Consider the following 144,179-nt stretch of genomic DNA (forward strand, 5'->3'; position numbering starts at 1 on the left):
GAGAGGGAGTCAGAGTCAGAAGATAGAAACACAGAAAATAAGAGGCTATTCGGCCCTTTGGGCCTGTTCCACCACTTATCATGATTATGGCTGATTGTCCAACTCAAGAGTCTAATCCTGCTTTCTCCTCATAACCTTTGACACTCTCAGCATAAGAATATCAGCCAGCCCATTGACCCCTGGGGCTCTTCCTGCCCACTGGGGGCTGGTTTGCCCCTGGAATGAGAACAAGGTGGGTATTAATGGAGATTGAAATGGGTGGAATAGCTTTTACCGTTGGTGCTGAATGAGTGAGTGAGCAACACAGAGGACACTCCGGGTCAGTCGTGTCAGGGGTTAGGGGTGGGTGAGGGTGAGGGAGGGAGGATGTTGCAGGCGATAGTGAGAGTGGCAGAGAGTGAGGCTCGGTGGGAGGTGGAGCAGAGGGAGACAGTGAGGGTGAGGTTAACCTCAGACCAGGCTGTGCGTGGCCTGGTGTCGGGGTCTCCCCTGCTGGTCCCTGGGGGAGGAGAACATTCCACACCAGCCCCACTTTGTCCCAGCAGGAGCTCCAGCTCCCTGCCCACACAGAGGGGCACCGATTACCCCCAGTCTGCCACGTCAGGGGCAAATAACAAGAATTTGGCTCTTAAAGATGGGACAGCTGGCAGGGTGCTAGTCAATTGCAGGATATCCCAGTGTTGGAGAGATTATTCTGGGAATGACATGTGGGAAGATGAGATTAGATTAGATTAGATTTCTTACAGTGTGGAAACAGGCCCTTCGGCCCAACAAGTCCACACCGCCCCGCCGAAGCGTAACCCACCCATACCCCTACATCTACATCTACATCTACATCTAGATCTACCCCTACCTAACATTATGGGCAATTTAGCATGGCCAATTCACCTGACCGGCACATTTTTTGGAGTGTGGGAGGAAACCGGAGCACCCGGAGGAAACCCACGCAGACACGGGGAGAACGTGCAAACTCCACACAGTCAGTCGCCTGAGGCGGGAACTGAACCCGGGTCTCCGGCGCTGTGAGGCAGCAGTGCTAACCACTGTGCCACCGTGCCGCCCACTGGAATTAGATGTGAAAGCCACCCTGGTGGGGGAGACACGGGGTAGGTAGTTAATGAGGTGAGTTTGGGAAGATGCAGTGAGAATACTTGATAAACCTCACCGTGTATAAACACAACTCACGCTGAGTCTAAAAGTCTTCGATTCAGCCCAAAGTCTTTCTTTCAGTTGTTGGATATTTTTGTTGATTTCTGGTCAGTTTTTATGGAAGCTGACTGACTGTTCCCTGTGCTTCCCACCCCCTACAGGGCCACAGGCTCTCACCCTGATACTGCTACTTTCCATGGTCACTGCTAAAACCACGCTGATGTGAGAACAGCTTTCCAGTTTTCAAATGCACTTTGGCTCTCTGGCATCCATTTAAAATTTTCGGCCATTTTTCCATAAAGTCTGTTAAAGAGACAGTGACCCTGGTGAAGTTCGAAAGCAAGGTGCAATAAAATCCATTGAAAATTCCACAAAATTTCATATTTCATCCTAGGCACATGAATAGACTGTACTTCCACCTCTCTCAATGGTACCTGGGCCTTGTCCCACAGGGCGGCCGAAATAAAACACCTTTACTTTGGCAAATGCACTCTTCACCATATTTATAACCAAATTGGCTTTTTGTATCGAATCAACACATTCACGCAAATGTAAATATTATTCCCAGGATTAGGGAAGAACAACCAAACTGTCATTGTAAACAACACAGTGACAAAAACAGAAAGTTTCAGCAGGTCTGGCAGCATCTGTGGAGAGAGAAAGCAGAATTAGCATTTCAGGTGCAGTGACCCTTCCTCAGAACAAATGGTAGCTGGGAAAAAGATGGTTTTTATACAGGAGGTGGGATGGAGGGGGGGAGGGGGGAGACTAAACAGTAGGTAGAGATAGAGCACCAAGAGAGAGAAAAACAGTTGGACAAAGAAGTGGGTAAAGATCTGGGAGAATGAGTAGCTGTTAATAGGGACCGTTAATGGGCGACAATGGGTCGTGTGTGATCACAGCCCATGTGATGACCAGGCCTGGAGTGTGGGGGTTGGCATAAGGACGTGACCTCAAACCCCAAAACTGTTTTAAGTCCAGGAGACTGCAGGGTCCCCAAGTGGGAAATGAGGTGTCGTTCTTCCAGCTTACACTGAGCTGCGAGGGTGTTCCACAGCAAACCTGGGACAGAGCTGTTGGCCTGGGAATAGGGTGGGGTGTTAAAGTGGCAGGCAACTAGAAGCTCAGGGTGCTTTCTTTGTGGGCAGAACGTAGGTGTTCTGCCAAGTGGTCACCCAATGTACACTTTGTTTCCCCAAAGTATCGGAGACCACATTGTGAGCAGCGAATGCAGTAGACTAGATTGTATGCAGTGTAGGTAAAGCGCTGTTCCACCCGGAAAGTATGATTGGGCCCTTGAGGAGGGAGGAGGGAAATGGGCAGGTGTTACACCTTCAGTAGTTGCAGGGGAAGGTGCTGCAGGGCTGTGGGGGGTATTGGGAATGAAGGAGGAATGGACCAGGGTGTCCCACAGAGAATGGTCCTTGTAGAAGGCTGAAAGGGAGGAGGAGGGGAATGTGCATCTGTGGTGCCATCCCAATGGAAGTGGCGGAAATGGTGGCTAATGATCCTCTGGATGTGGATGTTGGTGGGATGGTAAGTGAGAACAAGGGGGACCCTATCACTGCTGTGGGAGGGAGGTGAGGGCTGAAGCATTGCTGATGGCTCAGACCTGGCTAAGGGTCCTGTAAATCACAGTGATGGGAAATCGTTGGTTGAGAAAGAAGGTGGATATTTCGGAGACCCCCTTGTCAAAGTTGGCATCATCAGCACAGATGGAATGGAGACAGAGGAACTGGGAAAATGGATTGGAGTCCTTATAGGAAGCAGAGTGTGAGGATGTGTAGTCGAGGTAACTGGAGGAGTCGGTTGATAGGTGGTCAGCCTATCCCCAGAAATGGAAACAGAGATGTCGAGGAAGAGAAGGGGGGAGTCAGGGATGGTCCAGGTGAAGGGGGGAGCAGGGTGGAAATTGGAAGCGAAATAGATAAATATTTCCAATTCCAGATGAGAGAGGGAGGCAGCTCTGATAATGTCATCAACATATTGGAGAAAGACTTGTGGTTGGGGGCAAGACTATGACTGGAACATGGAAGTTTTCGTTCCAAACAGCATTGATAAAAATCCATCTGGTGTTACAAAGGCTGATAGATCTTTCACTCTCTCAGTTAATGGACCGTGCTAATATCCTTTTATCAAGTTGATTTTTGTGTCAAATAGTGTCCAATTTGTTCATTAAGTTTCTCCAGTCTCATTAAAGGATTGGAATCTGCTTTCACATTGACTTTATATTGACCAATACAGATCTCTGTGGCCAGATCCATTTCAGCATCATCTCGAAAGGTGAACTCCAGCTACAATGACTGGATTCAATAATGTCATCATTCATCAGGAACTTTGTCTCTTCCCTCCCTTGATGCCCTGCTCATTCCCCTTATCTCTGCATCAATCCTGAGAATATCCCACTGCACTATGCTCTTCCCCACTTTCTCCCCCGAGTTCTCAGTCCAAAACCGGGCCAACCCACTGCACTGATATCTCCAGATTGGATTGGTTATAGATGAAAGTCCAATCCAACCTAACCAGAAAAATGGGGATCAATCCCCAAACTGTGGGGTGATCCACATCAGCGATTCAGCCAACCAGCTGAGTGGTTATGGTAACAGGTACTTTTCCTTCATATCATGGCCTAGACCTGTGGTAGAGATGGTGAAGGCTCTATTTCATTTCCATTAGGAGTCTGATCAGGAATCTCCCACTCTCACCACCTACCATTGGTGTGTGGATCAACCCTCAACCTTACTGCAGTCGAAGGGATTTATAAGTAGATACAGGAGCTGTTTGCACAGTTAGCAAAACACTTTCCTCAGTCACTAATCCTGGAGTGCTGGAGTGAGGCTTGAACCTGGAGTTCCTGGCTCAGGGACATGCCTCTTCCCATTGTATCAATCCCAAATTAATCCCATTTTCCAACATTCTCTCCAGATCCCTGTGGCCTTTTTCAGAATGGCAATATCAGAGTTGGTCCTCTCCTAGACAGAGCAGACTTGGAGCTGTGTGTCCAATCTCTATCTTTGATTTCAGCAAGAAGGTTATTGCCGGAGTCACCTTCACACCTTTGTGGAGCCACAGGCCTTCTCCAGCCGGGAGACCCAGGCTACAGTATCTGCCTGTTTACCAGGGGCCAGCTGTGGAGATCTGAAGCAGGCTTATTTTCTGAGTGACCTCCGTTTCTCTTGCTCTTTCTGTTCAACCAGCACACCCAGTAGAGAGAAAGGCTAGTGAGCATTCATCCAGCCCTTAGAGCAGGAAAAAGCGACGTTTTGGGAAAAAGCCCTTCATCAGCAATAGAGGCAGGAAGCCTCCAGGGAACTCTGCAGACTCTCTGCCTTTATTCCTGATGAAGGGCTTTTGCCCTAAACATCGATTTTCCTGCTCCTTGGATGCTGCCTGACCTACTGTGCTTTTCCAGCACCACTCTAATCTAAAACTCTGGTCTCCAGCATCTGCAGTCCTCAGTTTTGCCTATTTGTCCAGCCCTGGTCACACAATGCTATTAGAACAAAGTTAAAAATCATACAACATCAGGTTATTATCTAACAGGTTTATCTGGAAGCACTAGCTTTCGGAGCACTGCTCCTTCATCAGGTGGGGTTGTGGAGTGTAAGATCATAAGACACAGAATTTATAGTAAAAGTTTACAGTGTGAGGTAACTGAAATTATATATTGAAAAAGTCCTGGATTGTTTGTTAAGTCTCTCATCTTTTAGAATGATTTGGAGATGCTGTTGGACTATAACCTGGTGTTGTGTGATTTTTAATCTTTTAGAATGACCAGGTTGGTTTCAGTTCCTCCACATGTAAATCCAAGAGCTTTTTAAAAAAGTAACATTCTCAAATGAACATTAACAATGGGTGCCATTTTAGCTCAGATAATCCACTGAAGTGTGAGGTTAAAATCTGTCTGTCTGTGCCCCAATGTTCAGACTAATGCTATTTCTAAAAAAAGGGATTTACAGATTTTTACATGGATTCATGCAATTTTTGAACAAAATAAAATGTAATTCTGCAAGTACAAATTCACCCCACAAACTTTTCTGTGTGTGTTTGGGGGGTGGGGTGGGGTGCGGAATGTGACGGCGGTGAGACACTGCATGAATCCATGTAAGACTTTGTAAATCCTCTTTTTTAGAAATAGAGTCAGTCTGACCATTGGGGCACAGATGGACAGACTTTAATCTGACACCTTCAATGCACTATCTGAGCTGACTTGGCACCTATTGTTAGCGTTCACTTGAGAATGTAACTTTTAAAAAAAAGCTCTCAGATTTACATATGGTCATTCTCAAAGATGAGAGGCTTAACAAACAATCCGGGTCTTTTTCAATATGTAGTTTCAGTCACATCACAGTAAACTTTTGCTATAAATTCTGTGTCTTACAATCTTATTCTCCACAACCACCTGATGAAGGAGCAGCGCTCCAAAAGCTAGTGCTTCCAATTAAACCTGTTGGACTATAACCTGGTATTATAATGTGATTACTTCATCCACCCCAGTCCGACACGAGCTCCTCCACATCATGGCAATCAGAACAAGCCGATTGTTCTTATTGTCATGATGTGGATGAGCTAGTTTGGATGTTCTACAGAACCACACTGCCCCCCATTGGTGTAATCCCCACAATGAAGCAATAAATGAAGCAGGATCGTGTTCTGTGAGCTGCTGAGCTTGTGGTACCCTGATAATGAAGATGATTCTCTCCGTCAATGAGGTCCTTTCCTGAACTATTTTCCCATGTTCAATCAAAGGGAGGGTTGTTTTTGCCAAAGGGTGAAAATGGGTGATGCACTAGTAAGAAATACCTGGCTGAAACTTCAAAATTAACATGCAGTGTTTCACATCAATTGATAAGCAGCAGGACGTGACTGTGCCTGGAGGCACTCACCAGCACCTACTCTGAAAATGAGATTGGATTTCATTTCCTGTTGGGACAGTGGATGTCAGTGAAAGCACTTCGTACCTGGCTTTGGGACACAGGGAGGGATGTCCTGTAGCCAGAGGGAAGTCCACCTCACCTTCTGCTCCCACTCCTTCAGAAATTGTCTCTGTCCTGCCTGACCTCACCCTTATACAAGTCAGCCCCCAGCAGAAGGTCAATGAGCAAACACTTTCCCGTCCTGATGACCCCTATAACATGTCCAATTTCTTAAAGTTATATAAAGCTCGTATTCTTCAGGTGAAGCCTTCAGATTTTGCATATTATTGGCAAAATCTTGACAAAGTGTCCCAGAATGTCTCTCAATGTATTTCACACATACATGGAAACTAGAAGCAGAATTAGACCATCCAGGCCCTCGAGCCTGTTCCAGTATTCGATGATACTGAGGCTGGTCTGTTTAGGTTTTGCGTTCCACGTTCATCTCTACCCCCAATTACCTTCGATCCCTTCACCTCTCAAGAATCTATCTTTGTCATGCGGGTGGTGGGATTGTCTGATCTCTACCTCTTCACCCGTGAAGTAGGGAGGCTGCTAGCATTGCCTGGGAGGCAGTGGGAACACTCCCGTGGAGAGCCTGCAACAACTGTGTCCCCACCAACAAAGTAAGAAGCCATCTTCTTTGCAGTGCAACCCCCACATTAGCTCCACTGTCAGCATAGCTTCAGCACAGTCTCATCAATGCCCTGTTTAATTGAAACATCAAATCCTTATTTTTATGATCAATTTCTCTCATGATAAAGGGTAGTATTCCATTAAACCATATGACTCTAAGGTATAGCTGCAGAAGTAGGCCATTCAGCCCATCTGGTTTGCTCCACCATTCAGTGAGATCATGGCTGATCTGATCATCTTCAACTCCATTTTCCCACCTTTTCCCCATGACCGTTGGTTCCCTTACTGATTAAGAATCTGTCTATCTCAGCCTTGAATGTACTTAATGACCAAGCCTCATCAGCATTCTTGGGTAAACAATTCCACAGATTCATTACCGTCCTAGAGAAGAAATTCCTTCTCATCTGTATCTTAAATGGATGCCCCCTAGTCTGAAACTCTCCCACAAGTGGGAACAGGCTCTCAGCATGGACCCTGTTAAGTCGCTTAAAGATCTTGTTTCAATGAGGTCGCCAGTCATTCTTCTAAACTCCAGTACGTACAACCCAACCTCCTCAACCTCTCCTCACAGGACTGTCCCTCCCTACCTGGGATTGGCCAAGTGGGCCTTCTCTGGGCCTGCCTCCAAGGGCCAGTTGGACTCTCCTTAGATAAGGGGCCCAAAACTGCTCACAGGATTCCAGCTAGGGTCTGACCTCGTACCTTGTATAGCTTTAGCATAACATTCCTTTTATACATATACTTCATTCCTTTTGAAATAAAGGCCAACATTCCATTTGCCTTCCCGATTACCTGATGAACTTGGACACTAGCTTTCTGTGATTCATGGCTGAGGACTCCCAAAGCCCTCTGTTCTGTAGCTTTCTGCATTTAACTCATATGCAGCTCCTCCATACTTCCTGTCAAAGTGCATAACCTCACATTTGCCCACATTATGTTCCCTCTGCCAGGTTTTTGTCGATTCACTTTATCTGACTATATTCCCCTGTTAGACTCTCTGTGTCATTCTCACCACTTGCTTTCCCATAACCTTGGCTACAATACATTCACACTCCTCACCCAAGTCATTGATACACGTTGTAATAATTGTGGCCCTGGCAATGATCCCTTTGTTAGTTAAAAGTTATCATCCTGGAAATGTCCCTCTTATCCAAATTCTGTTTTCTATTAATTAGCCAATTCTCTGTCCAGATTAATATACTCTGTCCAACACCATTGACTCTAACCTTATTAAATACTCTAACGTGCGGTACCTTATCAAACACGTTCTGAAAATTGAATTACATCCACCGCTTCCTCAACCTCTATTCTACTTGTTACTTCTTCAAATAAGTCATCCACAACAAGCTTTCTTGGACTCTTCATGTGGACGCACTGGTTACAAAGGCCCAACAAGATCTCTTCTTCCTCAGGCAGCTGAGGACATTTGGCAATATGGCCAACTTTGATAGGTGCACCATCGAGAGCATCCTGTCTGGGTGCATCACTACCTGGTATGGCAACTGTACCATTCAAGATTGGAGACAGTTACAGAGAGTGGGGAACTCGACCCGGACAATCACAAAGACCAACGTCCCATCTATAGAATCCATCTCCCAGGCCCGCTGTCAAGGAAAGGCCGCCAGCCTTCTCAAAGATCCATCCCACCCTGGCAATGTTTTTCTACACCCTCTACCATCGGGGAGAAGGTACAGAAGCCTGAACACACGCACCAGCCGGTTTCGAAACAGTTTCTACCCTCCTGTTGTTAGAATACTGAATGGACTCACAAACTCTTAACATTCGCCTGCACCTGTGTTTTTATTTTTGCTGCTGTTTACCTATTATTTACTATCTATGTTACTTAACTCTGAGATCTGCTTGTATTGCTCACAAGACAAAACTTTGCACTATGACTCGGTACACATGACAATAAATTCAATTCAATTCAATTCAATTCAATTCCCATAAATTTGTCAGGCGTAATTTCCCCTTTGTGAAGTCATGCTGACTCTATTTGATCATATTATGTATTTTTAAATACTTTGTTATTCCATCCTTTACAATAGACGCTAACATTTTCCTAATAACAGGCATTAAGCAAACTGGCCTATAGTCACCAGCTCTTTTTAAATAAAGGTGTTACATTGATGGTTTTTAAATCCCCTGGGATTTTTTCCATAATCTTTTATTTTTAAAAATCAGATGCTTAGAAGATTACTACCAGTGCATCCACTATCTCAGTAGCTGCTTGTTTTACCATCCTGGGATGTATCCCATTCAGATCCCAATGCCTTACTGTTCCTGCATATTAACAATCCTGTGAGTCAGACTCGGGAACACACAGATGTTGCTGCGTTGTGGAATTCTGCAGTCATTCTCCGTTTGGGTAATACCCTGCTTCCCCAAAGTAAAGTATTTCACACTTTATACTGTCTGCCAGATTTTTGCCCATACACTTAACATTCTACATTTGTCTGCTAAGTCCCTATGTCCCCTTCACAACATAAAAAGACCATAAGAACATAGATTCCTATTTAACTTTGGGTCATCTGTAAATTTAGCTTTGATTCCTTTGCTCTCCTCACCACGTCATTGATAGAAATTTATAAAGTGTTGACAGCCCAGCACAGAGCCTGTGGGGATCTACTCACTACATTCTGCTAAGCAGAAAAAGACCCATTTATGCAGTTGCTGTTTTATGTCAATCTCCTGTCCGTACTAATGCCTTCTCAAAGTCCAAGCAGATCTCCAGGATCCTCCTCATCCATTGTTTGTATTGCTCCTTCAAAGAAACAACAAGGTTTTGATTGAACAGGATTTCCCAATGACAAACCAACACTGACTTTTCCTAATTACATAGAGACAGCCTGAAAGCCCAGCTATAACCTCCTGAATAATTGATTCTAACTTTTCGGCTCTGACTCTCCAGCATCTGCAGTCCTCACTTTCTCCGAACCCTTTCCTCACAACTGATATCAAACTGACTGGCCTGGGGATTCCTGTTTTCGACCTCCATTCCATCCTGAAAGAAAAGTCTTAAATAAATAAATTTGTTACTTTCCAGTCTCTAGGAACCTTTCCAGAATCTAATAAACTTTGGAAAGTTAACACCAGCAAGTCTATTACATCATTAACTACTTCTTTGACACCTTGAGATGAAGGCCATCAGACCCTGGAGATTTATCCACCCCCAGCTCCATTCATATGTTCAGTAACACTTCCCTGATGATTATACTTTCACCAAGTTTCTCGTTCCCTCTCATCTCCTGATTACAGCTATTCCTGATTTTCTTTTGTACTTTGTAGAGCGAAGGTGGAAGCAAACAATTTGGTCATTTCATCCACTGTCTCCTTATCTATCATTATCTCACCAATCTCACCATCTGGAGGACCAATATTCCCTTTACTAAGTCTTTTCCTTTTTTAGATGCCTTTACTAACTCTTGTGAGTTTCCTCTCATTGTCTAACTGTCTTTTGTTCATGGAACACCAGTGTTGCTGGCTGGGCCCAGCATTTATTGCTCGTCCCTAGTTGCCCCTCAAGAAGGTGGGGGTGGGCTGCCTTCCTGAACCGCTGCAGTCCATGTGCTGTAGATTGACCCACAATGCCATTAGGGAGGGAATTCCAGCGTTTATTTTGACCCAGAAACAGTGAAAGACCAGTGACATATTTCCAATTCAGGATGGTGAGGGGCTTGGAGGGGAACTTGAAGATGGTAGTGTTCCCATGTATCCACTGTCCTTGTCCTTCCAGATGGAAGTGGTTGCCGGTTTGAAGTTGCTGTCTAAAGAGACTTTCCATATCTATTGTGCAAGCAAAGTGCAGATCCTCCCTGTCACCAGGCGCCAACGCACTCAGGGAGTTAATGCAATCTGACTATCCTATTCAGTGTGGAATTGCATGGAATTAGAAATTCATCATTTCTTCACTGAACTGTTGCTAATCAAATTGTTTAAGCCTCGCCCTTTCCTGCAGCAGTGCGTATTTTTGCTGATTAAGGTGAGTTTGTTCAGTTACCATCACCTTCCTGCTCTGTGCGTGTGAAACTGAACACCAATGACTATGATGAATGGAGACAGTGAGTAGACAACAGCTGACCCAGGACCTGAGCCCAGCCATCAACCCGCGAGGGTCTGACACTGTGGCAGCATTGACAAATGGGGTGGGGGGGTGTGGGGGTTGGGGGGGGGGGGGGGGGGGAGCTGGGGAAGTGGTGTAGGGACATTACTGTTTCAGAATCTTACAGCACCCCTTGTGCTAACTCTACCAGGGTTTCCCAATTAGCTCCACTGCTTCACCCTACCCCCATTTCCTGGGGTGGTGGGGGGTGTTGGGGAGGCGGGGGTTTCCCTTTCAAGAGTTTCTCTAATTCCCTTTGGAAAGTCCCTGTTGAATCTGATTCATCTGCCGTTTTGCAAACATTTTTAAGATTAGAACAACTCACCACTTCAAACATATTCTCCTTGTTGCCCCCTCGGGCTCAGATGCTAATAATCTGAAGCCATTTTCTCTCATTATTAACCCTCCTTCCCCGAAAGCAATTGCTGCCTCTTGGCCCAATCAAAACACCCAAAACGTTTACTCAGTCTCCACTGAGTCTCCTGTGCCCTGACAGGTATAATTCCAGTTTCTCCAGGGAAGTGAAACTCCTCAACATGGGAACATGCAGGAAGGTCATCTCTCTGACCAGGATTTGTCTTGCACGGTGTTAGTCTGTGGTTCAAAATAACATAAATGCTCTTTACTCTCAGGGTCACTGGGGGGGCGGGGGGGGTAATCAGAGCTCCCGAAAGAAAGAAATCTTCATTCAGATCTTCATTTTGCTTTTCCAAAACAGGCAGTTTTCTTATTAACTTGGTCTAATGGTAACATTAATTTCAATTTTTGGAACCCAACTTCGCTATGAGAAAGGATTCCCACTGTATTTCCAAAAACGTCAAATTTTCTTTCTGAAGCACCTTGGAAAGTTTTACACTGTTGAAGGTGTCACACCTCACAAGGTTCTTTCGGGCACAAGCTTACGCCAGATGCATAGCTCAAAACCACACTGTTTAGTCCAAACAGACCAGGCTGGTGTTTATGCAGGACTTCACCTTCCTTCCATCTCTCATCATTTTCACTGTTTGTCATGACTCTGTGTTCTCCTCTCCCTCTCTGCTTGCTGTCCCTGAAACACACCTGACCTTGTTGGTTCCACCACTCCCTGTCCTACCCTCTCACCACACTCTGGGTAAAGGAGGTTTCTCCTATTGGATTTTATTTGATCGACTCTTGCCCACAAAGGGAAACATTCTCTCCGAATCCACTTGATCAACACATTTCAGAGTCTTCAAGAATCTTCTATTCTCAAAAAAACCTGTGGCCTGGGGTTGATAATCTCAGAATTAAAAGGAGTTGGGGGTTGGGGGGGGTGGGGGGTGGTAACAGAGGAGAAGAATCATTCACAATGACAACAGGCAGGTGATTGGGAGTGATCAGGTAGGAATCACGATATGTCAAAGACAGAGAAGAACTTGCAACCACATAGCGCTGATGGACTATGTTTCAGACACATATCTCTGTTGTAAGATAGGAAATGTGGCAGCCCAATATCTCACAGTAACTTCCCACAGACAGCAATGTGATAATGGCCAGTGAGGTCCCCTATTTTAGCCAGTCTACAACTCAATCAGGGTCAATCCTTTGCTCTCGAAGACTAACAAGTTTCAGGCAGCCGAAAGAGCATCTTTCACTGAGTTAATGTTCCTCCAGGAGCAGTCGATGTTTGTCTCAGTGTGTGTCCCCCATAGAGCACAGGGCCCCCCATCACAGAGCCACTCACAATGAACTTCAACACAAACCACGGCATCTTCCTCCAGCCTTCCATTCCAAAGGCCGATTCCAGAAGGAGATGTGAGACAGTCACTACCCACCCCCACCCCCAGCGCTTCGAGGGCAGCCTGTAGTGGTACAGACTGACTGGGCATACAGGAAGGATGTTACAGACAGGGCCCTTCTCACCATCAGCCAAGCGATGGCTTGGTGCTTGATGGAAAGTTCTGATGGTAAGGCATTCTTCCAAATGACTTTGATGGTTACCCAAGGAACCATGTGTCAGGATCCACCCTCTGCTTTTCACTCGGGGTCTCAGAGACACTACGTGCTGACCACTTCCTGATGGACTGATGGTCAAAGAGGTTTCTTCCATGAAGGACAGGTAGTACAAAACAGTCCAACTACTCCAAGAGTTCTGCAGCAGTAAGGCCAGGCCCATCCTTCCCAACCCCAGAGACAGGCAGAACCTTAGGATGTAGTGACACTTGGTGTTTGTGTACCGAGGATCTACACACAGCTTGATGCAGCCATTTACCAAGGTGGCCATCAGGATGAGGGCAGTATTCCCAATCTTACCCAGCGTTTTGTACGTGGTATCCCTGCAGACCCGATCCATTCTAGACCTCCAGGTGAAATGGAAGGTAGTCAGGTGACAGTGACAGCACAGGCTCAGGGAATGGCCAGACCCACGCCACGTACAGGGTCAGCACAGGCTCAGGGAATGGCCAGACCCACGCCATGTACAGGGACAGCACAGGCTCAGGGAATGGCCAGACCCACGCCACGTACAGGGTCAGCACAGGCTCAGGGAATGGCCAGACCCACACCACGTACAGGGACAGCACAGGCTCAGGGAATGGCCAGACCCACACCATGTACAGGGACAGTACAGGCTCAGGGAATGGCCAGACCCACGCCACGTACAGGGACAGCACAGGCTCAGGGAATGGCCAGACCTGCGCCATTTCAGGGCCGGTGAGAGCCCTTCACACCTAATGGCCAGGTCTTTATGGCAACGCAGAGGCAGCAGTGCTCCCAAAAACCCCAGTTTCTGCCTCACCTTAGCAGTGCACTCCTCCCGCGGTTTGGTGTTTGCCCCAGCCTCTCCGAACCCATATTCCCAGCACCTTCAGGTAATCTGTCCCTGATAGTGAAGGGGATAAAGAATCGATTGGCCCATGGCCCCCTCCCCAACCCCAGCCAAAAGATACCAACTGTGTCAGTGCAGGGGGTGGGGGGTGAGGACGTGCTGCAGTCAGTTAAGACCAGACTCACTGTGACAGGGATTGCTATCGTGTTGTAATTGGCTGCTCCATCTCCGGAACTCAGCTCTGTTCATTTTCAATGTTTTTTTGAGGTTGATGCTATGTCACATTCAATTCACTCTCGTCCGCTGCTGGACAAAAGGGAGCTGCCAGTGAAGATTAAGGAGGAATTCCTGCCCAACATCCAGTTTATTCAGGTCATCATTACTGCAGTCTGCGGAATCACAATGGTTGAGATGATTAAACATTAACAATGAATGGGACAGTGCTGTTCTGTCTCTGGGACTAGAATGTGAGAGAGCATGGCGTCTGGATAAGCACAGCGTGTAACTTATTAGAGAAATCTGCAAAGTAGTTTCTGAACTTTAAATAAAAAACATTCGGAATCCTTTCCAAATCTTTCATTTATTCTCCGGTTTTCACCTTTGTGTGGTTCAGAGGGTCGTTTCCCCCCGCTCAGGGCAAAGGGTCAGTCTCACTCTGGGGGTGTGAGTACCCAGTGTAGGCTGGCAGTGCCAGGGACAGTGCTGAGGGAAGGTTACACAGCTGAAGGGGTCATCTCTCAGATGAAACATTGCATCACGGCCTGATCTGCCCCTTTGGGTGGAAATATAAAATCCTGTGGCAATATTCTGCAGAATGAGTGAGACGGGTCACAGTCAATGGCTATGCTTCACTCAACATCAGAGCTTCAAAAGTCAAAAGGGAAAAGCGCAGCTGGTCAGGCAGCATCCGAGGAGCAGGAGAGTTGACGTTTCTGGGCATTAGCCCTTCACCAGGAATGTCCGAACTTGATCGAATGCAGCCCTGATGTCAACGGCTGTCCCTCTCCCCTCACCCCTGAAATTCAGCTCTTCTGTTTGTGTTTGAGCCAAGGCTGTAATGAGGTCAGGAGCTGAGTGGCCCTGGCAGAACCCAAACTGGGCCTCACTGAGCAGGTTATTGCTGAGCAGGTACTGCTTGATAGCACAGTTGCTGCCCCCTTCCATCACTTTACTGACAATCCAGAGTAAACTGATGGGGCACTAAATGGCCAGGTTGGATTTGTCCTGTTTTTCATGTACAGAATCTGGGCAATTTTCCATATGGTCAGTGCTGTAGCCGTACTGGAACTCGGCGAGGGGAGTGGCAGGTTCTGGAGCACAAGTCTTCAGTACTATTGCCGGAGTATTGTCAGGGCCCATAGCCTTTACAGTATCCAGTGTCTCCAGCTGTTTCTTGATATCACGTGGAGTGAGTCAAATCGGCTGAAGACTGGTATCTGTAACACTGGGGACCAGTGGAGGGAAGCCAAGACGGATCATCTTTTACAATGATGTGCTGGACTCTTTCATCATTGAGGATGGGGAGATTTGTGGAGCCTCCTCCTCCAGTGAGTTGTTTAATCATCCACCACCCGTCGCACCTGGATGTGGCAGGACTCAAGAAGTTCAATCTGATCCATTGGCTGTGGGATCGCTCAGTTCTGTATATCGCTTGCTGCTTATGCTGTTTGATATGCAAATAGTCCTGTTTGGAGACCTCTCATCTTCAGGTATGCCCGGGCTGCTCCTGGCATGCCCTCCTGCACTCTCCATTGAACCTGGCTTGATGGTAATGTTTGATTGGGGGATATGCCGGGCCGTGAGGTTACAGATTGTGCTGGAGTACAATCCTGCTGCTGTTGATGGCCCACAGTGCCTCATGGGTGCTTGAGTTGCTCAATCTGTTCGAATTCTGTCCCGTTTAGCACGGTGATAGTGCCACCCAAAACAATGGAGGTTATTCTCAATGTGAAGGCTGGACTTTGTCTCTGTAAGGACTGTATAGAGGTCACTCTTTGCAATACTGTCATGGACAGATACATCTGCAGCCAGCAGATTAGTAAGGATGACGTCAAACATGTTCTTCCCTCTTGTTAACTTCCTCACTGCCTGCTGCAGACCCAGTCCAACAGTTATGTCCTTTAGGACCCGACCAGCTCGATCAGAAATGCTGCTCCCAGCCAGTCTTAGTGGTGGACATTAAAATCCCCCACTCAGAGTACATTTAGTGCCCTTGCCAACCTCTGTACTTTCTTCAAGTGTTGCTCAACATGGAGGAGAACTGATTCATCAGGAAAGGGAGGAGGGTACGTGGTAACCAGAAGGAGTTTCCTTGCCCACGTTTAACCTGAAGCTGAGAGACTTCATAGGATCCAGAGGCACTGTTGAGGATTCCCAGAGCGACTCCTTCCTGAATATATCCCACTGTGCTGCCAGAATGGGGATGGTGGGGTCTGGGAGATTGTCTGTAAGGTATGATCCTGCCAGTATGACTGTGTCAGGCTGTTGCTTGACTAGTCTGTGAGACAGCTCTCCCAATGTTGGTGCTAGCCTCCCAGATGAGGAGGACTCTGCAGGGTCAACAGGAGTGTTTCTGCTACTGGATTAGTGGTGCTGGAAGAGCACAGCAGTTCAGGCAGCATCCAACGAGCAGCGAAATCAACGTTTCGGGCAAAAGCCCTTCATCAGGAATAAAGGCAGTGAGCCTGAAGGGTGGAGAGATAAGCTAGAGGAGGGTGGGGGTGGGGAGAAAGTAGCATAGAGTACAATGGGTGAGTGGGGGAGGGGATGAAGGTGATAGGTCAAGGAGGAGAGGGTGGAGTGGATAGGTGGAAAAGAAGATAGGCAGGTCGGACAAGTCAAGGAGACAGTAACTGAGCTGGAAGTTTGAAACTAGGATGAGGTGGGGGAAGGGGAAATGAGGGAAGCTGTTGAAGTCCACATTGATGCCCTGGGGTTGAAGTGTTCCGAGGCGGAAGATGAGGCGTTCTTCCTCCAGGCGTCTGGTGGTGAGGGAGCGGCGGTGAAGGAGGCCCAGGACCTCCATGTCCTCGGCAGAGTGGGAGGGGGAGTTGAAATGTTGGGCCACGGGGCGGTTTGGTTGATTGGTGCGGGTGTCTCGGAGATGTTCCCTAAAGCGCTCTGCTAGGAGGCGCCCAGTCTCCCCAATGTAGAGGAGACCACATCGGGAGCAACGGATACAATAAATGATATTAGTGGATGTGCAGGTGAAACTTTGATGGATGTGGAAGGCTCCTTTAGGGCCTTAGATAGAGGTGAGGGAGGAGGTGTGGGCACAGGTTTTACAGTTCCTGCGGTGGCAGGGGAAAGTGCCAGGATGGGAGGGTGGGTTGTAGGGGGGTGTGGACCTGACCAGGTAGTCACGGAGGAAATGGTCTTTGCGGAAGGCGGAAAGGGGTGGGGAGGGAAATATATCCCTGGTGGTGGGGTCTTTTTGGAGGTGGCGGAAATGTCAGCAGATGATTTGGTTTATGCGAAGGTTGGTAGGGTGGAAGGTGAGCACCAGGGGCGTTCTGTCCTTGTTACGGTTGGAGGGGTGGGGTTTGAGGGCGGAGGTGCGGGATGTGGACGAGATGTGTTGGAGGGTATCTTTAACCACGTGGGAAGGGAAATTGCGGTCTCTTAAGAAGGAGGCCATCAGGTGTGTTCTGTGGTGGAACTGGTCCTCCTGGGATCAGATACAGCGGAGGCGGAGAAATTGGGAATACGGGATGGCATTTTTGCAAGAGATAGGGTGGGAAGAGGTGTAATCCAGGTAGCTGTGGGAGTTGGTGGGTTTGTAAAAAATGTCAGTGTCAAGTCGGTCGTCACTAATGGAGATGGAGAGGTCCAGGAAGGGGAGCGAGGTGTCAGAGATGGTCCAGGTAAATTTAAGGTCAGGGTGGAATGTGTTGGTGAAGTTGATGAATTGCTCAACCTCCTCGCGGGAGCACGAGGTGGCGCCAATGCAGTCATCAATGTAGCAGAGGAAGAGGTGGGGAGTGATGCCGGTGTAATTACGGAAGATCAACTGTTCTACATAGCCAACAAAGAGACAGGCATAGCTGGGGCCCATACATGTGCCCATGGCTACGCCTTTGGTCTGGAGGAAGTGGGAGGATTCAAAGGAGAAATTGTTAAGGGTGAGGACCAGTTCGGCCAAACGAATGAGAGTGTCAGTGGAAGGGTACTGTTGGGGATGTCTGGAGAGGAAAAAACGGAGGGCTTGGAGGCCCTGGTCATGGCGGATGGAGGTGTAGAGGGATTGGATATCCATGGTGAAGATGAGGCGTTGGGGGCCAAGGAAACGGAAGTCTTGGAGGAGGTGGAGTGCGTGGGTGGTGTCTCGAACGTATGTGGGGAGTTTCTGGACTAGGGGGGATAGGACAGTGTTGAGGTAGGTAGAGGTGAGTTCAGTGGGGCAGGAGCATGCTGAGACAATGGGTCGGCCAGTGTGGTCAGGCTTGTGGATCTTGGGAAGGAGGTAGAACCGGGCAGTGCGGGGTTCCCGGACTATGAGGTTGGAAGCTGTGGGTGGGAGATCTCCTGAGGTGATGAGGTTCTGTATGGTCTGGGAGATGATGGTTTGGTGATGGGGGGTGGGGTCATGGTCGAGGGGGCAGTAGGAAGAGGTGTCCTCGAGTTGGTGTTTGGCTTCAGCGGTGTAGAGGTCAGTGCGCCAGACTACCACTGCGCCCCCTTTATCTGCTGGCTTGATGGTGAGGTTGGGATTGGAGCAGAGGGATTGGAGGGCTGCGCGTTGTGAGGGTGAGAGGTTGGAGTGGGGGAGGGGGGTAGACAGGTTGAGGCGGTTAATGTCCCGGCGGCAGTTAAGAAATCAAGAGGTCGAGGGCAGGTAATAGGCCAGCGCGGGCTGTCCAGGTGGATGCAGTGTGTTGGAGGTGGGCGAAGGGGTCCTCGGAAGGTGGGCGGGAATCCTGATTGTGAAAGTAAGCTCGGAGGCGGAGGCGACGGAAGAATTGTTCGATGTCACGTCGTGTACTGCCCCTATCTTTTCTGGTGCCTAGGTCGATGTCTGGTGATCCTTCCGATTTCCTTTCTTTCTTGAGACTTCATAGGGATTGGTTGAACTGAGTGGTTTGCTACGCCATTTTCGAGTGCTGCTGGGAGTTATGGCAGGTTCCCTTCCCTGAAGGACACTAGCGAACCAGACGGGTCTTTCCCACAATCAGTAATACTTTCATGGTCTTTAGTAGATTCTTAACTCCAGTTTTTTTTAATTGAGCTCAAATTTACCATCTGCAATGGTATGGAACATGAGCTGAGTTTCTGGATTAACGCAATAATAAAACTAGGTCATTGCCTTCTCTATACATTAATAGCTTACAGCAGAGGGTATGTCTCTGGTAGCATATCAGGTTTAGGTGACTCTGGATAAGATGGAGTTTGCAACCTTCACAGGTATTTGAATCATGCTGTGCATTCTTCATGCTGTAACACACCACCAAAGCAAGAGGAATTTGAAGTCTGGTCTCTTGGCTTAGAGATAGGGACAATACCACTGCGCCACACAAACTCCCTGAGGCTTTCGGCAGCAGTTGGGAATCAAACCCAACATTGAGCTTAAATCCACCACCGTCTGCCACACTACCTCAGTGTGACCTTTGTACCCTTAGATCCCATGGTCTGATACAGACATGATGTCCCGAGTATATCTGACAGCGAGGTATAACACTAGAGCAGACCAACAGACTTCCTGAACAGTCATTTAGACAATAGACAATAGACAATAGATGCAGGAGTAGGCCATTCTGCCCTTCGAGCCTGCACCGCCATTCAATATGATCATGGCTGATCATTCCTAATCAGTATCCTGTTCCAGCCTTATCTCCATACCCCTTGACTCCACTATCTTTAAGAGCTCTATCCAATTCTTTCTTAAATGAATCCAGAGACTAGGCCTCCACTGCCCTCTGGGGCAGAGCATTCCACACAGCCACCACTCTCTGGGTGAAGTAGTTTCTCCTCATCTCTGTCCTATATGGTCTACCCCGTATTTTTAAGTTGTGTCCTCTGGTTCGGCATTCCCCCATCAACGGAAATATGTTCCCTCCTGCCAGAGTGTCCAGTCCTTTCATAATCCTATACGTTTCAATCAGATCCCCTCTCAGTCTTCTAAACTCAAGGGTATACAAGCCCAGTCACTTCAGTCTTTCCGTGTAAGGCAATCCTGCCATTCCAGGAATTGACCTCGTGAACCTACGCTGCACTCCCTCAATAGCCAGAATGTCTTTCCTCAAATTTGGAGACCAGAACTGTACACAGTACTCCAGGTGTGGTCTCACCAGGGCCCTGTACAGCTGCAGAAGCACCTCTTTGCTTCTATACTCAATCCCTCTTGTTATGAAGGCCAGCATGCTATTAGCCTTCTTCACGACCTGCTGTACCTGCATGCTTGCCTTCATTGACTGGTGGACAAGAACACCCAGATCTCTCTGAACAGCCCCTTTACCTAATTTGATACCATTGAGGTAGTAATCTGCCTTCCTGTTCTTGCCACCAAAGTGGATAACCAGACATTTATCCACATTAAACTGCATCTGCCATGCATCTGCCCACTCACCTAACTTGTCCAGGTCACCCTGTAATCCCCTAACATCCTCATCACATTTCACCTTACCACCTAGCTTTGTGTCATCAGCAAATTTGCTAATGTTATTGCTGATACCATCTTCTATATCATTTACATATATTGTAAAAAGCTGCGGTCCCAGCACGGATCCCTGCGGTACCCCACTGGTCACTGCAAATGTTTAGGAGTGGAGTCCTCTCTACATTTTCCCATCTCTGATCCACTCACAGCCAGCCCAGTTAGGATCAGCTATCCAGCATGGGTCAGAGGTCTGCCTGGGCTCAGAGCAATAAAACTAATAACCGTAAATGCTGGAAACCTGAAATAAAACCAGAAAGTGCCAGAGAAACTCGGTAGGCCTGGGAGTTCTTTGCGAGAGAAACAGAGTTGACATTTTGAGTGCAATGGGTGAAGTGATATTACTTGCTGGAAAGGAAAGAGGAGTCAGGAGTAGACAGGCTGTCTTACATGGGTTTCTCTATGGTCTGATTACCGAGCTGATCACTTCATCCAGACTGACTTGTTTCACATTAATTGCCTGTCTTTTTTATAGTATCTCATTTACACCAGCCACTACTCTTCAGAAATAAAAAAATTAATAACTGTGGATGTTGGAAATCAGAAACAAAACCAGAAATTGCTGTAAAATCTCAGCAGGTCTGATAGCACCTGCGTTTCCTGAGAACACAGTCCAACTCTTCAGAAAAACTTTGTCGGCTCAAAGCACTGTTAGACACATTAACACTAAAAGCACTGTTAGACACATTAACACTAAAAGCACTGTTAGATACATAAACACTCAAAGCACTGTTAGACAGATTAACACTAAAAGCACTGTTAGATACATAAACACTCAAAGCACTGTTAGACAGATTAACACTCAAAGCACTGTTAGATACATAAACGCTCAAAGCACAGTTAGACACATTAACACTAAAAGCACTGTTAGATACATAAACGCTCAAAGCACTTAGACACATTAACGCTCAAAGCACTGTTAGATACATCAACACTAAAAGCACTGTTGGACACATTAACACTAAAAGCACTGTTGGACACATTAACACTAAAAGCACTGTTGGACACATTAACACTAAAAGCACTGTTGGACACATTAACGCTCAAAGCACTGTTAGGTACATCAACGCTCAAAGCAATATTAGACACATTATCGCTCAAAGCACTGTTAGACACATTAACGCTCAAAGCACTGTTAGATACATTAACGCTCAAAGCACTGTTAGATACATTAACACTCAAAGCACTGTTAGACACATTAACGCTCAAAGCACTGTTAGACACATTAACGCTCAAAGCACTGTTAGACACATTAACGCTCAAAGCACTGTTAGACACATTAACACTCAAAGCACTGTTAGACACATTAAGACTGTTAAAAATGTTAGATAAATGCCAATGATGCTTTAAATATTATTAATACATAACACAAAAGTCACAAAACCTGTTTCGTTACTCTTGGGTCTCAGCCCTGTTCCTCTTGTGCAATTGTAATCAAAACAAATCGCCATAAATTCACCAACTCAGGTTTCCAGATGAAGGGCTTAGACCCAAAACGTCGATTCTCCTGCTCCTCAGGTGCTGCCTGACCTGTTGTGCTTTTTCAGCTCCACACTCTCGACTCTGATTTCCAGCATCTGCAGTCCTCACTTACTCCCATAAGTCCACCCCAAGTAAAAACCTTAAACCCCTGATATTAGCAAGTGATTGTCAGTGCTGCAGCAATCCTAGCAAAGGGACAGACAGGCAGGTGGACTGACAGACAGACAGGCAGGCGGACAGGCGGACAGACAGACAGACAGGCAGACAGGCAGACAGATAGACAGGCAGGCAGACATGTGGACAGGCAGATGGAGAGAGCTAGACAAACAGGCAGACAGAGAGACAGGTGGACAGAGAGACAGACAGACAAAATGCTGCACTGATGTTTCTTTCCTCTGTCAGGGAGTCTGGAACAAGGGCCACAATTTAAAAGCGATGGGCCTACTATTTAGAATGAAGAGGAAGATTTTGTTTTTACTCAGAACGTGGGGAACCTTTGGCCTTCTCTGCTCCAGAGCACTGTGGAAGCTCAGTTTGAAAGTAGAGATTGATAGATTTTTGATGGTCAATGTTATGGAGATAATATGGGTAAAAGGTATGGGAGTGTTCAATTCATCGCGATTGTATGAAGTGTCCCGGGTCCCCCTCCCTGGGAGACTGCTCTCATTCCGCCAGTTCCTCAGCACCCAGCACATTTACCAGAGAGTGCTCCCATTGTACAAGGGTCAGGGCACCAGCTTCGTGCAGCATATTCTGAGTGGGCAATACTGAGGCCCCCAACCCCGCTCTCCAACCACGACCCCCACCCCAGACCAGTCCGAGCAGTCGAACCAAAACCTCAGGTGCCCCATTGCCCCCTTCGCCCCCTGGGATAGCTGAGGCCTGAGGGGCACTGTAGGTAAAGCAGGGTGGTGGGGGGGGGGGGTGGGGTGGGGGTGGGAGGGGGAGGTGGAGCAAGGCAGGCTTCAGGAGTGGGGGCTATTGGCAGTGACCTGCCCAGGGATGGTATAGAGGAGCAGGGGAGCATCATGAGGGTGTAATCTCAGGGTTCTGGGAATTGAATCAGTCTGGTGGGTCTCCAATGGGAACAGCACATGTCAAATGGGATGGAATTGGATGTGAGAGATGTGACAGGAACAGGTTGTTAATGAGGTGAGTTTGGTAAGATACGGTGAGAAAATTCATTCAGCCTCAAGACAATCAACCCCAAAAATCTCAATGCAACCTGCACTTAGCCAAAAGCAAGTAAGGATCAGGTGAATGTGTGAGTGACAGTGAATGGTGACAGGATTCACCTTACCGACCATGTTCCTCCCTCAGACATTCCTGACAACACTCAATATCACAGGCTAAAGAAACAAGAGTTTACATTTTTGATTATCAGTGGTCTAAAGGGTTATGGGAACAGTGCAGGGAAAAGCTGTTTAAGTGTTTGGTCAGCCATGATGGTGTTTAACGGTGGAGCATGCTCAGTTGATTGAACAATCTACTCCTGTTCCCAGAGCAGACTGTAGGTGTGAGACACAGTGAGAGACACAAGGTGCACAAATCTTTACTCAGCTTCCACCACCAGGAAGACAGGAAACACCCGAGTGGCCAGTGACAAACAGTGCCCTTCACATCAAAGGGCAATGCTGTGTGATCAAAACAGTGAAGGGGAGGGGGAAATAATGCACTCCACTCCCTACGGCGCCGACCTCTCCCTGAACAGCTCGTGGGTGTTGGTGGACACCGCATGCTCATTCTCCAGGGACACCCGGGCTCTGACAGGAGCAGGCAATTGGCCCTAATGACCCCCTCCACGGCCCTCTGCCTGGACCTGTTTATGGCCAGTTTGGCCAGGCCCAGGAGCAGACCCACGAGGAGGTCTTCGGACCTGCCCTCAGACTGCAGTTTTTTATTGAACCATGATATGCAAATAAACAGTTATGGAAAACAGATTTACTTGGGCTTTAGCAAGTGGAGAGCGAGCAACACAACAACAGATTCCACCAGGCACCAAGTGGATGAAGGAGATTCCTGAGCATCACGCCTCAGCAAGTGTTTAAAATAAGGTATGTGCAGAAATCCAGAGTTGGGGGAAGCAGAGGGACATCAGAGGGCAGTGGGACTGGTCGAGGTTACAGTGTCAGGGAGGGCTAACATGTCTAATGACTAGTCAGCTAGATATACTGCTCACTGAATTGAATAATCTTTCTCATTGGATATCAAACACCTCAGGCAACATTCCTGAGTGATCAGGGATAATAGAATGCTGTGACTCGCTGGCTATGAGCAGATCAGGGCCTGTTGAAAACAGATTAAACAGATGTGAGTTTAGGTGGAAACAGAGACAGTCACCGAACAATTCAAAAACACAAATTCCTGAGCAAGGTGGTGCTAAATCTCAGGTACTTCAGGGTGTGGACTGACTCAGAGCCCATTAAAGCACCCAGGAACTATCTATGGCATCCAATTCACTGCAAAAAAAAAATTCCTTTAGCATCGTTTTTAACTTCCAAATATACAGAAACACAGTGCCTTGTCAGTTATGTACTGTTTAAAGTACAGTCCATTGTAATGTCAGAAAATGGCTGCCAATTTGAGCAAAGCAAGATCCCACAAACATCAATGTGATAATGACCTGTTATATCTGTTCTTACTGATGTTGGCTGAGGGGTAAATATTGGCCCAGAAGCTGAGAACAACTGCTCGACTCTTTGAAGTTTGCAAGGAGATCATTTACATCATCCAGTGAGGTACATGGGGCTTGACACTGACATTCCATCGAACCAAAAAGTGCGGCGCTCCCTCAGCACTGACCCTCTGACAGTGCCGCGCTCCCTCAGCACTGGCCCTCCAACAGTGCGGCGCTCCCTCAGCACTGACCCACCGACAGTGCGGCATTCCCTCAGTACTGACCCTCCGACAGTGCAGCACTCCCTCAGTACTGACCCTCTGACAGTGCAGCACTCCCTCAGTACTGACCCTCTGACAGTGCAGCACTCCCTCAGCACTGACCCTCTGACAGTGCAGCACTCCCTCAGTACTGACCCTCTGACAGTGCAGCACTCCCTCAGATTGTCAGCCTGGTTGTTTTGCCTCATGTCTCTGGACTGGGACATGAAACCTCGTTCTGACTGAGGGATGGGTTTGGCTTCATTTGGGTCGACGTTGTCCCGTAAGGAAGGCTGTGCCACATGGTTACGCAGGAATTGCAGTTGTATCGAAATGGCCCTGAGCTATACAAGGGGATACACTCCCAGAGCTGAGAACTATAAGCAGCAGAATATATTACCTGTGCAATGTCCCATCATGTTCCACAGTTCACTGCTCCCTCACCCAATACGCAGAGAAACTTATTCTACCTTATCAGTGATTACAGACACATCCTCACTGTGTTGAGGAGGCATGTTGTTGACAATCCCTTTGCTTTACTGGTGTTGGAAGATCAACCACAAAAGATAAGTAACAAACATATTTTGAACTGGTGTTATCAAATAGAATCATCAACAACACACACCATTTTTAATCCTGTCTGCGATTCTTCCATTGCTTTCAGTCCCAGAGAGAATAAATGGACTGGGGTTGTTTTCCTTCGACAGGGAAAGTTGAGGAGTACAAAATGATGGTAAACAGGGTCAATAGGAAGACATAGAGGGGTAAGTGACCAGAGGGCTGAGAATTCAGGTAAAGCGCAGAGGTTTTGAGGGGAATTAAGGAAGATTTCTTTCACCAAGAGGATGGTGGCTATCTGGGACTCACTATCTGAAAGGGTGGTAGAGACAGAAATTCTCAAAACATTTAAGAGGTCTTTAGATGATCACCGAGTGACCTCCCTAGTAGCCGATTCACCCTGTACCCTACAGCTACACGTCAACACATCAACACAGTCTGTAACACGGAAACAACTGGCTCTGGGTGAACATGACTCTCAGCTATTGGTTGCTCTTGCCAATTTAATAATAGTAACAATGAAACATCATAAAATGCAAGGTAATGAGCCAAGTGCTGGAAAATGTGGTTAGAGTAGATAGGTGCTTGGTGACCAGCACAGATACAATGGGCTGAAAGGCCTCTTTCTATACTCTATAACTCTCTGACTCTGTGGCTCATATGTAGATTTAAGTTCTCAGAAACTCCTGGAGGGGTTCAGACTGCTAATGCTGTACCTGCCACGGGGTCTCTCTCTACAGCTTGAATATGAGGAAGCTCCAACACAGAAATCTTCTGTTTAAAATTTACCTCACAAAATGGGAATTGATTATTTGGGAATTGTGAATATCAAACTGATGCATTCCAACATTTTCTACATTACAACAGGGCAGAGAGATGTGTGGTCATGGTGATGTACCTGACTTCTTGTTTTCAACACTCACACTTGGAGGAATTTACATTCCTGGGGAATGGGTACAACCATCATATCCAATGGACAAATCTTTTCTGTTGATGTTTTGAATCAAGAAAGCTCGACTAGCCTCTGGTGAAGAGGTGCAAAGATTGATGGGAGAACTTGACATTTTCTAACAGGCAATTAACAGCTGAACTGATGGACCCTCCGAACATCACAGACCAAGATCCACCGAGGAAGCTGCTCATGGTTCACTGCAGCCTTTCCCCGGAAAGCAGGTTAACAGAATCCTTTCAATTTAATTGTCACTACCATTAAACTGACATAAGCAATAGCTGAGTGTCTTGTCAGGTAGACAGTTATGGCTCAGTGCAGAGCCCTGGCTCAGGACATTGGGACTTTAGGTTCATGGTCCCAAGGCCAATATTCCTGCCAACACTCCAATGTGTTACAGTGGGAAAATTGAATTGATGGGGTGATTGCCTGATGGATGTAACAGATACCATTGGGGAAATCTTCCCTGGTGTCTAAACCGACATTTATCTTTCCGCTGTCATTAACCAGGTTCTTTGGCACATTAATGTTTGTGGGAGCTTGCTGTAAATGAGTTGGCTGCTGTGTCCCAGACACTACAACAGTGGCAACACTTTCAGAGATTGCATTTCACTTCGGGAGATCCTGAAGTCATAACAGATAGAAATTATTTCTTTACTCAGGCCTCAATCATGGGATGAGCCAGCATTGAGCCCATTCCTAATTTTCCAAAGGACAGTTATGGCTCAACCACATTGCTCTGGGCTTGGAGTCACATGGGTGATGTAAAGAGAGAAGATTTTCTCCCCTAAAAGGCATGAGTTAACCAGATCCCTTCAACAATCATCATTAGACTCTTAATTCCAGATTTTTTAGCATGGCAGGATTTGAACCCAGGTCCCCAGAACAATACCCAGATCTCAGGAATTAGTGATAAGGTCATTAGGACATTAAAGCAACACCTCCCATCAAATCAGGCACATATCCTTTCTGTTAGCTTGCAAAACACCTGGCACCATCTGTTCTGGGAATATCCACATGAATTGGTCTCGACCTGGGTTATACCAATGAATACTGAGCTAAGCATTATGACAAATGATTACTGGCCTGTATGGCCAGGGGCTATTTGCTGCTCCCAGCGCTGAGAGCTGTTCATCAGAAATCTCATGTCTGTGCCTGTTTCAACTTATTCGGCTGAAATCAACGACTGGCGATCAGAGTGGAGAGTGTGGTGCTGGAAAAGCACAGCAGGCCCGGCAGCATCCGAGCAGCAGGAGAATCGACATTTCAGGCATAAGCCCTTCATGAGGAATGAGGCTGGTGGGCCAGGGGAGCTGAGAGATGAATTGAGGGGGGGGAAGGTAGCTAGGTAGATGATGAAGGTGCAGGAGAAGGGAGAAGGTGATAGGTTGAGAGGAGGGTGGAGTGGATAGATGGGAAAGGTGATGGACAGGTAGGAAGGTAATGCCAAGTTGGAAGGTTGGATCTGGGATAAGGTGGGGGGAGGGGGGGGGGGGGGGGGAGGGGATAAGAGGAAACTGTTGAAATCCACAATAACCATGTGTGGTTGGAGGGTCCCAAGGCAGAAGATGAGGAGTTCTTCCTCCAGGTGTTGGATGGTTAGGGTTTGGTGATGGAGGAGGTCCAGGACTTGCATGTCCTTGGTGGAGTGACTCTTATTTTGCTGAAACCCCCAGGATTGAACCATGGACCTTTAGAACTTCAGTCCAACACTCTTGAAACTCTCAGCTTCTGTGTCTGTTTCGATATCCGTGTGAAGACTTGACATCACTTATCTCAACTCACCTCCTGCTGAAATCCTCAGTCTTGGTTTGATTCTCTTTAAATTGACCCACTGTTGCTGGCCTCCCACAACCTACTCTCCGTAAACTCGAGATCATCTTAACTCACACCAACTCCTGAACTTAAAGCAAGTATCCCAGAGTATTTAAGATAGTGACCCTAGGAATAGCTGACACATGAATGATCCTTTTCCAGCATTGTGTAGACTCTGTAAGAATTTCAATGGACTGGAGGGGAGCTAATGCAACCCCACTTTTTAAAAAAGGAGAGAGAGAGAGAAAACAGGTCAGCCTGACATCGGCGGTTGGAAAAAAATGCTGGAGTTAATCATTTAGGATGAAAGAGTATTGTGTGCAGTTTTGGTCACCCAGTCTGAGGAAGGACATTCTTGTTATTGAGGGAGTTCGGTCAAGGCTCACCAGACTGACCCCCAGGATAGCAGGACTGACATATGAGAAAAGACTGGATCGACTGGGCTTGTATTCGCTGGAATTTAGAAGAATGAGGGGGGAATCTCATAGAAACATTAAATTCTGATGGGACTGGACAAGCTAGATGTGGGAAGAATGTTGTTAATGTTGGGCAAGTCCAGAACTAGGGGTCACAGTCTAAAAATAAGGGGTAAGCTATTAAGGACGGAGATGAGGAAGAATGTCTTCACTCAGACAGCTGTGAACCTGTGGAATTCTCTCCTACAGGAAGTTGCTCGAGCCAGTTCATTAGATATATTCAAGAAGGTTAGAATTGCTGAGGGAGACAGTGAATGGGTGACCAAGAGGCAGAGAAAGAATAGGAAAGCAGTGCAGGTGTCCCCTGTGGTCATTCCCCTCCAAAACATGTGTACAGTTTTTGATACTGTTGGGGGAGATGGCTCACCAGGAGAGGGCAGCAGTTGCCAGGACCATGGCAGTGTGGCGGGCACTGCTGTTCAGAGGGGCAGGAAAAAGACTCGTAGGACCATAGTCATAGGGGATTCTATTGTAAGGGGAGTAGACAGGCAGTTCCGTGGCCAAAAATGAGACTCCCGGATGGTATGTTGCCTCCCAGGTGCTCGGGTCAGGGATGTCACCGATCGGCTGCAGAGTATTCTGAAAGGGGAGGGTGAACAGCTAGTTGTCATGGTGCATATAAGCACCAATGATATAAATAAAAAACAAGATGTCTTGAAAGCAGAATTCAGGGAGCTAGGAGAGAAGTTAAAGAGGAGCAACTCAAAGGTAGTGATCTCAGGATTGCTACCAGCACCATGTGCTAGCCAGGGTAGAAATGCAAGAATAGGCAGGATGAACATCTAGCTTGAGGGGTGGTGTCGGAGGGAGGGGTTCAGAATTGTGGGACATTGGGACCGGTTCTGGGGAAGGTGGGATTATTACAAATTGGATGGGCTACACTTGAACCAGACTGGAACTAATGTCCTTGGGGGAGTTTTTGCTACTGCTGTTGGGGAGGTTTTAAACTAATGTGGCAGGGGCTGGGAACCAAAAGAGAAGACTAGTAGACTAGTGAGGTGGAAACTAGAGACTGTAAGGAGCATGAAATTAGCATTACCGAGGGGAAGAGTAGGCAGAGAGTAGATGAACGCAAAAGAACTGGTGGCCTGAAGTGCATGTACTTTAATGCAAGGAGTATAGTGTGTAAGGCAGACAAACTTAGGGTTTGGATTGGTGCCTGGGAGTATGACATTATTGCAATCACAGAGACTTGGTTGAATGAAGGGCATGATGATTGGCAACTGAATGTTCCAGGATATAGACGCTTCAGACAGGACAGGGAGGGAAGTAAAAGGGACGGTGGAGTTGCATTGCTGGTCAGGGCCGATATCACGGCTGTGCTAAAGGAGGACACTATGGAGGTCTTGGGTAGTGAGGCATTATGGGTGGAGCTGAGAAATAAGAAGGGTGCAGTTACATTATTGGGGCTGTATTACAGACCTCCCAACAGTGAGTGTGAGGCAGAAGAACAAATAGGTAAACAGATTATGGAAGGATGTAGAGGCAATAGGGTAGTGGTGATGGGAGATTTTAATTTTCCCAACATTGACTGGGATACACTTAGGTCTGGATGGGGGCAGAATTTGTAAGAAGTGTCCAGGAGAGTTTTCTAGAGCAGTATGTCAGTAGTCCGACGAGGGAAGGGGCCATATTGGACCTGGTACTGGGGAACAGGCCAGGACAGATGGTAGAAGTTGCAATGGGGTAGTTCTTTCAGAACAGTGACAATTCTGTAAGTTTTAGAATACTCGTAGATAAAGGTGAGAGTGGTCCTAAGGGAAGAGAACTAAGCTGGGCCAAGGCCAATGATATCAAAATTAGGCAGGAGCTCGGAAATGTGGATTGGACACAGCTATTTGAAGGGAAGTCCACATTTGATATGTGAGAGGCTTTCAAAGATAGGTTAACGGTAGTGCAGGATAGACATGTCCCGCTGAAGGCAAAGGATAGGAAAGGCAAGATTCATGAACTGTGGATGACAGGAGAAATTGTACGACTAGCCAAGAGGAAAAGGGGAGTGTATATAAGGTCTAGGCAGCTGGGGACAGAACGGGCCCTGGAGGAATATCGGAAGAGTAGGACAAATCTTAAACTAGGAATCAAGTGAGAATCCCAAAGCATTTTATTCTTATATAAGCAAGCGGGTAACTAGAGAAAGGATTGGTCCACTAAAGGATAATGTCGAACCTGAGAGAATGGGTGAGATTCTGAATGATTACTTTGCATCAGTGTTCACTGAGGAGAGGGACATGATGAATGTTGAGATTAGAGATAGAAATTTGATTAGTCTGGATCATGTTGACATAAAGTAGGGAAGATGTGTTGGGTAGGCTAGAGGTTATTAAGGTGGATAAATCCCCAGGACCGGATGGGATCTATCCCAGGTTGCTGAGGAAGGCAAGAGAGGAATTAGCTGGAGCCCTGACAGATATCTTTGTGGCATCCTTAAATACAGATGAGGTGCCGGAGGACTGGAAGGTTGCTCATGTTGTCCCCCTGTACAAGAAGGGTAGTAGGGATATTCTGGGTAACTACAGACCAGTGAGCCTGATGTCAGTGGTGGGAAAGTTGCTGGAGATGGTACTGGGGGATAGGATCTATTTATATTTAGAAAATAATGGACTTATCAGTGATAGGCAACATGGTTTTGTGCAGGGGAGATCATGTCATACCAACTTAATAGAGATCTTTGAGGAAGTGACCAAGTTGATAGATGAAGGAAGGGCTGTTGATGTCATATACATGGGCTTTAGTAAGGCGTTTGATAAGGTTCCCCATGATAGACTAATGGAGAAAGTGAAGTCACATGGTGTGCAGGGTATTCTAGCGAGGTGGATAAAGAACTGGTTGAGCAGCAGGAGACAGAGAGTAGTAGGTTGAAGGGAGTTTCCCGAAATGGAGAAAGGTGACCAGTGGTGTTCCGCTGGGGCCACTGTTGTTTGTGATATACATAAATGATCTGGAAGAGGGCAATGTTGGTCTGATCAGCAAGTTTGCAGATGACACAAAGATTGGCAGAGTAGCATAAGGGACTGTCAGAGAATACAGGAGGATATTGATAGACTGGAGAGTTGGGCAGAAAAATGGCAGATGGTTTTCAATCCAGATAAATGTGAGGTGATGCAGTTAGGCAAGACTAATTCTAGAGTGAATTATACAATGAACAGAAGAGCCTTGGGAAAAGTTGATGGGCAGAAAAATCTGGGAGTGGAGGCCCATTGTATCCTGAAGTTTGTTGCACGGGTGGATAGAGTGGTCAAGAAGGCATATGGTATGCTTGCCTTCATTGGACGGGGTATTGAGTATAAGAGCTGGCAAGTCATGTTAAAATTATACAAGACATTGGTTCGGCCGCATTTAGAATAATGTGTACAGTTCTGGTCGCCACGTTACCAAAGGGATGTGGACGCTGTGGAGAGGGTGCAGAGGAGGTTTACGAGGATGTTGGCTAAAGGGATTGAGGGGTATGGGGTGAGGGTGGGAATGGGATACTGAGATTGTGTGATAAACCCTGAATGGTGGTGGAGGCTCGAAGGGCCGAATGGCCTACTCCCACACCTATTTTCTATGTTTTCACTATCACCTGCTGTGCTTGTACATTGACTCCTGGTCAAGTTCCTCTCTCTTGCTTTTAAAATTCACATCCTTGTTTTGAAGTTTCTCAACAGCATCACCTTTTGGTATCTGCTCCAGCTCTAAGATCCTCTGAGATATAAGCAATTGTTTCATTTGGATTTCTGAACCATCGCTGCTTTTCACTGATCCCCCTTTGCCAGCTGTACCTTCAGCTGCCTGCAGTCAGTGATCTAGAATCCTCTCCCTCAAACTCTCCCTCCACTTTTAACGCATTCCCTTCCAATCTACTGCTGTGTCTGAACGTTGTGTGTTCTCAGCTCTCCCTAGGTGGTTCAGTCTTGATTATTTGTTTGATAAGGCTTCCACAGAACACCTTTTCATTTAATGTGTTGAAGGTTCTATGTAAAGGCAAGTGTTGTTGTTTCGTGGAAATGTCTGTTTTCCACCGTTCTGAGGGTCTTCAATGACGGTCAATTGAAAAGCTAGTTGTCGATACCTTCCAACAATCACTGATGTGGAAACGTTTAATTTTGCAAAACAGGATTGTGCAGGTTTTCTTCAGTTTGTGAGCTGCCCCGTGGGAGGGGAAACCAAGAAGCTCACAAAGAACTGGAGAAGGGTCCTCACCCAGTTCGATTCCAAGTGAGCAGTCAGCACTTAGTCAGCCCCTGGCTGGACTCCATTCTCATAGGCTCGGGGGGGTCTGGAGGAAGGCAGGACATGGGCCCGGGGGTAGGTGGAGGAGGGTAGTGTCCTACCCCTCTGTGTCCAGAGATCCTGACATGGAAGCTGCCGGAGATTGCAGGGCCCAGTGATTGCTGACCAGTGTCAATGATGGGGCTGGGGGGGGGGGGTCATAGAATCTGTACAGGACTGAGAAAAAGTCTATTCAGCCCCATCAGGTCTGCACTGACCCTTCAAGAGCATCCCACCCAGGCCCACCACTACCCACTAACCCCACGTTTCCCATGTCTAATCCACCTAATGTGCACATTCCTGGACTGTGGGAGGAAACTGGAGCACCGAGAGGATTGTGAATATGGCCACAGCTGCTGGAGCCCTATTGTGGAAGGGATCCCACTCTTGAAAGCTTAGTGCCCACAGACCTGTCTGGGAGTGGGGTTTGTGCAGCGACAGGGGGGCTGGGGTAAGGGGACTGGTGCCAATGGTCTGCCTGCCTGGCTTGTCCCCACCCCCTCCTTCAGGCTCTGTCCCTGGGACGGTGTTCCCAGGTCTCAGAGCGTGAGGATCTCACAAACCCAGAGGAAACACTGCAGCAACAGCCTGAGTCACTTCCAGAAGCTGCTCGTTAGCACTCTGCCCCTGAATGGCTGCCTTGAAAATCCCTCAGCATCCCGAGGGGGGGGGGGGCAATGATGTTAATAAAACAAAATGGCTTCCATCTTCCTCCTGTCACCCCCAACCTCACCCTAACTACCCAACCAACCCCCAACCCGCCCACGCTCAACCAACACTCACCCCTCACTGCTTCCCCAGACTCAACCCCCTACTCCCCCAGACTCACCCCACCTACTCTCCCCACTCCCCACAGACTCACCCCCTACACCCCCTCCCCCAGACTCACCCCCCACTCACCACTCCCCTCAGACTCACCCCCTACACCCCCTCCCCCAGACTCACCCCCCACACCCCCTCCCCCAGACTCACCCCCCACACCCCCTCCCCCAGACTCACCCCCCACACCCCCTCCCCCAGACTCACCCCCCACTCACCACTCCCCTCAGACTCACCCCCTACTCTCCATCCCCCAGACTCACTCCCCACTCCCCTAGACTCACCCCCACTCCCCACCGACTCCACATTCCCCCAGACTCACCCCACCTACTCTCCCCACTCCCACAGACTCACCCCCCACCCCCCACTCCCCTCAGACTCACCCCCTACTCCCTCTCCCCCAGACTCACCCCCTACTCCCTCTCCCCCAGACTCACCCCTTACTCCCCACTCCCCTCAGGCTCACTTCCCCACTCTCTGAGCCCCACCCCCAGAAGGGGGCGTGATACCAGCTCCTGTCAATCACGCGGGGCGGGAGCCAATGGGCGGGCTGGGTGGGAGGGGAGTGAAAGTTTGGGAATGTGCGGCTCCCGGCGGACGGAGCAAACTCGCCCAGAGCTGGTCCCGGGGACAGCGGCTTAGACAGAGACCCCCCTCCTGGGGGTGAGGGACAGAGACAGAGACCCCCCTCCTGGGGGTGAGGGACAGGGACAGAGACCCCCCCCTCCCGGGGGGTGAGGGACAGAGACAGGGAGACAGAGACCCCCCTCCCGGGGGGTGAGGGACAGAGACAGAGACCCCCCTCCTGGGGGTGAGGGACAGAGACAGAGACCCCCCTCCTGGGGGTGAGGGACAGAGACAGAGACCCCCCTCCTGGGGGTGAGGGACAGGGACAGAGACCCCCCCTCCCGGGGGGTGAGGGACAGAGACAGGGAGACAGAGACCCCCCTCCCGGGGGGTGAGGGACAGAGACAGGGAGACAGAGACCCCCCTCCTGGGGGTGAGGGACAGGGACAGAGACCCCCCTCCCGGGGGGTGAGGGACAGAGACAGGGAGACAGAGACCCCCCCTCCCGGGGGGTGAGGGACAGAGACAGGGAGACAGAGACTCCCCCTCCCGGGGGGTGAGGGACAGAGACAGGGAGACAGAGACCCCCCTCCCGGGGGGTGAGGGACAGAGACAGGGAGACAGAGACCCCCCCTCCCGGGGGGTGAGGGACAGAGACAGAGACAGAGACCCCCCCTCCCGGGGGGTGAGGGACAGAGACAGGGAGACAGAGACCCCCCTCCCGGGGGACGGGTCCGAGCGGGACAATGCCAGCCCCATCACCTTATCACTTTTCCAGACCAGTTTGTGAGTGAAGCCGCTGGACGGAGAACTGATAAGGACATGTGTCTGAGCACAGCTTCCAGATCCTGCTCTGTGTGTGTGTGTCTCCCTCTGTGTGTGTGTGTGTCTCCCTCTGTGTGTGTGTGTGTCTCCCCCTGTGTGTGTGTCTCCCCCTCCCCCTGTGTGTGTCTCCCCCTGTGTGTGTGTCTCTCTCTCTCTCTCTGTGTGTCTCCCCCTGTGTGTGTGTCTCTCTCTCTCTCTGTCTGTGTCTCCCTCTGTGTGTGCCTCTCTCCCTCTGTGTGTGTGTGTCTCTCTCTCCCCCTGTGTGTGTGTCTCCCCCTGTGTGTGTGTGTCTCCCCCTGTGTGTGTGTGTCTCCCCCTGTGTGTGTCTCCCCCTGTGTGTGTGTCTCTGTGTGTGTCTCCCCCTGTGTGTGTGTGTCTCCCCGTGTGTGTCTCCCCCTGTGTGTGTGTGTCTCCCCGTGTGTGTCTCCCCCTGTGTGTGTGTGTCTCCCCCTGTGTGTGTGTGTCTCCCCCTGTGTGTGTGTGTCTGTGTGTGTGTCTCCCCCTGTGTGTGTCTCCCCCTGTGTGTGTGTGTGTCTCCCCCTGTGTGTGTGTGTGTCTCCCCCTGTGTGTGTGTGTCTCCCCCTGTGTGTGTGTGTCTCCCCCTGTGTGTGTCTCCCCCTGTGTGTGTGTGTCTCTCTCTGTGTGTGTATGAGTTCCTCTCTGAGTTCCTGTCTCTGTGTGTGTATCTGTCTGTCTTTGTGTGTGTGCGCCTGTGTGTGTCTGACTTTCTCTCTCTGTGAGTTTCTGTGTGTGTGTGTGTTTGAGGGGGGAAACAAGGTGTAAGTCTAACGCAGACAGATTAACAAGGGGTGGCGGGGATCCGGAACGGTTTGGGGTTTTAATGGGGTTTTGTGAGCTATTTTCTCAGTGTTTAAATCTGGGACAGTCTCCACTTCAGGCTCGTTGCTCCAATGGGACTGTTCCTCACGAGAAAAATCGACAGCTTCCTCTTTAATAACAAGTGCGTGAGCTTTGATTTGTAGAAAATTTCCAGCCAACATCTTACACAATCCTATCGGATTGGAGAGTTTTCGGGTGGTCTGTCGGTGGGATGTACATGTTCCTGACCTGCTGATGTTTCTCTCCCGCAGTAAAATGCTGCTATTCCAGGAATTGGGAAGAACAGGCTGTGAGCAGTGAACGCCGAATCCCAACCTCTCCTCCTGCTGTTGCTTTAAGGTATGTTTACGAATGAATTTACTTGACTGTTTCCTCTTGAGTAGCTGTTCCTTATCCAGGTGTTCAACCCAGAACGGCGCACACTGCAATCCAAGCTCATTAAAGGCTTACATTTATATAGCGCCTTCGACATCCCGGAACGTCTCTTTTGAACAGAATTGTCTAGAATTTGTAACGGAATTAGTCTGTTCGTGTTTGTCCTTCACATGAGCGGTCATCTTCGGTTCCCCTCCCAATATTCCTCTCACCCACTTGTCTTTTCAGTCACTGTTTTTTTTTAAAAGAACCTGATGTATTTATTTCAATTGCAAATCTGAAATCCACTCGTCCCTCTGTAAATGCCCCCTTTCCAAACTTAGGGTCCGAGCCACACAGCACGGAAACAGACCCCTTAGCCTACCTCGTCCATGGGGACCACGTTCCCAAATTAAACTAGTCCCAATTGCCTGGGTTTTGCCTGTGACCTTCTAAACCCTTCCTGTTCATGTAACTGTCCAAATGTCTTTTTAAATGTTTTAAGTGTACCTGTATCTATCACTTCCTCGGGTGGTTTATATCATATACAAAGTACCCTCTGTGTGAGAAAGTTGCTCCTTGGGTCCCTTTTAAATCTTTCCCCTCTCTAGTTCTGAGCTCCCTACCCTGAGGAAAGGACCTTGGCTATTCAGCCTATCCGTGCCCTTCATGATTTTATAAAACTCTGTGTAAGGTCACCCCTCAGCCTCCTGTGCTCTAGGGAAGAGAAGTCCTAGCCTATCCAGCCCCTCTTCATAACTAAACCCTTCAGACCTGGCAATATCCTGGTAAATCTTCTCTGAATCCTCTCCAGTTTAATAATATCCTTCCTATAGCAGGGCAACCAGAACTATATACATACTCCAAAGGTGGCCTCCCCAATGTCCTGTACAACTTCATTGCCCCAACTCCTACACTGAGGTCTAATCAATGAAGGCAAGTATGCTAAATGCTGCTTTCAACCTGTCTACTTGTGACACCATCATTATGGAGCTATGTACCTGCATCCCTAGGTTTCCCTGTTCAATAACCCCACCCAAGGCCCGACCATGAATTGTATAAATCATGCCCTGATTTGTCTTACTAAAATGCAGCACCTCGCGTTTATCTAAATTAAACTCCATCAGCCCCTACTCAGCCCATTGGCCCGTCTGATCAAGCTCCCGTTGTACTCTGAGATAATCGTCTTCGCTGCCCACTAGAACTCCAGTGTCATAACTATTGGAAACACGGCCCAGAATTTCCCCCTCTCCACAGGTTGAGAGAAGGATAACAATTGGGTGAGTTTGCCCCAGAAAGAAACTCGCTCCTTCCTTCCCACCTCCCTGTGGAATTCTGGCCCAGATGGTCCAGCAGTGACTTCCTTAGTTGGCAAGTGACCAGACCCTGGTTTCCACATTGTTGGGGATGGAGGCAAATGCCACACTTCACACATTTTCTTTTTAGGAAAAAGGACAATCTGCCTTACTCTTTAAACGATAATTTGATAGTTCAATGATGTTTAAACATCTTTTATAGAACAGACAAAAGGAAGATTTGATTTTAAAGTTGGAGAGAGATGTACAGCATGGTGACAGATCCTTTGGTCCAACTCATCCATGCCGATCAGATATCCTAAATTAATCCTGTCTCTTTTGCCAGCATTTGGCTGATATCCCCCTCAATCCTTCCTATTCATACATCCATCCAGATGCCTTTTAAATGGTGTAATTGTACCAGCCTTCACCACTTCCTCTGGCAGCCCATTCCATACACACACCACCCTCTGTGTAAAAGGTTGCCCCTTAGGTCCCACCTAAATTTTTCACCTCTGACCGTAAACCTACGCCCTCTAGTTCTAGACTCCTCCACCCCAGGGAAACGACCGTGTCTATTTACCCTATCCATGCTTTTATAAAGCTCTATAAGGTCATCCCTTAGCCTCTAACACTCCAGGGAAAACAGCCCCAGCCTATTCAGCCCCTCTCACTCAAACCCTCCAACCCTGGTAACATCCTTGTAAATCTTTTCCTCACCCTTTCAAGTGTGACAACATCCTTCCTGTAGGAGGGAGACCGGAATTGCATGCACTCCTCCAAAGTGGCCTAACAAATGCTCTGTAGAGCCGCAACATGATCTCCCAATTCCTGTGCTCAATGTATTGACTTTAAAAAAGCATGCATACCTGCGACTCCACTTTCAAGGAGCTATGAACCTGCACTCCAAGGTCTCTTTGTTCAGCAACACTCCCTCGGACCTTACCATTGTGTAAGTCCTTGCATTTATCTGAATTAAACTCCATCTGCCACTCCTCAGCCCATTTGCCCATCTGGTCAAGATCCTACTCTGAGGTAACCTCCTTTGCTGTCCACTACACCACCAATGTTGGTGTCATCTGCAAATTTACTAACTATACCTTCTATGTTCACATTCAAATAATTTATATACATGACAAAAAGCAGTGGACCCAGCACCGATCCTTGTGGCACACCACTGGTCAGAGGTGTCCAATCTGAGAGGCAACCCTCCACCACCCTCTGTCTTCTACCTTCTTAAAACAGCACCAAACATTCAAATCTGTCTCCCTAAATCCTATTGCAAGAAACCAGACCAGGGTGCTCTGATCCCTTTGTAATGTTCCTGTTGGATTCAAACTTCCTATTCCTCATTATTTCACCCCAGCGTCATATCCTTTGATTCCTTTATCCCCATCTGTCCATTCATGTCTATCCTGGAAATCTGAGCCATTCCCTGTGGCAGGCAGGCTCATGTTCTCTGTGGAAAGGTTATTCCCAAGTTTTCTATCAATTTTAATCAATGACCATCTCATTTTGTATGGCCCCTTGTTCGTAAATAGATTCATCTGCACCTATTTGAATGAGATTGTTTTAACACTGGGAACTGCAGTACAGCCAATGTGTGTGTGTTGCTGTGGTCAGGCCGGAGCGCTCTCTGCTTTGTCCCAGCAAGATCTGGTCTTTGTCCCAGGTTGTGGCTCCATATCCCTCACTGAATCAGCGTAATCCTTTCCATTTCCCACTGCAGCAACATCCTAAATCAGGCACCTAACATTTTCATTCCATTTTCCTGCACTTGGCCCATAGACTCGTGTGTTTGCAATGCTGAAGCACATGTCTATGTACTATTTGAATGCAGGAGGGTTTCTGCATGTACTGCCCTTGCAGAAACTGAGTTCCAGATTCAGAGTTGTGCTGGCTAGTCGGGTTAGCTATGGGAAATGCAGAGTTACAAGGAGAAGGTGGATCTTGGTGGTATGTTGTTCGGAGGGCCAGTGTAGACTCGATGGGCCAAATGGCCTACTTCCACATTGTAGGGATTCTATGAAATGCTTTACCTTGCACTTATCAAGATTGAATTTGATTTGCCATTGGTTAGCCCATCTATCTCCTCCTGCAGTCTAATACTCTTCTCACTATTTACCCACCCACCAATCTTTGGATCATCCAGACTTTGATCAACCCACCGACATTCAAATCTGAAAGATTCAGTTCCACCAGCCCATAAATACTTACCACCCATTTGTTGGTGCAGGAAGAAACCCTGAGTCGTAGGGTCTTGTGTTCAATTTTCTTCAGATTTGACCCCAATCTAGCCAGAGCTTCTAGTGCAGTGCACGAGCAAGCTGCCCTCTGGAAGAGGTGTTCGCCCAGCCCCTGACTGCTCTCCTGCTGACCATACAGGATTTTGTGGCGCACTTTAGAAAAGGAGGGAGTTCACCCTAGTATCCTGGACAGAGTTAATTCCTCAGTTAGCATTAGGAGGCACCACTGATCTTAATGTTGTTTGTGGGATCTTGCTGTGTACACAGTTGTTCTTCCAACATTACAACAATGACTACTCTTTTAGAAGCTACTTCCTTGTCTCTGAAATGCTTTGGCACTTGTTGCCTTCAAAAGGATTATAAAAATGTAAATTCTTCCTTTCTTAGCAAATAGTTTCCAAGTCACAGCCTTAAAGTAAAGGGAAGACCCTTTAGAATGGAGATAAGGAGAAACTTCAGTCAGAGGGTGGGGAATCGATGGAATTCACTGCCACGGAACGTGGTGGGGGCCAGGTCATTGAGTATCACTAAGACAGAGATAGGTTCTGGAGTATCAAGGGTTACAGGGAGAAAGCAGGAGAATGGGGATGAGGAATCTAATCAACCATGATGGAGTTGCAGGGCTGACTTGATGGGCTAATTTCTGCTCCTGTGTCTTATGGTTTTATGGTCAACAGGTCACTATAGCTGGACCCATCCTAGCACACCTGAAACTCTGTGTAGACACCACCACATTGAAACACAAGCCTGTATGTGCATACACAGACACCATCTGCGGTCAGACATGCAGTTGTGTCTCTGGATTAGAATGAACTGTATGAGCTGCACATTCTTTAATCTCAGCCAAGAGCAGGCAGAGTAATTGTAGAGTCCAATCATCAGGTACCCTGAGATCTGTTGACTTTCCATTTCCAGTTTTTTGAAATCCTTCACAATCTTGAGTTCCTGAGAAACGGTACTGACTTGTGAATGGAATGGACCACAAGATGGCGACAATGCTCCATGATCGAGCTGCTGCTACATGGAGCCAACTGTTTGATGTTAAACCAGTCAATAGTGATGGTAACTAGTGGGAGAAATTAAACTCCTCCAGGCACTGCAACTTGTTACAGTTTTGATTGTTGTTAATGGATGTCTGTATCCAACAGGGGAATTAAAAAAACACACTCTTCATCCAGAGAAGGTGGAGAAGGCTGAAGGAAGGTAGGAACAGGAGACCCTCCTCTAGCTTATCTCTCCACACCTCAGGCTCTCTGCCTGTATTCCTGATTAAGGGCTTTTGCCCGAAATGTCGATTTCACTGCTCCTTGGATGCTGCCTGAACTGCTGTGCTCTTCCAGCACCACTAATCCAGAATCTGGTTTCCAGCATCTGCAGTCATTGTTTTTACCTGGGAGACAGCTATTCAGGCCCTTGAGCCTGTTCTGCTGTTCAGTGAGACCATGGCTGATCTGCTTCCTAACTCCATGTGCCTGCCTTTGGCCAATATCCCTTAAAAACTTTGCTCAAAAATATATCTATCTCCGATTTAACATTAACAACTGATCTAGTCCCCACTGCTGTTTGTGGGAGAGAGTTCCAAATCTCTCCCACCCTTTGGGTGTCGAAGTGCTTCCTAATATCTCTCCTGAACGGTCTGGCCCTAATTCTCAGAATGTTCCCCCAAATTCTGGAATCTCCAACCAGCGGGAATAGTTTATCTTTACCCTAAATTGCAAGCAGTCATGCTGCATTGGTCACCTCTCCCCAAACCTAATCCCTGATGTCCAGGTATCATTGTGCAGTTGAAGAGGGACTGAAAGGAACACTGTCTGCTGACAACTTGAACTGAAATGGAGCTCAAATTACCTCTGCTTTAGCTGGTGCTGCTTAAAGCTTCTGTCATTAATATCGAGGCCAATAGAAACAGTTTTTATAGTTTAACTAGTCTATTTGGATTCACACCCTGGGCAGGTGGAACCTGATCATGGAACCTCTGGTCCGGAGGTCAGGACATTACCACTATCAGGCAAGCCCTTGAGTTCTATTTTATAGCAAGGGATATTCCCCAGAAATCAGGAGATTTCATTTCATGCGCTCTGTGTTCCTGGGTGCTGTACAGCCAGTCAGATAGGTTTGAAGCTTCACTGTTGTAAAGTAGGAAATGTGGGAGCAGCAAAAGCCCACAAGCAGCGTCCTGTTAATAACCACCTTAACCCTGCGCTTGAGGTTGTTTGCGGGCAAAACATCGACTGGGACACTAAAAGAACTTGCTAGCTCTTTGAACAGTGACAGAGGGGTGTCACTTCAGCCCACCCCAAAGGGCTTTGGGTTAACATCTGGTCCAAAGACACAGTGATGGTAATGCTGCACTCCCTCGGTGCTGAAGGCAGAGTGCCAGCTGCACATCTCTACAATGGATCACACTCACTACTTCCTACTGTTACCATCACTGCGTCCCAGCTGTTTAAGGTAGAGGCTTTCCTGCATCGTGTCAGTGCCAATCTCTGAAGGTCATTAGCAACGGGTACCTACGGAATCCACCAGTTTCCAATTCACGCAAGAGTCATTGAGCAGAATAAGATGTGATGTTAACCCTGCTTTCCTGGCAAAAAAGGGCAAGATCCAGATGCTTACATAAAGCAACTCCTTCTGTGTCTCTGACATTTATGCTGATGCTATTTTAACAGCAATGTCTCAGTAAAGGGGCTTATTGCAGCCAGACTGGGGTCTTATCATGTCAGGGGCCCATGAAGTAATTAGAACCCAATTTCCTTTTCACCCATACTAATGCCAGTTTCCCATAAAGACTCCCTTGTGATTTGTGGGTATCACTGGCTGGGCCATTATTTATTGCCCATTGCTAGTGGGCCTGTGTAGAGCTGCCTTCTTGAATCACTGCAGTCCATGTGCTGTCAGTTGACCCATAATGCCCCGAGGGAGGCAATTCCAGGATTCTGACCCAGCAACACTGAAGGAATGGCAATAGATTTCCAAGTCAGGGTGGTGAGTGGCTCGGAGGGGAACTAGCAGAGGGTGGTGTTCCTGTGTATCTGCTGCCCTTGTCATTCCTGATGGAAGGGGTTGTGATTGGAAGGTGTTACCTGAGGAGCATTGCTGAATTTTACCAACAGGAACAAGGTCTGGTCAAGCATTAGGCGAGAGAGTGTTTGTAATACTATAAGTTAAATTTGAGGGTCTGGGGAGCGCAAGGAAGTCAGAGTGACTGGAGGAGATTGTAACATGCCCCCTGTACCCTGCCTTTCCCACACTCTGCTGGATGTTTGACTGTGAATGGACTAACCCCTCAAGCCAGCATGATATCTGCCTCAGACTGAGCAGAACGCTGGAATTAAACTCTCTGCTGCACATCAGAGCCCTGGGGTTGGCGCGCTCTCGCTGACTCAAGTCCCACTCAGCTATGATCCAGTCTGACTCCTTACAAACAGATTAGGAGCAGACAGTGGCCATTTGGCCCCTTGAGCCCGCCTCACTGGTCAATAAGATTATTGCTGAGCCATTCCTGTTTTGAATTGCACTTTCCCACCTACTGCTAATAGCCTTTGATTCCCTGCCCAACAATGATCTCTCCTTCACTGCATTTATCAATAAAAAATCAATGACCTCAACTCTTCTGCTGTCGGAGGTGGAGCTCCAGACTTGCACAATCCTCTGAGAAAACCTCTCCTCATCTCTGTCCAAAAAGAGAAGTCACCCTGTTATAGGGAGGATGTTGTTAAATGGGAAAAGATACAAAAAGCATTTATATGAATCTTGTTGGGGCTAGAAAACTTGAGTTATAAGGAAAGGCTGGATGGGCTGGGATTTTTTCTCCTCTGGAGCATTGAAGGCTGAGGGGTGACCTTATAAAAGGTTTATAAAATCCTGAGGGACATTTTTCGGGTGAATACCAAGTCTTTTCTTTAGGGTAGTGGAGTCCAAAACTAGAGGGCAAAAGTTCAAGCTGAACAGGAAAAGATTTAAAAGGGACCTGAGGGGCAACATTTCCTCAGTATTCAGGATGTCATCTCAACATTTCCCTGTATAACTTCTATAACGTCCCCACTTTATACTCTATCCTTGGGGAGAGAAATTGCATTTCATGATCCACCTTAATTAATTGCTGTATCTCCATACTAATTAGTCCTACATTGACCTCCCTCCCTGCCTGATGCACTGCTATTTAGGACATAAATTTTGTCATTAACAAAAAAAACTATTGGAACATGCTTAAACTTAAAAAGGGTATTTACTTGTACTACATGATTTAACCAAATCCTTTTCAAAAACTCCAAATGTGCCCACAGACAGAGTTATACCCCAGACAGACAGACAAGACAGTACTGCTGGGGAAAGAATATTGAGCAAAGCTTAAACATCCAACCACAGGATGGAAAGTGACTTCTCTTAGCCCTTTTGATTTTATGATAGAGGGGACACAGCACAGATTGTTCCTTGATTTGGTGGTTGATCAGGTGTGCCTACGTCTTATATTAGCATTCATTATTTTAAACTTTCTTGGTTTTTTGTTCATTTTTACCCGCGCGCACACGCTCAGTTTGCAGACCCTGGATGGTTCCGTCTGTCTTGGTGCTTTAACTTTTGAAAACTGTAGCCAAACCAATCAAAAAGCTCTCATTAGGCAGAATTTCCTTAACTCAATAGACACTGGTAGACTCAACTGCTGTTCCTCCCTGAGTTTCAAAAAGCAATACTACTGTACATGTACAGCATTTGATGGTCAAGTTACAAAACACTCCTGGGATTTCAGTTCTATCGCTGCCCAACTTCAGGTTCAGTTTAGATTTTCCCCAAGACGGAAGACAATTCTGGTCCTAATCGCCTAGATTTCCCGGCACCTTGGAATTTTTCAGTCACTATTTAAGTTAAACTCTGCTTCCTACCGAAGTGAATGATTTCACATTTCCCACATTGTGCTTTGGCCAGTCAGGTTTTTGCCTATTTAATGGACCTATTTATGTTGCCCTATAACCTCCCTACGCTGCACTCACAATATTGTTTGTTGCCCATCTTTGTCCCCTATAAATTGAGCCACCAATGTCCTCGCTACCCTCATCATTGACACAGACCCTCACGGGATTCTACTTGTTACATTCTGCCGAGCCGACAAAACTCTTGTGCAACTGGTTTTCTGCCAACCAGCCAATCCTCTGAAGGGGTTAATGTATTACCCACTTCTCCACAAGAATCTGTTTGATTAATAAGTTTTGATGTGGAACCTTATCAAATGTTACTAGAAATCCAAGTACAGTATATCAACAAGCTCCCAGTTAGCCATTGGGCATGTTACTCCTTCAAAGAATTTAATATGATCGACCTTTTTTCACACAACTATACTCACTCTTCCCAGTTACCTTCAGGTTTTCTAAGTGCCCCCAGTTATAACCACTCCAATAATTAATTCAACACCTTCCCCCATGGTAGACATTAAGCTAACTGGTCTATCGTTTCCTGTTTTCTACCCCCCTCCGTCCTTGAAGACAGGTGCTACACTTGCTACTTTGCAACCTGATGGAAACTTTCTCGAATATAGGACATTTTGGCAAACTAAATCCAACAGATCTACTACCTCAATACCCACCCTTTTTTAAAACCGGAGTATGAATGCCAACAGATCCTGGAGATTTATCCACCTGCAGCTCCATCAGTTTGTTCAGCACCACTTCCCACATGATTGTCATTTCACCAAGTTCCTCACTCTATCCTGCCAACTGATTACAGCTATTCCTGTGAGGTTTCCCTAGCCTCTATCAGTGACAGAAGCAGTGCATTTGTTCACTTTATCTCCAGTTTCTTTTATAATCTTCTATTAACTTTCCAGTCTTCTAGAGGAGCAACACAATTTACTTAACAAAGTCTTGCAGATGCTGGAGATCTGAAATAAAAACACAATGCTGAAAAACCTGGGTCTGGCAGTGTCTGAGAGAGAGAGAAAAACCACTCCCGTTTTAAATTCAATCTGACTCCTTTTAACTTCATTTGCTCTTCCATTCAAGAAAGCAGTAGAAATACTTTGTCTTTGCATTTCTAGCTAGCTTCTTCATACTCTATTCCTCCTGATTAACCTTAGTCATTTCTTGCTGTTCTTTATCTTCCGACCTGCCACTTACTTCCTTGCATTTTCTATGTGGTCTGTCCCTTTAATAGGAATATGCTGACTCTGCGTATTCTGTAATATTCTCTCAAATATCTGTCATGTCTTAATCAATCTATCACCTTGCCTCTTATCCCTGTTCACTTCAGCTAGCTGAGCTTTAATGGCTACATAGTTGCCCTTATTTAAGTTTAAAACACTAGTCTTAGGCCCAGTATCCAGTTCAATTATCATGGTTGCTGCTGCCGAGAGATGTCTTTACTCTGAGGTTTGCCATACTTCACTGAAATACCGAATAATCTTATTTGTTCACGTGAAGAGTATGCAACAGGAATGGACTAGCTAGGTGAATGGAGTCCATGTTCTTACCAACTCCTTATTGGGTTGTGCGTTCCTGCCTCTGCTATTTTCAGTTTGTATTGGTCACCGCTGCAGGAATTCTGTTTCAGCTTTTACCATTCGCCCTGCTCCCAGCACTGAGCTGAGGAGGCGGCTCAGAGGCAGCAGTGATTTCAGTTTTAATATTTGTGTAAATATGGATAATGTGTCAACTAATCACTCTGCCTTCACTCTCTGCGCACAGCCCCTTTGTAAACCGATTACTTGTAACTCTCTGGTGAGGATTTCTGTTTTGTTGTTACAGATGGCAGCAGAAGTCCATTCCTGGGTGAAATCTCTGTTTTGATGGAGTGAGAGACTTGGTCTGTTTCTCCTTGTTGAAAATTTTCAATCTTAGCCATAATTTTTTTGAAGGTAATTTGTTTGCTCCCCCAGTTGCATAATGAACAATCTTTGTGCAATTAGTTGTTAATTAAATCTGAACCTTTAGTGAATTTCTATGTTCCTCATCTAAAATGATACCTTTGTGCAGATTGGACTAAATCGTGTAACAATGATGATCACATTACACATCTTCTCTTGGATGAATTTCATTTTCCCCATCAGATTTTAATCATTGACACTAACTGTGTGAAGTCCAGCCTCTGCAGCTTGGGTCCTAAAGGAATTTGTATGTAATCTGACCAGAATGTTACAGAGCTCAGTAATAATCTCCTTTTACTAATTTTAAAATGTTTTTCAAAAACTGCCATTGGGTTTGGGATGAAGGAGGACTTTCTGTAGCGAAAGGTAATGGTGGCTGACTGATGCCTGTGTTAATAGGAGGTGGGTATCCCTGCCAGAATTTATTGCCAAAGGGCACAGTGAGCCCAATGTGCTCCATGTGGTATGGGTACACAATGCTGTTAGGGAGGGAGTTCCAGAATATTAACCCAGCAGTGAAGGAACAACAAGTTGGGATGGTCTTAACCATAGCAGTATAGAAAGGTTACAGCACTGACTGAGGCCAGTCAGCCAAGTTAACTAGCCTAATCCCACTTCCCAACACCCTGTCTGCAGCCTTGCAGGTTGCGCTGCTGCAGGGACAGGCCTAAGTTCATTTTCAAATGAGTTGAGGGTTTCTACCTCTACCAGCAAACTGGGCAGTGGGTTCCAGACACCCAGCACCCTCCAAGAGAAATTATTCCTCCACATTCCTCCCCCCACAAATCCTGCTACCAACCCCCTTGCATCTTTCCTGCCTTATCTACCGGTCCTCCAACCTCTGGGACCAATTGCCATCTGCTCCAAAGCATGTCAATTCCTGTCTCCCCCTCCATTCTCTCCCAATGAGTCAGAGGTCGAGGCACATTGTTGGATCGTTAGTCTAGAGTTGCCTCAAGGGGACTCTGGGTGCCACTTACTGACTCTGCTGTGGGGTAAAGGTCACAGTAGGTAAGCCATGACTGGTTTGGGAATCCATTTCAGAAGCTGTTAAGAGTTTTGACCATGTTGTGGTGTGGACTTTGTGAACTGCTCACTAATCCAGAAGTTGCATGCTCATCATAGAGTCAGAGATATACAGTACAGAAACAGGCCCTTGGATCCAACCCGCCCATGTCGACCAGATATCCAGCCCAATCTAGTCCCACCTGCCAGCACCTGGGGACCATATCCCTCCAAACCCTTCCTATTCATATCCCCATCCAAATGCCTCTTAATTGTTGCAATTGTACCAGCCTCCACCACTTCCTCTGGCAGCTCATTCCATACACATACCACCCACCAAGTGAAAAAGTTGCCCCTTTTATATCTTTACCCTGGCAGCATTCTTGTAAATCTTTTCTGAACCCTTTCAAGTTTCACAACATCTTTCCGATAGGAAGGAGACCAGAATTGCACTCAATGTTCCAAAAGTGGCCTAACCGATGTCCTGTACATCCACAACATGACCTCCCAACTCCTGTACTCAATACTCTGACCAATAAAGGAAAGCATACCAAACGCCTTCTTCACTATCCTATCTACCTGTGACTCCACTTTCAAGGAGCTATGAACCTGTACCCCAAGGTCTCTTTGTTCAGCAACACTCCCTCGGACCTTACCATTAAGTGTATAAATCCTGCTAAAGATTTGCTTTCCCAAAATGCAGCACCTTGTATTGAATTAAACTCCATTTGCCACTTCAGCCCATTGGCCCATCTGGTCCAGATCCTGTTGTAATTGGAGGTAACCTTCTTCGCTGTCCACTACACCTCCAATTTTAGTGTCATCTGCAAACTTACTAACTGTACCTCTTATGCTCGCATCCAAATCATTTATAGAAATGGCAAAAGGTAGAGGGCCCAGCACCGATCCTTGTGGCACTCCACTGGTCACAGGCCTCCAGTCTGAAAAACAACCCTCCACCACCACCCTCTGTCTTCTACCTTTGAGCCAGTTCTGTATCCAAATGGCTAGTTCTCCCTGTATTCCATGAGATCTAACCTTGCTAATCAGTCTCCCATGGGGAACCTTGTCGAATGCCTTACTGAAGTCCATATAGATCACATCTTCCACTCTGTCCTCATCAATCCTTTTTGTTACTTCTTCAAAAAACTCAATCAAGTTTGTGAGACATGATTTCCCATGCACAAAGCCATGTTGACTGTCCCTAATCAGTCCTTGCCTTTCCAAGTACCTGTACATCCTGTCCCTCAGGATTCCCTCCAATAACGTGCCCACCACCGAGGTCAGGCTCACTGGTCTATAGTTCCCTGGCTTGTCTTTACCACCCTTCTTAAACAGTGGCACCACGTTTGCCAACCTCCATCTTTGGCACCTCACCTGTGACTATCGATAATACAAATGTCTCAGCAAGGGGCCTAGCAATCACTTCTCTAGCTTCCCACAGAGTTCTAGGGTACACCTAATCAGGTCCTGGGGATTTATCCACCTTTATGTTTGAAGATATCCCGCACTTCCTCCTCTGTAATATGGACATTTTGCAAGGTGTCACCATCTATTTCCCTACATTCTATATCTTCCACGTCTTTTTCCATAGTAAACAGTGATGTAAAATACTCATTTAGTATCTTCCCCATTTTCTGCAGCTCCACACAAAGGCCACCTTGCTGATCTTTGAGGAGCCCTATTCTCTCCCTAGTTACCCTTTGTCATTAATGTATTTGTAAAATCCCTTTGGATTCTCCTTAACTCTGTTCGCCAACTCTATTTCATGTCCCCTTTTTGCCCACTTGATTTCCCTCTTAAGTATATACTTTCTCTGGAATCTCATTATTTTATTTCTTCTGAGAATTCTATCTCTCCTGCCTATACTTTACGTAGGCTTCCTTCTTTTTCTTAACCGAACCCTCAATTTCTTTAGTCATCCCGCATTCCCTATACCTACCAGCCTTTCCTTTCACTCTGAAGGAATATACTCTCTCTGGATTCTGGTTCTCACATTCTGGAGGGCTTCCCATTTTCCAGCCATCCTGCGAACATCTGCCCCCAATCAGCTTTTGAAAGTCCTTGCCTAATACCGTCAAAATTGGCCTTGCTCCAATTTAGAACTTCAACTTTTAGATCCAGTCTATCCTTTTCCATCACTATTTTAAAACAAATAGAATTATGGTCGCTGGCCCCAATGACCCCTCAGTCACCTGTCCTGCCTTATTTCCCAAAAGTAGGTCAAGTTTTGCACCTTCTAGTAGGTACATCCACATACTGAGTCAGAAAGTTTTCTTGTACACACTTAATTCCTCTCCATCTAAACCCTTAATACTATGGCAATCCCAGTCTATGTTTGGCAAGTTAAAATTCCCTACCATAACCACCCTATTATTCTTACAGATAGCTGAGATCTCCTTACAAGTTTGTTTCTCAATTTCCCTCTGACTATTAGGGGGTCTATAATACAATCCCAATGAGGTGATCATTCCTTTCTTATTTCCCAGTTCCACCCAAATAACTTCCCTGGATGTATTTCCGGGAATATCCTCCCTTAGCACAGCTATAATGCTATCCCTTATCAATGATGCCACTCCCCCTCCTCTCTTGCCTCCCTTTCTATCCTTCCTGTAGCATTGTATCCTGGAACATTAAGCTGCCAGTCCTGCCCATCCCTGATCCATGTTTCTGTAATTGCTATAATATCCCAGTCCCATGTTCCTAACCATGCCCTGAGTTCATCTGCCTTCCCTGGTAGGCCCCTTGCATTGAAATAAATGCAGTTGAATTTATTAGTCCTACCTTGTCCCTGACTGTCTGACTCCTGTTCTCAACTGTACCCGTCTCAGATCGATCTCTTTCCTCACTATCTCCCTGGGTCCCACCCCCCACCTTACTAGTTTAAATCCTCCCAAGCAGCTCCAGCAAATCTCCCTGCCAGTATATTAGTCCCCTTCCAATTTGGGTGCAATCCATCCTTGTACAGGTCACTTCTACCCCAAAAAAATTCCAACGATCCAAAAATGTGAATCCTTCTCCCACACACCAGCTCCTCAGCCATGCATTCATCTGCTCTATCCTCCGATTCCTGCCCTCACTAGCTCGTAGCACTGGGAGTAATTCAGATATTACTACTCTCGAGGACCTCCTTTTTAAATTCCTGCGTAACTCTAATCTCCTTTCAGCATCTCAGCCTTTTCCCCCTTTATGTCATTGGCTCCAATGTGGACACTGACCTCCTGCTGGCCCCTCTCCCCTTGAGAACATTCTGCACCCTCTGAGACATCCTTGATCCTGGCACTAGGGAAGCAACACACCATTCTGCTTTTTCACTGCTGGCCCCAGAAATATCTGTCTGTCCCTCTGACTAGAGCCCCTAACACAATTGATCTCTTGAAACCCGACATACCCCTCGTTGCATTAGAGCCAGTCTCAATACCAGAAACCTGGCTGTTCGTGCTACATTCCCCTGAGAATCCATCACCCCCTACATTTTCCAAAACAGCATACTTATTTGAAATGGGGATAGCCACAGAAGATTCCTGCTCTAGCTGCCTACCTGTCTTACCTTTCCTGGAGTTAACCCATCTATATGACTGTATCTGTGACATTTCCCCCTTCTGCTATCCCCTTGCTTTTGTAAATTCCTCATTGCCTCTGTCTCTCCAACCGATCCATTCGATCTGATAGGATTCACAATCAACAGCATTTATTGCAGATATAATCCTCAGTCACATGTAAACTCTCCCTAAACTCCCACATCCAGCAAGAAGAGCATATCACTCCACTAAAGGCCATTTTTGCTGCTTTCAATCTATAGACCCACAACACCCTCAGCCATGCATTCATCTGCTCTATCCTCCTATTCCTGCCCTCACTAGCTCGTAGCACCAGGAGTAGTCTCTTTCCTCTACAAAACACTGCTCCTGGTTAAATTAATACTTTTGGCTTATATTTTAAGTTTAATCAAAGACATAGCTCAATAAAACATTGAATCAAGAAAGAACCCACTCTACTCACCACTGCAGACTTATTTTAAGGCCACGCTTAAAATTCACTTATCTTCTGTGCTGTGACCTCTTCCCAGATAGGTTCCTCCCCAAGATCAGTTGTGAACTTCACTTCTTTTTAATTTTTCCAGACACATTCTGATGTCAAGCGATACATGAATTCAACAGCAAATGCTGTAACTGCTAACTCTGTCAGTTAGCAATGTGGGTTTCTTTCTCTCTCCTGCATTGACCTCACCATATGCTTCCTTTGTCTGGTCATCTCCCTTTTTAAAAGTGCTGTTGTTTTGTTTTGACTTTTTTTCTCTCCAAAGTTCCAAAACAATGCGACAGCATGAAAAACAGTAATTGCTGCTCTTGGAATTCGAGGAAATCACCTTCAGCACGTAAAATACTTCAAAAAAAGAGCATCTGTTACAGCCAGAAATTTTCCTGTCCTCCATCTTGGATTACCCAGAATCCTTATTGATGCTAGCATTTTAAATTTTGCAGTCTTCATTAATTAACAATTTAAATTTCATCAGCTGCCAAGGTCCAATTTCAATTCTTGGATTACCCAAGCAGAGTTGAGAGTTACTGATTAAACAAGCCATTCCCATCCCAGCCCTCACTGTGGGTAACAGGACTGAACAGGATCAATAATTCCTAAAGGACTGAACCATTTGATTCAATCTGATCAGGGATGGAGGGATTATTCTGATTTATGGAGCTTGTTCCACCAGATGAACAGAGAACTGCAGATGCTGGAAATCTGAAACAAAAACAGAACATGCTGGAGAAACTCAGCATCTGTGGAGAGAAAGAGAAAGGCAGAGTTAATATTTGTAGAGTCTGGTGACTCTTCACAATGTCCTGAAGAAGGGTCACCTGGATTTGAAATATTTACTCAGCTTCTCTTTCTACAGATGCTGCCAAACCTGTGGAGTTTCTCCAGCAATTTTTCTTTGGTCAATGGTGTTAGACCAAAAGTCCCATGTTAGCTTTAAATCAAATCTGTAGCATTGCAACAAAATGTCCATCCACTTTGACACAGTTTGGCGTTTTGCTAACAGTGGTCTTTTACCAAGTGGTTACACTACAATGCTAACCCTTTGCTCCATGTTAAAGGTTTCTGTAATAGTTCCCAGCGAGCCAATTTCACTGTTTGTTCAGTGCCATTTGGTCAACATTGTGGAATTCCCTCCTAACAGCACTGTGGGTCTACCTACAGCACATGGACTACAACGGTTCAAGGTAGCAGTTAAGCCCCACGTTCAGGGCTAATTAGGGGGGGGGAAAAAACAATCTCTTTGCTTTCCTAAATGAGAGCCCCTTTATTTATAAGCACTGCTGCCTGGTTCTGGCCTCTCCAATGAGGAAGAGCCCTTTCAGTACTGACCCTGTCAGGATCCCCAGTGTACTATCAGATCACTCCTCAATCCCCTAAACACCAGTGGGGATACAAGCTCCACTTATCCGCATTTCCTTTTCATGGGATGACTTATCCTCTCATCCCATGAATCAACAGAATTAACTTTCTTTGAACTGTTTCTAGTGAAATTTTGGTTGTTTGTTTTTAAAAGAGAAAGAAACTGTAAGCAGTTCTCTGGATGTGGTCTCATTATTGAGTTATATGAATGTAGTGAAGTATCCCGACTTTTATATTCCATTATGTCTGCAATAAACAAGTGTTTAATTTGCCTTCCTAATCTCTTGTCAATATTAACATTGATATAGTGACTGGTGCCAATCCTCCTCCTGCCTGATTTCATCTCCCTTTAGCAGCTGATCCCTCCATTACTTTTCCTGGCTTCCCTTAAAAGGCATCAATACTGATTGAGAGAGAGATATATGCCGTGTTCTCACCACTGCTCATTCCCCATTGGACTGTCTTATGTTGATGACACACTCGGTTCTGGACTCCCTGCTTTGCCTTACTTTATTTACATCTTTGTTTAAAGTAAAACTATAAACACATTATCTTGTTTCTGCAAAGTACAGAGTACAACTGGATCTCTTCAGTAAATCAAAGCCAGTTTTAAGATTCCGATAACACAGTAAAACATGAAAGCTGAACTTGAGTGGTGTAGTGCTGTCATCTGAGTCTCACTCAAACCCACCACGATATCTGATCGTGTGCATAGTGCCTTCTGGCAAAGAGTTTAAATTGTTCAGCTTCCTCTTTGTAATTGAGAGAAGCAGTTGAGGGCTGACTGGTGACAGCAAGTGTCTTTCATGTCATCTTATCATCATCCTGCAGAAGCATTCAGTCCTCTCCAGGGCTTGTCAGGTCAGGTTTTCAATGATTAAACCATAATTGGCAGAGTTCCATTTTTTAAAAAAATCTAAAATGCCTCCTGTTTATTTCTCGATGACTTGGACTAAGGTTGTCCCAGCCTGGAGTTTGATGGAAATATTGCCATTCTCTACTGTGACTACATCATGAGAAACAGATTTCTGTTTTAACTTCACTCTCAGGGTGTGGGTGTTGCTGGCTGGGCCAGCACATATTGCTCACCCCTAATTTCCCAGACAACAACTAAGAGGCAATAATTTTGCAGTTGGTCTGGGGTCAAATGGAAGTCAGATCAGGTAAGGATGGCAGATTTTCATCCCCAAAAGTCATTAGACTGGTTGAAAGTCAGTGTTCTCTTCTGCATTTTTAAAAATTGAATTCAGATGTCACCATCTATTGTGGTGGGACTGTAGCCCATCTCCTCAAATCATTTGCTTGAGCCTCTGGATTGTCAACCCAGTGACATTACCAGCATGCACCGATACCTCTCCGATGAGTGTCTCTCTCCTTTTCAATTCCAAGAATTTCAAGCTAATTAATTGAAGGCAAGTAAATCTTCTAAGTTACCACAAATTACGTGAAATTTGCAGCAAACAGCTGAGCTGTTCCACACAAGTCTCTTCCCACTTCCATCTGATACTTTCTGCTTCATGTTTATTTTGATTCTCCTTCCATGCACATCTACCATTCAGCTCGCCCACTGTGATCATGATGACCACATTCTCACCACTCTGTTTGTAATCTTGCAGAGTTTCAGCAGGGTGATCTCTCCTAGAGCTCCATATTACACACGCTGATGTGGTTATATGATCATATTATTTTTAAAAATTCATGGGGCATGGGTGTCACTGGCTGGGCTACCATTTATTGCCCATTCCAAACTGGCCATGAAAAGGTGGTAAGCTGCCATCTTGAGCCATTGTTTCCCCGTCAGGATGGTGAGTGGTTGAGAGGGGAACGCAGGGGATGCTGTTCCAGTGTAGCTGCTGCCCTTGGCCTACTAGATAGTAGTTGTTCAGTCAGTGCTGTGCGAGGAATTGTTGGTGAATTTCTGCAGTGGTACACACTGCTGTGACTATGGGTGGTGGAAGAAGTGGATGTTTGTCGATGTGGTGTCAATTCAGTGGGCTACTTTGTCCTGGATGGTGTCAAGCTTCTTGTGTTGTTGGAGCTGCACTTGCAAGATAGTGTGACAGGCTTTGGGGAGTCAAGGAGTGAGTTACTTGCTGCAGCATTCCTAGCCTCTGATCTGTTCTTGTAGCCACAGTATTTATATGGTTAGTCCAGTTTCAGGGACATAGTATCAACATCCTGTGGGTTAATGTAAGGTTCAGCAATGGTAATACCATTCAGTCTTAAGGGGGTGGTTGGTGGTGGTTCAAAGTTTGCAATCGGCTGCTCTCACATTAGAGAGAGAGACACGTCTGGTGATGGTATAAGGAGCTAATTACTGCAGATGCTGGAATCTGCACTGAACCAAAATGCTGAGAAACAGCAGGACAGGCAGCATCCATGGAGAGAGAACAAGTTAAGAAGGGGAATCCTTCATGGTGACCTCAGTCAGGGTGAGAATGGAACCCATACCAAAGGCATCACTGCATCGCAAACCAGCCATCCAGCCAACTGAGCTAAATAAATGCCCAAGGGTTTTGTCTCTCAGCCAGTCCTGGTTGAGCAGTCTGGAACTTGGGCTTTTCACAGGCAGCATGCCATCGGTTATCCCATTGGGAATCCAACTCTTCTCTTTGCAATTGCACTAACTCCAAACATCAGCCGTCTTTTGGGTGAGTGCGTTTCAGGTTGTTATTACCTTGTGTGTGATAAAAAGATTTCCTCCTGTCATAACTGAAGTCCCTTTTGTTTCAAACTTTATGACACAGGAACTTTTGATTTATCCTACTTTGTATCTAAAGAGTGACTCAGGATGGAGAGAGAAATCCTGGCCCAGCTCGTGACACCCACATCCCAGAAATGAATCGAAAGAAAACCTCTCAGATGCTTCTAATATATTTGAATCGCCTCATTGGGTCACTTCTCAACCTACTACAGGCAAGAAATCCTGAGCATGTTTCTAGAAGCCTCCCTTGAAAGATAAACACTTAACCCCAACATCATCCTGATGGATATAATGGTATAAAATTCTGTGGAAGGGTCATTGGACCCGAAACATTAACTCTGATTTGTCTCCAGGATGCTGCCAGACCTGAGCTTTTCCAGCAAGTTCTGTTTTTGTTTCTGAATTCCAGCATCTGCAATTGTTTTTTATTTTTATTTGATTTAAAATTCCTAAAGAATTGGGCACTAGATGCAGTGTTGATGATGATTATTGATTCAACAGCTTAGAACCAAGGGGGTCTGGACCCAGGGTATGGGGGTGGTGAGACTCTGGTCTCTGGGTTGGGGGCGCAGTCCCCAGTCTCTGGGTATGGAGGTGGGGGGGGGGGGGGTGCACCTTTTACGCCTGCGCTGAGGTGGAGTGCCTTCACTTGGTAAAACTGCGGAATGCTTTATTATGGAAGGCTCTGGGGGCCAAGGAAGTGAATGTGTTCAAGAAAAGTTCAATAATGTATTAAAGTGTTAGGGAGAGCAAACAGGAATGTGCCATTGGGGTCGAAGGATCTCTGGTCTTTATTGAGTTGTGGAGCAGGGTTGAAGGGCAGAATGGTCTCGTCTTGCTCTCAGTTTCTATGACTTTCCCTGGAATGCTTCCTTCCTGTGTGAAGCTAACGTTGATCCCACTCAACTGAAATGTCACTTCCTCAGCTCCAGGATGTAGCTGCTCTGGGACACGACTCGCTTTGCTTTGTGCTTTTTGATTGTTCCAGCACCTGGTGCAGAAGAAAGTCAGCTCCCTGTGTACCAACACCATGTGATGGTCTCCCAGCATAGAGTCTGAGTAACAGAGGGACATGTTGGAACAATATAGGGAGGTGAAGTTTGAGGTTGGGTTTAAAGTGTATCCTTTACCATCAAGAGCAGAGGGATATTTAATTCACATTCAGGAAAGAAAATCTTGTATTTCTGTAACACCTCCCATTACCTGATAGACCCAGATGTCCTGTCCAGCCCAGAGCAGTGTGGTTTGAAGTGTAGTCACTGGTTGTATACAGTGAGCTCCTGTAAGCAGCAATATGGTGGGTGTCCAGATGACCTGCATTAGTTAGGTTGCTTTTGAATAAATATTAGTCAGGACATCAGGAAAACTCTCTGCCATTCTTCAAAATGGGGCAATGAGGCCTCTTGCCTTCACTAGAGGGGGCAGATAGGACAGCACATCTGATAGAGCTGCAGCCATTCTGGACAGCACTGCGAGTGACAACCTTAAGGCTCTGGGAAAGACTTGAACCCATGATCAGATCCCTGGTTACTGATCTAGGACTGCTTGGTAATATTAGGTACTAGCCGTGGACCCCCCTATTTTGATATCTCTCTCTTCAAACAGCAGTTTAGGCAGTTATTTGGAGCTGCTGTGTTGTAGGAAAGCAGCTGTTTAATGGGGGAGAACATCTTAAAGGAGAGACTGATTTGGTATGTTCTCTTTTCAGTGAGTGAATGTTCCTGGGCATCTCGCCTGAATCTCTGTCATCCTAAATTTCATTCAAATTTCTTCGAGTATCCTGTCACATAAGTCAGGAGATTTATGCTGATTTATATTCAGGTAGAGGATGCAAATTGCCTTTCAGACAGTAAGCTGTCTCAGTACTTCATAGGAGAGATTGTCAGACAATATTTACGTTGGGTCACAAACATTAGGGCAAGCGATGAAGAGCTCAATCAGAGATTGATTTGGAGGAACATTGTAAAAGGAGAGGGGGAATGTGGTGAGGTTTAGGTAGAGAATTCCAGAGTTCAGGAGCTAATGGCATGGCAGCCAATGGTAGACAAAAGAATATTGGAGATGAGGAAAAGACAGAAATTGAGGAAGAGCCGATGCATCAGAAAGTAACTGATTTCAAGGAGAACAGATAGCGATAGGATGAGACAATGGAACAATTTACAAACAAGCATTTGAATTTAAAAGCTGTGTGAGAAAGCCTTCAGGTCTGCCCATCTCAACTTCCCATCACACGCACCTAATTCAACACAGGATCAACTCAGATTATTGTAGACCAGTCCATTAAACTCACTGAGCAGCTAAATGAATAAATAATTAGCTGTTTATGCACAAATATTAGGTTTGGTTTTTCTGAAGGATTTTTAATATTTTACAGAAAAATCAATTCTCTGTGGCGAGGGAAAGAAAGAGTTGCTTATTGCAAGGAAATATTACAGCTGCCCCCGTACCAATCTCTCCGAGTGAGGGGGTGGTTGCTATCCACCCACTGCCTTGTTCCGGTTCCTACAATCACTTCTCTCACATCCAGAGCTCTGATATTTCCAACTGCACTCAAAACGAAGGTGATGGGTACTTTTTTCTGCAAAAACACTCAATAAATGCAAAGGCAGGAATTGTGTTGTGAACTGAAACAAGAGAAGGAAGATTATGCATTGATATCTCATTCATGACAGGCAACTATCTCCAAGCACTGTAAAGCCAATGACGTTCCTTTTTAATTATGTTCCCTGTCATAATTGAAACATCTTTCATGGAATGTGGGTGTCACTGGAAATGCCAGCATTTATTGCCCATCCCTAATTGCCCCTTGAACCCAGTATCTCCGAGTCAGTGTGTACAAATGGCAAATTTTCTTCCCTGAATGACACGAGTGAACCAGTTGGATTTTTGCAACCCTTGGTTTGAGTCAGTATTTCCAGATTTTACTTGTCTTACTGACCCAGTGATATTGCTCCTCCAACGCCATCTTTCCTGGTAAAGTGGGCGTGGCCAACTTGTGCGCAGCAAAATTCCCAAAAACAGCAATGCGATAATGAGCTTGTGTCAAATTGATTGACAGATAAATATTGGCCAGGACAGGGCTCAGTGGGTGGCACTGATGCTGGACAGCGCTCCGAGTTTGATTCAAGCCTCAATCGGGTGCTCTGGTTTCCTCCCACAGTCCAAAGATGTGCAGGTCAGGTGAATTGGTCATGCTAAATTGCCCATAGTGTTAGGTGCGTTTAGTCAGAGGGAAATGGGGCTGGGTGGGTTACTCTTCGGAGGGTCGGTGTGGACTGGTTGAGCCAAAGGGCCTGTTTCCACACTGTAGGGAATCTAATCTAATCTAATCGAGATGGTGTTGGTGTCATACAGAGCAGCTCTTCTTATGCAAGCACACTGGTATTATTTCTACAGATACTGAGAGGCTGCAATCATCAACAGAGTTTCCCTGCAGCCTCTGTCATCAACTCACTCAGGAATGACACATCATGTTACTCACAATTCTAGTTTATTTCCCCAAAACCCTGGGACCTCTGCAAATTGCACTGGCCTGTGTAGCCCTGAACATCTTAGGACTATCACTTGTTACATGGAGATACTAGAAAACAAAACAAAAATCTGGCAGCTGATCTAGTCCCATTTGCCAGCACTTGGCCCATATCCCCCTCAATTCTTCCCATTCAGATACCCATCCTGACACCTTTTTAAATGCTGTAATCATATCAACATCCACTACTTCCTCAGGCAGCTCCTTCCACACACACACACACCACACTGTGGAAAAAGTTGCCCCTTTAGGTCCTTTTTATATCTTTTCCCCTCTCGCCCTAAACCTATGCCCTCTAGTTCTGGACTCCCCCACCCAAAGGGACAAGACCTTATCTATTTACCCTATCCATGCCCCTCAAGATTTTATAAACTTCTATAAGGTCACCCCTCAGCCTCTGACAAAATAGTCTACAGCAAGTTGAACGTGTGTTGGTTTCTCATTAAAAAACACCTCCATTATAAAATTTTCATTTTATTTTCAAATCCCTCCCTCAATGGTCTCTACCCTCCACCAACCCTCCACAATCAGTCCTCTCAGTCAGCCTTTTATTCGTCCATCAATAAACAGCACGATGATGGCCAACAGGCTGACCTGTAGCTGAAGTTTGTACTCTGTCCATTTACAAAGCCTGGCTATTGGATCGGATGGCAGAAGGTTACCGGTTGCCACGGACAACCCTAGGATGAGGAGTCACGGGGACAATATTTGGAAAGAAGCTAAAATAAGCTGAAGGAAGGGATCCAGGCCATCATGAGTGGCTGGAAAATGCTGACAATGTAGAGCAGCATCGAGGGGAGGGGGGGTCAGGGGAGGAATGGGACTGCACGGGGTGGGGGGGCAGCAGAGGGGCGAAAGGTCTGCAGGGAGAGGGAGGAATGGGGCTATACAGCAGGGTGGGCCCAGCAGTGAGGGGGAGGGGTTTGGGGGAGGAATGGGGTAGGCCCAGCAGTGAGGGGGAGGGGCTTGGGGGAGGAATGGGGCGGGCCCTGCAGTGAGGGGGAGGGGTTTGGGGGAGGAATGGGGTAGGCCCAGCAGTGAGGGGGAGGGGTTTGGGGGAGGAATGGGATGGGCTCAGCAGCGAGGTGGGGGGGGGGGGCACTGCCTTTTAGGCAAGGCTCCCTTTGCTGCCGTGGAAGAAGCCAACAGACTATTCTGAAGAGCAGCAGGAGGGGCTCTCCCTATAGTGTGGAAGTGGACCATTCAGCCCATCAAGTCCACACCAACACTCCAAAGAACATCCCAAGGTCCTCCAGCCCTGCATTTCCAATGGCCAATCCACCTGACCTACACATTGTGTGAGGAAACTGGAGCACCCGGAAGAACAGACCAGGGAGAATATGCCAACTCCACACAGACACTTACCCAAGGCTGGAATCGAACCTGGGATCCTGGTGCTGTGAGGCTGCAGTGCTAACCACTGGACCACCGTTCCACTCAGACTGATGGGATGGTAAGCATCTGCACATCCATAATCTTCTACTTTGATTGCTGCAACTTTTGTTCATTATCCTGACAGTGAATTGCAGTGTCTTTTCTACATAAACAAGGGGTCATTGATGACATGACCAGCCTCATTTTGGCCTTGGGTCTTTTGGCTAAACTACTTGGGGAATTGTGTGGTGTGTTTCTACTTTCAGTTCTACTCTGCATTGATGTTGCTTTAGCACCTTCTAGGGAAACTACAGCAGAGAATGTGACCCATCCACTGTCTTCCCTAATGATTTCACAAAAGATCCAACCTGGTGCCTGAGGTAGGAAGCTTCACCCCCACATGGCCAACTGTGTGAACAAATGGTGAAACAAGGTGTGGCTGATTTAAAACGAGTGAGGCGAGAGATCCTGAGCAGCCTCAATAAATAAATGAAGTAAATTATGACAAGCAGCTCAGTGCCAGGGACCCAGGTCCGATTCCACCCTCAGGTGACTGGGAGGAGTTTGCACATTCTCCCCATGTCTGCATCGGTTCCCTCAGATGCTCTGGTTTCCTCCCATTGTCTAAAGATGTGAAGGTAGGGTAGATTGGCTATGGTTGATGTGGGGTTACAAGATAGTGGGTCAGTGCAGACTCAATGGGCTGAATGGCCTGTTTCCACACTATAAGGATTCTGTGAACTGGAGGATTTAGGGGACAGGAGAGATGGGCAGAACACAGTAGGTTTTCACCTAACTTCAGTTCAAGTTTCCCTCCCAGATACTTTTCCAAATAGTTGATATCAGTGTCAAATCATAAGGTGAATCAAAAGATGATTTGGATGATGGAACCAAATGCCATATTTCCAAGGTTTGTGTTGTCGGGCAGCTACATGGATAATGAGCAAGGAGCAGGTTTCAGGGTGACCTTGACAAGTTGGGTAAACACGTGGGTAAACACGTGGCAGACGCAGCATAATGTGGCTGAATGTGAAGTTCTCCACTAAAGTGTAAAAAAATGGAAAGGCAGAGTATTATTTAAATGGTGATAATGTTGGGAAATGTGGATATAAAAAAGGATCGGAGTGTCTGTATACCCCAGTCAGACAGGTACAACAAGGAATTAGGAAAGTACATGGTCTATTGGCCTTCATTGTTCAGGTGTAGGGATGTCTTACTGCAGTTTATCCAGGACCTTGGATTAGCCCTCAGCTGGAATAGTTTGTGTCTGGTTTTAGACTTGCCTTTGAGAGAATGCAGCGAAGATTCACTGGGCTGATACCAGGGATGGGAGGATTGCTATGAGGTGAGATTGATTTGACTGGGTCTGTATTCATTAGAGTTTAATAGGGCTAGATAGAGTAGATGCAGGGAGGAGGTTTCTCCGATTAGGGAGTTGAAAGCAAGGGCTCCCAGTCTCCGGGTGTGGGGTAGACCATTTTGAACTGAGGCGAAAAGAACCTTTCTTCTCCCAGAGGGTGGTTAAGCTGTGGAATTCTGTCTGACAGAAAGCTGTAGAGACAAGTTACTGAGTAAATTCAAGCATCAGCTTGACAATTTTAGATATTTAAGGCATCAGGCGGTGTGACAAGAAAGCAGGAATATGGCGGTGAGGGAGAAACCCTGCTGTGATCAGCTCGATGGGCCAAATGGCCTGTCCTGCTGCTAGTTTCTGTGTTTCTATGACCCAACAAGTCGAGGTACAGACTGACTAAAAGCCCAGTAACACAGCAATGTACCATCGAGTCAAAAGAAATTCATAGACTGTTGATGGCACATAAGAGGCCACTTGGCCCATCACATCAGAATTAGCTGGACATTGAACAGCCCCCATGCCGATTTCCTCCCCCCCCCCCAACAAGCTTAATTCCACTCTTCATCCTGTTTGTCCATAACCCTGCAGCTTATGGTATTTAAGACAATATTTCGATGAGTTGGTGGTTTCTGCCTGTCTTGGACAAAGTCTCAGAACCCTCCAGAATAAAACATATCTCCTCTCCCCTCGAATCTTCCAGCTAACCATTTGAAATCCGTGACCTCTGCTCAGGCCCTTCCCATTTTTTGAATCTCAATCCAATCTCCCCCCTGCCTTGTCTGTTCCAAAGGGAATAAGCTCGGCCCAATCCTCACAACAGCACTTTTTCCTGAGTTTGTAACATCCTCGATGAAGGAGGGGATTTACTCACTCCCGGTGCGGCTTAACAAACGCAGCAGATTTGGATGGTGACTGTATGTGAGAAGCTTGGAATCTGACCAACCCTTTGTGTTGAAGAGATTGCTTTTATTTGAGTGAAGGGAAGGATGTTTCCAAGGACATTGGGAGGTTAGCTGCTGTGCAGTGAGATTTCTTTGACATTTTTTCCCAGTTGAGCTGCACAAGAGTTGCTGTACCTCCTCTTGCTGATAATGACAGATCACACTCTCAATCTCAGGGGCTCTGTTCAGGAGAAGCCAAATTGTTACTGTCATAAATGGGTTTTTATTTTCCATCAAACTGTACAAAGTGAATAAGCTACAGCTCTGGGCCTGGATTGAATTCACACAAACATCTACGTGCAGACAATTATTAGAGTTATTCTGTGTTGTTTGATTAATTATTCAATAGCTCAGTAATTACTGCAATGGGTATATATTTATTGTTGGATTGATAAACGCTGCTGTAATGACCCTCTGATTACACATCTCATATAAATCCCAGACTCTCTGCTTTCTGTAGCTCCAGAATGTTAACCTCAGGATCTTCAAACTGCTTCGTGGCTTCCCACCTTCCTAATCAATGATCTTCTGTGACACCAGGACAGGGCAACTATTGGGAAAAGCCTCTTTACACCAACTACAGTCTTTACCATTTCCATGAGGTTGACAGAGTTGGTTAAAATAGCTGAATTAAAATTTGTTTTTTCCCTAAGTGTCGGTTTGCTCAAATTTCACTGGAGCATTCCTCACAGAGTTCTGGCGTGATGTCTCACTCTCTCTTACTGATTATTGATCTACCCTGCCCCACTGACACCCATCCAGCCTGATGCTAGCCCCATTCTACCATGCAGTATTCCCAAGACAACTTGCCATTCACCAGATATCCATTGATGCCAACTTTAAAAGGCCACTGTGCCCTGGATTAGCATTGGCAATCCAGCCTTTGCCCACAGAGTAACAGCACAACAGCCAGGAAATCACATTAGCCATGTTGCCTGGCAACATCCCCTCACACACACAGGCAGTAAGTATATCAGAGGACCCTTTATCCCCCTCCCCTCCCCAGATGGGTCCAAGCAACACAGCTGCATCCTTGAGCCCTCTGCTCCACCAAGGCCTGGATGGCATTGTATCTGCGCACTGTATTGGTTTGGAATTTGTGTGATGGTGTCATGAGCCACGCTCATTGTGAATCCTAACCCTATCCATTACAGAGACATCAAAGTTGGTGAATTAACCCACCCAGCCCCATAATGAAAACTTTGTTTTGCTGAACTGATTCTCTGCATTTTATCTCCTGTTAATGTGAAGTCTTCTCTTAGATCAATCCTCATCAAACTGTAAGCTTCAACCTTCTCTGCTTTAGAGAAATAGCCCTCCAACTTCTAACCAATTATTCCTGGTTGGTAATTGAACAAATTAAAACTTTCTCTAAGATAACTATGTTGTCCTGCTCGAAGGAGAAAAACTAAACTTATTTCTGACCCTTGTCAGGTCTCTACCCAACTGCCCCAACAAACCTTCAATCTCTTGGCTTTCTACATTCAAATCAATCCTTGATTATTCTGAATTGAAGACAAGCTGAAAGTCTTCGATGTTTACTCTACTGGTCACAAACCTCTCAGAATAAACTCCAAACAGTCACCTGCTCTTGAAAACATACTGGGTTAAGTCATTTCATTTCGGAAGGGGGTCAGACGTGGTTTTTATAAATGTAAGTCCTTCACAAAAATAAGCAACCCACGTTGTGATTTTGAAATCCAATCTCCAAGAATTATATACATATAATCACATACCTTTCATCCCATTAATACAGCAGTGTGCACCATCTACAAGATTCACTTCAACAATTCACCAAAGCTCCTGAAACTGCACCTTCCAAATATGCAAACCTCTACTGTGTGGAAGGACAGGAGCAGCAGGTTGAAGGGAGCACTCCTCCCTCAAGTTCCTCTCTAAGCTATCCTCAGTCCTGACTTGGAAGTAATGATGACCTATTCCCACGTCACTGGGTCAAAATGGTGCAACTCCCTCCTTACCAACACAGTGAGTGCCCACACACCAGGGTACACCTTGCAGATCAGCAAGGCAACTCACCATCACCTTCTGAAAGGCAATTAAAGATGGACAATACCCCCTGTACTAAAAACAAACTGAGAGAAATCTGTTATTAGTATTTTTTATTGTTACTTGCATTATACATTGTTACGACACAGAGGTGAATCCTTCTGTTAATTAAACCAAACACCCAGAAAAACCCACATGGCCTCGTAATCTGTTAAAGTATGAGTGACAGAGAACTCCCAAATTCTACTATTCAAAGAGAAATATCAATTTATTCTTTAACTCTAAAAATGAACATTAAACAACTATTTACAACTCTAAGCCTCCTTTCTTTTAAATGTTTGTTGTCTGCCTCCAATTCTATAACAATATACTGTTCCAATAAAAGCCTGTATTAAAATTACATCAACTTAATTTCAAAGCCACCCAGTGGCTGTTATCGGTATCTGTCCCCCTCTGGCTGTAGATCTCCCTGCGTCGTCTTCGGTTTTTTTACTGCAAAGATGTTTCATATGAAAAAGGGGTTTCGATGGCAGTTGGTCTCACTTTGTCAAAATGTCTGCTCACTTTATAGCCCCAGCATTCGATATTCTCATTGGTTCGATATTGACAAAACAATAAATTCCAAATTGTTTGGTTTTTAGTATCCTTGGGCATAATTTAAACTGATTGGTTCAACTTGATTTGTTGTAAAAATAGCAACCAAAACTCAAGTATTTGGTTCAAAGGCAAATGTTAAATATTTTCAATTTTCCAGTACACTGAGACTGCTAGTCAGTCACATGACAGGTGCCTGCAAGTTCTCACTGTAAAACAGCTTTCACTCTCTCTTAAAGGTACAGTCCATGCCTTTATAACAATATAAACAAGTGTATGCTGCCATGTACTGTAGCAATTCTTTCACACAACATTTCCTCATCCATTTTCAGCTTATTTTGTCTGTGCGTAATTTCCATTTCAGTGATTTTAGTTCTGTTTTATCCTTCCAATATGTTTCCACTGCCTTTACAGAAGGTTTCCCTGTATTCCCCAGTTTCTAGAAGCTTGTTCAGCAGTTATCAACCTGCTGAGTTGCAGAAGTGTGTTTCATTGTGACCTAAACTCAGTCAGCATCTCACCAATCATCCAATCTTCAGCTACCATTGAGCTCAGAGATGAAGCACTGAACTAATCTCTTCTTTTCACTGATGCTCACAGTATAGCTGTTTCCATTTCACATTTCAAACATTTCACATTTCATTCCCTGCTCGTATTTTATTACATTCAACTGTTGGACATGCTGAGAGACTTTCAACAAAAATAACATTACTGGCCTGGGAGTTCTCAATTGAAAGCTCTCTGACAATTGCAAATTTGACACATTTTCTCCAACAAAGGGATGGAATATTGACCAGATTTGCTGCTCTTATCTGCTCTTTTATTACACCAGGATGTATTTCAAGTTCCCTTTGTGCCTGACTGAATATTGATGCTATTGTGAGAAACAATAAAAAGGCAGTGAGTTTACTGAATGCAAATGTGAAAAATAAATGAAGTTCAATGGGAGTGTTTCCTGTCTCCAAACATGTTTGAATTACAAAAGCTGATAACTTGCTTGTATTTTTCATGTCAAGAGCGTTACTGGCTGGTCCATACCGAATTGCTCTGGAGAAGGTGGCAGAACCTTCTTAAACTGCTCCAGCTCTTTGTGCATAATGCCCTTCAGGCGGGAACTCCAGGATTTTGATCCAGCAATGATGAAGGAACAGTGATACATTTCCAAGTCAGGATGGTGAGTGACTTGGGGGGGAACTGGCAATTGGTGGTGTCCCCATGTAGCTGCTGCCCTGTCCTTTTCGATTGAAGTAGTCCAGGGTTTGGAAGGTGCAGTCTAAAGAGCCATGGTGATTTTTGGAATTCCATCTTGTAGTTGGCATACAGTGCTCTGGTGGTGGAGGGTGGGAATGCTTAATGTTTGTGGATATGGTATCAGTCAAGCAAACTATTTATCCTGGATGGGGTTGAGCTTCTTGAGTGTTGTTGGAGCTGCACCCATCCAAGGCAAGTGGGAGTATTCCATCAGACACCTGACTTGTGCCTTATAGATGGTGGACAGACTTTGGGGAGTCAGAAGGGGAATTAGTTGCCATGTCATTCCCAAAATCTGATCATTGCCACAGTCATATTTGTGGGATCTTTTTGTGTAAAAATGGCTGTCATGTTTCCTTTATTACAACAGTGACTGCACTTCAAAATTGCTCAACTGTCCAGAAAACTCTTTGTGACATCCTGTGGTCATGAAAAGCACTGGGGAAATATGCTTTATTTTTCCTTGCCGCAGAGAATTAATCCAACCTTTGTTGAAAAATATGTCAGTTCACGTCGCTGTTTCTGGTGCGTTTTTATCAGGAGCTGTGTGGTGTTTCTCACTGGAGTGAAGTGTGTCTGTGTGAAGGATTGTGAAGCTTACCAGCCAGCAACTTTGATTCCCGTGTCATTGCCTCATTAATATGCAATCCTTATCACAAATAACATTGAATAAATAGAGAACGACATTTTTGATGAACATAATAAATGGTTGACAGTTGAGCTGAACCCTGTGAAAATCCATTCTGTCTCCTTGATGACAGTCTGTTATATATGAATTGCCTCGACAGGGAGTCACTATGGAGACATCTCGATATTAGCTGTAGCACAGAATCCCAAGAACCAAGACAAATAAACCGCTTCAAAATCACTTGTTTCTCTGACGCTGCCTTTTTGATCGAGAATCATCTCTATGATTTTTTAAAATTAAAATCAAGAGAATAATTCTGACTGTGGAGGTATATGATATCAGCATTAAACCTGATTTAAATACAATCTGTATTAAATATACAGACACCCCAACGTGATCTTTCCATATAGCATACAGAAAAGTTTTTTTGAAAATCAGTTGCATCAGTGTGAAGATGTTGATATAGCTTTCCACTTCCTGTATTGATCTCTCCTCTTCAAAGTGATTTCCAGAGGGAATTCAAAGCAAGTTGAGAAAGAACGATCAGTGCTGATTGGTGAAATAGCTTCATTACTGTTTTCTAAATAGACTGATATTGTTGTGTAATATATGAACACATGTTCACTCAACTGCCTAATGATACTTAGAGATAGTAGTTTTTTTTTAATCTAAAAAACATTCTGTTCTTTAGACATAAATTTCACAAAGTCCAGAATCCAGTGGAATTGAACAGAGATCATTGGTGTAATCATAGAGATGTACAGCATGGAAACAGATCCTTCAGTCCAACCCGTCCATGCCGACCAGATATCCCAACCCAATCTAATCCCATTTGCCAGCACCCGGCCCATACCCCTCCAAACCCTTCCGATTCATATACCCATCCAAATGCCTCTTAAATGTTGCCATTGTACCAGCTTCTACCACTTCCTCTGGCAGCTCATTCCAAACACGTACCACCCTCTGCGTGAAAAAGTTGCCCCTTAGGTCTCTTTTATATCTTTCCCCTCTCACCCTAAGACTTTGTCTATTTGCCCTATCCATGCCCCTCATAATTTTGTAAACATCTATAAGGTCACCCCTCAGCCTCCGACGCTCCAGGAAAAACAGCCCCAGACTGTTCAGCCTCTCCCTGTAGCTCAAATCCTCCAACCCTGGCAACATCCTTGTAAATCTTTTCTGAACCCTTTCAAGTTTCACAACATCTTTCCGATAGGAAGGAGACCAGAATGGCACGCAATATTCCAACAGTGGCCAAACCAATGTCCTGTACAGCTACACATGACCTCCCAACTCCTGTACTCAATACTCTGACCAATAAAGGAAAGCATACCAAACGCCTCCTTCACTATCCTATCTACCTGCGACTCCACTTTCAAGGAGCTACGAACCTGCACTCCAAGGTCTCTTTGTTCAGCAACACTCCCTAGGACCTTACCATTAAGTGTATAAGTCCTGCTAAGATTTGCTTTTCCAAAATGCTGCACCTCGCACTTATCTGAATTAAACTCCATCTGCCACTTCTCAGCCCAGTGGCCCATCTGATCAAGATCCTGTTGTAATCTGAGGTAACCCTCTTCGCTGTTCACTACACCTCCAATTTTGGTGTCATCTGCAAACTTACTAAAGGTACCTCTTATGCTCGCATCAAAATCATTTATGTAAATGACAAAAAGTAGAGGACACAGCACCGATCCTTGTGGCACTCCACTGGTCACAGGCTCCACCACCACCCTCTGTCTTCTACCTTTGAGCCAGTTCTGTATCCGAATGGTTAGTTCTCCCTGTATTCCATGAGATCTAACCTTGCTAATCAGTCTCCCATGGGGAACCTTGTCGAACGCCTTACTGAAGTCCATATAGATCACATCTACCACTCTGCCCTCATCAATCCTCTTTGTTACTTCCTCAAAAAACTCAATCAAGTTTGTGAGACATGATTTCCCATGCTCAAAGCCATGTTGACTATCCCTAATCAGTCCTTGCCTTTCCAAATACATGTACATCCTGTCTCTCAGGATTCCCTCCAACAACTTGCCCACCACCGAGGTCCGGCTCACTGGTCTATAGTTCCCTGGCTTGCCCTGACCGCCCTTCTTAAACAGTGGCACCACGTTTGCCAACCTCCAGTCTTCCGGCACCTCACCTGTGGCTATCGATGATACAAATATCTCAGCAAGAGGCCCAGCAATCACTTCTCTCGCTTCCCACAGAGTTCTAGGGTTCACCTGATCACGTCCTGGGGATTTATCCATCTTTATGCGTTTCAAGACATCCAGCACTTCCTCCTCTGTAATATGGACATTTTGCAAGATGTCACCATCTATTTCCTACAGTCTATATCTTCCACAGTAAATACTGATGCAAAATATTCATTTAGTATCTTCCCCATTTTCTGTGGCTCCACACAAAAGCTGCCTTGCTGACATTTGAGGGGCTCTATTCTCTCCCTCGTTACCCTTTTGTCCTTAATGTATTTGTAAAAACTCTTTGGATTCTCCTTAATTCTATTTGCCAAAGCTATCTCATGTCCCCTTTTTGCCCTCCTGATTTCCCTCTTAAGTATATACTTTCTCTGGATTCTCGTTATCTTATTTCTGAAAGTTTCCCATTTTCCTGCCATCCCTTTACCTGCGAACATCTGCCTCCAATCAGCTTTCGAAAGCTCTTGCCTAATACCGTCAAAATTGGCGTTTCTCCAATTTAGAACTTCAACTTTTAGATCTGGTCTATTCTTTTCCATCATTATTTTAAATCTAATAGAATTATAGTCACTGGCCCCAAAGTGCTCCCCCACTGACACCTCAGTCACCTGCCCTGCCTTATTTCCCAAGAGTAGGTCAAGTTTTGCATCTTCTCTAGTAGATACATCCACATACTGAATCAAAAAATTTTCTTGTACACACTTAAGAAATTCCTCTCCATCTAACCCTTTAACACTACGGCAGTCCCGGTCGATGTTTGGAAAGTTAAAATCCCCTACCATAACTACCCTAGTATTCTTACAGATAGCTGAGATCTCCTTACAAGTTTGTTTCTCAATTTCCCTCTGACTATTGGGGGGTCTATAATACAATCCCAATAATGTGATTATCCCTTTCTTATTTCCCAGTTCCACCCAAATAACTTCCCTGGATGTATTTACGAGAATATCCTCCCTCAGCACAGTTGTAACGCTATCCCTTATCAAAGATGCCACTCCCCCTCCTCTCTTGCCTCCCTTTCTATCCTTCCTGTAGCATTTGAATCCTGGAATGTTAAGCTGCCAGTCCTGCGTATCCCTGAGCCATGTTTCTGTAATTGCTATAATATCCCAGTCTCATGTTCCTAACCATGCCCTGAGTTCATCTGCCTTCCCTGTTAGGCCCCTTGCATTGAAATAAATGCAGTTTAATTTATTAGTCCTACCTTGTCCCTGTCTGCCCTGTTTGATTCGCTTCTGTTCTCAGCTGTACCAGTCTCAGATTGATCTCTTTCCTCACTATCTCCCTGGTGAAATCTAATTGACAGATTCTGATGAATCACGTGCAAATAATGGATCCACTTGAACAATTAAAGTCTTGAGCATTGGGGAGCTCTGCCTTAAAATGTTGGGACATTCTTTCAGGACAGGGAGATGAAGAGACTTTTTCTCAGAATAGAATCCCTAAAGTGTGAAATCAGGCCCATTGAGTCCAAACCAACCCTCTGAAGCGCATCCCACCCAGACCTCTCTCTCTCTGTCTCTGCAACCTTGCATTTAGCACAGTCAATCTGTACATCTTTGGGCTGTGTGAGGAAACCAGAGTACCAAGAGAAACCCCTCACAAACAGAGGAGGAAACTGAAAACTCCACACAGTCACCTGAGGGTGGAATCAAACTGGGGTTCCTGGCACTGTGAGGCAGCAGTGCCAACCACTGAGCTACTGAGGCACAGGACAGCAGAGTTTTGGATGATCTCTCAAGTTCACGGAGGATGGAGAGTGTTCAGTGTGGTCCCTAAGGTCTCTCGGCTGTCAAATCACAATCCAAGCAAGTTAGAGAGGAAATACATATTCACATTGAAGGCAGTGAGAAGCAAGTCTAACCCATGAGTCATGTCGCAGAGGAGCGATATAGTCAGATTCCGCTCGTTGTGTTCAAGGAAGATTAATTAGAGGGATTAATGATTAGCTCAGATTGCATTCAAAATCTGTGTTCCTCATTTCCCATTCAATTAACAAGAGGGATCTCTGGATCTGAAGCATGCTGAGAGAGTACACTAGATAACACAACATATTCAGAAACAGATGCTTTCAAGAATTTCTCTTATTAAAATACAGGTTCATTCATTGTGGATTTTTAATGCTTTTCTAAATCAAATTGTAAATAAATAAGAATAAACTGTGTTTCGAGTTTAAAACAGTGATTCACATTCGCAGTGTGGGATATAAAAATAATTGAGACGCTGGAGAAGGGGTAGAATAGATTCCTTATGATCAGATCAGAACCCAAGAGATTTTGGGGTGGCATGGTGGCTCGGTGGTTAGCACAGCATCCTCACAGCGCCAGAGACCCGGGTTCAATTCCCACCTCTGGCAACTGTCTGTGTGGGTTTCCTCCGGGTGCTCTGGTTTTCCCCACAGTTCAAAAGATATACAGGTTAGGTGAATTAGCCATGCTAAATTGCCCATAGTGTTAGGTGCTTTGGTAAATGTAGGGGAATGGGTCCGGGTGGGTTACTCTTTGGAGGGTCGGTGTGGACTTGTTGGGCCAAAGGCTGTTTCCATACCGTAGGGAATCTAATCTAATAACTATTGAGGAAGGGTGAGGAAAGTAATTGAGTTTCTCCAGTGATATTTTTAAAATAAAATAGTGTTCTTTTCTCCAGAAATGAAAATATTGAAGAATGATATTTATAACGAGAAAATGCCCAATAGCATCAAAGTAAAAACATTTTGGGAGATGAAAACTCAGAGTCAAAAATGTACAATACTAAATTCAGAAAAGTCCTTCTTTACCCAGAGAATGGTGAGAACATGGAACTCACTCCACAGGAAGTGTATTGAAGCAGACAGCATAGATTAAAAGGAAAACCAGGAATGAGGGATGAGAGGACAGCGTGAGACAAAAGAGGTTGTGGGAATTTGCAGAATGTGGAAATGTTGGCCTGAAGGGTCTGTTTCACTGTAGCCAGCTTGATGTAACTATCACTTCATAAAATTTGATTGTTTTGTATGGTTTAAGCCTACGGCCTCAGACACAGCATCTCCCTCATGGCCAGCTCTACAACCCTCAAGTATGCAGCTTATCACTTTAACCATAAATAACAGTTAGTAATAAACCTGGAGTTTAAGAAACCTGTTAAAATATGCACGAAATCTGTGTTAACAAAAAAAATCAAGGGAAAATCAATATTTCTGTGGGAACCAACACTCCAAACAATATCAGTATAGATTAAGCTTTGAGAAGGAGATTAAATTGAACTCAGACTGAGATATAGGGGTTGGTGTGTTAATTAAACCAAAAAACAGGGCACTGGTGGCAGTCAAAAGGGGTACGTGACAATTCCAGACACTCACCATTCTGAATGGTGGGCAGTTTGAAAATGGGCTAACAATAAAACAGAAGTCTATTATGCAAAAGAAGTGAAGGGAAATTAGAATAAACCTAACCATGTACTCATAGCACAAGGGTAAAGATTCCAAAACACATGGTGACCTACAATCTTATTCGTTCCAACAGCACTCCTTTACAATTATCAAATACCTTCTCTATCACACATGAGGTTTGACTTATTTCTGGCTTCAATTCCCTGGTCTTGAGACTCTGTTCACCTCTTTCTTGAATCTTCATATAACTGAGCTCAGACTTTCTCAGCTTCAAATAACCCTTCTGGATTTTAATCTGACATTTCTTATCTGGAACTTTAAAATCAAACTCCTTGTGTGAAGATAATACTTAACATTTATAACAAAATATAATTTCTTAAGTTATTTCTGAAATATATCCATTTGTCAGGAGCAGTTGTTTTATCCACCCACCTTCAGCTACAACTTCTGCAAAATTGTCAAACTGAAACCCAAAAGCTTTCTACAGTTATGGCTGTTTCCTAATTAATGGGGAAAAAAATCAATTTCTGACCATCTATAATGAAAGCCTAATGCACATCTGTTTACTTTGTTCACTTGTAAGAGCTCCCTCAATGAAAACAAAACCCTATGATACACCAGGAACACTCTCTTTCTCTCAGACTGTTTTAGAAAGAAATCATCACAGTTTCTGAAATGGAAGTTGATTATTAAACCCCTTCAGATGCACAGATTAAAACCCACATGTCACTGGCTAAAATCTAAACTCTAAAATTAATATTATTAAGAGATATATATAAATTACATACCTTATATCATATAACAGAAATTAAATCACCTAATGGAATACAGTACAAAGCATTGGATAAATGTTCCTCTGTTTACAGGAGGAGGTCTGAGTAAGTACCTCTTACACTTTGACCAATAAAGATGATTTGCTGATTGTCATGCCCCAAGACTGCAACATTTCAGGAGGCCGCTCACCACCAGCTCCTGCAGGGCAGCTAGGGAAACGGGCAACAAACACTGGCCTAGCAACCATCACATTCCATTACCAATTAGTAAACAATCTGCAGGAGCTTGCTCTGCACAAATTTGCAACAGCATTTCCTAAAATACAGCAATGCTGTACATTTCAAAAAGTAGTTTCCTTGTCTGTGAAATACTTTGGGCATGCTACGGTTAAGCAAAGAGACTATAGAAACACAAACTCATTCTTTTTCTGTCATTTCCTTGTGTTGCTACAGGAAATGTTCTTGTTTAAATATGAACATGCTATTGGCCATTGATAAGCTGTTTAATAATCCTTCATTTATGTTGGTGAACCCGTCACATCAGAAACATTTTGATCAATATGTGATTTATGAAAACTAACAGTTTTGACTGTGTATATACCACTTGCTTTAATACAGCTTAAAATGACTTAACAATTTATTTTTTGCACGGTGTAATATTTATAACAAATTAATGATTTTAATGTGAACCACAATGTATAGATTAATCCAGTTACAAAGAGTTACATCATATATTCCAATACTCTAGAGATTAAAGTGAAGAGTGATTAATCTGTTAAAATAAAAGGCCTAACTAGTTTTAAAGAGTGAATTTGTAAGGTCATTTATCTTATTGCCTCCTTCCCAGTTTGCAAACAAACACCATGAGTCAAGTTCTTTGGGTTGTACTAAAAAGTTGAACTATCCAGAGCAAGTGAAGACAAACCAATTTTCATTCAATCATTAATTACTTTAAAGCTTGCTGCGGAAGCCAAGCATATTGCAATCCTGTTTACTGACTGACTTTCAGACTTAACAGAGCAGCTGTATTAGTTAACATTTGAGCAAAATTGATGAGAAAGACCCTGACATTTTTCATGTTTGGAAGAATATCTCAGGGCAAACATCTTCCTTCTGATCTAGAATTAATTATCAATTGAAAAAGATCAATGCATTCAATGGGATGTAAGTCTGCAAGCTGAGTAAAGCTCAAGTTAATACAGAATCTATTCATTCTGCAGTACAACAGAGCACACTCTAATCCTGATGTCACCTGCAAGAAAGAATAGAAAAAATGCATTGATTTCGCATTTTTAACACCTCAGGTCATCTATTGCTTGAGGCATCAATTTATCTGTTGAGTTGCAATTACTGAAAGTTAAAGTACACGATTCACTTTCCTGCTTTTTATTTTAAAGTTGTAGAGATTGGTACCAGGTTTGACCCTTTACTGAACCTGAAAGCAAAGTACTAAAGGGGTGATGAGGGCTGTGGGCTTACACCAGAGATCATTTGATTGCCACCAGAGTTACCACATCAAATGTAGTAGCAGAAGAAGGCCATTCAGCCCATCGAGCTTACTCCAGCATTCTGTGAGATCATGGCTGAGCTGATCATCCTTAACATCATTTTTCTGCCTTTTAGTTTTAACTTTTCCTTCCCTTACTGATTAAAACTCTGACTATTTTATCTTGAATATTCTTAACGATCCAGCCCTATGCAGTAAAGAATTCCAAAGATTCACTGTTCTCGGAGAGAGGAAATTCCTGCTCATCTCTGTCTTAAACGTGAAACCCCTTATTCTGAGATTTTATCCTCTTGGGAAACAACCTTTCCATGTCCACCCTGTCATCTCTCTTCAGAATGTGTCAATAAGGTCACCCCTCCATTATACACAAGGCCAGCCTGCTGAGCCTCTCCATACCAGCGATCAGCCACGTGAAGCTTCTCCGACGCCAGTCTATCTTTCCTTAGATAAGGAGCACAACACTGTTCCCAGTATTCCAGCTGGGATCTGACTTGTGCCTTGTATAGATTTAGCATTCCTTTTAAAATAAAGCTGAAAATGTGTTGCTGGAAAGCGCAGCAGGTCAGGCACCATCCAAGGAATAGGAGAATCGACGTTTCGGGCATAAGCCCATCTGCAGTCCTCACTTTCTCCTCCCTTTAAAATAAAGGCCAACATACCATTTTCTTTCTTATTACCCAGTGAACTTGATGTTTGCTTTTTATGATTTATGGATGAGGACTGCCAATCCCCTTGGCTCTATAGTTTTCTGAAGTCTTTCTCCATTCAAATAATATTCTCCTCCTTTATTCTTCCTGCCAAAATATGTCACCCCTCATTGTTCTCCCACATTATATTCCATCTGCCTAGCTTGTGTTCACTCCATTAACCTGCTGACTATTTACATCACCCTCACCATTTACCTTTCCTTTTTTTGTGTCATCCACAAACCTAGCCACACTGCAAAAACAAATTTGCATTTATATAGCATTTTTCAGGATATCCAAAGTGCTTTGTGACCAAGGAAGTACTTGTTGAATGTAGCCACTGTAGGAACCGGGTGCAGGATGACCTCACAATGTGCAAGGTCAGAACAGACATGAGCCAATGACAGTGCCACAACATCATCGCAAAAGGATTTGAAGCCATATTCAGTCAGCTGACCTTTCATACTTACAGCTCTTTGGTGCTATGACTGGACAATTTGCAAGGCCTGTGTGTTATTACATGGAGAAAGTGAGGACTGCAGATGCTGGACCTTCAGAGTCTAGAGTGTGTTGCTGGAAAAGCACAGCAGGTCAGGCAGCATCCGAGGAGCAGGAGAATCAACGTTTCGGGCATAAGCCCTTCATCAGGAAGCCAGCACCACACTCTTGACTCTGTTATTGAGCCTTGTTAACTTGTTGGATGGCCAACATGTCCTGCTCTGTCGCCAGTTGACAGCCTGGACTCTTGGACAGGAGTCATTGATGTCACCCAGGTTGACGTGTGGAGCTGTCAGTCATTAGCCAGCGCTCCACCCCAGTGCTGCGTGGCTGCCTTATCTGGAGGAACTCTGTACCCTGTCTACGGCAGCAGAACAAAACCTTCCATCGAGTGAAAACCCCTTCGCCCCTGGGGTGATGAACATTTCCATGGATTGAACCAGAATCGACCCAAGACAAGCAGTTACTCGGTAAAAGGCTGAACAGACTGAAGCTGCGTTCCCTGAAAAAGAGAAGTTTGAGGAGTTACTGAATATAGACATTGGGATGTAGACTGTGTGATTGATATAGACTTTAATAGGATTTACTGTAAGTTTGAGTTTGTAATGTGGAGTTCTCAGTGGGTCTGAAGTTAATAACAAACTTGTAAGTATTTTGTAGCCATGGTGAGTTTTGAGGCCCAGCTTTAGAAATATCGGGATTTCATCCACATTGTAGGGTTTTACGATCAAACAAGATTAAACAAGTTCCGGTTTAGAAGGTCAGGTGAGGATTTTTAAGTTTAAGGGAAACACTCAGCTTAGAGAGAGAGAGAGAGAGAGGTTTTCCATTTTACCTTAAGTTTTGACAATCCTGTGAAGTCCTTTGATGAAGCTAGCTACATAGACAAGTATTCTTAGGAAGGGAAGGATAAGGTGAAACTTGATGACTCTAGAGTTTAAGTTCAGGTGTATGAATAGTTCCAGGAAGAAGCAATTGGTAGTAAACCTATTGAGGTTGAGGTAAACAGTACAGAAACAAATCAAGAGGAACTTTACCATCTCATTCCTCACTCTGCTCTCTGCACCCCCACCAATACCCCTGAGCATATCATCAGTGTCAACTTCACACCCCATCAATGTATTCTTCTCTTCCTCTCTCCCTTGTGTTTATCCAGCTTCCCCTTCAATGTTTCTGTTCTGTTCACCTCAACCTCGGTAGGTTTACTACCAATTGCTTCTTCCTGGGATGCCAATGGGATTGCACTAACGGTGTCAGTCCTTGTGTGAGTTGTGGTCTGTCTGAAAAGTGAAATCGATCCACAAAGGCCAGTATCCTGTCCCCAAGTCACCCTTTATGTACACATGCATAGTGCCTGACACTAGCCCAGCTAGTTCACAGCTCACCTGGATGGAACAGAACCTCTGACCCTCCTGTTTACATCTATCAGCTCGGGCTCCCTGATTGGGTTGTTAACGTGGTCCAATCAGGAAACTCATATGCTCTGAGGTCCACCTGACTGACCTCATTCCAATCAGTACAAAAAGGTGCATGTGCTGGCGCTGAATCAAGATTGCAAGAGACTGGGTTGGGTAGATTTTTGTTGGGTAAGAGTTTTAAGGATAACTGAAGAGATGGGCGTGTAAAAGATGATCAAGTTAGCTCAGGATCAGATTGAATTTTGGAGAAGGATTAAGGGCTGAATTACACAGAACCTAAGGGATAGAGAAAGGCCATTTGGCTGAACTGGTCTGTGTTCCACACTAGCCTCATCCCAACTGTGAATACAGGTTTAAGAACAATTTTGTTCGGATATTATAGACATTGATTTACAGTTTTTAAAATCTGTATTATGTGATCATTGGAATTAGGCAAAACAAACAATGCACAGAATTTAATGCTGTAAAGAATTCCATTCCTCGATGATTGGAATGAAAAGACTGACCTTTAATCATTCTGAATGGATGGAATGCCAATCTACATGAAAAGATAATTACGTTGTGTAAAAATCACCTTTGGGCTTCTATCAGTTCTGGGGGTTGAAATGAGTTCTGTTGAATTTACAGGTGGTGAAATTCCAAGCATGAATTGATTGGAACATTTGGGCAAAGTTGCTGTTGGGTAGAAAACTCAACAGAAGGTTCTGCTGGATTTTGAGCACAGTCTGGATGAGAAATGTGTCAACCCACTTGAATCTGAAAACACTGAAAAGATACATTGGCCAAGTCTAGACACTTAGCAGAAGCTTTGTAATAATCCACTGAAAGAACTTTTAAAAGCCCTCTTATTTTTCCAGTACGACATGAAAGATTTTGGATATGAACTGGGGTGTACTCCCAGTGTCTTAGCCAATATCAATTGCCCAATATCATCGGAAGATTATCTTGTCACTATCACAGTGCTGTTTCTGGATTCTTACTGTGAACAAATTGGGCCACACTTTCTACGTTGTAACGGCAAACATTTTATAAATGCTTCATTGGCTGTAAAGTGGGTTGTGGTGCCTTGAGGCCATGAAGGGTGCTATATTAATGCACATTCTTTCTCTCTTTGCAATCTCCTGTTTAAGAATGTAAGTGTCAGAATGGTACCTGTGAGATACCGGAACAGTGTCAACTTTCAGAGGGTTTTTTTTTCTTGTTTTTGAATTTGCTATACCTATTTTCTGGTTTGATTAATTCCTTCCATGGAATATTCAGTCTGAGTGAGAAAACAGAGTCATAGTTACATCCCCGGTTTCTATCTCCCACCTCCAACCCTTTGGCATTTTCTTTATTTTCTCCTGTTTGTTTCCATGAGGGATGAGTCAGTGTGGTAAGTCAGCCATCCCTCAGTGCTGTCACAGGCTGCCAGGCTGTTGTGTTTTCACATGGATAACAGACTCTGTCTGCACTGTCATCATTACAAACTACAAATAACTCTTTTTTTTCCAGCCTCTTCAGCTATGATACAGCTGGATTTGTTTATCTGAAAGCATTCAATGATTATTTACTCATTATCCGTCTTAATAGTATTCCATTACTTCTAAAGAAAATGGAAGACAGGGCTTAATTTATATAGCACTGTTCACAACCTCAGGACACTTCAGAGTCAATGGAATACTGTTCAGGCGATTACACTGCCGGAATGCAGGACGTGTGGCACCAATCTGAGCACAGCAAACTCCCACAAACAACAAAGAAGTCAACTCCTAGTTAATCAGTTTGAGGTTTTGGTTGAGGGATAAATAAGTCACTCGGGAGACCCCCTCTGTTTCAAATCATTGCCTATGGTCTATGTTTATTATTGTCACAGATAATCCCATTGCTGTTCTCCCAGCGCCTTCCACCAGGCTCCAGTGAAACCACACTAACTTATGTTTAACCTCCTAATTCAAACTATCATTAAAATTAACATTTTAGCAACCAGCAATTATGTCTCCAAAAGACACAATGTTTTTATTAGCTTTGGCTAAAGTTGTGTGCATCTGTCATATTGTCCCATGTGACTCCCTGTTTAGTCTGTCGTATTGTCCCATGTGACTCTCTGTTTAGTCTGTCATATTGTCCCATGTGATTCTCTGTTTAGTCTGTCATATTGTCCCATGTGACTCTCTGTTTAGTCTGTCGTATTGTCCCATGTGACTCCCTGTTTTGTCTGTCGTATTGTCCCATGTGACTCCCTGTTTAGTCTGTCGTATTGTCCCATGTGACTCTGTTTAGTCTATTATATTGTCCCATGTGACTCCCTGTTTAGTCTGTTGTATTGTCCCATGTGACTCCCTGTTTTGTCTGTCGTATTGTCCCATGTGACTCCCTGTTTAGTCTGTCGTATTGTCCCATGTGACTCCCTGTTTAGTCTGTCGTATTGTCCCATGTGACTCCCTGTTTTGTCTGTCGTATTGTCCCATGTGACTGTTTTGTCTGTCATATTGTCCCATGTGACTCCCTGTTTAGTCTGTTATATTGTCCCATGTGACTCCCTGTTTAGTCTGTCGTATTGTCCCATGTGACTCCGTTTAGTCTGTCGTATTGTCCCATGTGACTCCCTGTTTTGTCTGTCGTATTGTCCCATGTGACTGTTTTGTCTGTCATATTGTCCCATGTGACTCCCTGTTTAGTCTGTCGTATTGTGCCATGTGACTCCCTGTTTAGTCTGTCGTATTGTGCCATGTGACTCCCTGTTTAGTCTGTCGTATTGTCCCATGTGACTCCCTGTTTTGTCTGTCGTATTGTCCCATGTGACTCTGTTTAGTCTGTCGTATTGTCCCATGTGACTCTGTTTAGTCTGTCGTATTGTCCCATGTGACTCCCTGTTTAGTCTGTCGTATTGTCCCATGTGACTCCCTGTTTAGTCTGTCGTATTGTCCCATGTGACGCCCTGTTTAGTCTGTCGTATTGTCCCATGTGACTCCCTGTTTTGTCTGTTATATTGGTCCATGTGACTCCCTGTTTTGTCTGTCGTATTGTCCCATGTGACTCTGTTTAGTCTGTCATATTGTCCCATGTGACTCTCTGTTTAGTCTGTCGTATTGTCCCATGTGACTCTGTTTAGTCTATTATATTGTCCCATGTGACTCCCTGTTTAGTCTATTATATTGTCCCATGTGACTCCCTGTTTAGTCTGTCGTATTGTCCCATGTGACTCTGTTTAGTCTATTATATTGTCCCATGTGACTCCCTGTTTAGTCTATTATATTGTCCCATGTGACTCCCTGTTTTGTCTGTCATATTGTCCCATGTGACTCCCTGTTTAGTCTATTATATTGTCCCATGTGACTCTGTTTAGTCTGTCGTATTGTCCCATGTGACTCCCTGTTTAGTCTGTTATATTGTCCTATGTGACTCCCTGTTTAGTCTGTTATATTGTCCCATGTGACTCCCTGTTTAGTCTGTCGTATTGTCCCATGTGACTCTCTGTTTAGTCTGTCGTATTGTCCCATGTGACTCCCTGTTTTGTCTGTTATATTGTCCCATGTGACTCCCTGTTTTGTCTGTTATATTGTCCCATGTGACTCCCTGTTTAGTCTGTCATATTGTCCCATGTGACTCCGTGTTTAGTCTGTCGTATTGTCCCATGTGACTCCGTGTTTAGTCTGTCGTATTGTCCCATGTGACTCCCTGTTTAGTCTGTCATATTGTCCCATGTGACTCCCTGTTTGTATTTATACACAATATAATGGGTAATCATAAGCCTACGGTTGCATAGTCTGAAGGTGTAGGGTATTTTATTTCAGCTACCCTTGTCTCTTGGTGCTGACAGGCACGTCCATATTGTCTCAAAAAATTGATATTTCCGAGGAAGCCAGTGAATGTTCTATTCAGGCCTTTGTTCCCTTCCTCGGAGTAATTCACTACAGATGCTGGAATCTGTGCTGTAAACAAAAAATGTCTGAAATCACAGCTGGTCAGGCAGCATCCATGGAGACAGAGCAAGTGAACGTTTCCAGTCCAGATGTTAGCTTGATCTCTCTCCATGGATGCTGCCTGACCCGCTAGGATCTTCAGCATTTGTTGTTTTCCATATGAATTCCCTTCCTGTTGCTGATCCAAATTAAGGCCATGCTGGAGCTAAAGATCCATTATTGGAATGAAAACCCTAGGTAAGCACATGAGGTAGGGATGTGCTGGAGGATACACTAATGAAGGGTGAGCAGGAGGAGATTGGTGTGGATCATAAACACCAATATGGTCCAGTTGAGCCAAATGGCCTGTTTCCGGGTTGGAATTATGGTGTAGTTCCGTGAGGTGTGAGAATGCCAGACACAAATGGGTAAATGGCGTCAATGTGCAGGAGTCAAAACAAGGTGAATCACGGTTTCAGAACGCATCAGCTTCCACCACCGACCTCATAGTACCTGGAGTAACACCTGAGTTTTGGAACTTTTTAATTAAAAAAGGGTTCAATGGAAAATACAATCCATTGTTTCATCCTTCTGAAAAAAACCATCGGGTACACTTATTTTATTCATTTATAGGATATGGGTGTCACTTGCTGGGCCAACATTTATTGCCCATCCCTAGTTGCCCCTTTGAGAAGGTGGGGGTGAGCTGCCTTCTTGAGCCGCTGTAGTCCATGTGCTGTGGGTTGACCCACAATGCCCTTAGGGAGAGAATGCCAGGATTTTGACCCAGTGACAGTGAAAGAACAGCGATATATTTCCAAGTCAGAATGGTGAGTGGCTTGGAGGGGAACTTGTAGGTGGTTGTGTTCCCAGGTCTCTGCTGCCTTATCCTTCGAGATGGAAATGATCGTGGGTCTGTAAGAAACTGGGTAAGGAGTTTTTGGTGAGTTTATGCAGAGCATCTTGTAGATAGTACACACTGCTGTAACTGAGCATCGATGGTGGAGGGCGGGGATGCTTGTGGATGTGGTGCCAGTACAGGGGGCTGCTTTGTCCTGATGGTGCTAAGCTTCTTGAGTGTTGTTGGAGCTGCACCCATCCAGGGCAAATGGGGAGCATTCCATCACACTCCTGACTTGTGCCTTGGAGATGATTGGGGAGTCAGGAGGGGAGTAATTTGCTATAGGATTCCCAGCCTCTGACCAGTTCAGTTTCTGGCCAATAATTGAGTCAATCATTGATCAAATATAAATATAATTTGAATCCTGCACAAACCTGTGACTTCCACCAACTAGAAACTACTACATCAGCTGTTCCTTCATTGTTCATAGAATCCCTACAGTACAGATCAAGGCTGTTAAGGTTGAGTCTGCACCAACCATCCAGAGAGCACTCTATCCAGACCCATCCCCCCCATAACCTCACATTTCCCATCGGCAGTCCACCCTAACCTGCAGATCTTTGTGACTGTGGGAGGAAACCAGAGCTCCTGGAGGAAACCCACACAGACACGGAGAGGATGTGCAAACTCCACACACACAGTCACCCGAGGCAGGAGTCAAACTTGACTGTGAAACCTAAGGGAGATGTCAGAGGTGGGTTCTTTACACAGAGAGTGGTGGGTGTTGGAATGCACTGCCTGCGGTGGTAGTTAGAGTCAGATACATTAGGGACATTTAAGTGACTCTTGGATAGGCACATGGTAGTACAATGAAGGGTATGCAGGTTAGTTTGATCTCAGAGTAGGATAAAAGGCCAGCACAACATTGAGGGCTGAAGGGCCTGTACTGTGCTGTACTGTTCTCTGTTCTATGTTGTAAAACTGGATTCCTAGTCCTGAGGCAACAGCACTAACCAGTAAGCCACTGTGCTGCCCATGCTAGGTCAAAATCCTAGAACTAAGTGCATTAGAGAATCAGATGGTTTTCCCCTGACAATTAACTTTTAATTGCAGATTTTTCTTATTATAGAATTCAAATCCCACCATCTGCAATGAAATTCAAATCCAGGTCCTAGCATCATTACCTGGGTTCTCTGGATTACTCATCCTGTGGTAATACCACCATGTTGTCACACCCGTGCTGATTACTCAATGGCAAGACTGATTCCCATTGCAGTCATTAATGTGGTGATGTCCTGGGTTTAATGTCGAAAGTAGGAATTGCCAGATGTAAAAGGATGGAGCTTCAGTTATAATACACCTTTGAAAATCCTGGTGTCACATGATCCAGCAGTATCACAGTGATCAATCTTTATCAATGAAGCCTTCAGCCATGACGAGTGGCTCAGTGATGAGCACTGCTGCCTCACAGGGTTTAATTCTACCATCAGTGACTGTCTGTATGGAGTTTGTACATTCTCCCCGTGTCTGCGCAGGTTTCCTCCGAGTGCTCCAGCTTCCTCCCACAGTCCAAAGATGTGCAGATTAGGATGAATTGGCCACAGGAAATTTCCCATAGTGTCCAGGGATTTCCAGGCTAGGTGGGTTAACCATGGGGAATGCAGGGTTACAGGGATAGGTGGGGGGAGTCTGTCTGGAATGTTATTCGGAGGGTCGGTGCAGACTCAAAGGGCTGAATGGCCTCTTTCTGCAGTGTAGGGATTCTGAGCTGAGGAAAAGTGCCAGTGGGTGAGAGGTCTACCAGTTCCTCCTGTGCCTCAAAACTCATCACCCAGTGTGTCTCAACATCTTCATCTACTGAATCCAAAACAATCTTCTCTGACCAATGTAAGAGTTGGAATGTAAGAGTGCCAAGGATCCTGTTGGCACTGGATCATCCGCACCATCCTCTGACATTTTTGCCACCTCCAAAAAGACCCCACCACCAGGGATATATTTCCCTCCCCACCCCTTTCCGCCTTCCGCAAAGACCGTTCCCTCCATGACTACCTGGTCAGGTCTGCGCCCCCCTACAACCCACCCTCCCATCCTGGCACCTTTTCCTGCCACTGCAGGAATTGCCAAACCTGTGCCCACACCTCCTCCCTCACATCTATCTAAGGCCCCGAAAAAGATTTCCACATCCATCTAAGTTTCACCTGCACATCCACCAATATCATTTATTGTATTCGTTGCTCCCGATGCGGTCTCCTCTACATTGGGGAGACTGGATGCCTTCTCACAGAGCACTTTAGGGAACATCTCCAGGACACCCGCACCAATCAACCCCACTGCCCCATGGCTGAACATTTCAACTCCCCCTCCCACTCTGCCGAGGAAATGCAGGTCCTGGGCCTCCTCCACCGCCGCTCCCTCACCACCCAATGCCTGGAGGAAGAACACCATCTTCCATCTCGGGACCCTTCAACCCCAGGGCAGCAATGTGGATTTCACCAGTTTCCTCATTTCCCCTCTCCCCACCTTACCCCAGTTCCAACCTTCCAGTTCAGCGCTGTCCCCATGACCTGTCCTACCTCCCTTCCCACCTATCCACTCCACCCTCCCCTCCAACCTATCATTTTTACCCCCACCTCCATCTGCCTATTGCACTCTCTCCTACTTTCCCCCCAGCCCTACTCCCGTCCCATTTATCTCTCCACCCCCGAGGCTCCCAGCCTCATAAAAAAAAAATTCCCTGATGAAACGTCGATTTTCCTGCTCCTCGGATGATGCCTGACCTGCTGTGCTTTTCCAGCAACACACACTCAACACTGTTCCATCCCAACCTGATCCTTGTCACTGTTCCACCCCAACCTAATCCCTGGCACTGTTCCATCCCAACCGGATCCTTGTCACTGTTCCACCCCAACCTAATCCCTGGCACTATTCCATCCCAACCGGATCCTTGTCACTGTTCCACCCCAACCTAATCCCTGGCACTGTTCCATCCCAACTGGATCCTTGGCACTGCTACATGCCAGGCGAAAGTGAGGACTGCAGATGCTGGAGATCAGAGTCAAGATTAGAGTGGTGCTGGAAAAGCACAGCAGGTCAGGCAGCATCCGAGGAGCAGGAAAATCGACGTTTCGGGCAAAAGCCGTTCCTCAGGAATGAAGGCAGGGAGCACGGGGTGAAGACATAAATGGGATGGCGGTGGGATAAGGAGAAGGTAGCAAAGAGAACAATAGGAGGGTGGAGAGTCAGTGCTGAGGGAGTGCTGCACTGTCGGTGGGTCAGCCTTGTGTAAAATAATTGTTCTCAATACAATGCAACATAAGTGTACCAGTTAAGTAGCTTATTAGTTTCACGAAACATTTAAAGTTCAATTGTGATTACATCATTTCTTCATAATTTTATGTTGCAAAATGACTAATTATTGCTGACTTGGTAAAATAAAGCCAAAGCACTCTCACAATTCCTGCATAAAGGGGAAACTTCATCTAACTCAACATCTTGTGAATCAGACTGTGCCTTCAGTCCATTCTATTGCTTTTCAATGATTCTGTTGTGTTTACAGATACTGTAGTATTTATGTTGCATAGAATTTACAAACACAGGCCATCAGCAGGAAATCTTTCAGAATCCTTCTGCTTTGCAGCGTCTGTGTTAAGTCTCTGCTTAACCTTCCCTGTTCTAAGGGAAACAATTGCAGCTTCTCCAGTCTCACCAAAAGTGATGTTCCCATCTCTTGTTCTATTCCGATAAATCTCCTCTCCACCCACTCCAAGGCCTTGACATCTGTAAAATAAAATATAAACTGCAATATGAAAATGACTCAGATGTTCATAAGCTATCTGGCAATGACCAATCCTCCCACTATTCCACTGACCTTTCCAGGCAGGCCGTCATATTTTTGTTGAATTTTCAATGCCTTTTCTTTTCAATTTTTTTTGCTGTTGCTGAGCTGAGGAGCTGTCTGTTTCTGAAACACGAATAATTACCTTTCTCCCATCACTGTCATCCTCCAGCTGTGACCAGCACATTATTAACATTTCCACCCTCTTTATGTCATTCACATATCTGCCCATTTTTCTATTCTGAAGAAGAGCCACAGGACTCGAAACGTTAATTCTGTTTCTCTCTCCACAGATGCTGCCAGACCTGCTGAGTTTCTCCATCAATTTCTGTTTTTGTTTCAGATTTGAAGCAGCTGCAGAATTTTGCTTTTATCATTGCCCCCTGTTTCCAACTCACTCTTCTTTTCTCGAGTTTGATTTTCGTTATAGAAGCTTTTTCATTCACTGATTTTTAACGTGAATTCAGTACAACGGGAAACAAGCACCAATACCTTTTCACAACAATCGACATCTAATTTATTTTTAGTTTCTTGCTGCTGTCTTCATCTCAATGTCCACCCTCATTTGGTGTTCAGTGACCTGAACTATAAAGGTCATCAGAGCAGAAAGACGAACAAAAATTCCCACCCATTGCGAAACCAAGTCATTCATCGAGTATAAATATACATAAATGGTGTAGATGAGATTACTGAAAGCATGGTAAGTAAGTTTGTGGATGATTCCAAAGTTAGTGGGTTAGTGGTCAGTTAAGAAGGTTCTCTATGGTGTCAAAAAATGTTAATCAATTAGGTCAATGTGCCAAGCAGAGGCATTTAGAGTTTAATTTGAAAAAATGTAAAGTGTTTTTGGATAAAACAAACAACAATATGACTTATACAATTAAACAGACTGGAGAATAGAGTGGTTCAGACACATAATTCTATCAAGTTTGCGGCACATGTAGACTGGATGGTTAAGAAGGTGTTTATTAGGGTCAGCACTGAGGGAGTGCTGCACTTCGGCGGGTCAGTGCTGAGGGAGTGCTGCACTTCGGCGGGTCAGTGCTGAGGGAGTGCTGCACTGTCGGAGGGTCAGTGCTGAGGGAGTGCCGCACTGTCGGAGGGTCAGTGCTGAGGGAGTGCCGCACTGTCGGAGGGTCAGTGCTGAGGGAGTGCCGCACTGTCGGAGGGTCAGTGCTGAGGGAGTGCCGCACTGTCGGAGGGTCAGTGCTGAGGGAGTGCCGCACTGTCGGAGGGTCAGTGCTGAGGGAGTGCCGCACTGTCGGAGGGTCAGTGCTGAGGGAGTGCCGCACTGTCGGAGGGTCAGTGCTGAGGGAGTGCCGCACTGTCGGAGGGTCAGTGCTGAGGGAGTGCCGCACTGTCGGAGGGTCAGTGCTGAGGGAGTGCCGCACTGTCGGAGGGTCAGTGCTGAGGGAGTGCCGCACTGTCGGAGGGTCAGTGCTGAGGGAGTGCCGCACTGTCGGAGGGTCAGTGCTGAGGGAGTGCCGCACTGTCGGAGGGTCAGTGCTGAGGGAGTGCCGCACTGTCGGAGGGTCAGTGCTGAGGGAGTGCCGCACTGTCGGAGGGTCAGTGCTGAGGGAGTGCCGCACTGTCGGAGGGTCAGTGCTGAGGGAGTGCCGCACTGTCGGAGGGTCAGTGCTGAGGGAGTGCCGCACTGTCGGAGGGTCAGTGCTGAGGGAGTGCCGCACTGTCGGAGGGTCAGTGCTGAGGGAGTGCCGCACTGTCGGAGGGTCAGTGCTGAGGGAGTGCCGCACTGTCGGAGGGTCAGTGCTGAGGGAGTGCCGCACTGTCGGAGGGTCAGTGCTGGGGGAGTGCCGCACTGTCGGAGGGTCAGTGCTGAGGGAGTGCCGCACTGTCGGAGGGTCAGTGCTGAGGGAGTGCCGCACTGTCGGAAGGTCAGTGCTGAGGGAGTGCCGCACTGTCGGAGGGTCAGTGCTGAGGGAGTGCCGCACTGTCGGAGGGTCAGTGCTGAGGGAGTGCCGCACTGTCGGAGGGTCAGTGCTGAGGGAGTGCCGCACTGTCGGAGGGTCAGTGCTGAGGGATTGCCGCACTCTCAGAGGGTCAGTGCTGAGGGAATGAAACACCGGAGGGTCAGCACTAATGGAGTTGTGGTTCTATTCGCCGAGCTGGGAATTTGTGTTGCAGACGTTTCATCCCCTGTCTAGGTGACATCCTCAGTGCTTGGGAGCCTCCTGTGAAGCACTTCTGTGATCTTTCCTCCGGCATTTATAGTGGTTTGTAGTGCCGCTTCCGGTTGTCAGTTTGAGCTGTCTGTTGCAGTGGTCGGTATATTGCTTATTGGTTGAATCTGTGGATGAGTGCCATGGCTCAGGAATTCTCTGGCTGTTCTCTGTTTGGCTTGTCCTATAATAGTAGTGTTGTCCCAGTCGAATTCATGTTGCTTGTCATCTGCGTGTGTGGCTACTAAGGATAGCTGGTCGTGTCGTTTCGTGGCTAGTTGGTGTTCATGGATGCGGATCGTTAGCTGTCTTCCTGTTTGTCCTATGTAGTGTTTGGTGCAGTCCTTGCATGGGATTTTGTACACTACATTGGTTTTGCTTATGCTGGGAACCGGCCCTTCATTCTGGTGAGTTGTTGTCTGAGAGTGGTTGTTGGTTTGTGTGCTGTTATGAGTCCTAGTGGTCGCAGTAGTCTCGCTGTCAGTTCAGAAATGCTCTTGATGTATGGTAGTGTGGCTAGTCCTTTGGGTTGCGGCATGTCCTCGTTCTGTTGTCTTTCCCTTAGGCATCTGTTGAAGAAATTGTGGGGCTATCCATTTTTGGCGAATACATTGTATAGGTGTTCCTCTTCCTCTTTTTGCAGTTCTGGTGTGCTGCAGTGTGTTGTGGCCCTTTTGAATAGTGTCCTGATGCAACTTCTTTTGTGTGTGTTGGAGAATTCACCACAAAGGTATACAGGAAAGCCACACACACAGACCAAGTCCTGAACTACGAAAGCAACCACCCAACACACACAAAAGAAGTTGCATCAGGACACTATTCAAAAGGGCCACAACACACTGCAGCACACCAGAACTACAAAAACAGGAAGAGGAACACCTATACAATGTATTCGCCAAAAACGGATACCCACGTAATTTTGTCAACAGATGCCTAAGGGAAAGACAACGGAGGGTCGGAGGGTACTGTCGGAGGGTCAGTGCTGAGGGAGTGCCGCACTGTCGGAGGGTCAGTGCTGAGGGAGTGCCGCACTGTCGGAGGGTCAGTGCTGAGGGAGTGCCGCACTGTCAGAGGGTCAGTACTGAGGGAGTGCCGCACTGTCAGAGGGTCAGTACTGAGGGAGTGCTGCACTGTTGGAGCATCAGTGCACACACACACACACACACTTGTAAAATCTCTCCACAGTCCATAAATCCCACGACCTCAAGATGAATGTCTGTGTTGCAAACATTTTGTTGATTTATTGATGATTATTCCATCATTATTGGTAAGTGCTGAGTGGAAAGCCAGCATCACTGCATTGCAACATCCCTGACCAGAATCTAATTTCAAACCTTTTAGGTGCATTACAAAACTTACCAATTCAAAGTTATAAATTCACACTGTGGTTGTAAGAACAACTTGAAAAACATCTGGACTTCAAAAGAGTTCCATCCTGGAGCATAATGGTAACATCTCAGGGCTAGCAATCCAGAGAACCAGGCTAAATCTTAGGGACGTAGGTTCAAATCTGACCATGAGGCAGACTGAGAGATATCTATTAAATACCATCTGGAACAAATCTAATAGTGACCCTGTAACTGTGGTTGTTAAAAAAAAACCTACCAAATCCATGAATGTCCTTTAGGGAAGGAAATCTGTTCTCCCTGGTCAGGTCTACATGGGACTCCAGACACTTGAAATGATCAAGTACGTCTCTCAGTTATATCAAACCTCAAAAAATGAATTAGACGATGGCTAACCCAGTGTCAGCATAGACATGGGAATGATAAGAGCAAACCCACCTTTGTTGACCCTGGAGCTCACCCACGGACAGGCCAATGAACAGCCTGACGTAGTCACACTCACAGACTTATAGTTTACAGACAATGATGCAGACACTGCTATCTTCATCCCTGGGTGACTCCACGCCCATCTCCAGAGGTGAGGTGAGTGTAACTATCTTTGATGTCAAAGTCCTATTTGACCGAGTATGGCATCAAGGAACCCTGGGAATCGGAGAAAACTCTCTGCTGGTTGGAATCAGATCTGGCACAGAGGAAGATGGTTGTGGTTGTTGAAGGTCAGTCATCTCAGTTCCAGGACATCTCTGCAGGAGTTCCTCAGGCCCAACCATCTTCAGCTGCTTCATCAATGACCTTCCCTCCATCATAAGGGTCAGAAGTGGATATTCACCAATGAATGCACACGTTCAGCACCATTCACAGGTCCTCAGATACTGAAGTGGGCCGTGTCCATATACAACAAGTCCTGGACCAAGCTTAGACTGATAAGGGCTAAGGAACAGTTGCCAGGCAATGACCATCTCCTATAAGAAACAAAATTGCCTTTTGGTATTCAATGACATTACCATCATTTACAAAATCCTAAGGATTACCATTGACCAGAAATTGAACTTGTCATTAAAATACAAGAGTGTGGTGCTGGAAAAGCACAGCAGGTCAGGCAGCATCTGAGGAGCAGGAGAGTCGATGTTTTGGGCATAAACCCTTCATCAGGAACCGTCAATTTTCCTGCTCCTCGGATGCTACCTGACCTGCTGTGATTTTCCAGCACCACACTCTCAACTCTAATCTCCAGTATCTGCAGTCCTCAGTTTTGCCTTGCCATTAAAGTACAGCAGCCAGAAGAGCAGGTCATAGGTTAGAGATTCTGCAGTGAGTAACTCACCTCCAGCCTCCCCAAAGTCTGTCCTCCATTTACAAGGCACAAGTCAGGAGTGTGATACAACAGTCCCCACTTGCCTGGATGAGTACAGATCAAACAACACTCAAGAAGCTGTTGACCCTGGAGCTCACTAAGCATCCAGGATAAAGCAGTCCACTTGATCGTCTCCACATCTCCACCTTCAATATTCTGTCCCTTCATCACTGACGCTGATTAGCAGCAGTGCAGACCACCTACAAGAGACACTGCAGAACTCACCAAGGCTCCTTAGACAGCACCTTCCACACATACAGCCACTGCTGCCTATAGGGACACGGGCAACGAATACATGGGAACACCGCCCCCTTCAAATTCCCCTCCAAACCACTCCCCATCCTGACTGGGAAATACATCGCCGTTTCTTCACTGTCGCTGGGTCAAAGTCCTGGAATTCCCTCCCTAAGGGGATTGTGGGTGTGCCTGCACTCCAAGGATGGCAGCAGATCCAGGATGCAGCTCATCACCACCCTTTGCAGGGCAATTAGGGATGGGCAATAAACACGAGACCAGCCAGTTATCGTTACAGCCAATTAAGTGATTTCAGATATGGAATGGGACCACCCCCTGACAGGAACATCCATTGGACTCACACGCTCACCTCCACCACACACAGACACACAGATACAGAGATACACAGACGCGCAGACACACAGACACAGAGATGCAAGGCACACAGATACACAGACAGACACACAGATATATAGATACACAGACACACAGATACACAGATACACAGACAGATACACAGACACACAGGCACACACATAGATACACAGACAAAAACACAGACACACAGATACACAGACACACAAATACACAGATACACAGACAGACACACAGATACACAGACACACAGGCACACACATAGACACACAGACAAAAACACAGACACAAAACACAGATACAGAGGCACAGAGACACACATTCACACACAGACACACACACAGACTTCATTTCCATTTAAACTAACACATGCAAACTTATCCTCACACATACACACAATCACAAACTCCATCTCACACAATTCACATGAATAAGAATAAATTACAGGCTATAAGACAATTTCAAAGGAAGGAAAGAATTTGATTTGATGGAGAACTAGTTGATAGGAGTTGCAAAGATTTACAAGACACTGACTTGTAGTGACAAAAGTGAGGACTGCAGATGCTGGAAACCAGAGTCTAGATTAGAATGGTGCTGGAAAACCACAGCTGCTGTGCTTTTCCAGCACCACTCTAATCTGTATCCAGTGACAGTCCTGTCACATTGCTGTGGTGCTACTCTATGCTACTGTCTCCCCACCCCCACCCTCCTCTAGCTTATCTCTCCATGCTTCAGGCTCACTGCCTTTATTCCTGATGAAGGGCTTTTGCCCGAAACGTCGATTTCGAAGCTACCTGGATACTGCCTGAACTGCTGTGCTCTTCCAGCACCACTAATCCAGACACTGGGACTTGGGATCCAGTCTGAAATATACAGCCAGATCTTTCAAGAGTGAACTTTTGAAACACTTCCATAAACAAAAAGATAAAGAAGTTTGGAATGTTGTTCTACAAATTGCTATTGGCTGAAACATTCATTTTGAAGCTGAGATTGTTAAGTTTTGTTAGCATGTGCAATTTGGGGATTTAGAGCAAAGAGTGGGATATGGTGTGATGTAGCCTCCTCTATTTTGGGGAGACAGGCCGCCTACGTGCGGAACGTTTCAGAGAACACCTCTGGGACACCCGGACCAACCAACCCAACCACCCCATAGCCCAACACTTCAACTCCCCCTTCCACTCCACCAAGGACATGCAGGTCCTTGGATTCCTCCATCGCCAGACCATGGCAACACGACAGTTGGAGGAAGAGCGCCTCATCTTCCACCTGGGAACCCTCCAATCACAAGGGATGAACTCAGATTTCTCCAGTTTCCTCATTTCCCCTCCCCCCACCTTGTCTCAGTCAAATCCCTCGAACTCAGCACCACCTTCCTAACCTGCAATCTTCTTCCTGACATCTCTGCCCCCTCCCCACTCTGGCCTATCACCCTCATCTTGACCTCCCTCCACCTATCGCATTCCCAACGCCCCTCCCCCAAGTCCCTCCTCCCTACCTTTTATCCTAGCCTGCTGGACACACTTTCCTCATTCCTGAAGAAGGGCTCATGCCCGAAACGTCGATTCTCCTGCTCCTTGGATGCTGCCTGACCTGCTGTGCTTTTCCAGCAACACATTTTCAGCTCTGATCTCCAGCATCTGCAGTCCTCAGTATCTCCTATGGTGTGAGATCAGTTGAACAGGAAACAGGTTAAAGCTATTAAAGAGACCCCTCCTGATTCTACTTTGTTACATGAACAAACATAGCACATACTAGCACACAGCAAGATCGCACAAAAAGCAAAGAGACACTGTAATTTTGTAGTTCAGTCTGAGGGACGATTGTTCCTTTGATCACCATAGGACCCCCTCCCCATCCCCAGCCTACTTCAATTTAGAGAAGATAAACCTCAGCCCACTCGAATGCACAGAGCAAGCAGACAGGTCATCCCTTTATCAAGGAGGACGTCTCTGACTGCCTGCACTCTCACCAGACTGATTCAACAACAGTACAGCATTCCCCCACATCAGTGCTTCCAATAAAGTGCTGCTTTCTCAGCACTGACCCTCCGACAGTGCAGCACTCCCTCAATATTGACCCTCTGACATTGTGGCATTCCCTCAGTACTGATCCTCCAACAGTGCGGCATTCCCTCAGCACTGACCCTCTGATAATGCGGCATTCCCTCAGCACTGATCCTCCAACAGTGCAGCACTCCCTCAGCACTGATCCTCCTACAGTGCAGCACTCCCTCAGCACTGACCCTCCGACAGTGCCCATTCCCTCAGTACTGACCGTCTGACAGTGCGGCACTCTCTCAGCACTGACCTTCCGACATTGCCCACTCCCTCGGTATCGACCCTCCGACAGTGCCTACTCCTTCAGTACTAACCTTCCTACTGTGCCCACGCCCTCAGTACCAATCCTCTGACAGTGCCCAGTCCCTCAGTATTGGTCCTCCGACAGTGCCCATTCCCTCAGAATTGGTGGTCAGACAGTGCCCATTTCCTCAGCACTGACACTCAGACAGTGCCCACTCCCTCGGTACTGACCCTCTGACAGTGCCCACTCCCTCAATACCGGCCCTCCAACAGTGCCCATTCCTTCAGCACTGATGCTCAGACAGTGCAGGTTGAACTGAAATGAAGCATCAGCTGAGGTTATGTTCTTGTCTTTGGAAGGTATCTTGAAGCCACAGTGTGAATCAGGCCTTACCTGATCCAATGTTGTATGTCTGACTGATTTCACCTCCGTGACAGCTCCCTGCTCCAGGCAGAAGGAGGGGAACAGATTGGGATTCCACTTCCAATGTTATATAAGACAGTCAAGAAGGCAGAACAACACCTCTTCTTCCTCAGGCACCTCAGGAAATTCAGCATGTCCAGAAGGACCCTCACCAACTTCCACAGATGCACCATTGAAAGCATATTGCCCGGGTACATAACAGCCTGGTATGGTAACAGCTCTGCCCAGGATCGATAGAAACTATAAAGGATAGTCTGCACAGCCCAGACCATCATGGAAGCCAACCTTCCATCCATGACTCCATTTACATGGCTTGCTGCCCCAGAAAGGCTGCCAACATTATCAAAGATTCTTCGCATCCCGGTAACGCTCTCCTACAACCTCTTCCATCAGGCAGTAGATACAGAAGCCTGAACACATGGACCAGCAGGTTCAGGACAGCTTCTCCCTGGCTGTTATTAGACTGATGAGTGGAAGGTCTAGCCTCAAATGAAGCTGATCTAGCTAGTGTTGATCTTGCCTCGCACACACCCTGTGTGATGTAAACTGTATGTCACTGTCTAAGTTTTTCCTTCACCCTATGATCTCTATGTCCTTGCTTTCTATGATCTGCCTGTACTGCTCATCAACAAAGCTTTTCACTGTACTCAGGTGCATGTGACAATAAATGAATTAAATCAAACCAAATCAATCAGCAGTGATAGGGTTAATACAGAAGCTTTGGAATGGCTCCACCCACTGTTATGTACATTGAGGTCTTTGTTTGTTGTTGATTCTGTCGTTGTTCTAAGTTGTAATTGTGAATCTGTCTACTATACAGAGTACAGCCTCTTGAACAGGTCAGTTACTGTCTGTTAAAAGATATCAATGTGTACCAACTAGTGTTAATGTTGCTAAACAATCTTAAACTAATGTAACCCCTAATCTAACGAATATGTAATAAACTGCTTCTTATTATTCAAATTCAAACCTCTTCTGCTAATGGCTAATCCTTCACCATTCAATACGAGTCAACCCGTGGGATCCAGGATTACAAGAATGGTCACTGGCAGCAAAGCTACCCAGAGAAGATCATACCCAAACCAGATGCCAGCTGTGGGCATCTCTTAAAGCAATGGATAGCTGGTGCCAGGCAAGGGAAGGGACAGCCCTGCTGGGAAGCTTTCCAAAGTCAAAAAGCCAGTAGGAGTATACTTCAGAGGGAAATCAGGAGGGCAAAACGGGGACATGAGATAGTTTTGGCAAATAGAATTAAGGAGAATCCAAAGGGTTTTTACAAATATATTAAGGACAAAAGGGTAACTAGGGAGAGAATAGGGCCCCTCAATGATCAGCAAGGCGGCCTTTGTGTGGAGCCGCAGGAGATGGGGGAGTCAGTATTTACTGTGGAAAAGGACATGGAAGATATAGAATGTAGGGAAATAGATGGTGACATCTTGGAAAATGTCCAGATTACAGAGGAGGAAGTGCTGGATGTATTGAAACGCATAAAGGTGGATAAATCCCCAGGACCTGATCAAGCAAGGGAACAGGCTTGGCAGAATTAGCGGGGAAAGAAGACCCTGTTGAGCTTGACTCTAGTCTGGCACTGTGAAGAGACATGAGAGGTGGAGAATAAGTGGGAGGCTTTGGCTGCCGGTGAAATACCACCACTCTTATTGTTTCTTCACTTACCCGGTGAGGTGGGGAGGCGAGCCCTGAGGGTGCGACCCGATCCGGGGACAGTGTCAGGTGGGGAGTTTGACTGGGGCGGTACACCTGTCACACCGTAACGCAGGGGTCCTAAGGCGAGCTCAGGGAGGACAGAAACCTCCCGTGGAGCAGAAGGGCAAAAGCTCGCTCGATCTTGATTTTCAGTACGAGTACAGACCGTGAAAGCGGGGCCTCGCGATCCTTCTGAACTTTTGGGTTTTAAGCAAGAGGTGTCAGAAAAGTTACCACAGGGATAACTGGCTGGAGGCTGCCAAGCGTTCATAGCGACGTCACGTTTTGATCCTTCGATGTCGGCTCTTTCTATCATTGTGAAGCAGAATTCACCAAGTGTTGGATTGATCACCCACTAATAGGGAACGTGAGCTGGGTTTAGACCGTGGTGAGACAGGTTAGTTTTACCCGACTGATGTTGTGTTGTTGCAATAGTAATCCTACTCAGTACGAGAGGACATTTGGTGTACGTGCTTGGTTGAGGAGCCAATGGTGCTTAAAGATTTTGTATCACCATCTGTGGTTATTTGCTCACTTGTCACTGAAGAGTTGTAATAATTCGAGTGTCAGTGACAAAGTGAGTCTTGATGTCTTTTGGGCGAATGTCTCAAATCTCTCAATGCCGAAGAACTTCATGAAGCGGTTATTCATGCCCAGCCACTTGCCTCCACGGTGGCACAGTGGTTAGCACTGCTGCCTCACAGTACCAGAGACCCGGGTTCAATTCCCGCCTCAGGCAACTGTCTGTTGTGGAGTTTGCACATTCTGCTCTGGGTGCTCCAGTTTCCTCCCACAGTCCAAAAATGTGCAGGTTAGGTGAATTGGCCACGCTAAATTGCCCATAGAATTAGGTGAAGGGGTAAAAGTAGGGGAATGGGTCTGGGTGGGTTGCTCTTCGGAGGGTCGGTGTGAACTTGTTGGGCCGAAGGGCCTGTTTCCACACTGTAAGTAATCTAATCTAATCTAAAAAAAAATGTGTACCCTAGAACTCTGTGGGAAGCTAGGGAAGTGATTGCTGGGCCTCTTGCTGAGACATTTGTATCATCGATAGTCACAGGTGAGGTGCTGGAAGACGTGGTGCCACTGTTTAAGAAAGGTGGTGAGGACAAGCCAGGGAACTATAGACCGGTGAGCCTGACCTCAATGGTGGGCAAGTTGTTGGAGGGAATCCTGAGGGACAGGATGTACAGGTACTTGGAAAGGGAAGGACTGACTAGGGATAGTCAACATGGCTTTGTGCGTGGGAAATCATGTCTCACAAACTTGATTGAGTGTTTTGAAGAAGTAACAAAAGAGGATTGATGAGGGTAGAGCGGTAGATGTGATCTATATGGACTTCAGTAAGGTGTTTAACAAGGTTCCCCATGGGAGACTGATTAGCAAGGTTAGATCTCATGGAATACAGGGAGAACTAGCCATTTGGATACAGAACTGGCTCAAAGGTAGAAGACAGAGGGTGATGGTGGAGGGTTGTTTTTCAGACTGGAGGCCTGTGACCAGTGGAGTGCAACAAGGATCGGTGCTGGGTCCTCTACTTCTCATTATTTATATAAATGATCTGGATGTGAACATAAGAGGTATAGTTAGTAAGTTTACAGATAACACTAAAGATGGAATTTAATTTAGATAAATGTGAGGTGCTGCATTTTGGGAAAGCAAATCCTAGCAGGACTTTTACACTTAATAGTAAGGTTCTCGGGAGTGTTGCTGAACAAAGAGACCTTGGAGTGCAGGTTCATAGCTCCTTGAAAGTGGAGTCACAGATAGATAGGATAGTGAAGGTGGCGTTTGGTATGCTTTCCTTTATTGCTCAGAGTATTGAGTACAGGAGTTGGGAGGTCATGTTGCGGCTGTACAGGACATTGGTTAGGCCACTGTTGGAGTATTGCATGCAATTCTGGTCTCCTTCCTATCGGAAGGGTGTTGTGAAACTTGAATGTGCTCAGAAAAGATTTACAAGGATGTTGCCAGGGTTGGAGGATTTTAGCCATTGGGAGAGGTTAAATAGGCTGGGGCTGTTTTCTCTGGAGGGTCGGAGGCTGAGGGGTGACCTTATAGATTTTATAAAATCATGAGGGGCATGAAGAGGATAAATAGACAAAGTCTTTTCCCTGGGTGGGGGAGTCCAGAACTAGAGGGCCTAGGTTTAGGGTGAGAGGGGAAAGGTATAAAAGAGACCTAAGGGGCAACTTTTTCACGCAGAGGGTGGTACGTGTATGGAATGAGCTGCCAGAGGAAGTGGTGGAGACTGGTACAATTGCAACATTTAAGAGGCATTTGGATGGGTTTTATCAATAGGAAGGGTTTGGAGGGATATGGGCCAGGTGCTGGCAGGTGGGACTCGATTGGGCTGGAATATCTGGTTGGCATGGACAGGTTGGACTGAAGGGTTTGTTTCCATGCTGTACATCTCTATGACTCAATGTGAAAGGTCCTGGAGCAGATTCCCATTGGGATGGAGGTGTCACTAGCAAGGCCAGCATTTATTGTGTATCCCTAATTGCCCTTGAACTGAGTGGCTTGCTTGGCCAGTTCAGAGAGCTTGTAAGAACCAACCACATCACTGTGGGCTTGGAGTCCAGTCACACCCAGAGCCTGACCAGAGAAGAATGACAGAAAACTGCCAAGGTAACAGCTCTATTTAAAAAGGGAAGGAGATTTTAAAAATCATGGAACTCACAGATAGTTAGCTCAATGTCTGTTATTGGTAAGCTGTTAGAGTCATTATTGTTTTTTTTCTAATCAACATCTTTGTCAATATTATGACATATCTGTGGAGCAGGTGAGTCTTGAATGCAGGCCTTCTGGCACAGAGATAGGTGCACTACCACCACACCAAATAGCAGAGCATTTAGGAATAGATAACACAGTATGATCAAACAGAGTCAGCATAGCTTCACGAAATGAAGTCTGGCAAGGTTACTGGAATTCTTTAAGAAGGTAACAAGCAGAATAGATAAAGGAGAAGCTGCAGGTGTAATATATTTGAATTTTCAGAAGGCAGTCTCAGTTACCAGGAGAAAGTGAGGACTGCAGATGCTGGAGATCAGAGCTGAAAATGTGTTGCTGGAAAAGTGCAGCAGGTCAGGCAGCATCCAAGGAGCAGGAGAATCAACATTTGGGCATGAACCCGAAAAGGGCTCCTGAAGAAGGGCTTATACCCGAAATGTCGATTCTCCTGCTCCTTGGATGCTGCCTGACCTGCTGCGCTTTTCCAGCAACACATTTTCAGTCTCAGTTACCACACATGAACCTACTTCCAATTAGATAACAGCCCATAGTGTTGGGGGTAGTATATTAGCGTGGAGAGAGGATTTGCGAACTAATAGAAAACAGGGAGTTGGGATAAGGAGACATCTTCAAGATGGCAATCTGTAATCTGTGGTGTGTCACAGGGATCATTGTTGGGGCTGATGGTAGATTATTTACAATCTGTATTAATGACTTGGATGAGAAAAGGGAATGTACTGTGGCCAAGTTTATGGATGACACAGCAGGAGGTGGGAGTACAACTGGAGAGGGTGACACTCAGAATCCTCAGAGAGATTTAAACAGGTTAAACAAGTGGGCAGAAACTGGACAGGTGGAACTTAATGTGGGAAAATATGAGGTGTTGTACTTTGGCAGGAAGAATAGAGGAGCTGAATATTATTTTTAACTAGAGAAAGATTGCAGAAAGCTGCAGAACAGAGTGGATTGAGGAGTCCTTGCCTGTGGGTCACTACATGTTATCATCCAGGTTCATTGGGTAATAGAGAAGGCAAATTGAAATGTTGCCATTTATTTCAAAGGAAGTGGAGTATAAAAGTAGAAAAGTTTTGCTGAAATTATATAACGTAACAGTCAGGCCACCACTGTAATACTGTGAGCAGTTTTGGGCCCCTTATCTATGGATAGTGTTATTGGTTTTGGAGGCAGGTCCAGAGGAGGTTCACTCGGCTGATATTGGGTATGAGGAGAGGTTAGGTAGGTTGGGCCTGTACTTACTGGAGTTTAGAAGAAAGAGAAGACATCTTATTAAAATGTACAAAAACCTTCAGGGAGCTGACAGGGTTGATGTAAAAAGGTTGTTTCTCCTTGTGGGAGAGTCTAGGTACAATCTCAGAATAAGGGGGTCACCCACTTAACCAGAGATGAGGACAAATCTCTTTTCTCAGAGGGGAGTGAATCTGTGGAATGCTTTACTGCAGAGGGCTGTCGAGGCTGGGTCATTCAGGATGTTCAAGGCTGAGAGAGACAGATTTTTAATCAGTCAGGGAATCGAGGGCTATGGGGAAAAGGGAGGAAAGTGGAGTTGAGGATCATGTAATTGAAAAGTGGAACAGCTTCGATGGGCTGAATGGCCTACATGGGCTGTGAACATCTCATGGTCTAGGGCTTTATTTCCTTCCTGAGGGGAGATTGGTGAACCAGGTGGGGTTTTTATGATGATTAACCATAATTGTCATGGTCAACATTATGGAGATTCAATTTATAGTCCACCTCGATTCAAGATGGTGGCAAAGCAGGATGTTCCACCCAGGGCTCCTCTGCCCCACCCATTCTTTTTCTTTTTTCTCTCTTTATTTTCAAACTGTAAACGTTATTTGCCAGAGCTCAGCACCGTCCCCATGACCTGTCCTACCTGCCAATCTCCCTTCCCACCTATCCGATCCACCCTCCCCTCTGACCTATCACCTCCATCCCCACCCCCATTCATCTATTGTACTCTTTGCTACTTTCTCCCCACCCCTACCCTCCTCTCATTTATCTCTCCACCCTGGAGGCTTCCTGCCTCTATTCCTGATGAAGGGCTTTTGCCCAAAACGCCGATTTTCCTGCTCCTCGATGCTGCCTGATCCAGCACAACTCTAATCTAAACTTTGTTTTCCAGCATCTGCAGTCCTCACTTTTGCCTTACCAGAGGTGAGTCCCAGGCCAGGCCAACATGGGGGAAGGGTATCGTGGAGGCGAGTCCCAGGCCAGGCCAGCACAGGGACAGGGAGTCCTGCAGGCGAGTCCCAAGCCAGGCCAGCACGGGGACAGGGAGTCCCAAAGGTGAATCCCAGGCCAGGCCAGCACGGGGACAGGGAGTCCCAGAGGTGAGTCTCAGGCCAGGCCAACATGGGGTAAGGGTATCATGGAGGCAAGTGCCAGGCCAGGCCAGAATGAGGACAGGGAGTCCCAGAGATGAGTCCCAGGCCAGGCCAGTGTGGAGGAGGTGAGGCCCTTGGGGCCTGGAAGTCAGGATTCGAGGTTTAAAGCCTGGTGTGGTTTAGAGGCCTGGCCCAGGGCAGTCTGAAGGCTTGGTGCTCACACAGACTTGGTGAAAAGACTAAAATTCGAGTATTTTTTTGAAAAGAAAACATCTTTATTTTTTGTCCTGATGCTGAACTTTTCTTTATGATTCTCTCAAGTCTGTAACACATATTTAAGTTTCAGTACCTAGGTAACCTGTACCTAAGATGGTGTCTAAGCAGCAATGTTACAAACCTTTCACTGTGTTCATTCAAATGCACATGACAATAGAGGCTAATTCAATTAAATTTATTCATAATGAGGTTCCCTCCAATGTTCTGGACAAAATCCTTGATCAACTTCACTAATTCAAAATATCTGGCTATGGGAGCTTGCTTTGCACAAATTGGCTGCACCATTTCCTACATTTCCACACCCACTACACTTTGGAAGCACTTCACTAATGTTAAACTGCTTTCAGGAGGTTGTAAAAGGTGCTATATAAATGGACATCTTGCTTCTTTCTTTCAAAATGCGTGTGGATGCCTGAGACCAGGGTGTGGGGTTGGGGTTTGGAGATGTTGGTGTGGCGAAGAGGGGGAGGTTGGGTTGGGGAAGATCGGGGCCAGGGGATGTTGGTAAGGGACTGGAAGGTTCAGAGAATTCCCAAACAAGAGTTTCTGCCCCTGGGGCTGTACTGCTCCCTGCTCCCTGGAGAGGCGATGTCCCACTGGGTTCACAAAGGGCCATATTGCGAAGCCTCAATTCCTCAGAGATTGCTCCAACCAGCAGGACTGGCCCATCCTAACTGGTGCAGGGGTTGAAATTGGACTGAAACTAATGGGTCAAGAGGTTTGGGTCATTGTGCTGGGAGCTTCTAACAGAAAGTGACTCTACCAGAAGGTCAGCTCAATCACATCGATGTCAACGTGGGTCTGAGCTGTCCAGAAATCTGGGCAGTTTGGGAGAGGAATACGTACAGTTCTCTCTTGCTAATTGTGTGTCAGCAGAATGCACTTGTTCTAGGTTTCAGCAAGTGTCAGGAGGGAAGCAAATTGCAGCAAAATGCAAGGCAGATAAATCCCATTGATGTAAGACAGGTTCGGAAAATGGAGCCATTGAGAGCAACTGTGGAAACCATCTCTTATGTTAAGGGTCTGACTGTCTCCTCAGCCTGGTTTCCACAGCCCAGACCAGCAACTCCCCAAAAATTGTTGAGGAACTATTTTTAAACTGACAGTTGCCATGGCAACACTGGGGACTGCTGCTTCCCCTGACACTGCTGTCGCAGGTCTTTATTCAAGTCTGAGTGTAGGAGTCTGCGTTCATTCACAATCCCCAGCTTGGCCAGAACAAATAAACTTCACAGCGGAAAGGAATAGCCAAAACTGTCAATAAAAAATAATATTCATTGGATTCTCCCATTGTAGGAGAGAAAGAAGAAAGCACAAACTCTGATAGAATTCAATGAGTTCCTTCTGTCATGAACTGGAAATTGTCACTCAGTTAAGTCTTGTGATGTAGGGAAGATTTTTGCGACCTTCGGAGGGGGGGGGGGGGGGCGGAAGGCTGAGATTTAATTTGCACATCACAATTCTGACATTGTTTAAAGACACACAGTCCAATCAGGTTAGCCACTTCAGGTGCTCCAAATGAGTGACACATCGTCAGGGATGGGCTACTGTAATCTCATCTCATGTCCCAGAGGGATCTTCAGGCACTAGACAAGGTCTTCACGAGGAAGAGAGAGCAGGGCAATTGTCAAAGTAAGAGAGGGGTTCCACGCATACACGGCAGAGAGAAAGTTGGAGATAGCAGAATATCACCTGTAGTCAGCAGATGCACAGAACATGGAACAGTACAGCATAGTACAGGCCCTTCGGCCCTCAATGTTGTCCTGACTTTTTATCCTACTAAGGTCAAACTAACCTATATATCCTTCATTTTACTCGCATCCATGTGCCTATCCAAGAGTCCGTAATGTATCTAGATCTACTATCGTTTTCCCTAGAGCTTCGGAGGCTGAAGGATGACCTTATAGAGGTTTATAAAATCATGAGGGGCATGGATACATAAACAGACAAAGTCTTTTCCCTGGGGTGGGGGAGTCCAGAACTAGAGGGCATAGGTTTAGGGTGAGAGGGGAAAGATATAAAAGAGACCTATGGGGCAACTGTTTCACGCAGAGGGTGGTACGGGTATGGAATGAGCTGTCAGAGGAAGTGGTGGAGGATGGTACAATTACAACCTTTAAGAGGCACATGGACGAGTATATGAATAGGAAGGGTTTGGAGGGATATGGGCCAAGTGCTGGCAAATGGGACTAGATTGGGTTGGGATATCTGGTCAGCGTGGATGGGTTAGAGCACAGGGTCTGCTTCCATGCTGTACACCTCTATGACTCTATGACACTGCTGGCAGTGCATTCCTCCTGTATTTAGTACAGTTCTCACAGTAGCTAACAGTGTTATACCTGTGTACAGCACAGTTACACCCGTAGGGAATAGAATTACAATATAAAAACTGAGAGAACTGCAGATGCTGTAAACCAGAAACAAAAACAGAAGTTGCTGGAAAAACTCAGCAGGTCAGGCAGCATCTGTGGAGAGAAATCAGAGTTAACATTTCAGGTCTGGTGACCTTTCCTCAGAATTACAACCATTGTCAGCACAATTCCATCTGTAGACAGCAGAGTACCGCCTGTAGTCTGTACCATCTTACCTATAGAGAGCAGTTCCCCCTGTAGAGAGGTTACACCTGTAACAGCAGAGTTTATTTCCTCAGATTCTTTACTTCCACTTGGAAATGATTGTTTTATTTTTCAGGGCACAGTCTCCTCTCCTGGTGTTCAACTGATTCACAATAATCTGAGCAGGTGTTTAAATCCAGAAAGCTGTGAGTTTCACTTAGCCTGCCTGACCTTTCACTTCAGGGTTCTGACCCTGAACCTGCCCCTGGGCTGGACAGACAAACTCCTAAACTTCAGAATGGTGAAGACAGTGAGCAATGAGTCAAGGTTCTTTAAAATTAAACTTACATTTTAACCCTTAGTGACATGAATATTAATTAACAACTCTTTCTCTCTGGCGGGCAAGACAGGATGAAGGAGATGAATCTTCAGAGCCTATCAGGTTCCTGTCCAATTACAGGCTGTGACTGAGCTCCCAAAACCAGAGGACAAATCAGAGGCAGCGTAGACTCAAAGAATCACGTGGCTGTGGGAGTAACAGAGGGTCTGCTCCATTGAAAGCCCCCCCGCTTCTTCCTCAATCAGAGATAAAACTGCCAGCCTGCAGGGGGTCAAGGGTCAGGGCAAATGGGGTGAAGGGATGGAGGAAGGCTGTAATGGGAGTTGCCCATTTGTAGCACAGCATTTGGCTGTGACCCACCCTGACAGTGTACCTGTGGCATTGCCCCCTCCCCTAGACAGCTTGCCCCTGACTACCTACCTTCAGGCGGATGGTCATTCCCTCAATCACATTATGAAACTGGGGGCTGTCCGGAAAAATCCCCATGTCTCTGTAAACCCTGTTTAACTGTGATATCCGTGAGACTAATTATCTCCTTCCATCTCTTGGAAGGAATCCTTTCTGGGTCCCACAGCTACATCGACTAAAATGGCAGCATCAAGAACAAAGACAGCAAACAGCTCACAGCGACTCCACACACCTCCATAAGATGGTCACAGCAGAAGTAGGCCATTCAGCCCATCGGGTCTGTTTGCCATTCAATGGGATCATGGCTTATCTGATCAACCTCAATGTCACTTTTCTGCCTTTTCCCCATAACCCTTGATTCCCCTCGCTGATTCGAAATCTGTCTATTTCAGCCTGGATAATGCTGACTGACCCAGCCTTGACAGTAATCTAAGGTTAAGAATTCCACAGATTCATTCCCCTGTAAGAGAAGAAATTTCCCTTCATCTCTGTCTGAAATAGCTAGCCCCTTGTTCTGAGATTACCCCCTCTACAGTCCCCTTGTAGGCTGTCCACAAGGGAAAACACCCTTTCAGCATCCTGTCAAGTTCCCTAAAAAATCTTATAAGTTTCAATATAGTTGCCTCTCATTCCTCTAAACTACAATAAGCACAGGCCCATAAGTACTGTGTCCTCCAGGCCTGTTATCAGATGAGTGAACTTTCCCTGGCCTGCCTCAGTCTAGTGTTCCTTAGATAAGGAGCCCAAAACTCTTCACAGTATTCCAGCTATGGCATTGTTTCCTGCCGCTTTATACTCTATTCCCTTTGCTGATTTCCACTCACCTTTCTCCACAAATTCTCTTGTTGAAAGGGGAAAAGACAAGGAAAATCAACTTCAGAGGTTCTGACAAGGCAGAATTCTCACCCAGAACATGAAAGACGCCATCAGTGTACAAACAGCCTTGCTTTGTCAACAACAAATGGAAAGGAACTGGGACAAAATGAAAGGAAAGAACTCATTGAATCCAGTGGGTTTTTTAAATTCTTTCACAGGATGTGGCTGGGTGGCATTGACAGTATTACCCATCCTTAATTGTCCAGAGGGTAGTAAGAAGTCAACCACATTGCTGTGGGTCTCGAGACCACACATAGGCCAGACCAGGTCATGGTGGCAAATTTCCTTCCCTAAAGGACATTAGTGAACCAGATAAATGTTTCAATGCAATTGGCAACATTTTCATAGTCATCATTAGACTCTTTATTCCAATTTTTAAAAAAGCTAAATCCAAATTCTACCACCTGCCATGGTGGGATTCGAAGCCAGGTTCCCAGAATAATATCTGGGTTCTGGGTGAACAGTTCACTAAGAATATCACCTCCTCCCCTCAGAGATTTATCTGATTGTACTGAGCTAAAGGCTGCTGGGGTTCACCAGTGGGGCTAGTGACTGAGCTAGATTCTGAGTAGATTGCAAAGAAATATGCAGCGAAGAAACCAAATTCCGATCCGATTCTTTGGTTAGCTGGTTGTATCTTAGGCGTTAGAACTGCCTTATTACTTTCTGAGATTGAAGAGGTAGAGCTTAAATTATAGAGTTATAAATCACAATTTATGTTTCTGTTATTCCAGTGGTTAAAGATAAACAGAAACCTGTGAGCTGTGTGACTCCTGATCTCACAGAGATCTGAAAACTCAGCCCTTTTTTCTCATTCTGTTCTCTCTCTCTCTCTCTCTCTCTCTCTCTCTCTCAGAAGCTCAGCAGGTCTGGAAGCATCTTTGGAGAGAAAATTGATTGTTCACTGGACCTGAAATGTTAACTCTACTTTCTCTCCAGAGATGATGCCAGACTTGCTGAGTTTCTCCAGCAATTTCTGTTTTTGTTTCTGATTTCCAGTATCCACAGTTCTTTGACTTTTAAAAAATATTTACATTATTCATTCTTTTGATCATTTGAAAGGCTGGGAATGTGCTGCCTGCAATCATTCTCCAATGATAATGAGCTCAATTATGTAAACCCATACTAACCTTCGATTCTAGATCCCAATACCATCTCTCCTCAGAAATCTCATTCATACAGCAACAACATTATGAGATGTAACACTCAGATTTACAAACTATATTCATACCATGATCTTATAGGTAAATGATCAACGGCTGAAATCGTTCAGTTTATAAGAAAATGTTTTCAAGGCACTGCCCAGGTTTGAACCTATCTGATTCAGGGCAAGAATTATATCAAAACATCTTCTCTCATCTTTTGCAAGTTTACAGAACTTGGAGCTTCAATACAGACTTGCTGTTGGTGTAACAGGTGAGGAATGGAATCGGTGCTGTTCCTGAAAGGAATGGTTTATGCTCAAGTCATCGATATCAATACAAATAAAAGCTGGGATTTCTAACATTGCTTTCACAAGGTCAGCACCTTACAGTCAACAAGGTAGACTTCAAAGTGTAATCATGGTTTGTAATGTTGGAAATATGGCAGCCAATCTCCACACAATGAGCTTCCAGAGATGGTTGTGAGCTTCTGATGAAAGAGTTTGTTTGCTTAGTAATGTTGATTGAGGAGTAACTATTGGAAAGATGTCCCTGCACTTACTTGAAATGGTGCCATGGAATCTTTCACATCCAACTGCAATGGAGTCCAAGCTGAACATCTTCTTGAAAGATGAGCCTCTGACAGTGTAGCACTTCCTGAGCACTGCAATAAGTGTGTGGCACCATGGTGTTCATCCTCAAGTTTCTACAGCAACATCTTATGATCCCAACTGAACCATGGCTGACATTGCATGCACCCATAAAGTCGTGGGGATTCTTACAACACAAAAAGAGACAATCAGGTTCATCTTAACCTTGCTAGCTCTTTGAAAGGCTGTTGAATTAGTCCAACTCCTTGGCTCTTTCCCAATAACTTTGTAACTTTTCTCCCTTTCAACTTTAACCCGGTTGCCTTTGGAAATTATTATTGAATATTTTTCCATCATTCTTTGCAATTGTTCCCTCCAGATTATAGTAAAGTTACTGCATATTTTCTTTCCTCAGAACCTGTTTACTTTGCTATCACCTTAAATTCATATTCCTTTGGTCACTGACCCTCTGTCCAATGGAAAATAATTTCTGCTGATTTATTCAATCAGAACTGTTGATGATTTTGAACACATCTCCAAACCTCCCATTCTCTGTCTGGAGAAAACCATCTTCTCTTCTTCAATCTCCCTAGTAATTGCCATCCTTCAGCCCTGGTACCAAAGTGATTAAAACCTCTGCTGTACCTAACACCCCTCCCAAGGTATGGTGCCCAGAACTGGACCTTGCCTCAGCCAAGGTCTGTAAGACAACGAGAAATAGGAACAGCAGTAGGCCATTCGGCTCCTTGAGCCTGTTCCTTCATTCAATAGGATCATGGCTGATCCAACATTTCTCAAGATCCCTTTCTCGATTTCCTGACTGATAAAGAATCTACCTCAGCCCCAGACCCATACTCGTAATGCTTCAGCATCGAGTGCATCTGAAATCCACAAAGCCACCCTGGATTTTTGAACAGCCTCCTTGAATTGTTCTGCCACCTGTAAAGTACTTGTGCCTCTGTATCCTCAGCTTTTTCTGTTCCCTTTTAACATGACTCTTTCTGTTGCTGCTGCTTATTCTTCCCTCCTCTGCAGTAAATTTCATCTGCCATGTGTCTGCTCATTGCTTCACAATGCTCACATCCTCCCAACGTCTGTCACCATCATCCTCACTCTCGACTTCATTTCGTAGTTTAGTGACAGCTGCCCATGTTGATGTCTGACTCTCTCTACCCACACTTAAGTCATTAGCATCAACCATAGAATAGAATCAAGTTGAATCCAGTTGAATAGGGCAGCACAGTGGCTCAGTGGTTAGCATTGCTGTCTCACATTCCCCATGAATCTCCTCCTGTTCACATATTTATCCCGTTCCTCTTTGGAATGTTATTGTGGAATCCCCCTCTCAGGCATTCATTGCAGATTGCAACAACTCGCATTTAAAAAAAAAGTCTCGGAATTTTCTCCCTGGCTCTTTTGTTAATGATCTGAAATTGGTGTCTGCTGGCAGCTGACCCTTTTGTTTCTCTCAGTTTATTCTGACAAAACATCAATCCTGAATTTGTCTTTTATTAGTTTGAATATAAACATGCCCATGTTCGATTACTATAACTAATTTAAAGTAATTGGGATTGATGTTTTCCATTCTCTGTGCTATGTTGCACAGCTCTTTAAAATCTTCTGAGCTCCCTTTGCTTTCTAATCTTTTCTTTGACAAATTCCTAACCTTGGGATCAGAGTCACAATCGCAACAACAACCGGCAGTTACATAGCACCTTTAATGTTGGAAAGTGCCCCGAGGTTTCTCACTGGAGCATGTAAGCAGATGTTAGGACAGGGGAACCTTGGACAAAATGTTAAGTTTTAAGGTGCATCTGAAAAGAGGAGAGTGAGAGGCTGGGAGGTTTCTGGGGACATTTCAGATGTGAGGGGAACTGAAGCTAGAGCTGCCAAAGCAGGGAGTGTAAAGCAGGGCGGGTAAAGCAGGGAGGTGCAACAGAGCAGAATTGGAGTTGGGGGGGAGGGGGGCAGCCGCTGGAGATATCAAAGGGTTTTCATGTTGGAGCGGGTTGCAGACACGGGGAGAAGCAAAACCACAAAAAGGTCTGAAAATTGAGATGGGGAGCTGGACACAAAGGGCTTGGTGTCAGTTAAAACACAATCAGGGGCATTTCAAACAAACACAACTATTTACAAGAGACTAACCAAGAGAATACTGCAGTAACCAAGTAACAGATAACTGGATCAGTGCTCCAAATGGTTTTCCCATTTCCCATACAAGGGAAAGGTAGTTTGTCAAACATTTCTTTCCCCTGAAAACTTTATCTCTCTAATTTGACAGCATTGCTGGTGTCACTTGTTGAGGGTTTGAATTACTGTAATTCCATGCATTAGTGTAAGTGGAAATGAAGTCACCACAAAAAGCATCCAGTAATCACTGAACTGGCTGAAGTGTCACTCTGTCACAAGCATCTTCGAAAGTGTAATTATCCTATCAATAAAAACCTCAAGCAAGGATAGCATCTGGAACCAACCAGACACCGTCTCTCCATTCGAACAGTTCACACAAAATTACCATCAAATTGTAACGGAACAATAAAAATAGGTTTATTTCCTTTTCTCACACAATTGTTATTCAAATTATATTTTTGTTCCAAATAAATCTATTGGGATGCATCAAACACTGAATATTTGTATTAAATTGTGTAGCAGGAATGTGGTTCATTCTCACTAGACAGACTGGCAAATCCAAATTTGAAAAGGCGAGCATGCTTTTAATAGGTGTGTGAGAGAGAGAGAGAGTGTGCATGGGTGTGTGTGAGAGAGAGAGAGAGTGTGCGTGGATGTGTGTGAGAGACAGTGTGTGTGTGTGTGAGTGAGAGAGAGAGTGTGCGTGGGTGTGTGTGAGAGACAGTGTGTGTGTGTGTGTGGGAGAGAGAGAGAGTGTGCGTGGGTGTGTGTGAGAGAGAGAGAGAGTGTGCGTGGGTGTGTGTGAGAGACAGTGTGCGTGAGTGTGAGAGACAGTGTGTGTGTGTGTGTGAGAGAGAGAGAGTGTGTGTGTATGAGAGACAGAATGTGTGTGTGTGTGAGAGAGAGAGTGTGCGTGGGTGTGTGTGAGAGACAGTGTGCGTGTGTGTGTGTGAGAGACAGTGTGTGTGAGTGTGAGAGACAGTGTGTGTGTGTGTGTGAGAGAGAGAGTGTGTGTGTATGAGAGACAGAATGTGTGTGTGTGTGTGAGAGAGAGAGTGTGTGTGTATGAGAGACAGAATGTGTGTGTGTGTGTGAGAGAGAGAGAGTGTGTGTGTGTGAGTGTGAGAGAGAGTGTGTGTGTGTATGAGAGACAGAATGTGTGTGTGTGTGTGAGAGAGAGAGAGCGTGGGGGGATTGGGCTGTGTATGTAGGTATGCGTGAGAGAGTGTGTGTGAGAGAGTGAGCGTGGGGATTGGGGTATGTGTGTGTGAGTCTGTGTGTGTGAGAGATGGGACGGTAGGGATGTATGGGTGTGTGTGTGCATATGTGGGGGGTGGGGATGTGTTGGTGTGTGTGAAAGAGTGGGGAGGTGGGGATGATGTTGGGGGTGTGTGTCAGAGAAGGGGTGGGGATGTGTGTGAGAGTAGGGGGGTGGGGATATGTGGGGGTCTGTGTGAGAGAGTGGGGGGGTTTGGAGTGTGTGTGGGAGTGTGTGTGGGTGGGTGTGAGTGTGCACATGTATGAAATGCTGGTTGATAATCTCTGTCACAGAGTTAAAGGAAAACTAAATAAGTCACAAGCTCAGCTCGCTGGTTGGGAGATGAAATCTTATAATCAGAATATTCTGGAATGGTTTCAAATTTTATCACTGTTGGATTACCTGTGATAGTCCAAGCAAAGGGCTTGTCAGCTGCTGTGGGACAGTGAACATTGTGAGAGCTACCAGCACAGGTACCATCTCCCTGGAGCTGGTTTCATTTCCTAACATTGAGCCTGTCAGAGTGCTTCCCAAACGCTGGCATCTTCGAATCAGCATTATGTTACACAGGCCGCCAGCTGGGGGGTATCTTGGTGAAATTAATGTTGCAATGAATGATTTTGTCTCAATGTCTTGCCAGGATCCAATTATCAACAATTTGCCATCCACATTCCCAACAGCATTAGCTGTAAGATCCCACCGCAGAAAACTCATGCCCCATCTAGTGACATACACATCAATCATTCATAAAACCCTCTCCATAACTTTGTTGAGAAGAGGTTCTAGAGCTGCCCAAGGCACTATTCAGATAGAAATCATATTTCCTGAAGAGAATTTTGATCTTCTCCTACCGTTCTTGTGTAGATGTGCATCGGAGAAATTGAGCCCAATGGATCGGAATTCACAAACGAGGACGGCGAAGAAATTGACAAGCAGTTTAATTAAAAGCAAAACAATATTGTGGAAGAGAAATTGACCAGGCTGACACAGAACTGATTCTTTGCACAGATGGCCAGACTGCTCTTCCCCGAGCGGCTTTATAGGGGCACAACACAAAGGTGATCATTGTAAAGCAGTTACAGTACAATGGGGAAAATTGTAAAGAGATTAAAACAAGAATAAACTGAATGGAAATTCATCAAGCGTCCGGCAGTAGCAATTCATTTGTAATTGACACAGGAGAATCCAGCCATCTCCGTGAGTGCGTGAGAATGTCTTGGACAGGGTTCTTTATTGGATTTCCCATCCATGTGAATATGTGTAAATGTCCCTTCTCCTGGCATTCAGGGGTGTCCATTGTGTTCCTTCTGCCAGCAGAGTCTTCCAGGGTCTCTCGGTCTACCTCTTTGTATACGTGGTATCGATTTCAATGGGAAAGGAGCCTGCCCTTAGGGTGCTGGGACTGCAGTGCTAATCTGGGCTGGGATCTGGTTGTGAAAGCTGTTTTAGGAAGTGTATTCTCTGGTCTGGGAGTGGCTTGGCCATGTCTGGTTTCTATGTTTATCTGTTTGGCCAAGACTGGGGCACGCTGGGTGGTTTCTGTATGTGTTGTCAGGCTTGATCTCTGTGTTTTACAGGACATCGTCTGTGTTTTTTAATGTGGCCATGCTGTGGGTGGGCAGGATGGCAGATCTTTTCCCCACAATGTGTTCCCTGAACTGTCTCCAGAAAAGTATGCCTCAAATTCCCACACAATGTACTCTAGTCAGAGATTCCCTGAAAGACAGAAAAAGCTTCTCTTCATTTGACTTAACTCTTCCCTTTAGTCTCTGAAGACTTTGACCAAACCTGCCATTAAGTTTCTAAATTGCAGGGAACACAGCCCTAGTTTGGGTGAGCTCCCCACATGATTGAACCCTCACAGTCCAGCTATTATCTGGAAAATCGGCAATTGCTCCCTCCAAATCTGGTGTCTCCTTCCATAGGTGTAGTGTCCAAACCTGCCTTAAGTAAGTCCTGGTGAGGTCTAACCAGGACCTTGTACAACTGATCTCCTGGTAGACTAGAGCTGAGACATAAAGGACTGTGTTTGAATATTCTGTACCTGACCAAGAAATGTTAATGTTCAATGTGCCTGGAACCCCAGGTCTCTTTGGGCCTCCATTGGTTTTGCAACGTTTTAGGAAAGTACTCAACCCAATTTCTTTTTTGAGTCAAAGTGCATGACTTCACATGTGACTACACAAAAATCCATTGATCACAATTTTTCTCATTCACTCAATCTATTAACAGCACCATCATAAAATGAATTGGACAAATATTGACCAGGAAATATACAAAAATAAACAGAGAAATGTGATGGAATGGGAGTGGAATGGACAGCTCCATTGAGGGCTAGCACTGGAATCCTGAGAAAGGGCTAAGTAATTTGGACTGTAATTGCAATGATTTCTACAAATCAAACAGTGGCTGCATTAGGATAAAGCATTAACAGGAGATCAGTATATTGAGTGTACGTTGCGCAATCAGGCCATTCAGCCCACTATGGCCACAGTGGTGTCTATGCACCACAGGCTTCCCATTTGACTCCACTTCATCCCACACTATCATTAAGTCCTTCTACATCTTTAGCCTTTTGCTAAAGGAATCTTGTTTCCGATTAAAGCAAACCTATCTATTAATTTCAAGTACTCTATGTTCTCATGAGTTCGACACTCTGATCACTCTGTAAGAGTCACTCTGCTATTTGTCTCCATGGATTGCACTGTTGGTCTCTCTGGGAACTCTATTTTCCATTTTTGCTTCTTCCTAGACCCACTTGCCCACTGGCTGTTGAAAACCGTGAGCCTCTGGCCTACCGTCCCCTCGGCAGGAGGTGAGTTCACGTTGTCAAACTCCAGCTGCTGTTTTCACCATCAAACTGAAGGCACTACATCTTTCTGATCACAAATACAATGCTCTGAGGAGAGGCACGAGTTTTGGAGGATACACTGGATTAAAAGAGATTGAGAACAAACTCCAATGAGTCAGCTCCACTGTATATTAACATCAAGACTTTCTTTCACTGATTTTTTTGGTAGCCAGTGTTTCCATGGCAACTCCAATGACAGCAAAGCCATTTAGCCATCACCATGGATATTGCTGTAGCCAATCACAAAATGTGCAGGTAGCATACATGATTAACTGAACCTGCATGAGTTACTGTCAATGCTGACACTGAGAGCTAGAATGGAGGGGGGTACACAGGGGACAGTGTTACTCACTGGCCTCATGCGCACTGAGTAACACAAAAACATCTCTCTGCCTCTTTTATAATGGCAGCAACAACCAGAGAAATATCAGGGTGAGGACAGTAAGGGACTCTGCAACAGCCCAGCATCATTGCTAGCGGAAGCAGAGTGCCAATGGCCTCACCCATATCCCCTGCTTACACACATTTTCAGAAAGCTGCCAGTTCCAATATGCCATAGCAGTCACTCAATAAGAAAAGACATTAGCACATAATCTAGAGAGATGCCAAACTGTCCCTTTGGGCCTGTTGCCTTTTGGATCAGACATGCCTGTTGAAAGCAGGATCGAAAAAGCATCCAAGAGTTATCCTAGTGACCTCATCAATACTTGAACCCTAATAAATGCCAACAAAACAAATTGACTGTCCATTTGTCAATCTCTGTTTTGGGGTGTTGCTGTGCATGTGTTGGCTGTTATGAGATTATATCAGGAGTTATTCATCATCTTAAGGAGTCCTGAGGATGTGACAAATGCTACATATATATCAATGAAGGCACACACACCTGCTCATATACACACGACCAGCAAGTGGTTGCAGATAGACCCAATGCTCGGGGAGTTTCGGTAAAGATAACACAGACTAAACATTAAATCCAGACCTTTCAGGAATGAAATTAGGAAACTCTTCTTTAGGCAAAGTTGATGGAAATTTGGAATTCTCTTCCACAAGCAGCAACTGGTGCCAGATCAATTATTAATTTAAACGAGATTGTTTTGCTCATCAAAGGTATTAAGGGATTTAGGCAAAAGATAGGTGTACGGAGTTAGAGCATGGATCAGCCATATTCTCACAGAAGAGTGAGGAGTTGAATGGCCTGCTCCATCCTATGCTCTGTTTAATTCCATTCCTAACACTCTCACTTCTGATTCCCAAGGTATGCAGTTTAAGCTGCATTTCTGAATTTGAAGACATAATGTGGGTGACACTCAGGAGCAGGACTGCTGCAATGTGAAAAGGCTGCAATGTTGTGAAGGAGATCACTCTTTCTCTCTCTGTCTTTCACAGAGATTCCAGCCCAGGCTTTTACAGTCATTTCAAAGCCACAGGCAGAGGCTTGTTCTTCATATTTACACTGAACACTTCCTCCAGCAAACAAGAAGTTAACAAGATCTACTTTGTCAGAGAAGAATTTCAGTGTTACCTTATTTGATCACCGTGGCAATTTTTCCCAACATTTAGAAAACAGGGGATTTACACAATTTGACAATATTACAGTTCCACTTTTTATTCATTCATGGGATGTGGGTGTCACTGATTAGGCCAGCATTTACTAACTAGGTAAAAACAATGACTGCAGATGCTGGAAACCAGATTCTGGATTAGTGGTGCTGGAAGAGCACAGCAGTTCAGGCAGCATCTGAGGAGCAGTAAAATTGACGTTTCGGGCAAAAGCCCTTCATCAGGAATAAAGGCAGAGAGCCTGAAGGGTGGAGAGATAAGTGAGAGGAGGGGGGGGTGGGGAGAAAGTAGCATAGAGTACAATGGGTGAGTGGGGGAGGGGATGAAAGTGATAGGTCAAGGAGGAGATGGTGGAGTGGATAGGTGGAAAAGAAGATAGGCAGGTCGGACAAGTCATGGGGACAGTGCTGAGCTGGAAGTATGGAACTGGGGTGAGGTGGGGGAAGGGGAAATGAGGAAACTGTTGAAGTCCACATTGATGCCCTGGGGTTGAAGTGTTCCGAGGCGGAAGATGAGGCGTTCTTCCTCCAGGCGTCTGGTGGTGAGGGAGCGACGGTGAAGGAGGCCCAGGACCTCCATGTCCTTGGCAGAGTGGGAGGGGGAGTTGAAATGTTGGGCGATGGGGCGGTGTGGTTGATTGGTGTGGGTGTCCCGGAGGTGTTCCCTAAAGCACTCTGCTAGGAGGTGTCCAGTCTCCCCAATGTAGAGGAGACCACATCGGAAGCAACGGATACAATAAATGATATTGGTGGATGTGCAGGTAAAACTTTGATGGATATGGAAGGCTCCTTTAGGGCCTTGGATGGAGGTGAGGGAGGAGGTGTGGGTGTAGGTTTTACAGTTCCTGCGGTGGCAGGGGAAGGTGCCAGGATGGGAGGGTGAGTTGTAGGGGGGAGTGGACCTGACCAGGTAGTCACGGAGGGAACGGTCTTTGCGGAAGGTGGAAAGGGGTGGGGAGGGAAATATATCCCTGGTGGTGGGGTCTGTTTGGAGGTGGCGGAAATGTCGACGGATGATTTGGTTTATGCGAAGGTTGGTAGGGTGGAAGGTAAGCACCAGGGGCGTTCTGTCCTTGTTACGGTTGGAGGGGTGGGGTCTGAGGGCGGAGGTGCGGGATGTGGATGAGATGCATTGGAGGGCATCTTTAACCACGTGGGAAGCATTTACTAACTGCCCGGGGACAGTTCAGATTCATTCACATTGCTGTGAGTCTGGACTCACACGCAGGCCAGACCCAGTAAGGATGGCAGATTCCTAAGAGATTGGAACCGGAGTAGGCTATTTGACCCCTTGAGCCAGTCTGCTATTCCAGGTCTGATCCTCCTCACTTTCTCTAAAGGGTATTAGTGGACCAAATGGGGTTTCTCCCGACAAGAGTTTCATGGTTATCATCATAATTTTCAATTCCAGATTTTCCAGGTGAATTCAAATTTGGCCACAGCAGGGTTTGAACCTGGTGCCCTGGGTCAATAAGCTGGCAATAATACCATTAGTTCTTCACCCTCTACCCCCAAGCACAATCGCGTTTACTAAGAATCTACTGATCAATATTCTTCACTCAATAAACAAACCTATGATCCAGACATAGTGGGATGCTATGTAGCCTCTCAATAAAGTCATGGCTGATCTGTTTTCATTCCAAATTCCAAATCCCATCCACTTCCAATAACCTTCCCATCCCCTGCCTAACAAGAATCTAGCTATTTCTGTCTTCAAACTATTCATCAATCCCACTTGATCTTGCTGCTGAGGCAGAGTTCACACAACTCTCTGACAATCCACATTGTTGTCCTGAAAGGGTGAGATCTCATTATAAAACAGGAGTCCCTAGTTCTCGACTGAACCACAAGAGGGAATATTTTTCAGTACTCACCTTGTTAGGACTGTTCAGGATTTGATACGTGTCAATCAAGTCACTCTTCTCTCTTCTAAGCGCCAGTGGAAACAAGTCTAGTTTTTGCATATAAAACAACCCCCTCATTCCAGGGATCAAACCAATAAAACTCCTCTGAACTCTCTCCAATGCCTTTACATCTTTCCTTTGATAAGGAGGCCAAGACTGCACACACCATTTGCGATGTGGTCTCACCAACACGCTGTAGAACTGAAATATAACATCTTTATTTTACGTTCAAGTCCTCTCGTAACAAAGGATTTGCCATTCACCCTTTTTAATCACTTGCTGAATCTGTACACTAATATGTTGCGACTCATACACTGGAACTCCTACATCCCTCTGCACCTCAGAATTCTGAAGCTCTTCTCTGTTTAAGTAATACTCTGTTCTTCTATTCTTCCTGCCAAAGTCAACACCTTCACATTTTCCCATGTGATATTCCATATGCCAGATTTTTGCCCACTCACTGATCTTGTATTTCACAGTTTGTGGGATCATTCCATGTAATAATGGTCTATTGCATTGAACTACATTGTGCAGTTCCTCTTCAAAGTAATTTGTTGTTTACAATGGGATAGATATTTCTGCAGATGTGATAAGTTGTCATTTGAATGAAATCTTGTTCTTTTCATTATAAGAGGATCATCTTTTCACAGCTCAGTGTCTGTCTATGCCTTCACAATGCAGAAGGGGAATAGTTTAATCAAACAGATATCAAGAGGTAGTGGCTCAACATTACAGTCATATTCAAAAGGTGTGTCAAATAATCTTGGCCTTTTGTATGAATCTTTTTTCAGTGTTAGTGAAGAATATTCTCACTGGCCCTCCTAAAGAGGAGTGCTCATTCACAGCAGTATTCATAACTCCAATCCTTCACTCTGCCTTGTGTCTACTAAGGACACGAAATACATTGTTGCTCCATTTTGATACTGAGTCACTTAACTGAGTAAAAGAGACAGAGAATGTGCGCCAAAGAAACAGGCCATTCGGCCCAACTGCCTAATGCTGTTATTTTGGCTCCACAGAGCCTCCTCCACCCAATGACATCTCAACCATTCAGTCCATCCTTCTAACCCTTTCTCTTTCAGGTGTTTACCCAGTTTTCCCTTAAATCCCATCCAGACTGCTCATTCCAAACACTCCTTGTGATAACAAATCCCACATCCTGACCATTCTATGGGTAAAGAGGATTTTTCTAAGTTGCCTTTTGGATTGGTGAATGACTATCTTACATTTCTGGCTCATCATTCTGGTCTCTATCACAACTTCAAACATCTTTCTTAGCTCTGGCCTATCAAATCTTTTCATAATCTCAATGATCCTTACAAAGTCTTCCTCAGTTTCTTTTCTACAGACAGATCAAGAATTCCATGATGAAGGGTTATTCTTGGCAAACATCCAACCCAACTATTTTGTCCACACCCATCATGTCCTCATCATGTTTTAACTCCAATCTTCAACTCTCCTGAAACACACACAATTTTATCATGGACCCATTTACAGCATCTCCTTAACACTCAATGAAAAACAGCATCCTACCTAACAATCGTTTTTCTCTGAATATCCTTCATTTTAACCTGTGACACATGGATTTCTAAACCTTCCACTTCACTGATCAATTACTGATCAATTTCACTGCATCAATCATTTCATTATCTCCAGAAAATGTCAATGGTATTTCATTTCTTTCCTTGTCCCATTTTTTTCATTGCTTAGCAATACAAAATAATTGTAAATCTTCAAAAGAAAATGTCCCCAGAGATAGCTGCTGATTCCTTTAGAAAGATGAAAAGAGCTATTTCAATGTTGTTGTTGAAAGTGGAAATTACTTTGCAACAGATGGGATTGCACCAGCTATCCCACTGTTAAAAACCAAGAGTCATTATCTTCCCAGCTGCCAACTGCAAACACCTCTTAATCCCATAACGCAGGACTCACCTCAAAAGGAAAGCACTATTTTTCACCTGGGTGGATCCACATGCTGTTTGAGATTGAATCCTAAACGGTGTGCTGGCCACTGTAACATGAAAAGACTGTGAAAGTTTCAACTTAACGAGTCCTGAAGTGTAGCATGACCAGTATCAACACTCACCTGTATTTACTATCAATCCCTGTCCATTTCTGTGTAAGAGATAATTCCCCAATCCTCACTGCTAGAGGATTGTTTCTCCAAAGCACTCAGGTGAGACCGTGATGTTGTGGTAATATCACTGGGACTTGTGATCCAGAGACTGAGACTAATGCACTGGGGACAAACTTTCAATCCCACTATAGGTCAGGGAAATTTAAAGAGTTCATAAAAGGGAATTGCTCACCTTTTCATCCAATACAGCAGTGAGGACTAAATCAGGAAAATATCCCTTTGGCCTAAAACAGAGATAAAAGATTAAAATTACACAATAACCCATCGAGAATTCAGCCATTTAGCCCAACAAGCCCTTACTCCCCATAGCCTACCTTCCACCCTACCTCAACCCATCCCATTGGCAGATCCTCTTCACCCTTTCTGTCTTGAGTTTATCCAGCTCCCCTTTAACAAACCCTTAACCACTAGCTGTAGCGATGTGTTCCATCTTCTCAGAACTCCCTGTTGGATTTACTAGTGACTGTCTTTATTTCTAATACATTTTTTTCAGAATCCTCCACAGGTAGGAGAAATATCCCTGGGGTCTATTTGATCAAAACCCTTTGTGATCTTTAACTATCCTGTTAGGTCACCCAACACCCTTCAGTGTTATGTTAACGGTGCTGCATTCAGACTGTGCATGACAACTGGGGCTAACACTAACTCTGGGATCTTTCACAACAGTGTGCAACTGAAGAAAGGTTTCTAGAAATGGCATCTTGCATTTATATAGCATCTTCCACGATCTTAGAATGCCCCAAAATGTCTTAAAAGCAATTAAGTATTAATGAAGTGAAGTCACTGTTGTAATTTAGAAAAGTCAGTCATCGTTTTGTGCACAGCAAGCTCCCACATGTCACTAAAATAATTCAAACTCTTCTTTCTTATTTTCAGCCTTTCACTCGGTGTTGCATCGCGGTGGATAATGAGGACTCCAAATGCATTGACATTGCAACATTTACTGCAAGTATTGAGCCACTTCATTACTCACTGAATACCTGTACTTTCCTACAATATGTCAATACTAAAGAGAAAGTGAGGACTGCAGATGCTGGCGAGTCAGAGTCAAAACGTTTGGAGCACGAAAAGGTCAGGCAGCATCCGAGGAGCAAGAGAGTCGACGTTTCAGGCATAAACCCTTTATCGGGAATATAATACTATCTCAAAACTAAATATCTGAATTGAAAGAGGTCATTCAGCCTCCTGAGCCTGTTCTGCCAGTCAGTTGGATCATGAATCCAGAATTGTTACAGTGTACAAGGAGGCCATTCAGCCCATTTTGTCTGCACTGCCTCACTGACAAGCATCAGAGAACTTTGTGTCATTCACCTGTCTTGTATTAATGTGCATCTAAATTTAATTTACTGAGTTTGCTCCATATCTGTCATCAAATATAGATCTGGCCATCTCAGTGGGCTAAACATTTTCATTGGATTAGTGGTGCTGGAAGAGCACAGCAGTTCAGGCAGCATCCAACGAGCAGCGAAATCGACGTTTCGGGCAAAAGCCCTTCATCAAGAATAAAAGGGCTTTTGCCCGAAACGTCGATTTCGCTGCTCATTGGATGCTGCCTGAACTGCTGTGCTCTTCCAGCACCACTAATCCAGTATTTGGTTTTCAGCATCTGCAGTCATTGTTTTTACCTTAAACATTTTCATTGCTATTCAGCCTCCCCATTGTTAGGGGAGTGAGTTCCACAATTCCATTAGATCCTGATAAGCTAAGTATTGCAGGTTTATTGAATAAGATGCCATCATGGAGTAGGGGTGGCACAGTAGCCCAGTGGTTAGCTCTGCTGCCTCACAGTGTCAGGGACCCGAGTTTGATTCCAGCCTTGGGCGAATGTCTGTGTGGATTTACACATTCTCCCTGTGTCTGCGTGGGTTTGCTCTGGTTTCCAAAGATGTGCAGGTTAGGTGAATTGGCCATGCGAAATTGCCCATAGTGCTCAGGGATATTTAGATAAGGTACATTAGTTAGGGGTAAATTTAGGATAATAGGATAGGGGAATGGGTCTGGGTGAGATACTCTTTGGAGGGTCGGTGTGGACTGGTTGGGCCATAGGGCCTGTTTCCACACTGTAGGGATTCTATTCTATTCTAATGGGAAATAACACAAGCGTATTAGAGCACTAAACATCAAAATAACCTCTCACAGCAGTCCCTAGGCGATGAGACTCCAATGTTTGAGGATTAGCAGAACCTTGTGAAATTTCTCTGTCCTCTATTTTAATGGAGACATGGTTTTAAGCAATTAATATTTCCACTGAAACAGCATGCAGAGGAATTTCCATCAAAGGTCTTAAACATCCGTATGTTAATATTCATAGATCCTAATATCAGGGTGTTGATATGCAACCAGAGACCAAACTCATTTAGACTGAGCCTTAGCACCATCTGGCTCCTGATATAACCGTTGTCAGCTGAGCACACACTCACACTGTCTCAATAGGAAACTCAAGCAGGGTGAGAAATGTAGATTAATTAAAATTAAACTGAAAATGAACTGATTGTTCAGCAGTATTTATGTTTCAAAATCTTGAATGTTCAATCCTGGGAAATGTCATTGATTTCAATTCATGTCACCCCAGTTATTTCACACAAAATCCTAAGTCTATCATACTACAGTTAACCTTTCCTAAATGAAAACCAACAACGACTGAGACTCGAGAAACAGACTGGGAGCATCTATACCTCCACTTGTCTTATACATACCACAATAAGACACATATTCCCTACAAGTGAGGCAGAAACTGGGCAGATGGAAGTTACGGTCGCTCTCCATCACGGGAAAAAACCTGGTCATCAGGTGTGAGGCACTGTCATTGCTGTTATATGTGGCACAGGTCTGGCCTATTCCCAGAACCTGTGCCGCTGCAGTCACCCGGGCCATCTTCCAGTTTATATGGAGGTTAAAGATGGACCGGGTCCGAAGGGACTCGATGTATAAAGATCTGGGCAATGGGGGAAAAGATACACCCAATGCCACCCTCACCCTGATAGCCACCTTTGTGTATGGCTGCATCCAGCTGTGCGTGGATCCCCGGTACGCAAACACCAAGTGTCACTACGTACTGAGGTTCTACCTGTCCTCAGTGTTGCGAAGGATGGGCCTGGCCTCGCTGCCGCGGAACGCTCCGAGTAGTTGGACCGTTCCGTATCACCTGTCCTTCGTGGAGAAGTTTGTGAAGAAAAACACCTTTGACCACAAGTCCATCAGGAAGTGGTCAGCACGTAGTGTCCTTGAGACCCTTCGGGAAAAGGAGAGGGCGGATCCTGTCGAGCGGTTCCCTGAGCAGACTGTCAAAGCCATTTGGCAGAATGCCTCATCGCCAGAACTTTCCAACAAGCACCAAGACGTGGCTTGGCTGGTGGTGAGAAGGGCTCTGCCTGTGAGATTCTTTATGCACGCCCGGACTCTCAGCCGCACCACACGCTGCCCTCGAAGTGGCTGCGGGGGGGACGAGACTGTCACACACCTCCTTCTGGAATGTGCCTACGCAGAAGAAGTCTGGAGAGGAATGCAGTGGTGTTTGTCGAGGTTTATCCCGAGCAGCTCCGTGACGCGGGACTCTGTGCTCTACAGTCTGTTCCCCAGGACGCACACTGAGACGAACATCAACTGTGCCTGGAGGATCATCAACTCGGTGAAGGACGCTCTCTGGGCGGTCCGAAACCTGTTGATCTTCCAGCTGAAGGAGTTGACCCCGACTGAGTGTTGCAGACTGGCACACTCCAAGGTCCAGGACTACGTGTTGAGGGACGCACTGAAGCTTGGGGCAGCTGCCCCACCAAGGCGCAGTGGGGAAAGACCACCGTGTAACATCTGCCTGCCTAAGAAGAACAGGGGGCCCACGCAGTCATTTGGGCTCTGCTGATGCCTCAGTTAAATATGTAATTGTACAGACCTGTATATAGGAATGATTACACTGTCTCTGTATACCAAGAAATGGAATGTTTACAGATGTACGGCATGACCAATTGTACAGATCATCAAAATATTTTATGAATAAAGTATATTTTTGGAATAAAAAAAACATATTCCCTACAGGATCATATCAAATCTATTATAGAATAACAGAACACGGATATTACAGGATGCTAATGCATTCTGTACATAATAGATCCAAACATAATAGATCCCAACAGTCCATTGTGAATCTTCTCAGGGTGTAATCCCAAAACAAAGATAGCTATTCTCGAAATTCCATGATTTATGTACATACAGAATTTGGGAACTCAAAATTGTAGCTTCATCAGGATGTTATGTTGCTTGTTGCTAGGCTCCTGATGTCTGAGACCAATCATTACAACAACACCTTTATTAATTTGCTTGTGTTGTTTTCATTTGCAGGATTTGAGTAACTAATGCCCATCCCTAATTGCCCTGGAGCAGATGGTGGTCTGCTGGTTTCTGGAACCTCCTGCAGTCCATGGGAGATAGGTGCATCCAGAATGCTCTTAGGGAGGGAGTTCCAGAATTTTCACCCAGTGGCAATAAAAGAACTGTGATACAGATAGCAGAACCTCTGTCTGCAGTTACATGGTCAGAGAGAGATGGATGTCACTCTGACCAATCCCTCACCCCCATCCCCTTTCCCCAGACCCCCAACCCAGCCCAATCCCAATATGCCACCTCTCATAGGACATGTTAGCTCCAGCAACATACCCGCCCAGGCCCAAGCTGATAATCAGTGGGATTTTGATAGAGATTTCTCAGATGCCATGTTTAGGAATGGGCACTGGTGTGAGTTGGTGAACGGGGCCTGGAGGGGAGGAGAAATAAGAAGGTTTGGGGCTGGAGCAGGTACAATGTTACCAGGTGTGGGGGGAGTCCAGTGGACAAAATCCCCCTGCTCACTCTGTCTCTTATGGAAACCAAGGAGTATCAGTTTTCTGGGCCTCAGACCTGAGGTTAGAATTGCAGTTGTGGCTGAATGATATAATTGTCAGCCTGATGAAGGAACAATCTGCAGGTTCTAATCACATCTAGTGATGAGGGGAGCAGCATACATTGGTCCAACCTACTTACCAGATCTCCTCCAGTCAATTCCTAAGAAAAGGAAAGATCAGCTTGCATTTATATAGTGCTTTTCACAACCACCAGATGCATCAAAAGCACCTTTGCATCAAACGAAGACTTCTGAAGTGCCGTCACTGCTGTACCATAAAAACTCTAACAGTCGATTTGTACGCAGTCAGTTTCCACAAACAGCGATGTGACATTGACCAGATAACTAATTTTGTGATGTGGATAAAGAGATAAATATTGAATGTCAGGGAATGTTCCCCTACATTTCTTCAAAACAATGTTATCTATTCTCTTATACATCCACCTGAGGTGATGGAGAGAGGCTTAGTTTAACACCTCATCTGAAAAATGGCACCTTCCACAATCCCCTCTGTACTAGTACAGTTAAAATCAGGTCAGTAACAAACCATGTTCATGTTGTATAATAAACTGACCATGTTAGAGGACACAGAATACTGATTATTTCTCATACTATTCCACATATCTTGTGATTACTGTCATTCATGACATTATACTGGACAACAATCTGTAAAAACTAAAGTATTCCCTTGCTTCATATAAATTACAGAGCAATCACCCCTAACCTAATTCATCCATCACTTTACAGACAGAATTCTAAAGTCACAGTGACAGGAACTGATGCTGAAGCATAAATGATTTGGTGACAGTCATTTTATGGCCTATAAATAGTGAAACTGAGAAGATTAAATATAAATTATTTCAGTATAATACAAGGTAAAGGATTATAATTGTGCAGCGAAACACTAAAGATTTATTACGTTAAAGGTGCTCACTATCTAACTAATATACACCATAGGTCTTTACAACAACAGACTTCATAAGTAGCTTGTTCTTTAATCCTCTCTCCATTCACACACTTTCTGGCCACTCGGAGGTTGATGTCAAACATTTTGTTTAGGTTTTGATTTCACAGAATCTTACAGCACTGAGATGGCTATTAGGATCATATCACCTCAGATTCTTTCAGCAAACATCATAAATCCATGCTCTCTCTTTTTTTGTCAACCCTCCTGCTGGTGGAAACAGTTTCTCCCGATTGATTTGATCAAAAATATTCTTGAATTAAATCACCTCACTCAAATCTCCCCTTATCCATCTCAGAGTAAATTACTGCCGATGCTGGAATCCATTCAGAAAACAACAAACGCTGGAGATCACAGTGGGTCAGGCAGCATCATGGAGAGAGAGCAGGCTAACTTTAGGAGTCTTAGATGATCCTTCATCAAAGCTGACGTGAAGTGTGGAGGGGACAGCATTTATTCAGTTATTGGGGGGTAGTATGGGGGTCGTATCTGTTCGGATGATGTCTTTTTCCAAAACAGAGCTGCTACCATGGCTTGCCTCTTCCATAACCGTGGCTTCCCACCCACTGTGGTTGACAGGCCCTGACCTATCAGCTGTGCTTCCATCCTTGACCCTTCACAGCATGATCGGGTTCCCTTTGTCCTCACGTTTCATCCCACCAGCCTCCACATTCAAAGAATCATTCCCCACCATGTCAGACAACTCCAGCAGGATACTACCACCAAACACATCTTCCCCTCACTTCTCCTGTCTGCACTTTGCAGGGATCAGTCCCTCTGGGAAACCCTAGTCCATTCCACGACCACCAACAACATTCCCCTGTCTCCACAGCACCTTCCCATGGAACTGCAGAGGGTGCAACACCTGCCCCTTCCCCTCCTCCCTGTTCACCATCCAAGGGCCTAAACAGTCTTTCCAGGTGAAGCAGCATTTCACCTGGACCTCCTCCAATCCTGTGGGCTGTATTCGCTGCACCCAATGTGGCCTCCCCCACATTGGAGAAACCAAACACAGACTGGGTGACTGCTTCACAGAACTCCCCAGTCTGTGTGCACGCAGGACCCTGACCCTCCCATAGCTGGTCATTGTAACACAGCATCCTGCTCACATATCCCACATGTCCAACCTCGGTGTGCTGCAGTGTTCCAGTGAATCCCAGTGCAAACTGGAGGAACAACATCTCACCTTCAGACGAGGTGCTTCACAACCCTCTGGGCTCAATATTGAATTGAACACCTTCAGATTGTGGACCCTTTCCTTCCCTTTCTTTTAGCTTTACTTGTTGGACTCTCTGTCCCCATGTCCTCTGTGCCCTCCCCCTTACCCCAGTGGGACAGTCTGCCCTTTCCATTTGGACAGTTAGACACACCATTGTTCTGCCATTCTTACATTCTGATCCCTTAATCTGAACTATCAACACCCTTTCTCCCCCAACACTCTACACCTCACCCAAACCCCACCCCCTATAAATGCTGTCCCTTCCACACTTCACCTCAGCTCTGATGAAGAGTCACTGCGACTCAAAACGTTAGCTTGCTCTCTCTCTCTGTAGATGCTGTCAGAGCCGCTGTGACCTCCAGCATTTGATGTTTTCAGCTCCTCTTAACCTTCTCTACTGCAAAGAGAAAACCCATAGGAGCAGTGTCACACACACCAAGGGAAAGTCTCATTAGTGTAGGATTTATTTGCTCTTTACTTGGCCTCAGCTTAAAACCTTATCCAAAAGATGGTGCCACCAACAGTGCAGCCCTCTCTCGTACTGCGCTGGAGTGTCAGACTAGCTCAGGAGGTAAATCTGGAACCAAGAGCCGTCTGAGGCTGTGGGGCCATCACAGCTCACACCGCAATGTGAATGTTTCAGAGAAGCACGGAGACACAGAAAACAGGAGGAGGCCATTCGGCCCTTCGAGCCTGCTTCCCCCATTCACTGTGATCATGGCTGATCATCCAACCCAGCAGCCTGTTCCCACCTTTGCTCATTTATTTCAATCCCTTTACCCAACTCCTTCTTGAAATCATATATTGTTTAGGTCTGAACTACACTCTGTGGTGGCAAATTCTACAAAAGCTGGGTGAAAAAAATTCCACAGGCTTTCTGTGTGAATTCTCTGGGTAAATAAGTTTCCCCTCATCTCAGTCCTAAATGGTCTACCCCATATCCTCATACTGTCATTCCTAGTTCTAGACTCTCCTGCCATCTGGAACACCCTTCCTCTATCTCCCTGTTATACTCTTTGTCGGTATTCCAACAACTGGGTCACTGTGTGGAGGAAATTCAATGTGTTGACATTGTGATGTAGAATTCCATCATATTGAGCTAACTCTCATGCTCAGTCTGTTTGCACTGGGAACTCAAGGTCTAACTTCACTTCAAACGTACATTTCCTTTCAACGTTGCTTCCCACGCTATTGAAGAAGGGCTTATGTCCGAAACGTCAATTCTCCTGCTCCTTGGATGCTGCCTGACCTGCTGCGCTTTTCCAGCAACACATTTTTCAGCTCTGGTCTCCAGCATCTGCAGTCCTCACTTTCTCCCACGCTATTGTTCCCACTTCCACTCTCTCTGTCTCTCTAACTCTTTTATCTCTACCTATGACCTTCACTCTTCTAATTTCTCCATGCTTCTTCAAACTAGTTCCTTGGCATTTTGTGTCTTTAACTGAGAGGGTTGAATGTCTCATCTGAAAGATAGCAGCTCCCGAAAATGCAGCATTCCCACAGTGCTACGCAGGAGTGGAGCTGAGTTAAAGTCAAGCCAACAATGAGCCATTTTGAGGCTAGACAATGTCCCATCTCTTTAGGGACAGAGAATGCCAAGTCCTTCTCACTTGATTTCCATTTTACATGTGATTACAATCAATGTATTTAAGATAAGAAATCAAGCTGTAATAATTATAGCATTACCTTCCTTGGAGATGTTACAAGCCAACCATCAAATTTATTGCAGAATTTAAAGTCAGGAGCTCATAAATGGAAATTATGACTCCCTCTCACACAGTGGCCTCCACACTCCCATTCCTAATGCTAACAGCCAACAACATGTGAGAGTAGATTATCCTTGGATCATCCTTAACATTTCATACAGTCCTTTAGCCCCATAACCCTCTAATGTACCAAATCACTCACAATCCCTGGATATAAAGGTCCTGGATTCTAAAATGTCTTTTCATCTTCCATATGAACAATTATTGATTGGAGCACAATGGCACAACAGTTCCTGATGTTTGCCCATCAGATGGTAGTTGTGGCTCTCATCAGGAATAGCAAAGTAAACTATAAGAGAGAGCGTTATAAAACAGTGCAATTATACTGCTCATAAAGTAAACAAAAACAAGAACAAAGGAATAGTTACACAGTTTACGAAGAAAGGAGTTAATGTGATTATTCCCATGAAGATTCAATGATGTGGACATTGAAGTATTTACAAACTGCAAATATCTAGGTTGCAGAATAGATGGTAATGTTGAGTTGGTGAGAGCATTGTTAGGATGCGGTGATAATACATGATTATATTATCTCTGAGAATTAAAATCCCATTGAATAAACTCACAATCCTAAAACTCTTCCACAAAGCAGCCTTAGAGAGTGCTATCCTTGCTCATTATGTCTCCCTGTAAGACAGCCTTTGTAAAGATAGGGTTTAATGAATCTATAGGTCAGCCTTGTGGTAACCTGTAATGTAACTGTGACCAATGTAGTCATATTAGTGTCTTGCTCAAAGGTTGGAACCTGTCCAACCTGGAGCACACAACTATGTAACCTTCCCATCAACAGGTAGTAAGATTGCTCGCTGAGCTGATAGGTTTGTTCTCAGACATTTCGTCACCATGCTCGGTAACATCATCAGTGAGTGTCCAATAGAGGCATCAGAAGCTCACTGAATGATGTTACTTAGCATGGTAATGAAACATCTGAGAACAAACCTTCCAGCTCATTGAGCACATGTAAAATCTGAACCTCAACCTGAGCTACAAACCTTCACAAAAATTGCAAACCTTCCCATCGTGTGCAGCATATTAATAAACATTGTTTAACAGTAATCTAGAAGTGTATCCTGACCTTATATGAAGAATTGAAGAATCCACTTTAGAAGATGATACAACAGTCTAAGGAAAACATATTCTTTAATGCGACAGAGATTACTAAACCAGGCAGAAAAATATTTCATAAACCAATCTTCCTTGATGAAATCTGTCCTCAAAGAATTTTGACACAAGTAGAGTGCCATCGCCTCTTGTCTCAGTGTTATACCTGGATAGTTTCAGGGCAAAAAAACTACATTCCCTCAGATGCAAGACCGTCTGGTTAGTCCCTGGACCATTTAGTGTCCTTCACCATAAGAACTTTGAACTAGAGTTTAATGAATGGATGAAGAGATGCATTCAGAGTGAGACATGCAAACAGATTATTTTGCTTCATTGGAATTGTTTCTAATATATTTTAATTAAAATTGGCCTTTGAGATAGGGTAATTATCTTCCTTTTTGTTGCTATTGTTCATTTACATGCAACCTTTTTAATAAACATGCAATGTAGCCAAAATGTGTTTCTATATGAGTCATAAAGTCAAAATGAATCAAATTGAAAATTGAGGTACAACAGATGAAGAGTTAACGTAGGCCCAGTGAGTGGTGAGACCCTGTCATCTACCTGAGTCGACATTGGACAGATTCAAGCAGGAGGCACATTCTTTCAGCAGGCTATTAGCAAGATGAGGCTGATTTTAATTTCTCTTTCATTCTGCCTGCAGACACAGTGTGCTCAGTGAATGAGGCCCAAGATTTTAGCAGTGAGATGTCAATCCTATGACATGTTAAACACTGCACACAATGAGCCTCAGCTTGTGATGTAATTGCCATTGTTTCTCAAGGAATTGCATTTGATATTTGAGTCATTTCACTATTCAATGTTCTGAATGCAAGAAAACTGTAAGCTGGGTATTCAAGGACAATATGTGTGGTTAAAAGGAGATACTTATTTTGAAAACTGTTTAACCTTTGATGATGATTGTTCCAGTTGCAACGGAACATCACTCAACATGTTACAGCACACAGTTGGTTTCACTTGAGGTGATATCTGATCAGAGAGCTTTCTGAATGGAAATGAGAAGAGTCGAGGTGTGTCTATCTCTATATGGATGCATGTACGCACCCAATTTCTGTCTCTTAATGTCTGTGTGATTTCTGTTCATGCGTATGTATGAGTTTTGTCAGTATGTGCAGTACTGTGATTTCCCCACACATTGCATGTTTGATTTCATGTCTGTGTGTGCATGTGTGATTTCTCACTGTACGGGTGAGTATACATTGTGCAGCTGTGTTTCTTGTTTAAAACGATGAATTTTAACTGTGCTAAATTTCTCACTGAGAGATCTTTCTTTCCTCTGCACCCAGCCCATTGTGATATCAACCTCCATCTTGACTCATCAAACTCTGTCTCCTCTGAGTTCACCGACTTCCCACATTTTCCTGACATCCTTCACTAAGTAAACTCTCAACTAATATCCACAGACCTGTAACCTCCTTGATCTGGCCTTGATCTTATGAGGCCTCACTACTTTGACGTTCTCTGCCCATGTCTACCTTCCCTGTCCCTGCTCTACATTCTCCAGAGAAAACCCTCTCTCGATTCACTTACATCTGTACCTTCAAATCCTAGCACTCAGGTCTTTGTGTTCCATCCAACACCAAGTTGCTGCAATTATTGATCTGCCCAGCAATATTCTCACTCCTCTGATGTTCTGCTTCTTAATGCTGTCTCTCAGTGATATCGTCCAACAACATGCTGATTCTTTTATGTGTGCTGTGACACTCTGCTATCACTTGGCTTGTTCTGTCCATGTTCTTGGAGCTGTCAGATTGTTTGCCTGATGTCCAGGACTGAATGAGCAAATGCTTCTTCCCAATAAACTTTGGGAGGATCAAAATCATTGCATTTGACCCCTGCAATAATCTCGGTTCCCTCACGCCTGTGTCTATCTCTCTCTTCTCAGCACCTCTCTGAGGCTGAGACCAGATTGTTCACAACTTGGGGTCACATTTGAGCCCAAGACGAGTTTTGTTTGCACAGCAATTACTAAGATAAATATGGCAGGAGTTATGTCGCCCACAGCCAGATCCCTGTTCTTGATGGCACCGTATTTGATTAGTTGAGGGATGGAACAAGAGAACTCCTGCTCTTTTTTTTCAATCAAGCCAAGGCACCTTCAGTATTAAGCTGGCCAGTGGAATAGAACAAAGAGAACTGAGTAAGTTCAAAACATCAACCAAAGCTTAACACCTCACTCAATGTGATTTATGCTCTGGATCTGGTTGAGTTGAATGTTGGTTGACTGATTCAATACATTGCACATTTTACACTGCGGGCCTAAGGAAAGTATTCTTCAGTTTTGTGAATATGCTAATGAATGCAAAAATAATTATCAAAATGTACGTTGGTCTTTGTCATCTCTTTAAGCAGTGCTTTATTTCCAGAACCATCAATCACATCCAGACCTTGTCAGCTTAATTAATCACAAGCACTGCTCTGTACTTGCATCTGACTTACAGAAATAGAAATAGATGTAGCAATAACCATGGAGATCTCGGTAGCATCTCATTCAGAGTCGGAACAACTCCAAGTCAAGCAAAATGCAGCATGTCCCAGATTTCCAATTTCTCAAGTGATTTATTAAAGGAAAATAAAATAGGCTGTGGCTCGAAACAGTTTCCTGTTGATTGCTCATCACTATATTCATGGATTGTCATTCATATCCATGGTAACATCAGAAACTTGAGCACTTCCTGCACAACCAAGCGTTCAACAAGAACAGTGACCTTTCTCTTCTCTTCATCCTCACCCTCACCAAAACCCTCACACTCACCCTCATCCTCACCCTCAAAAAAACCCTCACACTCACCCTCATCCTCACCCTCACCAAAACCCTCACACTCACCCTCATCCTCACCCTCACCAAAACCCTCACACTCACCCTCAGCCTCACCCTCACCAAAACCCTCACACTCACCCTCATCCTCACCCTCACCAAAACCCTCACACTCACCCTCAGCCTCACCCTCACCAAAACCTTCACACTCACCCTCATCCTCACCCTCACCAAAACCCTCACACTCACCCTCAGCCTCACCCTCACCAAAACCTTCACACTCACCCTCATCCTCACCCTCACCAAAACCCTCACACTCACCCTCATCCTCACCCTCACCAAAACCCTCACACTCACCCTCATCCTCACCCTCACCAAAACCCTCACACTCACCCTCATCTTCACCTTCAAAAAAACCCTCACACTCACCCTCACCAAAACCCTCACACTCACCCTCATCCTCACCCTCACCAAAACCCTCACACTCACCCTCATCCTCACCCTCACCAAAACCCTCACACTCACCCTCAAAAAAACCCTCACACTCACGCTCATACTCACCCTCACCAAAACCCTCACACTCACCCTCATCCTCACCCTCACCAAAACCCTCACACTCACCCTCATCCTCACCCTCACCAAAACCCTCACACTCACCCTCATCCTCACCCTCACCAAAACCCTCACACTCACCCTCATCCTCACCCTCACCAAAACCTTCACACTCACCCTCATCCTCACCCTCACCAAAACCCTCACACTCACCCTCATCCTCACCCTCACCAAAACCCTCACACTCACCCTCATTCTCACCCTCACCAAAACCCACACACTCACCCTCAGCCTCACCCTCACCAAACCCTCACCCTCACTCTGTCACCTTCACCAAGCCCTCACCCTCACTCTGTCACCCTCACCAAACCCTCACCCTCACTCTCAGCCTCAGCCTCTCCCTCACCATCAGCCTTGGCCCCAGCCTTAATCTCACTCTCGTCTATTACCTGTGATGCATCTGATGCATTGATGTACCAAGGACAACAACAACTTGTATTTATGTAGGACCTTTAACTAGACAGCACATTCAAAGTCACATCCGAAGAGGGTTATCAGATAAAACTTTGATACAGGACCATTAGAACAGGTGAATTAAAATGTTAGCATTTTATTTAAGATGCCCAGGATGGACCACTTGTGACACAGAGGTAGTGTCCCTATCCCTGGACCAGGAGGACCCAATTCAAATCCTATTTGCTCCTGAGAGGTGTGATAACATCTCTGAATCAGGTTGATTAGAAAAATATCTGAAAGGATGAGGTGATCCTTCCATCCCTAATTTACTGGTGGTGGTTAATAGATGGAAACCACTTTACTACAGGTGAGTTGGTGATGGGAATAAACGCATTCAGTTGTGGATATCAAAGAAAACAGATATAAAGGGCTCTCTGTGATACAGTGGTCGTGTCCCTCACTCTGAGCCAGGAGACCCAGGCTTAAGAGAACTGTGATAACATCTCCAAACAGCTGATTACTAAATAACTAAAAAAGCAGGGAATGAGACAGGGAAGGGAGGTGTTGGGAGGGAGTTCCAGAGTGATAGGGCTCAGACATGGACATGACCAGGTCTCACCAGTTTAGTAACTCAGGCAGTTAAATAAAGGGAGGGGTTTGTGAGAGTGGGTTAGTATGTTGCATCCTGGTCCTGAATCGGTCCACACTGCATACAGTGAACATCTTTCTCAATGGCTACATGGACCTGATGTGAAATGGGCATTTCAAACCCAAAGGAGTGCCTTCTGGCTATAAAACCCACCCAGATCCATCCAGAAGTCAGGGCATTGTTGTTGTCCTTTCTTATTGATGACAGGATCTGGGTAGGGCTGGTGGGGCCAGTGTATGTAGCCCTTGTGGAGGTAATGGTGCTGAGCTGATTCCTGTGCTGCTGTCCTTTTGGAGTAAATCCACCCACCACCCGGGAACAGGGGGATATCTAGAATGTTGACCCACTGATGATGAAAGAGTACAGGTGTGGGTTGAAGTTCGGATGATGTTTGACTTGAGAGGAACTTTGATGATTCCTATACACCTGCTAAACTTGTCCTTCAAATGGTAGAAGTTGTGAGTTTGGAAGATGTTGTTTATGAAACATTGATGAATTTCTGCATCCCTGGCACAGGTGCCATCTTTAAAAGTCTGTTGTGCACCCAGATAATCACAGTCAGTCTGGGGCTGCCCTGCCCGGTTTCTGTGGCAGACAGGGGGTACTCAGTGCCCCCCTCTCTCTGGGGGCTGGAGCTCCAGCTGGGATGGGGTGGGGCTGGTGTGGAATGTTCTCCTCCCCCAGGGACCAGCAGGGGAGACCCTGACACCAGGCCACACCCAGCCTGGTTTGAGGTTACCCACCACACCCTCCACAACCCACCCAACCCCTGGGGTCAGCGCACACCCAGCATCCGGAGGAATGTCCAGTGTCTGTAGGAAGAAGGTCAACGTCCTTCTCCACTCCATCAGAGTAACTGGCACCATCTTCTCCCCGATACCTCACCCTCACTCTCTCTCTCTGCTCCCTGTACCCACCTCCCACCGAGCCTCATACTCTGTCACTCTCACTATCGCCTGCAGCATCCTCCCTCCCTCACCCTCACCCACCGCTAACCCTCAACACCACTGACCCAGCGTGCCCTCTGTGCTGCCCACTCACTCACTCGGGCACCTGCACCAACAATGCCACCCACTTTCATCTCCCTCAGTATACAACAAGGCAGGAAAACTCCCGATGGGTGGTGTGGGGCAGCATTGAAGGGCAGAGTGGCCTGTAACAACTGGAATATTAATGATGTGAGTCCGACTGTCAACATGACCTTAACAAGAATTAATCACTAAACATTGGTAACTCAACACTGACTGGGAGATCCACACCACACTGCCCAAGAAAACCAGAAACCAGACTTTGCACCCGACTTCGCCCCTTAGCACACCATGGCCCACGTTGTGCAGACCCCCAGTGGATTCCACCTTAACCTTAATGACAAGGGACACTTCTCATTGGATCAGTATGTGGTTTTCCTGTCCCACACCTGACCAATCAGGTCCTGGAGAAAGCTGCATCAAAGAGGATGGTGGTAGCCGGTAATAACGTGATGAGGAATGAAGGTCAGGGCAATGAACCAACATTACCATCTGGAACTGATTACGGGAGAGCCATGTGATCTCAGGGGGAGCAAGATAATAAAGGGTCTGGAGGAAAGTTCTTCACCACAACCTCTCTTGCAGAGTGATCTTAATAAAATCTCCATTTGCTTTGGGGAGGGAGGACATTAATATTTGGAGTTAACAGTTTGATATCTATTCATACATTGAGTGTCCTACACTCTCTGTCACTGGTCTTTCAAATGGCTGCTCTTTGCACTTAGCTTCCTAAATCATTACCATTCAAAAACTCAATAACTTGTTGTTCTCACTATTGTTTCTGTCACTGGTAATTTAGAAACTGACATTCACTGTAATTATCAGCTAGTTTCCCAAGTAACTGGGTGAAACTCATAATCACAATAGAATCCATCGGAAGCCACCATTTTGTTTATTTCAATGAACTGTGCTGCATCTTAATTAGTATTTTAAAGGAACATAATGATAAAATGACAAGTCCTGGATGCACACTTAGCAGCAATCTGATCACTTGAGGAGCAAAGCTGTTGTTAATTATTCCTATTTTTTCTCTACTGCACTGCAGTACCTGAACTGAATTATAATAGTCCATTTCATTGCACATTATTGCAACTCACACTTCCATCATCTAAATTAACAACCGTCATTATGCAAACAGAAAAAGACTATTTCAAGATCAATTAATACAGTGATAGAGTTGGGATAAAATAAAATACAGCACAACCATGTTATTGTGGGTAACATACTGTATTCAGCCAGTACTTCATGGCTCTCAGTATCAAGAGCTTCTTGTCTGTTTCTAAGATGCAGGAGAATTTGATGCAAGAATTTTAAACACTAGTTTGAAGGTAAGAGCAACAATGTTTCAGGAACACAATAGCACCTCCAAGATCAGGCCTTTTTCTGATAAATGTTTTTCCCATCTGTCTTCAAGATGCTGACTTTTTCAAACTCTCTTCTAAATTTTGGAAATTTTCTTTCCCACAGGACCGTCTTTTCCGAAGAAGATTTCCTCTTTGGTAGGAAGAATGGCAAGGGGAAACAGAAAATAAAGGGCACCTTTTCATCCATGGTGGAAACTCCAGGACAGGTTGAACAAGTGGTTTTCAGCATTAGGGGGACCGTGGGCTTTATTACCAGGGAGAATCTTAATAAGATAATGGTTCAGACCTATTTAAAGTGGTGTTTCCATTCCTAACTACCACACTGCAGGAAGGATGGAAAGGAGGGTGTCAAAATATTTCTTCAGAATGATTCCAGAGACGAGACACCTCAGATGTGGATAGCTGGGAGAATTGGAATAGTTCACCTTGGAGAAGATTAAGAGGGGAATCTGGTAGAGGTTCAAAATCATGAGAGGCCTAGATGAAAATAATTGCTCCTGTTGATGGAAGCATTGAGAACCAGAGGACACCCATTTAAGATGATTGGCAAAAGCAGCAATGGTGAGGTGAGAAAATTATTTGTGATGCAGTGAGTGGTTAGGACCTGGGTCACATTGCCTGACAACTTGGTGGGGGCAGGTTCAGTCACAATTTCAAAAGGAAATTGGATAATGACCAGATGAGAAAGAAATTGCTGGGTTATGGTTAAAGTTGGTAGCGAGATTATATGTGTTTCTCTTACAGAGAGCCAACACAGAATGAGTGGCCATGCCGTTAATGATCTCATTCTGTACTGTAAACACTATTACTCTGTAATTTGATAACTTAATTCTTCAAAACCAGAATAACAAATGTATTAGTTCAGTCTCATCTGTAACCATGGACGCACATTGAAAATAATTGATAATTGATAAAATAACCAAAGGGAAAATGAGAATTCTTTTTGCACGTCAAGTCACAGTAATCTGAAGCTCCCTGAAAGTATAATGGAAAGAGGTTCGGTAGTGATGTTTAAAAGAAAATTGCTTATGTACCTGAAAAGGGAACTTTCTCAGGACCGTGCAGTGAGAGTAGTGAGTTGGGATTGGTTGTGCAGCTCTTCCAAAGATTTGGCCTAACCTTGACAGACTGAGTAGCTTCCATCCAATTCTATAATGAAAAGAAATATCCTTGCTGGGAAATGGGGAACACTTAACCCACAAGGAGTTATTTATAGCAAATCCTAGACAACTTCTCCAATTACAGTTGTCTGCAGATCATTATCTTTCTTTCTGCATCTGTATATGAGTAATTCTCTACCAACTATTGGCTTTTTCACAGCTATTCAAACAGAGCTTTTAGTCTAATTTTGTGATAGTACTTAACTGATCTATCCTGAGCACATTGTACAGACCCCTTGCTACACTGCAAACATGCCAGAAGCTTGCTGTAGTGCTCAATGTAAAGTTAGAGAGACCTCATTAACACATTGATAAGCTCTGTCTCATCTCTAGAAATTTATTGAAGAAACAGTAATGAGCAGTGGAAAGGATACCTTCTCTGAAGACAGAAATGTTTCTGTTTCCTTGTTGTTCCTCAGAAGCTGCTGTCCTCCCTGATCTACAAAAGCCCTCAGTCAAGCTGAACAATACTATTGTAAAATCACAATTTGCCAAGACCATTTCTGACTATGGATCAGGTCTGGTTTTGATGAGATGAGATTACAGTCCTGAGATCTAATCTGCTTTTCCTGACATCAAACGTTAACACATAACCCGACAAATCACAAAACGCAGAAGTACATGGAAAGTATCAGGTTCTATTTTAAACTTTGACTTTTGGTCTCTAATTTGATATTTTCAGGATTTTGTATCACAGAATCTCTACAGTGCAGGTTCAGACCACTGAGTCTGCACTGATCCTCGAAGGAGTATTCTACTCAGACCTACTTCCTCCCAGCCCCATAACTCTGCATTTTATCAAGGCCAATCCACCTGACCTGCATAACTTCACACTATGGGAGGAAACCAGAGCACCCAGCACAAACCCATACAGACATGGAGAGAGCATGCAAGCTCCACACAGTCAGTGGTCCAAGAATGGGACTGAACCCAGATCCCTGATCCTGTAAAGCAGCAGTGCTAACCACTGAGCCACTGTGTTCATCACCCCACTCAAATACTTTGCTGTCTGATCCAGTTCTGGACATTAGCCTCTCCTAAGTTAGAAAGTCATGTGTGTGTGAACATTTTGAGCCTTGAATATGATTACTGAACACACTCATATAAATTTCCTTTTAGAGCTATTTTAGTATAGTCACTGACCTACTTAACATGAATGGCTTAATACAATCGAGGAACTAATGGAGAGAGAAATTTTAATAACAATTTGTGATTATTTTGTCATAGATGGGGTACAGCAGAGAATGAAGTCAGTTGGCCCATCAAGTTAAGGCTAGCTCTCTGCAAGATTGCTCTCAATGCAGGAAAATGTCTTAGTGCATTTCAGAGGAGCATTATCAAACAAAAATTAACTCCAAGTCAAAGAAAGAGACTTTAAGAGTATTAAGATTTATCAAAAATGAGAAGAAAAATAGAGAAGAAATGGGGAAGCTTCAGAGGAAGTTTCTGCTGGGGGCTGAAGGAAGCGCGGGTCGAGCTACCAAAGGTGCGTGAGGGATGTACAAGGGCACACAGAAATCTCAGAGGGATTAGCTGTGGGAGAAGCAGGGCCACGGAGGGATTTGAACGTGAGGATCGGAATTTTAAAATCAAAGTATTGCTGGACACAAGCCAGTGTAGGTCAGGATTATTGAACATGACTTGGTGGGAATTAGGGTAAAAGACGGTGCAGCAATGTTTTGGATAAATTTGAGATCAACACGTTAAGTGTCTGTACCAGCAACACCCTATGATTTCATTTCAATATGTGTTTGTTTGAATTTGTTTGCCTGCAAATTTAATAAAGGCATTGATCAATTTAAAATAAATGAGTTAATGTTTTTATTAACATTGGGATAATGTGATAATATACAAACATGTTAAGCATTTGTACATAAATGTTACCTTATTGCCTGATGCTGTAGAGAGGCAGTAGTCTCCTGTGCAGCAACAACACTTCAATCAAAGCAAGTCAGAGGCCAATAGTAATTGTTTTGAGAAAAATTGATTTATGAATCAATAAAGCTCTTTAACAAGCATATCTCCTTTTCACTTGTACTAAATCACATGTTAAATATCACAACTTTAATTCTTTGTACTTTGGAGAAATTTACTAATTTATTGGTGGTGAGGGAAATTAGATATTCAGATTCCTCTGAATATGTTACAGTGAGTAGGTCACATGTACATTAAAACCCAGAACAGTTCAAACCAAGTTAATGGGTTCAGTTCAGTTCAACTGGGCCCAGAATAAGTGAGTGTTCATCATCATCTGACCATTGAGAGGGTGTAACCGAGGAACCAACATTACGTTTGCCAAACGTTGGTAATACTTTGAAACAAGCTTTGAAACATTGCCAGGAAATGTAGTGAGACACAAAATAAATTAATTTCCTTTATTACTTTGTACTTATAAAACATATTAAAAGTTGTACAAGTAGCAGGGATCACACTTTATGCAAATCCACCCTAAAACAAGTCTGACTTCTCAGTAATCAAAAAGTATGAAAGAGGTTTACAGTTCTCTAGATTCTGGACTGTCTCCCCCCTACAGCTCTACATCTCCTGTGGTATTACAAAACTATAGGTAACATCTTTATGTTCACGATTTCACATTTAATTGAATACTGTTTCCAAGAGTAAGATTACCAAACTCTAAGGGATTGGGTTATTGATTAATGGATTGATAACTACTCAGCAGTGATTATTCAGGCCCTTGCAGCACAATGGTAATGTCCCTGTCACTGAATTGTAAAGCTGTGTTCAATTACCATCTGCTCCAGAAGTGGGTAATAACATTTCTGAATAGGTTGTTTAGAAAATATTACTGAGCAGTGAATACATGTCCATAATATAATTGAGGCACTGAGTTGGTTTAAGCATAGAATAGCTTTTAGCTGCTTCCAACACCAGGTTCCATATCAATCTGTCTCCAGCCAAGACCAAGAAATGAACTGGTTCTGAATTCTTGAAATTATGTAACTTGTTATCTGAATAAGTTCTGAAAGAAGTTTACAACTTTGATACCAGAAACATAAAGTTTTAATTTGAGCAAAGACAGCATGTGCTGGGATTCTTTTCTCCAGAAAGCACAACACTGAGATGTGATCTGACAGAGGTGTTTGAGATAACGAAGGAGAGAATGTTTTCACTAGTACAGAACCAGAATCCAAAACGATGCTCACTGAAGGATCTAAGATCCATCTACAAGACACAAATCAGGAGTGTGATGGAATTCTCCTCACTTGCTTGGATGCTCCAGCAATACTCAAGAAGAACAATATAGCCCACTTGCCTGGCAATTATTCACTGCCTTTAATGTCCACTCCCTCCACCACTGCTGCTCGGTAATAGCAGTGTGTGCCATCCGCAAGAGGCACTGCAGTAACTCATCAAGACTCCATAGACAGCATCTTCCAAACCAGGGACCTTTACCATCCAGAAGGACAAGAGCAGCAGTCGCATAGGAACACTGTCACTTGCAAGTACCCCTCCAAGTCATCCACTATCCTGACAGTGTTGTGGAACAGTTTTGTGTTCCTCCACCGTCAAAACCTGGAACTCCCTCTCTGACAGCGGAGTGGCTGTGCCTGCCTATCCCCATCACCCACCCTCCCCAAGGACTGCAATAGTCCACCGCCACTTGCTCAAGGGCAATAAATGCTGGCCCAACCAGCAACGCACACCACCCAGGAAGGAATATATATATTTTTAAAGATGAACCTTGAGACCTGATATAGCAATTGTTAAATCAATTCCCCCACTGCCATCCAAGGATATTTCTGAAATGTCATGTCTGGTTTCTCCAATATTGGGATCCTTTGTTGAACTTTTGATACAAGATGAAGGACTGAAATGACCAGATCTTTCTTAACTGAGAAACAGGCCATTCAGTTCATCTGATTCATGCTGGTGTTTATGCTCCAGCATCCTCCCACCCACTTCATCTCCACATATCTCTCTAGTCTTTTCTCCTTCACGAAATGTCCCCTGAATTCCCTGGTGGATTGTTTAGAGAAAATTGTTTCTCATATTTAAGGGACTACATTGGTCAAGGTCCCAGTAAATTCAGAGCAGAAAAATTAATCCCTGACACTTGGAATTGGAATGATTAAGGAATTGACAGTGGTTGCAGGAGGAATGGATGTCTGTTCTGCGTTGTTGGTTAGAGGAATATTCGCACAATGGGATTAGGACTGATCCTGCTGCAGTAACAGTAGCAACAGCAAGTTCCCGAAGAGCTTCAATATGAAGGAGGTGCTAGCCACATGGAACACAATGTCCGACCTCAGCATTATTAAACTAAAGCCCCACTGCAGCTCTTTCCCCAACGCCCTGCATTTTCAATCCTTCAACTATTTAAATCTACTTCCTCTGCCTTTTCAGGTAGCAAGTTACAGAATATAACAACTCACTGCATTATAAACATCCTCATCTTCCTGTTGGTTCTTTCATCAATGACATTAAAACTATGTCTTGCTGACACTTCAGCCACTGGAAACTGTTTCTCCGCACAGCTCCACTAAAACTCCTCATGATTCAAACTTCTCCGTTAAATCTGCCTTAGCCTTATTCTCAGCTAATCTCACCCAACTCCTCCAGTCTTTACACATGCATATAGAATCCCTACAGTGTGGAAACAGGCCCTTCAGCCCAACAGGTCCACACCTACCCTCTGAAGAGTAACCCACCCAAACCCATTCCTTTATCCTACATTTATCCCAGACTAATGCAGCAAACCTGTGCATCCCTGAACTATGGGCAATTTCGTATGGCCAATTCATCAAACCCCCACATCTTTGGATTGTGGGAGGAAACCAGAGAACCCGGAGGAATCCCACGCAGACACAGGGAGAATGTGCAAACTCCACACAGAGAGTCACCTGAGGTTGGAATTGAACCCTGGTCCCTGGCGCTGTGAGGCAGCAGTGCTAACCACTGAGACACTATGCCACCCTAAGCTTCATATAAAATTGGCCACAAGACTTGTCCTTCACTGCTATTTCCATCTTAAATCATTCTTCTCTTTAGGGTGACAATGTGTCACAGAATTTAGATGAAACTCCTAATTATGAATATTTAATATTTTCCAGGGTTTGTTGAGGTACTAACTGGAGTGCAATATGTGCCCATTTCTGAATATATCATCTATCTAGAGACAGTTGAATGGCAAAAAAAATTCAAAGAGTGCTATAAATATATTTATATTTACAGTGAGTCACAGTGAGAGATTTAGATTAGTGCTGCGACAAATTGTTAAAAAAGTCTATTTTTGGAACAAACTGGCAGTGAGTGGGTAACAAAAAGGCTCAGTCCATGGCCAAGAAAGATTATAGAAATGCGTTTAATAGCTAAAACATATGAAGTAGGTGAAATCATATATATATATAGGTATATAAAAGATATTCTAGTCAATTGATAAATCATTGATGCATTAGTTAGATACAAAGATTCACTGCAGGCCATTAATCTTTAACCTGATTGTACTTTAGCCCAGATCTTTCTTATTTTTTTTAATTTCCACTCTTTTTCTACTCTCCTCTCCTGAATGGGGGATTGTTTGGTTCTAACTTGTCCAACTGGGCACTCTTGAAATATTGATCAAACAGCTCGTCTTTCAGCTGTTTATAAAAGGCAGCAGATCAGATTCTGCCTTCACCCAATATAAACTTCCTTTGTAAACTAAGATTGCTCCTGGTGGACTTCACAGTTCATACCTGTGACTGTGTAGAGGAACAGAGAACTGGAGTTCAATTTAATGAGGGAGGTGTGTTATTTGGAAAAGGTGTTAAACGGAGAGTTCACTTAAAGGTGAAACTGCACATTTCTGAAGAAGAGCAGGACATTTTCCCTGACACCCCAAACATTTATCACTTGGTGAACAAAGTTAAAACAAATTGATTAGTCATTTATTTCATTGGCTGTTGCGTTTGTCAACATAGCAACAGTAACTATACTTCAAAATAATTTTTAAAATATTCATTCATGGGATGTGGGTGTCTTTGGCTGCGCAGCATTCCTAGTTATCCCTTGAGAAGGTGGGGGTGAGCTGCCTTCTTGAACCGCTGCAGTCCATGTGCTGTCAGTAGACTCACAATGCTCTAAGGGAGAGAATACCAAAATTTTGACCTAGTGTCACTGAAGGAATAGCAACATACTTCCAAGTCAGGATGATGAATGGCTTGGAGGGGAACTTGCAGGCAGTAGTATTCCTATGTAACTGCAGCCTGTGACCTTCTCGATGGAAGAGATTAGGGACTTAAAAGGTGCTTCATAGGAGCCTGAAAACATAGAAGGTGCTAAAGATGATAAATTCTTCCTTTATTAATAAGCTCAGAAAGTAGAGCTCTTCACTATACTATTGTACTGAGAATGGGTTTGTGACAAATATTTAAGTGGGAATCAATGAATCTGCTGGATCCTTCACTGTCAGATCCTCAGTTATTCCCAGATTCATGTCAATGATCCTATGGCAAGGTTTGAAATCATGTTGCCCATCTGAGTCTGGCTTTCTACCAAAAGACACAAAATATTAATCAAATATTCACCTTTCTGCAGATGCTGCCTGATTTCATGATTGTTTCCAGCTTTTCCAAGATGAACAGTATTCATTTTTGATTTAAAAACAAATGTTTCCAGAGTGGAATTGATGCAGAGGTGCTTGCCAATGGGAGATTGGAGGAGTAGCAACTACATTTGAATGTATGACAATGCTCTAATGCACTGTTGTGGATTGGCCAGTCAATACAGCTCACTGACAGAAAATAAGGCCTGGGCTTCATCCAGCTCCATACAACCATTGAGAATATTTCCCCAATTAAAGAAATTTATGACAGTATTGATTAGTTATTGTGTTTTAGCTGGTTGTTGGCTTTAGCCTAGACAGTACGATATTAAGGGTACTTTAGTGGAGTCTTTTCCCAACCTGTGCCTCAGTTCTGTGGACAAGATGATGGGAAAGTCTTTCACAAACAAAGGTATCCACTACATATCAACCAAACTCTTAAAACAGGTTGGAAAC

General features: G+C 45.1%; 1 long non-coding RNA gene across 3 annotated transcripts; it reads left to right on the top strand.

Annotated features, from left to right (window-relative positions):
* Positions 1–34,871: 34,871 nt before the first annotated feature.
* LOC140469089 (uncharacterized) lies at positions 34,872–95,378 on the top strand. 3 transcript variants are annotated; one of them, XR_011955952.1, is made up of 6 exons: positions 34,872–35,820; positions 35,951–36,038; positions 40,743–40,797; positions 46,332–46,441; positions 66,375–66,532; positions 94,478–95,378. It is a non-coding gene; the product is annotated as an uncharacterized lncRNA (long non-coding RNA). The 3 variants fall into 3 exon arrangements; XR_011955950.1 differs by lacking the exon at positions 94,478–95,378 and having other exon boundaries at positions 66,375–74,569; XR_011955951.1 differs by lacking the exons at positions 40,743–40,797; positions 94,478–95,378 and having other exon boundaries at positions 66,375–74,569.
* The last annotated feature ends 48,801 nt before the right edge of the window (positions 95,379–144,179 follow it).

Source organism: Chiloscyllium punctatum, chromosome 48, assembly GCF_047496795.1.
Source record: "Chiloscyllium punctatum isolate Juve2018m chromosome 48, sChiPun1.3, whole genome shotgun sequence".
NCBI classification, from domain to species: Eukaryota; Metazoa; Chordata; class Chondrichthyes; order Orectolobiformes; family Hemiscylliidae; genus Chiloscyllium; species Chiloscyllium punctatum.